This window comes from Carcharodon carcharias (assembly GCF_017639515.1).
Source record: "Carcharodon carcharias isolate sCarCar2 chromosome 27 unlocalized genomic scaffold, sCarCar2.pri SUPER_27_unloc_1, whole genome shotgun sequence".
Lineage (NCBI taxonomy): Eukaryota > Metazoa > Chordata > Chondrichthyes > Lamniformes > Lamnidae > Carcharodon > Carcharodon carcharias.
This window is the reverse complement of record NW_024470624.1, coordinates 4136601-4249514: the sequence shown is the minus strand read 5'-3', so window position 1 is coordinate 4249514 and position 112914 is coordinate 4136601. Positions and strand designations below refer to the sequence as shown.

At 44.9% G+C, this 112914-nt stretch overlaps 4 protein-coding genes and 4 pseudogenes across 4 annotated transcripts; 3 read left to right on the top strand and 5 right to left on the bottom strand.

Annotated features, from left to right (window-relative positions):
- Positions 1 to 7797: 7797 nt before the first annotated feature.
- LOC121273772 lies at positions 7798 to 10589 on the bottom strand (annotated as a pseudogene).
- Positions 10590 to 18408: 7819 nt separating this feature from the next.
- LOC121273784 (gastrula zinc finger protein XlCGF26.1-like) lies at positions 18409 to 34800 on the bottom strand. Its single transcript, XM_041180951.1, has 3 exons — positions 34747 to 34800; positions 32697 to 34151; positions 18409 to 20750 (listed from the first exon to the last, which is right to left on the bottom strand). Exons 2-3 carry the CDS (start codon positions 33785 to 33787, stop codon positions 20057 to 20059), a joined length of 1785 nt encoding a protein of 594 aa, XP_041036885.1. The 5' UTR covers positions 33788 to 34151; positions 34747 to 34800; the 3' UTR covers positions 18409 to 20056.
- A 4332-nt stretch (positions 34801 to 39132) lies between these two features.
- Positions 39133 to 66136, bottom strand: LOC121273622 (annotated as a pseudogene).
- A 4337-nt stretch (positions 66137 to 70473) lies between these two features.
- Positions 70474 to 74712, bottom strand: LOC121273760 (oocyte zinc finger protein XlCOF6-like). The gene is made up of 2 exons (XM_041180920.1): positions 74579 to 74712; positions 70474 to 73645 (listed from the first exon to the last, which is right to left on the bottom strand). The coding sequence occupies exon 2, from the start codon at positions 72889 to 72891 to the stop codon at positions 70684 to 70686; it is 2208 nt and encodes a 735-aa protein (XP_041036854.1). The 5' UTR covers positions 72892 to 73645; positions 74579 to 74712; the 3' UTR covers positions 70474 to 70683.
- A 269-nt stretch (positions 74713 to 74981) lies between these two features.
- On the top strand, positions 74982 to 77233 carry LOC121273621 (annotated as a pseudogene).
- A 4300-nt stretch (positions 77234 to 81533) lies between these two features.
- LOC121273620 (oocyte zinc finger protein XlCOF15-like) lies at positions 81534 to 82377 on the bottom strand (the record flags this gene model as incomplete). Its single annotated transcript, XM_041180766.1, has 2 exons — positions 82143 to 82377; positions 81534 to 82057 (listed from the first exon to the last, which is right to left on the bottom strand). Coding segments are annotated over exons 1-2 (759 nt in total), but the record flags the coding sequence as incomplete, so codon positions are not given.
- A 3911-nt stretch (positions 82378 to 86288) lies between these two features.
- On the top strand, positions 86289 to 92150 carry LOC121273767 (zinc finger protein 239-like). Its single transcript, XM_041180933.1, has 3 exons — positions 86289 to 86339; positions 86700 to 86821; positions 88499 to 92150. The coding sequence occupies exon 3, from the start codon at positions 88853 to 88855 to the stop codon at positions 89945 to 89947; it is 1095 nt and encodes a 364-aa protein (XP_041036867.1). The 5' UTR covers positions 86289 to 86339; positions 86700 to 86821; positions 88499 to 88852; the 3' UTR covers positions 89948 to 92150.
- A 6249-nt stretch (positions 92151 to 98399) lies between these two features.
- Positions 98400 to 103494, top strand: LOC121273773 (annotated as a pseudogene).
- Positions 103495 to 112914: the final 9420 nt, after the last annotated feature.

The following is a 112914-nucleotide window of genomic DNA, read 5'->3' as shown; positions in this document are numbered from 1 at the left end:
AGTGGGTGAGAGAGGTTGGCAGGCCCTTTAACAGAAAGTGAGTCCCTCTCAGATAATTGGCAAAGGAGCCAGAGGAGGAGAGGAAATTTAATTTTTTGACACGCTAACTTGTTCAGATCTGTCTGAAAGCAGATTCAATAGTATCTTTCCAAAGCATGAATACTTGAAAGGGAAGAATTTGCAAGCAGAGCAGTTGGATGGATCAACAAGTCCTTTCAAAAAGAAGGCAGGGGTCTGATGGGCCGAATGGACTCCTTCTGCAGCCTGTGAATCTGAGCGTCTTGCTTTTGTGCAGGTTAAAAGGGACAGATTTCATTTCAGCCTCTTCTCTGTATCTGTATTTAAAGAGATGGGTTTCTGTTCAGCTCTGAGCGACCGATATAACAATGTCTCCACTCCACTGTACATTTAAACATTGAACAAAGCCTTGCATGGCCGATTACAGGCAACAGTCTTCCTGTAGATCTCTCTGGACGCAGCCATGGTCCAATTGTTCTGCTCTGTGGAGCAATGTATGGAAATGGTTAAATCCAATAAAATTAGCCGAGTAACAATGATCAATGGTCCAATGTCAAAAAGCCTCATTTGAGATGTAGTAATGCTAATTTAAGGATTAAAAGTGGGTTTGCGAATTGGACTCTATTGTTTGTTATTTCAGAGTCCTATCTTTACACCTAAACTTAACAAACTGTTTTGCTAAGGGGGCGTCACAATCAAATCCAGTGACTACCCACATGCACTTTGTGCCAGGATTGGGGTCACTGCGCCATCCCCACCCCGAATACCATCCTCATTTCCATCCCAGTCCCAGGAGTTTGGAGACTGGGTTCCGGATGAGTAATGGCGGCCGCAGCTCCCACAATCCCCCACGCTGGGGAAACCGCTCTTTCCGCCGCGCTGGCGGGCGGCCCGGGACTGCGCAGAGGAAGAGGGTCGGCTGCGCATGTGCGGAGGAGAGCCCACGCCCACTTCCCGTCATGCTGAGGGGTTGACCAATGGAGAAGATTGGAGCACCGGAAGGATTCTGATCCTCTAGCCAATCAGAGCGCGGGCTTTGTGTGAATGCAGATTGAGCTTCAGACTAAAACTTCCTCCTGTGTCCAACATCTGTGAGTAAAACACTTTCTTTTCTCCCCCTTTCCATTTCTTTTCTCATTCTGGGGGGGAATTGTTCACATGCAGGAACTGAAGGGAAAGGAAGTGAATCCAGGGAGGGTGCAGAGTCTGGAAAGGTTGGCCCAGGTCTCTCACTCTCTCTCTCTTAAAGACATTGACACCCTTTGCTCCCTCAGTTTGACACATTTATTTGTCTGGCTAAAAGGATGGTCTCTTTCCAAATGTTCACAATTAAAGGGGTGGTTTCCCCAGGAAATGGCTGACATTTAAGGGGACAGTAAATTAACATAGGACAGAGATATGTCTGCTGTGGTTACAGGGTACAGAGTTGATGTATTATTTATGGTCATTAAAACTTCATGTATTCTCATTTCTAGTCTTGTAATATATTACTGTAGCTGCCTTATATATGAACAGTCAGAGAGTCATTAGAGCACAGAAGGAGTCCATGCCAACTCTACCATCCAGTCAGTTCGATTCCCCCGTCTCCCCATTTGCCTGTAAGTTGATTTCCTCCAAATGCCCATCCAATTTCATTTTGAAATCATGGATTGTCTCCATTTCCAGCACCGTAATAGGCAGTGAGGTCCAGGTCATGAACAATCACTGTCTAAATAAAGTTCATCCTCACACCCTGAGGTATCTGTACTCAAGTAATACAGACTGGTATTTTGAGTCCACTAAATCTATGTGTAGAAGCAGTAAGCATATCTCTGTCAATTAGCAGAATGAGAATGGAGGGAGAGTGTGTGGGATGGAGATTTACAGCTTTTGGGGAATGATGGAGGAAAGAATGTTCACAGAAACTAGGATTGTCTGTTTTGAATTTCTATCCTGCACTGACACAAATGGCTTTTGTTAATTCCTTTTACAGGACATTAGAGGGGGAGGATGTTCAGACAAAAATCTCAAGCCAAACGTCATGTCAAGATCTGACAGAGTCATGTGATTCCTGGGAACCTATTTCATCGATTTTAAAAATCAGTGTGACTGGAAAAGCACCGAGTGAGAGTGTTCCAGTGCCCTGACTGTGGAAATCAGCTGAATCCCTTACCCACACGCAGAGCAGGTGTAGGGGCCTCTCCCCAGTGTGAACTCGCTGATGGGTCAGCAGATTGCATGACTGAGTGAATCCGTTCCCACATTCGAGCAGGTGAATGGCCTCTCCCCCGTGTGAACCCGCTGATGTGCCAGCAGCTGGGATGAACCATTGAACCCCTTCCCACATACAGAGCAGGTGAATGGTCTCTCCCCACTGTGAATGCGTCGATGAGTTTCCAGTTCACAGGGGGCACGAACCCCTTCCCACACTCCCCACATTTCCATGGTTTCTCCATGATGCGGGTGTCCTTGTAACTCTCCAGGTTCTACCATCAGTTGAAGCCTTGTTTATACACAAACCACATATACAGTCCTTCCCCGCTATGAATGGTGCAATATTTATTCAGGATGTGTAAATGGTTAAAAGCTCTTTCCACAGTCAGTGCACTGGAACACTCTCACTCAGGTGTGGTCTCTGTCTCCGTGCTTTTATGGTCATACCGATGTTTAAAATCTCTTCAAGCAGACAGAACAAACAAACATTTCTCCTTCTAGATTCAAAGGCCAATGATATCATGTCCCAATGAATTGAGTGACTCTGTCAGAGCGTGATGTGTCGTTTGGTTTGATGGTTCTGTTTTCAAATCCTCTCCTGACATCCTGTAACAGGAGTTTACAAAAGTAATCACTGTCAGTACAGGATAGAAATTCAGAACAGACCATTCCAGTTTCTATGGAACATTCTTTCCCCTTTCGTTCCCCAAAAGCTGTAAATTTCCATCCCACACCTATTCCCTTCATTCTCACTCTGCTGTACCTAATATATACCCTCCCAATTCTACTGAGGGTGTCAAATCATGCCAATCGACAGATCCATGCACAGCACTTTATACATATTTGGTAGATGAATAATGTGTGCTATATACAGTACTGTATTACTTGATTAGAGATATACCAAGGATGTGAAGAAGAACTTTATTTAGGCAGCGAGTGGTCATCAACTGGAACTCGCTACCTATGAGGATGGTGGAAGTGGAGCTGATCAATGATTTTAAAACACAAGTGTCTCGTCACATAAAGGAAATAAACTTGAAGGAAATAAACAAATAAACTTGCAGGGGAATGGGGATGAAGAGGGGGAATGAGACTAACTGGATTGCTCTACAGAGAGTCAGACTTGAGTTTCTGAGTGGACTCTTTCTGTGTCGTAATGACAGGAAAGTTAAAAGGGGGGGAAAGAAAGTGTTTTACTCACAGATGTTGGACACAGGAGGAAGTTTTAGTCTGTGTTAAGCTCAATCTTCATTCACACAAAGCCCGCGCTCTGAATGGCTGGAGGACCAGAGGCCTTCCGGTCCTCCAATTCTTCCCATTGGTCAGTCCCCCGTATGCTGACAATGAGGGACACGATTGGCTTGCCACAGTAGCCAGTAGGAAAATCTGCAGGACAGGAAGAGCGCTGCTCATCCAACCAATCAGAGTGCGGGTCTTGTTCTGGTTCCCCGCCTCTCCCTTGGACATGCGCAGTCCCGGGCCGCCCGCCCGCGCGGCAGATAGAGCGGGAGATTGTGGGAGTTTCGGCTTCTGCTACTCATCTGGAGCCAGACTCCAAAGTCCTGGACTGGGATGGAAAGTGGGGGTGGGGGGTGCAGTGACCCCGCCCTGACACAAAGTACATGGGGATAGTCACTAGATTTAATTGTGACGCCCCCTTAGCAAAACAATTTGCTAACTTCAGGTGTAAAGATTTAGACACCTGGGTGACAGATTGAGGAGGGCAATAGGTGAGTGTGAAACTGAACCCGGGAGTCAGTACCCTCAGGGGAGGAGAACTGAGGAAATGCAGGAGGAGGATAGTACGATCAATTGGGGTTACAACCAATAGGGAGAATCGAGTATGTGGGGGACAGAGATTTCAAGTTTAAGAGGGAAAAGGATTTTTTTATCAACTAGAATATCAGTTTCAAATTTCTATTGTGTATTTACTATGATGGCTTTTGTAAACACCTTTTAAAGTGCAATGGAGAGGGAGGATTTGCAGATGGGAAAATCAAACCAAGCATCAGGTAACGATTTGACAGAGCCATTTGATTCACCAGGGTCTGATGGTCATCAGCGATTGAATATGGGAGGAGAAATGTTTGTCTGTTCGAAAATACTTCAAACATCATTGTGACTGAAAGAGCATCGAGACAAACACAACCATGTGAGAGTGTTCCACTGCAGTGACTGTGGAAAGAGCTTTAAACCAGTTACACAGCCTGAAAAGACCATTTCCAGCAGGAAGAGACCATGTATATGAGGCTTGAGAAGATTGTTGAACTTGAAGACACACAAGGGCACCCGCACCAGGGATAAACTGTGGAAGTGTGGGGACCGTGCAACAGAATTCCATCTCCCCTCTGCACCCCACGCTGCCCCCTCACATCTGCACCGGAAACTCATCAATGCATTCACACCAGGGACAACGCCATTCACCTGAACTGTGAGTGGGAATGGATTCACTCAGCTTCACTCGCACCTGCTTTTAGACCAGTGAGATCACACTGTGAAGAAGCTGTTCACCTGTTCGGTTTGTGGAAACAATCAGTGATCCATCCAACCTGCTCTTTGCATGTCGCAGAGCAGATTTCCTCTGAAATAATTCACAAAAGCTGATGAAGTACATTTATTTTATCCTGGACAGTAAATAGTGTTTTTCCGACCACAAAAGGTAGATCTAAAATAAATACATTTGTCTTCTTCCACTGTGTCTACAGCACAGGGCCAAGCCATGTGTCTCAATTGGTCTGTCAGTATTTATGCTCCACAGGAGCCTCCACCCACCCCTCTTCATCTTCCCCCCCATCAGCATATCCTTCCCTTCCTTTCTCCCTCATGTATGTATCGAGATTCCCCTTAAATGTATTCATGCTATTCACCTCAACCACTCTTGGTAGCGAGTTCCACATTCTCACCACTCGCTGGGTAAAGAAGTTTGTCATGAAATCCCTACTGGATTATTGAACCCCTTCATCATCTTAAAGACTTCCATCAGGTTACCCTTCAGTCTTCTCTTTTCTAGAGAAAAGCAGCCCCAGCCTTTCCTGAGGGTTAAATACTCTCAGTTCAGGGATTATTCTTATGAATCTTTGTTGCCCCTTCTCCAGTGCCTCTATTTCCTTTTTCTAAATGGAGATCAGAAATGTTGACAGTACTCCCAGTGTAGTCTAACCATGGTTCAAAACAAGTTGAATATAACCTCCCTGTTTTTCAATTATATCCCTCCAGAATGGAACCCTATATCTGGGCCCCACACTTTAGGAAAGATGTGAAGTTCTTAGAGAGGGTGCAGGGCAGATTCACGAGAATGGCACCAGTGTTGAAGGACTTCAGTTAGCTGGAGAGACTGGTGCAGCTGAAATTATTTTATTTTGACCATTGTGACCTTAGGAGAGAGGAGGCCATTCATCTCATTGAGTCCATGCCAGCTCTCCATGGAGCCCCCTGTTAAGATAGCATCCACCTTCCTTCCTACCTGTTCACCAAAAACCACCACCTCCCCCCGCCCCACTCCCAAAGCTGCCCAAACCCACCCGGCCTAATACCCCGGACATATCTTGCTCCAGGATTCATTGCACCTTCTTGGAACCAGTTGCAGTCCTGGAAGTGCCATAATGCCCTCATGGCATGGCTTGGAATGCTGGAACTGCTGCCAATCCAATTGGCTAGTGGTTCCTGAAGGTGGGACTCCCTCCCCAGCGAGGGGCAGAAGTCCTGGAAATCTCACCCTGCCTCACTGAACCCGCCCGCAGTGTGTTCTGGCTGCGGGGTGGGCTGGTGTGCAGCAAGTTGGCTTCCGTAAAGTCATAGCATCATTACGGCACAGAAGGAGTCTGTTCGGCGACCGGAGTGTGCACTGACTTCCTGTGGAGCAATTAGTCAATCCCATTGCCCCTCTGTATCCCCATAACCCTGCAAGTTGATTTCCTTCAAGTGCCTATCCAATTTCATTTTGAAATCACATTTCCCTTTCCACCACCCTTGTTGGCAGTGAGTTACAGATCATGACCACTCTGTGCCTAAATAAAGTTCTTCCTCACATCCCCCTCCCACTGTATCTTTGAGAAATACAGTACTGTATATCACTAATTTTGAGTCCAGTTATACGTACATGTATATATATATATGTGTGTGTGTGTGTGGAGATATACAGCCTGCATAAAGAATTTCAGGTCTCTCTGTCCAGGACATGAAGCTGGATTTTAAATCTTTGACAAGAAGGATGAGCAAATTGTCTGTGTGTAGCTGAAAGACAATTTGTGTTTTTTCTCTGATTCTTATCTCCTGATGCCATTAATCCTTCTCAAACACTCTGATTAGAAACATCAAGTATTGTTAAGGGGACACAATAATGTCCTGACTGAGTCAACTGCAGATCCACTGACTTTCCAAAATCAATTGCCTTATCTTGCTCCATGTCCAGTTGCATTGGTGCCTTTTTCATGGAAGGTTTACTGAACAGTAAAGGTATCTCACTAGAGTCTACACCAGTCCTGATAAAGTGGCTGACTCCAGCTATTTTGCATGAAATAACAACTCTTTTTAGTGACTTGAAAGTGTTCACATCACCAAACCTAAACAAGTAGAACTTTCATACTCCTTAACCCTGTGTCGATCCTCACTGAGGTGAATCTGGATAACATTTTCACCAATCTGATCCACATACTGTCGAAGTGCAGCCACTGTCTAACACACTCATCACTGGATCAAAGCTCCTTGTGACTAGTACAATTCCTTCAGAGTGATTATCATCATCATCTTCAGCCTCAGAATTCTCTGTATCATGTGTCACTTTGAAGACCCTGATTTTCCACTTTGGGCAGTTCATCACATAATGATATTTTGAGTCAGACCTGAAACACCTGTTAATTGTTCTCTGGCCATTCCTGGGGTTCATTCACCTATTAGTGCTGTTCCAATCCTGTCTTTTGTTGTGATATCCAGATCTGCTAAAGATGCTTTCACCCTCATTCGAAATCTGTCAAAGTCCAGCTATGCTTCATAGGGATCCAATAGATCATCTTTCTCATAAATCTCATCAATGAACCCGAATAGAAGATCCAAACCTTCATCAGTATTTAACTGATGGGCATCCAGCTCACTAAATACTTTGCTTCTGATTTTACTTTTGTTGGGAAGTGACAATGCCAACACCAGACCTTGTTTCCTCCTTGGTAGGGACATAACCCGTGTCTACATCTCCACTTCATTCTTCCACTGGTCGTGTGGCTCAGACTCCGAGAACATCGGCGGGTAATCAGACCCTGACAATTTCCATAATATAAAAGCAAATTACTGCAGATGCTGGAAATCTGACACAAAAACAGAAACGGCTGGAAAAACTCAGCAAGTCTAGCAGCATCTGTGGAGAGAGAAACAGAGTTAACATTTTGAGTCCGTATGGCCCTTCTTCAGAGCAATTCCCCGACAATTTCCACTTGTTTTCTGCCATTTCTCACAAAAGCTACTCGAATTGTCAGCTTCTGTCTGAAATGTTATTTTCCTTTAGTTTCCACCCTCCACTATTAGACAAGTATTCTCTGTTACCATGTTATAATCCTGACAGCCTGATGGTGAAGCAAGAAACTGGAGCCAGTCTTTACTTTGGATGGATTTATTCACAGAGTGAAACATTACAGGTATAAGCCTCCTGACTGCACCCCGCTGTGAGGCAGTAGTTGCCTCTCTTTATGTGCTCAAGTAACCATCCAATAAGTGCCCTCCACCTGTATATATTTTACCTCAATTGACACAATTAACACCCATAGCCCGAGCAGGCTGGTAAACCGAGTGAATCCCTTTTCACACTCAGAGCTGGTGAACAGCCTCTCCCCGGTGTGAATCTGTTGATGTGTCAGCAGGTAGGATGAAAGAGCGAATACCCTCCCACACACGGAGAAAATGAAGGGCCTCTCTCCAGTGTGAACTCGCTGGTGTGTTTGCAGATGGGATGACCGAGTGAATTCTTGCAACATCGAGAGCGGGTGAATGATCTTTTCCAATGTGAACTTGTTGGTGTGTCAGCAGGTGGGATAACTGAGTGAATCCTTTCCCACACACAGAGCAGATGAATGGCCTCTCCCTGGTGTGAACTGCCTGGTGTGCCACTAGGTGGGATGACAGAGCGAATCCCTTCCCACACTCGGAGCAGGTGAATGGCCTCTCCCTGGTGTGAACTACCTGGTGTGCCACTAGGTGCACATGCTGAGTGAATCCCCTACCACATTCAGTGCAGGTGAATGGCCTCTCCCTGGTGTGAACTACCTGGTGTGTCACTAGATGCGCAGACTGAGTGAATCCCTTCCCACACTCAGAGCAGCTGAATGGCCTCTCCTCGGTGTGAACTACCTGGTGTGCTACTAGATGGGATGACTGAGTGAATCCCTTCCCACACACAGAGCAGGTGAATGGCCTCTCCCCAGTGTGAACCCGCTGGTGTGTCTGCAGGCTGCCTAGCCGACTGAGTCCCTTCCCACACTCAGAGCAGGTGAACGGCCTCTTCCCGGTGTGAAGTCGCTTGTGTCTCAGCAGGTGGGCTGACTGAGTGAATCCTTACCACACGCAGAGCAGGTGAATGGCCTTTCCCCAGAATGAACCCGCTGGTGTGTCTGCAAATCCCATGAGTGAGTGAATCCCTTCCCACATTCAGAGCAGGTGAATGGCCTCTCCCCAGTGTGAACTTGCTGGTGTCTCAGCAGGTGGGATGACAGAGCAAATCCCTTCCCACACTCAGAGCAGGTGAATGGCTTCTCTCCAGTATGTGTGTATCGATGAATCTTCAGCTCAGACGGAAAGCGGAATCCCTTCCCACAGTCCCCACATTTCCACCGTTTCTCCATGGTGTGGGTGTCCTTGTGTCTCTCCAGGTTCGACGATCAGTCACACTAATGCTTAAAATCTTCTGAAGTGGATAGAACTTACAAACATTTCTCCCATGTTTAAAGCTTATGATATTCAGGTCCAAAGAATTGAGTGACTTTGTCAGATCATGAGGCGATGTTTGGTTTGAGATTTCTGTCTGTAAGTCCTGCTCTTCTAATATCCTGTAAAAGAAATTTACAAAAGCCATCACTGTCAACACAGGATAGAAACTCAGAACAGACAATTCTAGTTTCTATGGAACATTCTTTCCTCTCTTGTTCCCCAAAATCTGTAAATCTCCGTCCCACACATTGTCCCTCCATTCTCGCTCTGCTGTACTTAATATATGCCCTTCTAATTCTCCTGAAGGCACCATTTCATGCTGGTCGACAGGTCCATGCTCACCACTTCCTGTCCAGGAAACAGAGACCTGAAAATCTTCATGCTGACAGCCACATTAATGTTTATTTTTAGTTATAAATTATCGGTCTTAATATGTGCGTAATCTACAGTCCGGTATTACTTGATTCAAAATACAAGGAGGATGTGAGAAAGAACTTTACTTAGGCAGTGTCATGAATTCGATTCGCTGCACATGAAAATGGTGCAAGCAAAAATGATCAGTGATTTCAACATGAAATGGGATGGGAACTTGAAGGAAATAAACTTGCAGGGTAAGGGGGTATATGGGGGGAATGGGACTGAATGGATTGCTCTACAGAGAGTCGGGCATGGACTCGAGTTGCCGAATAGGCTCCTTCTGTGCTGTAATGACTCTGTGATTGGAAATATATAGCAACGCTACAGTATTGTAATAAAAAATATACTTTATTACAGAACCATAAATAATATATCTAATATGTACAATATAATAACACCAGACATATCTCTGTCCTATGTTAATTTACTGTCCCCTTCAATGTCAGCCATCTCCTGTGGAAACCACCTCTTTCATTATGAACATTAGGAAAGAGACCATCCTTTTAGCCAGACAAATAAATGTGTCAAGCTTAGGGAGCAAAGGATGCCAATGTCTTTAAGAGAGAGAGAGAGACCTGGGCCAACCTTTCCAGAGTCTGCACCCTCCCTGGATTCACTTCCTTTCCCTTCAGTTCCTGCAAGTCAACAATTTCCCCCCAGAATGAGAAAAGAAATGGAAAGGAGGAGAAAAGATAAAGTGTTTTACTCACAGGTGCTGGACACAGGAGGAAGTTTTAGTCTGTGTGAAGCTCAACCCTCATTCAGAGAGAGGATCAGCAAGTGAACAAGCTCATTGCCAAACTTCCGCATTCAGACAATGGGAGAAGCGCTGATTGGCTGGAGCAGAAAAGTCCTTCCGGTAGTCCAGTCTTTCCCGTTGGTCAATCCACCGCACGAAGACAATGAGGAAGCGGAACCAGGGCCCAAGTGGGGTAGACTTTGACCGGCAGCCGCGCTGAGCTGTTGTCCAATCCGCAGTATTTTCTCTCTGTAACCAGTGGTATTGCTCCCAATGGGACACTGGGTGCTGGGAACGTCCCTCACAGCATTGTGACGTCCACAATGGAACCCTGCTTGAATCAGCCAATAGGAATCACTCTGCTCCGCGGTGATGTCCCCGGGTTCCAGTCTGCAGGCCAGGCGCGCGGACACAGGAGTCCCGCCCCCGCGCATTGTGCCCCCTCCCCAACCTGGAGCCAAGGTTTCCAGGCAACCGGCTGCCGGAATGTGGAAGGTGACATGTTTCTGTGTTCTGTCTGATTCAAAAGTTTCCAAACGTCAGGGGGACTGGAAAAGGCCCGAGACCCACACACCCGAGTGAGAGTGTTTCCAGTGCACTGAGTGTGGAAAGCTTCAACCAGTTACACAGCCTGAAAAAACATCACGATTCACAGTGAGGAGAGACTTTATACATGAGGACTCGAAACGTCAACTCTTTTCTTCTCCACCGATGCTGCCAGACCTGCTGAGTTTTTCCAGGTAATTCTGTTTTTGTTTTGAGAATTTATACATGTTCCATGTGAGGACAAGGCTTCAACTGACCGTCAGACCTGGAGAGACACAAGGACACGCGCACCATGGAGAAACCGTGGAAATGTGGGGACTGTGGGAAGGGATTCAAAACCCCATTGAAGCTGGAAATTCATCGGCGCATTCACACCGGGGAGAGGCCGTTCATCTGCTCTGTAAGTGGGAAGGGATTCATTCAATTATTCCACCTGCAGTCACACCAGCAAGTTCACACTGGGGAGAGGCCGTTCACCTGCTCCCTTTGTGGGAAGGGATTCACTCAGTCATCCAACCTGCTGACACACCAGCGAGTTCACACTGCAGAGAGGCCGTTCACCTGCTCTGAGTGTATGAAGGGATTCACTCAGTTATCCCACCTGCAGACACACCAGCGAGTTCACACTGGGGAAAGGCCATTCACTTGTTCTATATGTGGAAATGGATTCAGTAATTCATCCCACTTGCAGAGACACCAGCGAGTTCAGATCGGGAAGTGACCATTCACATGCTCTGAGTGTGGGAATGCATTCAATGATTCATCCACCCTGTTAACACACCAGCGAGTTCACAAGTGATTACAGGGGTTGGATTCTGCTGCTATAGCTGCTGTTAACCACATCCAGGACTGAACCATTCTTACACTTGGTGAAGTGGGAGGGTTGGGGGCTTTCTTTCTGCTGGACTGGCTGTTGAGAAAGGGGGAGGGTCCAGTGGAACAAAATACAAAATCAGGGATTGGTTAGCGGGCGGGCGAGATTAAATAACAAAAATGTAATGGAACAAAAGGCAAAGGGAAGGGTAATGGTTGTAGTAAAGTAACAAAGCATAGGCCCAGTGTAACTATTAATGGCAGAATAAAGGACAGCTCTGTCTGAAAGTAAAAATCATGAAAACAAGATGCAGACTGGCACTTGGCAAAAAAAAAGGAATCAAAATGGAGGATAGGTTTGACAGCCTGAAGTTGTTGAACTCAATGTTGAGTCCAGAAGGCTGTAAAGTGCCTCATTGGAGGATGTTATCCAGCTTGTGTTGGGCTTTTCGGGAACATTGCAGCAGGCCAAGGACAGAAATGTGAGCATGAGAGCAAGATGGTGAATTATAATGGCAGCAACTGGAAGGTCAGGGTCATGCTTATGGACTGAGCGGAGGTGTTCCACAAAGAGGGCAGCGAACTGGGGACAGATGAATTAAAGAGAAACCATTTGTGTCCAGAACATTGTGCACATCTTTTTACTCTGGTTGTCTTTCACATTTTTTAATCATGTTCTGTTTCATTAATAAACATTTATCAGTAAAAATATTTGATTTTTCTGGACTTTCCATGATTAGGTTTCTATATTTCAGGGAAAGTGGGTGAGAGAGGTTGGCAGGCCCTTTAACAGAAAGTGAGTCCCTCTCAGATAATTGGCAAAGGAGCCAGAGGAGGAGAGGAAATTTAATTTTTTGACACGCTAACTTGTTCTGATCTGTCTGAAAGCAGATTCAATAGTATCTTTCCAAAGCATGAATACTTGAAAGGGAAGAATTTGCAAGCAGAGCAGTTGGATGGATCAACAAGTCCTTTCAAAAAGAAGGCAGGGGTCTGATGGGCCGAATGGACTCCTTCTGCAGCCTGTGAATCTGAGCGTCTTGCTTTTGTGCAGGTTAAAAGGGACAGATTTCATTTCAGCCTCTTCCCTGTATCTGTATTTAAAGAGATGGGTTTCTGTTCAGCTCTGAGCGACCGATATAACAATGTCTCCACTCCACTGTACATTTAAACATTGAACAAAGCCTTGCATGGCCGATTACAGGCAACAGTCTTCCTGTAGATCTCTCTGGACGCAGCCATGGTCCAATTGTTCTGCTCTGTGGAGCAATGTATGGAAATGGTTAAATCCAATAAAATTAGCCGAGTAACAATGATCAATGGTCCAATGTCAAAAAGCCTCATTTGAGATGTAGTAATGCTAATTTAAGGATTAAAAGTGGGTTTGCGAATTGGACTCTATTGTTTGTTATTTCAGAGTCCTATCTTTACACCTAAACTTAACAAACTGTTTTGCTAAGGGGGCGTCACAATCAAATCCAGTGACTACCCACATGCACTTTGTGCCAGGATTGGGGTCACTGCGCCATCCCCACCCCGAATACCATCCTCATTTCCATCCCAGTCCCAGGAGTTTGGAGGCTGGGTTCCGGATGAGTAATGGCGGCCGCAGCTCCCACAATCCCCCACGCTGGGGAAACCGCTCTTTCCGCCGCGCTGGCGGGCGGCCCGGGACTGTGCAGAGGAAGAGGGTCGGCTGCGCATGTGCGGAGGAGAGCCCACGCCCACTTCCCGTCATGCTGAGGGGTTGACCAATGGAGAAGATTGGAGCACCGGAAGGATTCTGATCCTCTAGCCAATCAGAGCGCGGGCTTTGTGTGAATGCAGATTGAGCTTCAGACTAAAACTTCCTCCTGTGTCCAACATCTGTGAGTAAAACACTTTCTTTTCTCCCCCTTTCCATTTCTTTTCTCATTCTGGGGGGGAATTGTTCACATGCAGGAACTGAAGGGAAAGGAAGTGAATCCAGGGAGGGTGCAGAGTCTGGAAAAGGTTGGCCCAGGTCTCTCACTCTCTCTCTCTTAAAGACATTGACACCCTTTGCTCCCTCAGTTTGACACATTTATTTGTCTGGCTAAAAGGATGGTCTCTTTCCAAATGTTCACAATTAAAGGGGTGGTTTCCCCAGGAAATGGCTGACATTTAAGGGGACAGTAAATTAACATAGGACAGAGATATGTCTGCTGTGGTTACAGGGTACAGAGTTGATGTATTATTTATGGTCATTAAAACTTCATGTATTCTCATTTCTAGTCTTGTAATATATTACTGTAGCTGCCTTATATATGAACAGTCAGAGAGTCATTAGAGCACAGAAGGAGTCCATGCCAACTCTACCATCCAGTCAGTTCGATTCCCCCCGTCTCCCCATTTGCCCGTAAGTTGATTTCCTCCAAATGCCCATCCAATTTCATTTTGAAATCATGGATTGTCTCCATTTCCAGCACCGTAATAGGCAGTGAGGTCCAGGTCATGAACAATCACTGTCTAAATAAAGTTCATCCTCACACCCTGAGGTATCTGTACTCAAGTAATACAGACTGGTATTTTGAGTCCACTAAATCTATGTGTAGAAGCAGTAAGCATATCTCTGTCAATTAGCAGAATGAGAATGGAGGGAGAGTGTGTGGGATGGAGATTTACAGCTTTTGGGGAATGATGGAGGAAAGAATGTTCACAGAAACTAGGATTGTCTGTTTTGAATTTCTATCCTGCACTGACACAAATGGCTTTTGTTAATTCCTTTTACAGGACATTAGAGGGGGAGGATGTTCAGACAAAAATCTCAAGCCAAACGTCATGTCAAGATCTGACAGAGTCATGTGATTCCTGGGAACCTATTTCATCGATTTTAAAAATCAGTGTGACTGGAAAAGCACCGAGTGAGAGTGTTCCAGTGCCCTGACTGTGGAAAGAGCTTTTCCCAGTTACACAGCCTGAAAAAAATCACACCATTCGCAGCGGAGAGGGACTGAACATATGTTCAGTGTTTGGATGAGGCTTCAGCTGATTAGCGAACCTGAAGAGACAGAAGGTCACATGCAACATGGAGAAACGATGGAAATGTGGGGACTGTGGGAAGGGATTCAAATCTCCATCTGCGCTGGAAATTCATCGACGCATTCACACTGGGGAGAGGCCGTTCGTTTGTTTTGAGTGTGGGAAGGGATTTAGTCGGTTGTTCAGTCTGCAGACACACCAGCGACTTCACTCTGGGGAGAGGCCTTTCACGTGCTCAGAGTGTGGGAAAGGATTCAGTGATTCATCCAACCTAATGACACACCAGCGGGTTCATACCGGGGAGAGGCCGTTCATCTGTTCTGTGTGTGGGAAGGGATTCAGTAATTCTTCCACCCTCTGGAAACACCAGCGAGTTCACACCGGGGAGAGGCCGTTCACCTGCTCTGAGTGTGGGAAGAGATTCATGCACTCATTCAACCTGCTGACACACCAGCGAGTTCATACCAGGGAGAGACCATTCACCTGCTCTGAGTGTGGGAAGGGATTCAATAATTCTTCCACCCTCCAGAAGCACCAGCGAGTTCACACGGGGGAGAGGCCGTTCACCTGCTCTGAGTGTGGGAAGGTGTTCAGTCAGCTATCCCATCTGCTGACACACCAGCAAGTTCATTCCGGGGAGAGGCCGTTCACCTGCTCTGAATGTGGGAAGGGATTCACTCGGTCATCCAACCTGCTCAGACACCAGCAAGTTCACAAGTGATCACAGCAGTTGGATTCTGTTGCTATTCACATCCAGTGGAAAGGTCGATCGTGTGAGAATGAACAGGACTCTAACTATTGTGGAAAAAATAGTAGAAATGAACAAAAAAACAGATGCCTCCCAGGGCGGTAAAAAAACAGTGTAGTTGATAGAACTGTCAAAAAGATCGATATGTTTCCACTGTCATAGAGTTGGACATTTAAATGCAGATCATTGGACATTAAAAAGTAAACCAGTGGCATTGGTGAAAGTGGCTGGTGTTTCTCCAGAGGAGGTTGTACCAAAGAGGGAAGCTTGTGAGAAATCAATATCTTCTAATGTATTTACCATGGGTATAGAGACATGAGGGATTATGAAGGATTTCTATTTGAAGGGGAAGTCACTCCATCTCTGTCCCAATAAACAGCCTCGAAAGATTGTTATCCTGAGAGCTAGTGGTTTAGCTCAGTGCTAAAAAATTGGATTTTTCTTCAAAATGTTCACTGAATAAAAATGTATTGGTACGGGGTATTGATGGGAAGTGTGTGACTATCCCATTGTGTAGGGTGAATTTAAACTATGATTTAGTAAAAGGCTCTGTTATTGTTGGTGTTGTTTCTAAATTCCTGATTACTGATGTATGTCTTATATTGGGGAATGATTTAGCAGGTGATATTGTTTTTCCACTTTCTGGGACTGTTCACAGTTTAGAAGATGTTCCTGTGAGTAAAAAAGCCCTTTCTTATTGGTGACCCAGTTAAGCAACAAACTGATACAAGTAAAGATACTGATGTATCCACCTGCAGAGTCAGGAAAAGTGCCTGAAGCATTTCAAGATAAAAGTCCACCACAGGAGGGACTAAGACCTCAAAGTAACCCTGAAGGGTTAATGACCCCTAACACTGAATTACATGTAGCTGCCAGTGCTGAGGCAGAACAAGATATAGGAGCAGCAGGAGTTCAGGCAAATGGACAGTTCACAAAAAGAAACATTTAAAACCCCAAAATGATCGGAATGAAGGAGTTTGTGAGCGACGTGGAAGATTCAAAAAGCTCGAATAAAGATGAAAGTCCAGAATGAAGAAGCTGTCGACATTGCTGGAAAGGAATGAAATAAAACTAGGTCTGAATGGGCACACCTTTAACAAACTTTTGGGATGTTCCCAGGAACAGAAGTGAATGAACCTTCAAGATATCGTTAAGTATAAGGGAGCTCTTGCAGGGAAGTTAAAAAGTAGAAATGGGTTCATTGCATAAACTATAGTGTTAAGTTCACAGTGCTGGTTTTTAATATTGTTTTGTTTTATATCTACAGTAAAGTTTGTTTTTGTTTAAAAACGTGGAATCTTGTTACACAATTCTTTCATTTAATCACTGTGTGTTCGAATTTCTCTTTAAAGGTTAACTGTCCAGACTGGGATTGTAACAATATGCACAAGCAATATTTCAAAACAAATCAAAGAGGAAAAAATATGGTTTTCCTTCTTTTGTACAAAGCATTATTACATTGTAAGACATCCCTCTTCAAGGATCCCTAACAATTTCTTAGTTTGAGCACTTCTTTTCGTGAAACAATCTGATAATTGATGATGAGCAATGGAACTAACTAAAGTCCCTTCTAAAGCAGGAGGGCTATTGCCCAGCAAAGAGGCTAATTTGAGATTTCTCCCACAGACCAACTGATAAGGACTATACCCTCCAACTATCTGAAGTGAATTCTTTCCATGAATCGTCCAAGCCAGTGCAGTTGTCAACTTGCAGTTTGGCTGATTAGCTAAGATTTTCTGCAGCATTTCATCGATCACCACGTGATTCCTTTCACAGAGTCCATTGCTGAAAGGACTTTCAGCTGCGGTGTTCATGACCATAATGTTCATGTTTTCACACACGTCTCTATACTCATCATTAGCAAATTTCCCCTCCATTATCAGTCAGAAACTTAGCTGATGACCCAGGTCCAGTCCCTATCCATTTCCCCATGACTTGGTCTGTAATCTCTCTTTTGTCTTTGCCATGTATTATTGGAGAAAGACTAAATCGGTTACCATATCTATAAAGTGTAGAATGAAAATATTTCTGTCTTTGTCCCATCCCTTTAGATCCATGGCAACTACCTGGTTAAAGTCACGTGAATGGAAAGGTTTACAATAGGATGTGACAGCATCCTCCCATACTTTTTACACATTTCACACTTTGCTCTAATCTCCTCTATGAGCCTCGTATACTCTTCACCAACCACCCCTGCATCTTTTAGCAGGATTTGTTATCTTTGACAGGAAAGGTGAGCAAATTGCCTGTATTGTTAATATCGTGATTGGTGTGATCCCCAGTTGACACAATGAGACCCCTAATTGCTCTGACTGTGGGAGCGGCTTTAAAAACACTGCAGAACTGATGTTCCACCAGCGCATTCATATTGAGGGGAGACTGTCCAGCTGCTCTCACTGTGCAAAGAGATTGAGAACATCATCCCACCGGCTGGCACACCAGTGAGTTCACATCATGGAGAGGCCATTCACCTGCTCCGAGTGTGGAAAAGGATTCAGGTATTCATCCAACCTGCTGAGGCACAAGTGCAGTGCCACCAATTGGAGACGTTTTAGATGCTCTGACTGTGGGTGTAAATACAATCAACTGAACTCGAAAGAGTTACATCTTCTTAAAAGAAGACTCGAAAGAGTTACAATCAATTGATGTTAAGTATTTTCAGGTTGAGGGCATTTATTGGATGGAGCACATGTAAAGAGACCCTTACTGACATGGAGTGGAGTCGAGTCAGGAGGTATACACCTGTAAATGTTTCACTCAGTGAATAAATCTATACCAAGTAAAGATTGGCCCCAGTTTCTTCCTTCACCATCAGGCTGTCAGGATTATAACCTGGTAACAGAGAATGCTTGTCTAATGGTGGAGGCTGGAAACTAAAGGAAAATAAAATTTCAGTCTCACAGGTGCCTTAAAAGGTGTGTCCCCAGTTTCCTGTGAACAATGTTTGTGTCTGTGAATGTGGACATTTCACCCTTGCAGCGAGTGAGTCAATGTAAAATCACGCAGCAGCAAAACGTTTTGACTTCAAAGAAAGGGTTAGTTTATTTCACACTGCTTCTCTGGAAGTTACTTACATACATACACACACAGCCACACACACACATATACACGCACAAAGATTAATTACAGATGAAGATAAAACAATACTTATAAAAATGGAATCAGTTTAGTCTCTGTTGTTTGTTGCAGGCCTGAGATTGTTCAAGTCGAGCTGTTACGTTGTCTGATGGGAAGGGTTTGAGGTTGTGGGATTGCCTCCACCGCTGTGATGCCTTCCACTGTCGAATGGCCAGAGGTCAGCTTAGTAGATGGAGTTGGGTTCACAGGGAGAAGGTTTCTTGTTTCTGGTTGTCCAGGTGCAGCACTTTCAAACTGCCCAGTTACTGGCAGCAGAGCCTTTGGCTGTTTCTGGATCCCTTTCTCTGTCTGTCTTTCTCTCTCTCTCTCTCCCCCTGTTGAGAAGCAGCTTCCTCTCTGCTGCTCTGAAGCTGTATCACGATGGATCTGTGTCTCGGCAGCTTGCTCTGCCTTTTCTATTCTTGATGGCAGGCAAGCCAGGATGGCCGCTGTGTCAAAACCCCGAACCAGGTTCCCAGTGAGACGAGTGGTGATTCCATTCCAGCTCTGAATTCCCAAATGCCTTTCAAGTCTGGGCCTCCATTGTCCTTAAAGGGAAACCATCAAGTCGATGGATCTTATTGACACTTGTAGAAATGCTCATTGAATTTCAAACGTCTATTTTTGTAGATATGTCAGAGAATGTCTTTGTCTCTTGGGAAGTGGTTCCAGCCAGTATCCACAAGGAGAAAGTCAGGTGACCCTCAGAGTCCATTCTGAAAACAGTCTTTCAACTCAGTCCAAAGTTTAAAAATGTAACCTTGAAAAGAGTTTGTTACAAATCAGCAACACCATTACTGCACATTTTAACATTTTAATTTTTAAAGTATTTTCTCTTCCCTTTGCCCCTGCCAATAGCATCTGCTTTAAGATGACCGGTGCATTGAAATATTTTTAATTATATATTTAACAATAACACACCATAAACTAAATAAATAAATATTCCGATCAATCTTCTCTCTGTGAGGATTCCACTGCCTTGTTGAGCTGACCTTGGACAGACCGACTGCTTTTTCCCACTCGGCTCCCACAGCTTCTTCACAACTCTGTCCAAGCTCACTGTTCACGCTGACTGCTTTCTGCCACAAGACTAACTGCCTTTCACCGTAGGCACCACTGGAGATTTCTCCCTATGGCCGCAGCCAGACAAATCTCCCCTCACCAGCTCCAAGTGAGCCTCAAATTACACAAGACCAATCTGCAACTTCCACTGTGAGAAACATCCAGATAAATGAAACAAAAGAACCTTCGACCCCCCACAGCCCATCCCCAAGGCAACATGGCATGCTTTGGGAGGTTCCAAACAGAAACGCTAACTAAATATATTCTACCTTCAAAACACCCTCTCATTCTGTGATCCATGTGAAATATGAAAAAAGATTTTCACTACAAGTTTAAAAGAGCATCAGCCACTGGAAACAAAGTCATGAGAGCGGTCAATCCTGCAGAAAGAAACCCTCCGACCCTCCCACTTCACCAAGTGTCAGAATGAACATGGTTCAGTCCTGGATGACATTAACATCAGCAATAACAGCAGAATCCAGCCCCAGAAATCACTTGTGAACTCGCTGATGTTTCTGCAGGCATATTAATTGAGTGAATCCCTTCCCACACTCAGAGCAGGTGAAGGGCCTCTCTCCAGTGTGCAGTCGCCGGTGAGTCAGCAGGTTTGAGAACTGAGTGAATCCCTTCCCACACTCAGAGCAGGGGAATGGTTTCTCCCCGGTGTGAACTCGCTGGTGTATCAGCAAATGTGATGAATCACAGAATCCCTTCCCACACTTGGAGCAGGTGAACGGCTTCTGTCCAGTGTGAACTCGCTGGTGCTTCCACAGGTTGGATGAGTCAGTGAATCCCTTCCCACACTCCGAGCAAGAGAACAGCCTCTCCCCAGTGTGAACTCGCTGGTGTGTCTGCAGGCTGGAGAACCGAGTGAATCCCTTCCCACACTCGGAGCAGGTGAACGGCCTCTCCCCGGTGTGAACTCGCTGGTGTGTCAAGAGGTTCCATGAGTGAGTGAATCCCTTTCCACACTCGGAGCAGGTGAACGGCCTCTCCCCAGTGTGAACTCGCTGGTGTGTCTGCAGGATGGATGACCTGCTGAATCCTATCCCACACATGGAGCAGGTGAATGGCCTCTCCCCGGTGTGACTGCGCCGATGAATCGCCAGATCAGACGGGGCCCGAAATCCCTTCCCACAGTCCCCACATTTCCACGGTTTCTCCATGGTGCAGGTGTCCTTGTGTCTCTCCTCGAATATCAGTTGAAGCCTCGTCCTCACACAGAATATGTGAATGGTCTCTCCCGCTTGTGAGCGGTGTGATGTTTTTTCAGGCTGTGTAACTGGTTGAAGCTCTTTCCACAGTCAGTGCACTGGAACACTCTCACTCGGGTGTGTGGGTCTCGGTGCTTTTCCAGTCACCCTGATGCTTAAAACCTTTTGAAGCAGCCACAACAGGCAAACGTTTCTAGTTCTAAATTCAAACGCTGATCATATTCAGGGCCCAATGAATCGAGTGACTCTGTCAGATCTTGACATCTGGTTTCAAATTTCTGTCTGTAAATCCTCCCCTTCTAACATCCTGTAAAAGGAGTTTACAAAAGTCATCACTGTCAGTACAGGATGGAAATTCAGAAGAGACAATTCTAGTTTCTGTGGCACATTATTTCCTCTCTCGCTCCCCAAAAGCTGTAAATCTCCATCCCACACACCCTCCCTCCATTCTCACTCTGCTGAACCTAATATATACCCTCCCAATTCTCCTGAAGATGACCATTCATATTGCTCGACAGATCCACGCTCATCGCTTCCTGTCCAGGATACAGGAATCATAAGAAATAGGAGCAGGAGGAGGCCATGCAGCCCATCGAGCCTGCTCACCCAATTGAAGTAGGCTTGGTTCAACAAGATCATGGCTCATCTGGCTGTGTCTTTAACTCCATTTTCCTGCCTGTTCCCCATAACCCTTGGCTCTCTCGTCAATCAAAACTCTGTCCAACTCAGCCTTGAATATATTCAATGACCCAGCCTCCACTGCTCTCTGTGGAAGAGTATTCCAAAGACTAACAGCTCTCTGAGAGAAGATATTCCTCCTCATCTCCATTTTAAATGAGAGGCACCTTATTTTTAAACTGTGTCCCTATTTCTAAACTCCCCCATGAGCGGAAACATCCTCCCAGCATCTACCCTATCAAGCTGCCTCAGAATCCGATATGTTTCAATAAGATCACCTCTCATTCTTCTCAACTCCAATTTGTATAGGCCCAACCTGCTCAATGTTTCCTCATAAGACAACCCCTTCATCCCAGGAATTAACCAAGTGAACCTTCTCTGAACTGCTTCCAATGCAAGTTTATCCCTCCTTAAGGAAGGAGCCCAGAACTGTGCATAGTACTCAAGATGTGGTCTCACTAATACCCTGTACAGCTGCAGCAAGACTTCCCGACTTTTATACTCCATCCCCCTTGCAATAAAGGCTGACATTCCAATTGCCTTCCTCATTACTTGCTGTACCTACATACTGACTTTTTTTTGATGCATGTACAAGGACACCCAGATCCCTCTGCACTGCAGCATTCTGCAGCCTCTCTCCATTTAAATAATATACCATTAGTCAAGAAGGGTAGTAGGGATAAACCAGGTAATTACAGGCCAGTGAGTCAAATATCAGTGGTAGGGAAACTTTTGGAAAACATTCCAAGGGACAGGATTAATCTCCACTTGGAGAGGCAGGGATTAATCAGGGATAGTCAGCAAGGCTTTGTCGGGGGAGACCATGTCTAACTAATTTGAATTTTTCAAGGAGGTGACTGGTTGTGTAGATGAGGGTAGTGCAGTTGATGTAGTCTACATGGACTTCAGTAAGGCTTTTAACAAGGTCCCACATGAATTGGTCCAGGGTAAGTTGGCAAATTGGATACAAAATTGGCTTGGTGGCAGGAGTGTACATTCATGATTTAGATGTGAATATAGGAGGTATGATCAGTAAGTTCACATAAAACATGAAAATTGGTGGTGTCGTAAATAGTGAGGAGGAAAGCCTGAGATTACAGGACGATATAGTTGGGCTAGTAAGATGGGTAGAGTAATGGCAAATAGAATTTAATCCTGAGAAGTGTGAGGTGATGCATTTTGGGAGGACTAACACGGTAAGGGAATACACAATGAATGATAGGACCCTAGAAAGTACAGAGGATCAGAGGTACCTTTGTTACATGTTCATAGATCCCTGAAGGCAGCAGCACAGGTGGATCAGGTGGTTAAGAAGGCATATGAGATACTTGCCTTTATTAGCTGAGGCATAGAATATCAGAGCAGGGAGGTTATGTTGAAGCTGTGTAAAATGCTAGTTAAGCCATAGCTGGAGTATTGTGTGCAGTTCTGGTCGCCACACTGTAAGGAGGATGTAATTGCTCTGGAGAGGGTGCAGAGGAGATTCACCAGGATGTTGCCTGGGCTGGAGCATTTCAGCTATGAAGAGAGACTGGATAGGCTAGGGTTGATTTCCTTAGAGCAGTGAAGGCTGACAGTGGGGTGGGCACCTGATAGAGGTATACAAAATTATGAGGGGCAGAGGTAGAGGAGATAGGAAGAAATGATTCCCTTTAGTGGAGGTGACAATAACCAGGTGGCTTAGATTTAAGACAAGGGGCAGGAGGTTGAGAGGGGGTTTGAGGAAAATGTTTTTCACCCAGAGGGTGGTTGGAACCTGGAACACACTGGCTGAGGGGGTGGTAGAGGCAGGAATCCTTCACAACATTTAAAAAGTATTTAGATGAGTACTTGAAATGCCATAGCATACAGGGCTACGGGCGAAATGCTGGAAAATGGGAACAAAGTAGATAGGGGCTTGATAGCCGGCATGGACACAATGGGCCAAAGGGCCTGTTTCTGTGCAGTATAACTCTATGACTCTAATATTCTACTTTTGTATTCTTCCTGCTAAAATGAACAATCTCACATTTCACACATTATACTCCATCTGCCAATTTTGCTCCCACTCACTCCACCTATCACTATCCCTTTGCAGACTCTTTCGATCCTCCTCACAACTTGCTTTCCTACCAATCGTCGTATCATCAGCAATTTTGGCTACAATACAGTCAGTTATCTTCATCCAAGTCATTAATATGGATTGTAAATAGTTGAGGGCCCAGTACTGATCCCTGCTGGACTCCGCTACTTACATGTTGCTAACCTCAAAGTGACCCATTTACCCCGACTCTCAGTTTCCTGTTAGTTTGCCAATCCTCTATCCGTGCTGATATATCACCCCAACACCATGATCTCTAATCTTGTGCAGTAACCTTTTTTGTGGCCCCTTAGCGAATGCCTTTTGAAAATCCAAATATGTGGCATCTATCGGTTCCCCAGTGACAGATGTTAGACTGACTGGCCTATATTTCCTGCTTTTTGTCTCCCTGCTTTCTCGAATGGTTGTGTTACATTTGTGGTTTTCCAATCCGCTGGGACCGTTCCAGAATCTCGGGAATTTTTGAAGCCGACAAACAATGTATCCACTATCTCTGCAGACACTTCCCTTAAGACCTGGGGAAACAGGCCATCAGGTCCCGGAGACCTGTCAGCCATTAGTCCCATTAGTTTTTCTGAGATTTTTGCTCTAGAGATCGTGATTGTTTTAAGTTCCTTCTTCTTTTGTCCCTGCTTTTCTACTATTCTTGGGATGCTCTTTGTGTCTTCCACTGTACAGATAGATACAAAATACTTGTTCAAAGCCTCTGCCATTCCCACCTTTCCCGCTCTTAATTTCCCAGTTTCATCCTCTAAGGGATCAAGGCTCACTTTCACTATTATTTCCCTCTTATGTACTTCAAGAAGATTTTACCATCTATATTTATCTTTCGTGCTAGTTGTCAGTCATATTCCAGTTCTGTCTCTTTGTTTGTTTATGATGCTTTGCTGGTGTCTAAGATTTTTCCAAACTTCTGGCCCACCACTAATCTTTGCAGCATTGAAAATCATCACCCAGGCTGCTAGTCTTAAATATATGTCTGTGCCTATAATAATGGGCTAAGTGTAATATACAGTACAGGATTATTTGAAAAGAGATATAGGTGGGATATGAGGAAGAACAGTATTTCGGCAGCAGGTGGTTATGTCCTGGAACTTGCTGCCTCTGAGGCTGGTGCAAGTGGAAACAATCAATAATTTCAAAATAAAATTGGTTGATCACCTGAAGGAAATAAACTTGCAGGGGAACGGGGATGGAGAGCGGGATTGGGACAGTTTGGATTGCTCCACAGAAAGTCGGCATGGACTTGTGTTGCTGAATGGACTCCGTCTGTGCCTCTTTGACTGGAACTATATAATGTGCCAACAGTACTATATTACAAAACTAGAAATAATAAATTAACTTTATTACAGAACCATAAACAATATACTTAATATTGACCATATAACAACACCAGACATATCTCTGTCCTAAGATAAAAGCAAAAAACTGCAGATGGTGGAAATGTGAAACAAAAACAAAATAGCTGGGAAAACTCAGCAGGTCTGACAGCATCTGTGGAGAGGAAGACAGAGTTAACATTTCGAGTCCGTATGACTCTTCATCAGATCATCTTCATCATCAGATATCTCTGTCCTATATTAATTTACTGTCCCCTTAAATGTCAGCCGTCTCCTGGGGAAACCACCCCTTTAATTGGGAACATTAGGAAAGAGACCATCCTTTTAGTCTGACAAATAAATATGTCAAGCTGAGGGAGCAAAGGATGCCAATGTCTTTAAGAGAGAGAGAGAGAGACCTGGGCCAACCTTTCCAGATTCTTCACCCTCCCTGGATTCACTTCCTTTCCCTTCAGCTCCTGCAAGTCAACAATTTCCCCCCAGAATGAGAAAAGAAATGGAAAGGGGGAGAAAAGAAAATGTTTTACTCACAGATGTTGGACACAGGAGGATGTTTTAGTCTGTGTGAAGCTCAATCTTCATTCGCACAAAGCCCGCACTCTGATTGGCTGGAAGACCAGAGTCCTTCCGGTCCTCCAATTCTTCCCATTGGTCAGTCCCTCAGCATAACGAGAGGGAGCGGGCTCACTCCCCGCACATGCGCAGCTTCTCTTCTCCCTTGTTCTCCGAGCGGCTTCTCGCTCTGGCCGGAGACGTCAGCCGGTTGCCTGGAAACTTTGGCTCGAGGAAGTGGAGGCGGGTGGGGGTGGGGATCCCGTGTCCGCGCGCCTGGCCTGCAGACTGGAACCCGAGTACGTCACCGCGGAGCAGAGTGATTCCTATTGGCTGATTCAGGCAGGGTTCCATTGTGGACGTCACAATGCGGAAGTTGGACAATGAGCTTCAGACTAAAACTTCCTCCTCTGGGCAACATCTGTGAGGAAATCAATGTTTCCCCTTTCGCTTAATTCATCAAGACCCGAATATTGTTTACCTTTGAATCTAGAAGGAGAAACGTTTGTCTGTTCTGTCTGCTTCAACGGGTTTTAAACATCAGTGTGACTGTTAAAGCACCGAGACACACACACCCGAGTGAGTGTTTCCAGTGCACTGTGTGGAAACAGATGTCACCAGTTACACAGCCTGAAGAAACATCGCATCGTTCACAGCGCAGGAGAGTGTACACGTGTTGTGTGTGTGGACCCCTCAGTTAATTACTGAACCTGGAAAGACACGAGGACACCTGCACCATGGAAAGAGCGTAGAAATGTAGGGACTGTGGGAAAGGATTCATATCCCCATCAAAGCTGGAAATTCATTCACGCAGTCACACCGGGGTGAGGCCGTTCATCTGCTCTGAGTGTGGGAAGGGATTCACTCATTCAACCCAACTGATGAGACACCAGCGGGTTCACACCTGAGAGAGACCATTCACCTGCTTTGAGTGTGGGAAGGGATTTAAACATTCATCCACCCTGTGGACACACCAACGAGCTCACACCGGGGAAAGGCCGTTCACCTGCTCTGAGTGTGGGAAGGGATTCAGTGAATCATGCAGCCTGCTGTCACACCAGCGAGTTCACAGTGGGGAGAGGCCATTCACCTGCACCGTGTGTGGGAAAGGATTCACTTGGTCTTCCAGCCTGCTGACACACCATGTCACTCACACCAATGAGAGACCCTTTAAATGATCTGACTGTGCGAGTAGCTTCAAAAGCTCTCAGGAACTGATGCCCCACCAGCGTTTTCACACTGAGGAGAGACCGTTCAGCTGCTCTCACTGCACAGAGATTTCGAAGATCATCCGACCTGCGGGAACACCAGCGAGTTCACACCAAGAGGCCATTCACCTGCTCTGAGTGTAGGAAAGGATTCATTCGGTTGTCCAAATTGCAGATACACCAGCAAGTTCACACTGGGGAGAGGCCGTTCACGTGCTCTGATTGTGGGAAAAAATTCAGAGATCCATCCACCCTGCTGAGACACCAGCAAGTTCACACCAGGTAGAGGCCATTCACCTGCTCAGAGTTTGGGAAGGGATTCAATGATTCATCCAACCTGCTGAGACACCAGCGAGTTCACAAGTGATTACAGGAGTTGGATTCTGCTGTTATTGCTGTTGTTAATCCCATCCAGGACTCAACTATGCTCATTCTGACAGTTAGTGAAGTGGGAGGGTCGGAGGGTTTCTGCTAGACTGGCTGGTCTCACGACTATGCTTCCAGTGGGCTGATGCTCTTTGAGCCTGGGAGTGCACATTTCCATTGAAACGATCCACAAAAGCTGATCAAGTACATTTTACCCTGTATAGTAAATAATGCTTTTCCTACCACTGCATGTAGATCTAAAATAAATTCCTTGGTCTCTGTTCCATTGAGTCTACAGCACAGGGCCAGGCCAGTTGGCTCAATTGGTCTCTGTCAGTATTTATGCTCCACATGAGCCTCCACCCACCTCTCTTCATCTCCCCATCAGCATATCCTTCTATTCCTTTCTCCCTTGTGTATGTATCTAGCTTCCCCTTAAATATATTAATGTTTTTCACCTCAACCACTTGCTGTGGTAGTGAATTCCACATTCTCACCGTTCGCTGGGCAAAGACGTTTCTCATGAAATCCCTATTGGATTATTGAACCCCTTCATAATCTTAAAGACTTCCATTAGGTCACCCTTCAGTCGTCTCTGGTGCTGCTTTTCAGGACTAATTCTGCTTCCCTCCGGTGTCAGAGTCCAGACTTAGGTTGCACTTGCATTTTATCTGCAGCTTTCATGTGAAGCAAAACCATGACCAAGTACTTGCTCCACAGGGAATGGGCTGCAAACCTGTCCCCCGCCCTGCTCACACAACACGCTGCTACTCTTGCATCTTGCTCGTCTATTCCTCGCACCCAAGAAGCAGGAGCAGCTGCTACATCATTAATAAGCTGAGAATTGTGGAAAATCCATTGTCAACTCTGTAGGATATCAGATTTCAAACTGGCCTCTGGGATCTCGGAGGGTTTCACAGGGTCACCATATCTGGGATCTGATTTATTACAAGCGTGGAGCGGTGCATCTTGTGAGTTCCACAATCTATATTTTCTACACTTACTGACTCATTATCTATTTCTGTCGATGTTTGCTGATTTAAATATGAAAACATTCTGCAATATAAGTGGCATTTCCGATTGGCTAACTGCCTTTGGAGAATGTGTCAGGATTGATGGGGTCTCTCCCACATAGTGAATCATAATAAAGCAGCCCTGCTGGATTGGTGTCCCATCCAGCACCCACACACAGTAGCAGCCAGTGTGTCCCATCCACAAGATGCACTGCAACAACTCCCCAAGGCTCCTTAGACAGCACCTTCCAAACCCACGACCTCTACCACCTAGGAGGACTAGGGCAGCAGATGCATGGGAACACCACCACCTGCAAGTTCCCCTGCGAGCTACTCACCATCCTGACTTGGAAATACATCCCCGTTCATTCACTGTCGCTGGCTCAAAATCCTGGAATTTCCTCCCTAACCACACTGTGGGTGTCCCTACAACACTTGGACTGCTGTGGTTCAAGAAATGGCTCAAACCACCTTCTTAAGGGTAATTAGGGACGTACAATAATTGCTGGCCTAGCCAGCGACGCCCACATCACATTAAAGAACAGAAAGAGTCTTTGGTTCTGAGCTGCTCCCCATGACAAACAAGAACAAAGAGGCCACGCTGCCCCCATTCAGTAACTTGAATACACCCATTATCTGTTCACCTCTTCCTGAGCCTGACTGGCTGCTGCTGCCTCGCTCTCTGTGGAGATTCTCACTGACCGTTTCTGGTCACTTTCCTTGCCAGGCACCAAACTAGAATGTTAACATCCCGGCCAGGACTGTTAGTGCTTAAGAGAGAAATCTCAACATCCAGTAATTAACTGAAAGAACTAGGCCACAAAATTTCATATTTATAAACAAATACAAACTTTATTGTTTGTGATCCAAATAAAAATTAAACAAATTAAGCACTTATCTTTACACTATAGTTTATATCTGCATATGCTATGAATCCAGTTTTTCTTTTACTCCCTCCCCAAGAGTTCCCTTACCTTAAAAAATACTTAAGGTTCATTCACTTTCCTTAGGGAACAACCCAAAGGTATGCCACAGCCCTCTGGAATTTACTTTCCGCAGTTTCCCAGTCTGGCACTCAGACTTCCAGAGCTTTCTCTCTGTGAGGATTCCACTGCCTTCTTGAGCTGACTTTGATCAGACCGACTGCTTTTTCCCTGTTGGCTCCCACAGCTTCTTCACAGCTCTGTCCAAGCTCACTGTTCAAACTGACTGCTTTCTGCCTCAAGCCTTTCACCATGGGGACCACTGGAGATTTCTTCCTCCAGCTTCAAGCTCGGCAAATCTTCCAGCCTCTTTTCCCCTCACACAAACTCCAAGTGAGCTGCAGCCTCCACAAGACCAATAACTCATTCTTATGTTGGTCAAAATCTTCCTTGGCCACTTTGAGAATATCACTCAGATGCTTTTTATGTTCAAGCAGAAACGTTTGATGTTCTTGTTTGGTCTGATCTTTAAACAATTTGTAATCTTTCAGTTTTTCCTCATCCTGTTCAGGGTTAATTTTATTTAACTCTTTGTGGGTGATGTCGACAGCTTCTCCATTTTGGAATTTTATTTTTCCTTCTAACACTGAGTCTTCCACGCAATTCACAAACCACATCATTTTGAGGTTTTAAATGGTCTTTTGTGAACAGTTCCTTTGTCTGAATTCCTGCTGTTGTATCCTGTACTGTTTCTGCACTGGCAGGCACACTTAATTCAATGTTAGGTGTTATTAAACCTCAGGGTCACTTTGAGGTCTTAGTCCTTTCTGTTGAGAATTTTTAATTTGAGTTTCTGCAGACACATTTGCTGCCTCTGTACTGTCCATTACTGGGGTGGATACATCTGTATTTTTACTTGAATCAGTCCTTTGCCCAGCTGGATTACAAATAGGCGAGGGAGCTTTCACTCAAGGGATAACATCTGAACTGTGCACACCGGTCCAGATTGTGGAAACACTATACTGCTCGCTATATCATTTCCCAATATAAAATCTGTGTAATTAATTTGGAAACAACACCAACATTAACAGACTCCTTTACCAGATCACAATTTCAATTCACTCTAAATAATGGGGATAGACACACACTTCCCATCCAATACCCTGTATTAATACATTTTTATTCACTGAACATTTTGAACAAAGGTCTTAATTTTTTTACTAACAATCAGCTCTGAGCTAAACCAGTATCTCTCAGGATAACAATCTTTTCAGGCTCTTTCACGGACAAAAATTTGTTGACTTCCCCTTCAAATATAAATCCTTCACAATCTCTCATGTCGCTATTGTCACCCATGGTAAATACATTAGAAGGTATTGATTTCTCACAAGCTTCCCTCTTTGGTACACCTTCATTTGCCAAAACCACAGGTTTACTTTTAATCTCCAACAATTAGCTTTTAAATGTCCAACCCAATGTCAATGAAAACATATTGGTCCTTTTGATTCACTTGCATCTTCTGCACTATCTTTTTGACCACTGTGGGGAGAATCTTTTGTTTCATTTCTGCTATCTCTTTCACTCTAAATAGAGTCCCATTCATTGTCATGCGATTTAACTCTCCTGCTCCTGTATGGGTTTGCAACCAATAGTTTGCTGTCACCTTGGTGTCTGAGTCAAATCATTGCTACCAGCTAAAACAGCAGCTTTCCTTTTATAAAAAAAATCCTGCAGTCCTCCAGGTGTGTCCTAATAGTTAAAAGAACGCTGTTTTTAAATTCTTCCATTGATACCACTTCCCTCACATTTTTCAAACTCTGTTCAATTTCCACTGCTCGAAACCACCTGTCAAACAACATTTCAATTTCCCTCGTAAATTCTAGGAATGATTGCATCTACCTTTTCCTCAAAGACTGAACTTTTAATTGATAAACTTTGACAACAAGCTCCTATGCATTAATTACCACAGATTTAATCATCTCATAATCTGCAGAATGTTCTTCTGAAAGACTTGAATAAACATCCTTTTTTTTCCCGTCAATACACTTTGCAAAATAAGAGTACATGTCTCTTTTGGAAACCTTAACTTTGAAGCAACTCTATCAAATGAAATGAAATATCTCCCAATTCCATCCTCAGTGAAATTAGGCATGAGGCAAATAAAGCAAAATCAAAACTTGAAGTGGACCTTGACTCCTTGTCTAAACTATTAGGTCCTGTTTTATACTTTTAATTCTTTTCTCTCTTAGAAGCTCTCTGTCTCTTTTTTTGATCTCTTTCTTCCCCTTCTAGTTTTCTCTTTGGCATTCTCATTCAAACTTCCACAATTCCATTTCTTTTTCATTTTCCTGGCTTTCAAGTTTGAGTTTTTGCTTTTCTCTATCCCTTTGGAATTCTCATTCAGGTTGTTTCATCTGAATTCTAGGCAACACAACTGGATTGTTAGCTGGATGAGGCTTTCCTTTTACAAATTCCAAATGCTGTGCTATTGCCTCAACTATTTCTGCTTTATTACCTGCATCAATTGTTGCAAAAGGCCCAGGGACAAAACTTCTCCCTCAAGACATATTAGCAATTAACAAAGCCATTCTGCTTCTCAATAAATACATTAAAGTTCACCGTGAAATCTGGTTGGCCCAAATTTTTGCAAAGCCTAGTGCACCAATATCAGTCGGTGGATTCAAAATCTTAGAGGAGCCCCAATTTTGTTATGATCGTGATGGGGGCCATTAATGTTTAAAGATAAATTCGAACCCACAATAATGAACTGAAGGAACTGCAGCACATCATTTCACAAACTTAACTGGATGTAAAAAAACATTAAAAATTAAGCACTATTAACAACAGTACGGGCGGGATTTTCCGGTCCTGCCCACCACAGAACCAAAAATTCTCACCGGAATCAACAGATCTTTTCCATCCCACTTGTAACAATTCCAGCAGCGGGGAAACTGCGTTCCGCTCTTTAGCTCCACCCTAGAGTTCTCTGATATGTTACAAGACCTTGAAGGTTATTCACTTTTCCGACCAATGGACATGCCAAAGCCCTCTGGAATTCACTTTGGCTTCTGCCCAGTGTTCCACCTTCTCTGAGGTACAAGATTTCCTAGGCATCTTTCCTTTGGCTTTTGGATAATCAACCTGTCAAAATTTCTTTAAGACTTCACGACTGTGGATTCCTCAGCTCAAGATTAAGTTTCATGGCCCTCCTGGCCTGATTTTTCCCTCCAGCTGTTCTGACATCTCATTCTCAACTCTTTCCAAGCTAACTGTTCAAGCTGGCTCCTTTCTGTCGTGAGGGTAACTTCCTTTCACTGTGAGGACCACTGTAGGTTTCTTCCTTGAGCTCCAAGCTAAGTAAACCCTCCAGCCTTCTCTCTCTTCACCAATTCCAAGTGAGCTGCAAACTACACAACTACCTTCTGTGAGAAACACCCAGATAAATTAAACAAAAGAACCTTCAAACCACCACAGCCCACCTCCATGGCAGTTGGGAGGTTCCAAACAGAAATGCAAACAAAATGTATTTTAGCTTCAAATATCCTTTGATTCTGTGATCCATGTGAAATATGAAATTAGATTTTCGCTAAAGGCGCAAACAGCATCAGCCCACTGGGAGCAAAATCGTGAGACCAGCCAGTCCAGCAGAAATTAACTCTCCAACCCTCCCACTTCACCAAGTGTCAGAATGAATATGGTTCAGTCCTGGATGTGATTAACAGCAGCAATAACAGCAGAATCCAACCCCTGGAATCACTTGTGAACTCGCTGGTGTTTCTGAACACTGGATAACCGAGTGAATCCCTTCCCACACTGAGAGCAGGTGAACGGCCTCTCCCCGGTGTGAAGTCGCTGGTGTGACTGCAGACTGGATAACCGAGTGAATGCCATCAAACACTGAGAGCAAGTGAATGGCCTTTCCCCAGTGTGAACTCGTTGATGTGTCTGCAGGTGGGATGACTGAGTGAACCCCTTCCCACACTCAGAGCAGGTGAATGGCCTCTCCCCGGTGTGAACCCGTTGGTGTATCAGCAGGATGGCTGAATCAGTGAATCCCTTTCCACACTCTGAGCAGATGAATGGCCTCTCCCCAGTGTGAACTCGTTGGTGTAGCAGCAGGTTGGATAACTTAATGAATCCCTTCCCACATTCAGAGCAGATAAATGGCCTCTCTCCAGTGTGAACTCGCTGATGTTTCAGCAGGTTGGATGAATCACTGAATCTCTTCCCACACTCAGAGCAGGTGAACGGTCTCTCCCTGGTGTGAACTCGCTGGTGTGTCAGCAGATGGGATGACTGAATGAATCCCTTCCCACACTCAGAGCAGATGAACGGCCTCTCCCCGGTGTGAATTCGCCGGTGTTCTTGCAGGGTGGATAGCTGACTAAATTCCTTCTCACACTCAGAGCAGGTAAATGGCCTCTCCCCAGTGTGAACTCGCTTGTGTGTCTGCAGGTTGCAGAACCGACTGAATCCCTTCCCACACTCAGAGCAGGAGAATGGCCTCTCCCCAGTGTGAACTCGCTGGTGTGCCCGCAGTGTGGATGAATCACTGAATCCCTTCCCACACTCAGAGCAGGTGTAGGGCCTCTCCCCAGTGTGAACTCGCTGATGGGTCAGCAGATTGCATGACTGAGTGAATCCGTTCCCACATTCGGAGCAGGTGAATGGCCTCTCCCCCGTGTGAACCCGCTGATGTGCCAGCAGCTGGGATGAACCATTGAACCCCTTCCCACATACAGAGCAGGTGAATGGTCTCTCCCCACTGTGAATGCGTCGATGAGTTTCCAGTTCACAGGGGGCACGGAACCCCTTCCCACACTCCCCACATTTCCATGGTTTCTCCATGATGCGGGTGTCCTTGTAACTCTCCAGGTTCTACCATCAGTTGAAGCCTTGTTTATACACAAACCACATATACAGTCCTTCCCCGCTATGAATGGTGCAATATTTATTCAGGATGTGTAAATGGTTAAAAGCTCTTTCCACAGTCAGTGCACTGGAACACTCTCACTCAGGTGTGTCTCTGTCTCCGTGCTTTTATGGTCATACCGATGTTTAAAATCTCTTCAAGCAGACAGAACAAACAAACATTTCTCCTTCTAGATTCAAAGGCCAATGATATTCATGTCCCAATGAATTGAGTGACTCTGTCAGAGCGTGATGTGTCGTTTGGTTTGATGTTTCTGTTTTCAAATCCTCTCCTGACATCCTGTAACAGGAGTTTACAAAAGTAATCACTGTCAGTACAGGATAGAAATTCAGAACAGACCATTCCAGTTTCTATGGAACATTCTTTCCCCTTTCGTTCCCCAAAAGCTGTAAATTTCCATCCCACACCTATTCCCTTCATTCTCACTCTGCTGTACCTAATATATACCCTCCCAATTCTACTGAGGGTGTCAAATCATGCCAATCGACAGATCCATGCACAGCACTTTATACATATTTGGTAGATGAATAATGTGTGCTATATACAGTACTGTATTACTTGATTAGAGATATATCAAGGATGTGAAGAAGAACTTTATTTAGGCAGCGAGTGGTCATCAACTGGAACTCGCTACCTATGAGGATGGTGGAAGTGGAGCTGATCAATGATTTTAAAACACAAGTGTCTCGTCACATAAAGGAAATAAACTTGAAGGAAATAAACAAATAAACTTGCAGGGGAATGGGGATGAAGAGGGGTAATGAGACTGACTGGATTGCTCTACAGAGAGTCAGACTTGAGTTTCTGAGTGGACTCTTTCTGTGTCGTAATGACAGGAAAGTTAAAAGGGGGGGAAAGAAAGTGTTTTACTCACAGATGTTGGACACAGGAGGAAGTTTTAGTCTGTGTTAAGCTCAATCTTCATTCACACAAAGCCCGCGCTCTGAATGGCTGGAGGACCAGAGGCCTTCCGGTCCTCCAATTCTTCCCATTGGTCAGTCCCCCGTATGCTGACAATGAGGGACACGATTGGCTTGCCACAGTAGCCAGTAGGAAAATCTGCAGGACAGGAAGAGCGCTGCTCATCCAACCAATCAGAGTGCGGGTCTTGTTCTGGTTCCCCGCCTCTCCCTTGGACATGCGCAGTCCCGGGCCGCCCGCCCGCGCGGCAGATAGAGCGGGAGATTGTGGGAGTTTCGGCTTCTGCTACTCATCTGGAGCCCAGACTCCAAAGTCCTGGGACTGGGATGGAAAGTGGGGGTGGGGGGTGCAGTGACCCCGCCCTGACACAAAGTACATGGGGATAGTCACTAGATTTAATTGTGACGCCCCCTTAGCAAAACAATTTGCTAACTTCAGGTGTAAAGATTTAGACACCTGGGTGACAGATTGAGGAGGGCAATAGGTGAGTGTGAAACTGAACCCGGGAGTCAGTACCCTCAGGGGAGGAGAACTGAGGAAATGCAGGAGGAGGATAGTACGATCAATTGGGGTTACAACCAATAGGGAGAATCGAGTATGTGGGGGACAGAGATTTCAAGTTTAAGAGGGAAAAGGATTTTTTTATCAACTAGAATATCAGTTTCAAATTTCTATTGTGTATTTACTATGATGGCTTTTGTAAACACCTTTTAAAGTGCAATGGAGAGGGAGGATTTGCAGATGGGAAAATCAAACCAAGCATCAGGTAACGATTTGACAGAGCCATTTGATTCACCAGGGTCTGATGGTCATCAGCGATTGAATATGGGAGGAGAAATGTTTGTCTGTTCGAAAATACTTCAAACATCATTGTGACTGAAAGAGCATCGAGACAAACACAACCATGTGAGAGTGTTCCACTGCAGTGACTGTGGAAAGAGCTTTAACCAGTTACACAGCCTGAAAAGACCATTTCCAGCAGGAAGAGACCATGTATATGAGGCTTGAGAAGATTGTTGAACTTGAAGACACACAAGGGCACCCGCACCAGGGATAAACTGTGGAAGTGTGGGGACCGTGCAACAGAATTCCATCTCCCCTCTGCACCCCACGCTGCCCCCTCACATCTGCACCGGAAACTCATCAATGCATTCACACCAGGGACACGCCATTCACCTGAACTGTGAGTGGGAATGGATTCACTCAGCTTCACTCGCACCTGCTTTTAGACCAGTGAGATCACACTGTGAAGAAGCTGTTCACCTGTTCGGTTTGTGGGAAACAATCAGTGATCCATCCAACCTGCTCTTTGCATGTCGCAGAGCAGATTTCCACTGAAATAATTCACAAAAGCTGATGAAGTACATTTATTTTATCCTGGACAGTAAATAGTGTTTTTCCGACCACAAAAGGTAGATCTAAAATAAATACATTTGTCTTCTTCCACTGTGTCTACAGCACAGGGCCAAGCCATGTGTCTCAATTGGTCTGTCAGTATTTATGCTCCACAGGAGCCTCCACCCACCCCTCTTCATCTTCCCCCCCATCAGCATATCCTTCCCTTCCTTTCTCCCTCATGTATGTATCGAGATTCCCCTTAAATGTATTCATGCTATTCACCTCAACCACTCTTGGTAGCGAGTTCCACATTCTCACCACTCGCTGGGTAAAGAAGTTTGTCATGAAATCCCTACTGGATTATTGAACCCCTTCATCATCTTAAAGACTTCCATCAGGTTACCCTTCAGTCTTCTCTTTTCTAGAGAAAAGCAGCCCCAGCCTTTCCTGAGGGTTAAATACTCTCAGTTCAGGGATTATTCTTATGAATCTTTGTTGCCCCTTCTCCAGTGCCTCTATTTCCTTTTTCTAAATGGAGATCAGAAATGTTGACAGTACTCCCAGTGTAGTCTAACCATGGTTCAAAACAAGTTGAATATAACCTCCCTGTTTTTCAATTATATCCCTCCAGAATGGAACCCTATATCTGGGCCCCACACTTTAGGAAAGATGTGAAGTTCTTAGAGAGGGTGCAGGGCAGATTCACGAGAATGGCACCAGTGTTGAAGGACTTCAGTTAGCTGGAGAGACTGGTGCAGCTGAAATTATTTTATTTTGACCATTGTGACCTTAGGAGAGAGGAGGCCATTCATCTCATTGAGTCCATGCCAGCTCTCCATGGAGCCCCCTGTTAAGATAGCATCCACCTTCCTTCCTACCTGTTCACCAAAAACCACCACCTCCCCCCGCCCCACTCCCAAAGCTGCCCAAACCCACCCGGCCTAATACCCCGGACATATCTTGCTCCAGGATTCATTGCACCTTCTTGGAACCAGTTGCAGTCCTGGAAGTGCCATAATGCCCTCATGGCATGGCTTGGAATGCTGGAACTGCTGCCAATCCAATTGGCTAGTGGTTCCTGAAGGTGGGACTCCCTCCCCAGCGAGGGGCAGAAGTCCTGGAAATCTCACCCTGCCTCACTGAACCCGCCCGCAGTGTGTTCTGGCTGCGGGGTGGGCTGGTGTGCAGCAAGTTGGCTTCCGTAAAGTCATAGCATCATTACGGCACAGAAGGAGTCTGTTCGGCGACCGGAGTGTGCACTGACTTCCTGTGGAGCAATTAGTCAATCCCATTGCCCCTCTGTATCCCCATAACCCTGCAAGTTGATTTCCTTCAAGTGCCTATCCAATTTCATTTTGAAATCACATTTCCCTTTCCACCACCCTTGTTGGCAGTGAGTTACAGATCATGACCACTCTGTGCCTAAATAAAGTTCTTCCTCACATCCCCCTCCCACTGTATCTTTGAGAAATACAGTACTGTATATCACTAATTTTGAGTCCAGTTATACGTACATGTATATATATATATGTGTGTGTGTGTGTGGAGATATACAGCCTGCATAAAGAATTTCAGGTCTCTCTGTCCAGGACATGAAGCTGGATTTTAAATCTTTGACAAGAAGGATGAGCAAATTGTCTGTGTGTAGCTGAAAGACAATTTGTGTTTTTTCTCTGATTCTTATCTCCTGATGCCATTAATCCTTCTCAAACACTCTGATTAGAAACATCAAGTATTGTTAAGGGGACACAATAATGTCCTGACTGAGTCAACTGCAGATCCACTGACTTTCCAAAATCAATTGCCTTATCTTGCTCCATGTCCAGTTGCATTGGTGCCTTTTTCATGGAAGGTTTACTGAACAGTAAAGGTATCTCACTAGAGTCTACACCAGTCCTGATAAAGTGGCTGACTCCAGCTATTTTGCATGAAATAACAACTCTTTTTAGTGACTTGAAAGTGTTCACATCACCAAACCTAAACAAGTAGAACTTTCATACTCCTTAACCCTGTGTCGATCCTCACTGAGGTGAATCTGGATAACATTTTCACCAATCTGATCCACATACTGTCGAAGTGCAGCCACTGTCTAACACACTCATCACTGGATCAAAGCTCCTTGTGACTAGTACAATTCCTTCAGAGTGATTATCATCATCATCTTCAGCCTCAGAATTCTCTGTATCATGTGTCACTTTGAAGACCCTGATTTTCCACTTTGGGCAGTTCATCACATAATGATATTTTGAGTCAGACCTGAAACACCTGTTAATTGTTCTCTGGCCATTCCTGGGGTTCATTCACCTATTAGTGCTGTTCCAATCCTGTCTTTTGTTGTGATATCCAGATCTGCTAAAGATGCTTTCACCCTCATTCGAAATCTGTCAAAGTCCAGCTATGCTTCATAGGGATCCAATAGATCATCTTTCTCATAAATCTCATCAATGAACCCGAATAGAAGATCCAAACCTTCATCAGTATTTAACTGATGGGCATCCAGCTCACTAAATACTTTGCTTCTGATTTTACTTTTGTTGGGAAGTGACAATGCCAACACCAGACCTTGTTTCCTCCTTGGTAGGGACATAACCCGTGTCTACATCTCCACTTCATTCTTCCACTGGTCGTGTGGCTCAGACTCCGAGAACATCGGCGGGTAATCAGACCCTGACAATTTCCATAATATAAAAGCAAATTACTGCAGATGCTGGAAATCTGACACAAAAACAGAAACGGCTGGAAAAACTCAGCAAGTCTAGCAGCATCTGTGGAGAGAGAAACAGAGTTAACATTTCGAGTCCGTATGGCCCTTCTTCAGAGCAATTCCCCGACAATTTCCACTTGTTTTCTGCCATTTCTCACAAAAGCTACTCGAATTGTCAGCTTCTGTCTGAAATGTTATTTTCCTTTAGTTTCCACCCTCCACTATTAGACAAGTATTCTCTGTTACCATGTTATAATCCTGACAGCCTGATGGTGAAGCAAGAAACTGGAGCCAGTCTTTACTTTGGATGGATTTATTCACAGAGTGAAACATTACAGGTATAAGCCTCCTGACTGCACCCCGCTGTGAGGCAGTAGTTGCCTCTCTTTATGTGCTCAAGTAACCATCCAATAAGTGCCCTCCACCTGTATATATTTTACCTCAATTGACACAATTAACACCCATAGCCCGAGCAGGCTGGTAAACCGAGTGAATCCCTTTTCACACTCAGAGCTGGTGAACAGCCTCTCCCCGGTGTGAATCTGTTGATGTGTCAGCAGGTAGGATGAAAGAGCGAATACCCTCCCACACACGGAGAAAATGAAGGGCCTCTCTCCAGTGTGAACTCGCTGGTGTGTTTGCAGATGGGATGACCGAGTGAATTCTTGCAACATCGAGAGCGGGTGAATGATCTTTTCCAATGTGAACTTGTTGGTGTGTCAGCAGGTGGGATAACTGAGTGAATCCTTTCCCACACACAGAGCAGATGAATGGCCTCTCCCTGGTGTGAACTGCCTGGTGTGCCACTAGGTGGGATGACAGAGCGAATCCCTTCCCACACTCGGAGCAGGTGAATGGCCTCTCCCTGGTGTGAACTACCTGGTGTGCCACTAGGTGCACATGCTGAGTGAATCCCCTACCACATTCAGTGCAGGTGAATGGCCTCTCCCTGGTGTGAACTACCTGGTGTGTCACTAGATGCGCAGACTGAGTGAATCCCTTCCCACACTCAGAGCAGCTGAATGGCCTCTCCTCGGTGTGAACTACCTGGTGTGCTACTAGATGGGATGACTGAGTGAATCCCTTCCCACACACAGAGCAGGTGAATGGCCTCTCCCCAGTGTGAACCCGCTGGTGTGTCTGCAGGCTGCCTAGCCGACTGAGTCCCTTCCCACACTCAGAGCAGGTGAACGGCCTCTTCCCGGTGTGAAGTCGCTTGTGTCTCAGCAGGTGGGCTGACTGAGTGAATCCTTACCACACGCAGAGCAGGTGAATGGCCTTTCCCCAGAATGAACCCGCTGGTGTGTCTGCAAATCCCATGAGTGAGTGAATCCCTTCCCACATTCAGAGCAGGTGAATGGCCTCTCCCCAGTGTGAACTTGCTGGTGTCTCAGCAGGTGGGATGACAGAGCAAATCCCTTCCCACACTCAGAGCAGGTGAATGGCTTCTCTCCAGTATGTGTGTATCGATGAATCTTCAGCTCAGACGGAAAGCGGAATCCCTTCCCACAGTCCCCACATTTCCACCGTTTCTCCATGGTGTGGGTGTCCTTGTGTCTCTCCAGGTTCGACGATCAGTCACACTAATGCTTAAAATCTTCTGAAGTGGATAGAACTTACAAACATTTCTCCCATGTTTAAAGCTTATGATATTCAGGTCCAAAGAATTGAGTGACTTTGTCAGATCATGAGGCGATGTTTGGTTTGAGATTTCTGTCTGTAAGTCCTGCTCTTCTAATATCCTGTAAAAGAAATTTACAAAAGCCATCACTGTCAACACAGGATAGAAACTCAGAACAGACAATTCTAGTTTCTATGGAACATTCTTTCCTCTCTTGTTCCCCAAAATCTGTAAATCTCCGTCCCACACATTGTCCCTCCATTCTCGCTCTGCTGTACTTAATATATGCCCTTCTAATTCTCCTGAAGGCACCATTTCATGCTGGTCGACAGGTCCATGCTCACCACTTCCTGTCCAGGAAACAGAGACCTGAAAATCTTCATGCTGACAGCCACATTAATGTTTATTTTTAGTTATAAATTATCGGTCTTAATATGTGCGTAATCTACAGTCCGGTATTACTTGATTCAAAATACAAGGAGGATGTGAGAAAGAACTTTACTTAGGCAGTGTCATGAATTCGATTCGCTGCACATGAAAATGGTGCAAGCAAAAATGATCAGTGATTTCAACATGAAATGGGATGGGAACTTGAAGGAAATAAACTTGCAGGGTAAGGGGGTATATGGGGGGAATGGGACTGAATGGATTGCTCTACAGAGAGTCGGGCATGGACTCGAGTTGCCGAATAGGCTCCTTCTGTGCTGTAATGACTCTGTGATTGGAAATATATAGCAACGCTACAGTATTGTAATAAAAAATATACTTTATTACAGAACCATAAATAATATATCTAATATGTACAATATAATAACACCAGACATATCTCTGTCCTATGTTAATTTACTGTCCCCTTCAATGTCAGCCATCTCCTGTGGAAACCACCTCTTTCATTATGAACATTAGGAAAGAGACCATCCTTTTAGCCAGACAAATAAATGTGTCAAGCTTAGGGAGCAAAGGATGCCAATGTCTTTAAGAGAGAGAGAGAGACCTGGGCCAACCTTTCCAGAGTCTGCACCCTCCCTGGATTCACTTCCTTTCCCTTCAGTTCCTGCAAGTCAACAATTTCCCCCCAGAATGAGAAAAGAAATGGAAAGGAGGAGAAAAGATAAAGTGTTTTACTCACAGGTGCTGGACACAGGAGGAAGTTTTAGTCTGTGTGAAGCTCAACCCTCATTCAGAGAGAGGATCAGCAAGTGAACAAGCTCATTGCCAAACTTCCGCATTCAGACAATGGGAGAAGCGCTGATTGGCTGGAGCAGAAAAGTCCTTCCGGTAGTCCAGTCTTTCCCGTTGGTCAATCCACCGCACGAAGACAATGAGGAAGCGGAACCAGGGCCCAAGTGGGGTAGACTTTGACCGGCAGCCGCGCTGAGCTGTTGTCCAATCCGCAGTATTTTCTCTCTGTAACCAGTGGTATTGCTCCCAATGGGACACTGGGTGCTGGGAACGTCCCTCACAGCATTGTGACGTCCACAATGGAACCCTGCTTGAATCAGCCAATAGGAATCACTCTGCTCCGCGGTGATGTCCCCGGGTTCCAGTCTGCAGGCCAGGCGCGCGGACACAGGAGTCCCGCCCCCGCGCATTGTGCCCCCTCCCCAACCTGGAGCCAAGGTTTCCAGGCAACCGGCTGCCGGAATGTGGAAGGTGACATGTTTCTGTGTTCTGTCTGATTCAAAAGTTTCCAAACGTCAGGGGGACTGGAAAAGGCCCGAGACCCACACACCCGAGTGAGAGTGTTTCCAGTGCACTGAGTGTGGAAAGCTTCAACCAGTTACACAGCCTGAAAAAACATCACGATTCACAGTGAGGAGAGACTTTATACATGAGGACTCGAAACGTCAACTCTTTTCTTCTCCACCGATGCTGCCAGACCTGCTGAGTTTTTCCAGGTAATTCTGTTTTTGTTTTGAGAATTTATACATGTTCCATGTGAGGACAAGGCTTCAACTGACCGTCAGACCTGGAGAGACACAAGGACACGCGCACCATGGAGAAACCGTGGAAATGTGGGGACTGTGGGAAGGGATTCAAAACCCCATTGAAGCTGGAAATTCATCGGCGCATTCACACCGGGGAGAGGCCGTTCATCTGCTCTGTAAGTGGGAAGGGATTCATTCAATTATTCCACCTGCAGTCACACCAGCAAGTTCACACTGGGGAGAGGCCGTTCACCTGCTCCCTTTGTGGGAAGGGATTCACTCAGTCATCCAACCTGCTGACACACCAGCGAGTTCACACTGCAGAGAGGCCGTTCACCTGCTCTGAGTGTATGAAGGGATTCACTCAGTTATCCCACCTGCAGACACACCAGCGAGTTCACACTGGGGAAAGGCCATTCACTTGTTCTATATGTGGAAATGGATTCAGTAATTCATCCCACTTGCAGAGACACCAGCGAGTTCAGATCGGGAAGTGACCATTCACATGCTCTGAGTGTGGGAATGCATTCAATGATTCATCCACCCTGTTAACACACCAGCGAGTTCACAAGTGATTACAGGGGTTGGATTCTGCTGCTATAGCTGCTGTTAACCACATCCAGGACTGAACCATTCTTACACTTGGTGAAGTGGGAGGGTTGGGGGCTTTCTTTCTGCTGGACTGGCTGTTGAGAAAGGGGGAGGGTCCAGTGGAACAAAATACAAAATCAGGGATTGGTTAGCGGGCGGGCGAGATTAAATAACAAAAATGTAATGGAACAAAAGGCAAAGGGAAGGGTAATGGTTGTAGTAAAGTAACAAAGCATAGGCCCAGTGTAACTATTAATGGCAGAATAAAGGACAGCTCTGTCTGAAAGTAAAAATCATGAAAACAAGATGCAGACTGGCACTTGGCAAAAAAAAAGGAATCAAAATGGAGGATAGGTTTGACAGCCTGAAGTTGTTGAACTCAATGTTGAGTCCAGAAGGCTGTAAAGTGCCTCATTGGAGGATGTTATCCAGCTTGTGTTGGGCTTTTCGGGAACATTGCAGCAGGCCAAGGACAGAAATGTGAGCATGAGAGCAAGATGGTGAATTATAATGGCAGCAACTGGAAGGTCAGGGTCATGCTTATGGACTGAGCGGAGGTGTTCCACAAAGAGGGCAGCGAACTGGGGACAGATGAATTAAAGAGAAACCATTTGTGTCCAGAACATTGTGCACATCTTTTTACTCTGGTTGTCTTTCACATTTTTTAATCATGTTCTGTTTCATTAATAAACATTTATCAGTAAAAATATTTGATTTTTCTGGACTTTCCATGATTAGGTTTCTATATTTCAGGGAAAGTGGGTGAGAGAGGTTGGCAGGCCCTTTAACAGAAAGTGAGTCCCTCTCAGATAATTGGCAAAGGAGCCAGAGGAGGAGAGGAAATTTAATTTTTTGACACGCTAACTTGTTCTGATCTGTCTGAAAGCAGATTCAATAGTATCTTTCCAAAGCATGAATACTTGAAAGGGAAGAATTTGCAAGCAGAGCAGTTGGATGGATCAACAAGTCCTTTCAAAAAGAAGGCAGGGGTCTGATGGGCCGAATGGACTCCTTCTGCAGCCTGTGAATCTGAGCGTCTTGCTTTTGTGCAGGTTAAAAGGGACAGATTTCATTTCAGCCTCTTCCCTGTATCTGTATTTAAAGAGATGGGTTTCTGTTCAGCTCTGAGCGACCGATATAACAATGTCTCCACTCCACTGTACATTTAAACATTGAACAAAGCCTTGCATGGCCGATTACAGGCAACAGTCTTCCTGTAGATCTCTCTGGACGCAGCCATGGTCCAATTGTTCTGCTCTGTGGAGCAATGTATGGAAATGGTTAAATCCAATAAAATTAGCCGAGTAACAATGATCAATGGTCCAATGTCAAAAAGCCTCATTTGAGATGTAGTAATGCTAATTTAAGGATTAAAAGTGGGTTTGCGAATTGGACTCTATTGTTTGTTATTTCAGAGTCCTATCTTTACACCTAAACTTAACAAATTGTTTTGCTAAGGGGGCGTCACAATCAAATCCAGTGACTACCCACATGCACTTTGTGCCAGGATTGGGGTCACTGCGCCATCCCCACCCCGAATACCATCCTCATTTCCATCCCAGTCCCAGGAGTTTGGAGGCTGGGTTCCGGATGAGTAATGGCGGCCGCAGCTCCCACAATCCCCCACGCTGGGGAAACCGCTCTTTCCGCCGCGCTGGCGGGCGGCCCGGGACTGTGCAGAGGAAGAGGGTCGGCTGCGCATGTGCGGAGGAGAGCCCACGCCCACTTCCCGTCATGCTGAGGGGTTGACCAATGGAGAAGATTGGAGCACCGGAAGGATTCTGATCCTCTAGCCAATCAGAGCGCGGGCTTTGTGTGAATGCAGATTGAGCTTCAGACTAAAACTTCCTCCTGTGTCCAACATCTGTGAGTAAAACACTTTCTTTTCTCCCCCTTTCCATTTCTTTTCTCATTCTGGGGGGGAATTGTTCACATGCAGGAACTGAAGGGAAAGGAAGTGAATCCAGGGAGGGTGCAGAGTCTGGAAAAGTTGGCCCAGGTCTCTCACTCTCTCTCTCTTAAAGACATTGACACCCTTTGCTCCCTCAGTTTGACACATTTATTTGTCTGGCTAAAAGGATGGTCTCTTTCCAAATGTTCACAATTAAAGGGGTGGTTTCCCCAGGAAATGGCTGACATTTAAGGGGACAGTAAATTAACATAGGACAGAGATATGTCTGCTGTGGTTACAGGGTACAGAGTTGATGTATTATTTATGGTCATTAAAACTTCATGTATTCTCATTTCTAGTCTTGTAATATATTACTGTAGCTGCCTTATATATGAACAGTCAGAGAGTCATTAGAGCACAGAAGGAGTCCATGCCAACTCTACCATCCAGTCAGTTCGATTCCCCCCGTCTCCCCATTTGCCCGTAAGTTGATTTCCTCCAAATGCCCATCCAATTTCATTTTGAAATCATGGATTGTCTCCATTTCCAGCACCGTAATAGGCAGTGAGGTCCAGGTCATGAACAATCACTGTCTAAATAAAGTTCATCCTCACACCCTGAGGTATCTGTACTCAAGTAATACAGACTGGTATTTTGAGTCCACTAAATCTATGTGTAGAAGCAGTAAGCATATCTCTGTCAATTAGCAGAATGAGAATGGAGGGAGAGTGTGTGGGATGGAGATTTACAGCTTTTGGGGAATGATGGAGGAAAGAATGTTCACAGAAACTAGGATTGTCTGTTTTGAATTTCTATCCTGCACTGACACAAATGGCTTTTGTTAATTCCTTTTACAGGACATTAGAGGGGGAGGATGTTCAGACAAAAATCTCAAGCCAAACGTCATGTCAAGATCTGACAGAGTCATGTGATTCCTGGGAACCTATTTCATCGATTTTAAAAATCAGTGTGACTGGAAAAGCACCGAGTGAGAGTGTTCCAGTGCCCTGACTGTGGAAAGAGCTTTTCCCAGTTACACAGCCTGAAAAAAATCACACCATTCGCAGCGGAGAGGGACTGAACATATGTTCAGTGTTTGGATGAGGCTTCAGCTGATTAGCGAACCTGAAGAGACAGAAGGTCACATGCAACATGGAGAAACGGTGGAAATGTGGGGACTGTGGGAAGGGATTCAAATCTCCATCTGCGCTGGAAATTCATCGACGCATTCACACTGGGGAGAGGCCGTTCGTTTGTTTTGAGTGTGGGAAGGGATTTAGTCGGTTGTTCAGTCTGCAGACACACCAGCGACTTCACTCTGGGGAGAGGCCTTTCACGTGCTCAGAGTGTGGGAAAGGATTCAGTGATTCATCCAACCTAATGACACACCAGCGGGTTCATACCGGGGAGAGGCCGTTCATCTGTTCTGTGTGTGGGAAGGGATTCAGTAATTCTTCCACCCTCTGGAAACACCAGCGAGTTCACACCGGGGAGAGGCCGTTCACCTGCTCTGAGTGTGGGAAGAGATTCATGCACTCATTCAACCTGCTGACACACCAGCGAGTTCATACCAGGGAGAGACCATTCACCTGCTCTGAGTGTGGGAAGGGATTCAATAATTCTTCCACCCTCCAGAAGCACCAGCGAGTTCACACGGGGGAGAGGCCGTTCACCTGCTCTGAGTGTGGGAAGGTGTTCAGTCAGCTATCCCATCTGCTGACACACCAGCAAGTTCATTCCGGAGAGAGGCCGTTCACCTGCTCTGAATGTGGGAAGGGATTCACTCGGTCATCCAACCTGCTCAGACACCAGCAAGTTCACAAGTGATCACAGCAGTTGGATTCTGTTGCTATTCACATCCAGTGGAAAGGTCGATCGTGTGAGAATGAACAGGACTCTAACTATTGTGGAAAAAATAGTAGAAATGAACAAAAAAACAGATGCCTCCCAGGGCGGTAAAAAAACAGTGTAGATGATAGAACTGTCAAAAAGATCGATATGTTTCCACTGTCATAGAGTTGGACATTTAAATGCAGATCATTGGACATTAAAAAGTAAACCAGTGGCATTGGTGAAAGTGGCTGGTGTTTCTCCAGAGGAGGTTGTACCAAAGAGGGAAGCTTGTGAGAAATCAATATCTTCTAATGTATTTACCATGGGTATAGAGACATGAGGGATTATGAAGGATTTCTATTTGAAGGGGAAGTCACTCCATCTCTGTCCCAATAAACAGCCTCGAAAGATTGTTATCCTGAGAGCTAGTGGTTTAGCTCAGTGCTAAAAAATTGGATTTTTCTTCAAAATGTTCACTGAATAAAAATGTATTGGTACGGGGTATTGATGGGAAGTGTGTGACTATCCCATTGTGTAGGGTGAATTTAAACTATGATTTAGTAAAAGGCTCTGTTATTGTTGGTGTTGTTTCTAAATTCCTGATTACTGATGTATGTCTTATATTGGGGAATGATTTAGCAGGTGATATTGTTTTTCCACTTTCTGGGACTGTGTTCACAGTTTAGAAGATGTTCCTGTGAGTAAAAAAGCCCTTTCTTATTGGTGACCCAGTTAAGCAACAAACTGATACAAGTAAAGATACTGATGTATCCACCTGCAGAGTCAGGAAAAGTGCCTGAAGCATTTCAAGATAAAAGTCCACCACAGGAGGGACTAAGACCTCAAAGTAACCCTGAAGGGTTAATGACCCCTAACACTGAATTACATGTAGCTGCCAGTGCTGAGGCAGAACAAGATATAGGAGCAGCAGGAGTTCAGGCAAATGGACAGTTCACAAAAAGAAACATTTAAAACCCCAAAATGATCGGAATGAAGGAGTTTGTGAGCGACGTGGAAGATTCAAAAAGCTCGAATAAAGATGAAAGTCCAGAATGAAGAAGCTGTCGACATTGCTGGAAAGGAATGAAATAAAACTAGGTCTGAATGGGCACACCTTTAACAAACTTTTGGGATGTTCCCAGGAACAGAAGTGAATGAACCTTCAAGATATCGTTAAGTATAAGGGAACTCTTGCAGGGAAGTTAAAAAGTAGAAATGGGTTCATTGCATAAACTATAGTGTTAAGTTCACAGTGCTGGTTTTTAATATTGTTTTGTTTTATATCTACAGTAAAGTTTGTTTTTGTTTAAAAACGTGGAATCTTGTTACACAATTCTTTCATTTAATCACTGTGTGTTCGAATTTCTCTTTAAAGGTTAACTGTCCAGACTGGGATTGTAACAATATGCACAAGCAATATTTCAAAACAAATCAAAGAGGAAAAAATATGGTTTTCCTTCTTTTGTACAAAGCATTATTACATTGTAAGACATCCCTCTTCAAGGATCCCTAACAATTTCTTAGTTTGAGCACTTCTTTTCGTGAAACAATCTGATAATTGATGATGAGCAATGGAACTAACTAAAGTCCCTTCTAAAGCAGGAGGGCTATTGCCCAGCAAAGAGGCTAATTTGAGATTTCTCCCACAGACCAACTGATAAGGACTATACCCTCCAACTATCTGAAGTGAATTCTTTCCATGAATCGTCCAAGCCAGTGCAGTTGTCAACTTGCAGTTTGGCTGATTAGCTAAGATTTTCTGCAGCATTTCATCGATCACCACGTGATTCCTTTCACAGAGTCCATTGCTGAAAGGACTTTCAGCTGCGGTGTTCATGACCATAATGTTCATGTTTTCACACACGTCTCTATACTCATCATTAGCAAATTTCCCCTCCATTATCAGTCAGAAACTTAGCTGATGACCCAGGTCCAGTCCCTATCCATTTCCCCATGACTTGGTCTGTAATCTCTCTTTTGTCCTTGCCATGTATTATTGGAGAAAGACTAAATCGGTTACCATATCTATAAAGTGTAGAATGAAAATATTTCTGTCTTTGTCCCATCCCTTTAGATCCATGGCAACTACCTGGTTAAAGTCACGTGAATGGAAAGGTTTACAATAGGATGTGACAGCATCCTCCCATACTTTTTACACATTTCACACTTTGCTCTAATCTCCTCTATGAGCCTCGTATACTCTTCACCAACCACCCCTGCATCTTTTAGCAGGATTTGTTATCTTTGACAGGAAAGGTGAGCAAATTGTCTGTATTGTTAATATCGTGATTGGTGTGATCCCCAGTTGACACAATGAGACCCCTAATTGCTCTGACTGTGGGAGCGGCTTTAAAAACACTGCAGAACTGATGTTCCACCAGCGCATTCATATTGAGGGGAGACTGTCCAGCTGCTCTCACTGTGCAAAGAGATTGAGAACATCATCCCACCGGCTGGCACACCAGTGAGTTCACATCATGGAGAGGCCATTCACCTGCTCCGAGTGTGGAAAAGGATTCAGGTATTCACCCAACCTGCTGAGGCACAAGTGCAGTGCCACCAATTGGAGACGTTTTAGATGCTCTGACTGTGGGTGTAAATACAATCAACTGAACTCGAAAGAGTTACATCTTCTTAAAAGAAGACTCGAAAGAGTTACAATCAATTGATGTTAAGTATTTTCAGGTTGAGGGCATTTATTGGATGGAGCACATGTAAAGAGACCCTTACTGACATGGAGTGGAGTCGAGTCAGGAGGTATACACCTGTAAATGTTTCACTCAGTGAATAAATCTATACCAAGTAAAGATTGGCCCCAGTTTCTTCCTTCACCATCAGGCTGTCAGGATTATAACCTGGTAACAGAGAATGCTTGTCTAATGGTGGAGGCTGGAAACTAAAGGAAAATAAAATTTCAGTCTCACAGGTGCCTTAAAAGGTGTGTCCCCAGTTTCCTGTGAACAATGTTTGTGTCTGTGAATGTGGACATTTCACCCTTGCAGCGAGTGAGTCAATGTAAAATCACGCAGCAGCAAAACGTTTTGACTTCAAAGAAAGGGTTAGTTTATTTCACACTGCTTCTCTGGAAGTTACTTACATACATACACACACAGCCACACACACACATATACACGCACAAAGATTAATTACAGATGAAGATAAAACAATACTTATAAAAATGGAATCAGTTTAGTCTCTGTTGTTTGTTGCAGGCCTGAGATTGTTCAAGTCGAGCTGTTACGTTGTCTGATGGGAAGGGTTTGAGGTTGTGGGATTGCCTCCACCGCTGTGATGCCTTCCACTGTCGAATGGCCAGAGGTCAGCTTAGTAGATGGAGTTGGGTTCACAGGGAGAAGGTTTCTTGTTTCTGGTTGTCCAGGTGCAGCACTTTCAAACTGCCCAGTTACTGGCAGCAGAGCCTTTGGCTGTTTCTGGATCCCTTTCTCTGTCTGTCTTTCTCTCTCTCTCTCTCCCCCTGTTGAGAAGCAGCTTCCTCTCTGCTGCTCTGAAGCTGTATCACGATGGATCTGTGTCTCGGCAGCTTGCTCTGCCTTTTCTATTCTTGATGGCAGGCAAGCCAGGATGGCCGCTGTGTCAAAACCCCGAACCAGGTTCCCAGTGAGACGAGTGGTGATTCCATTCCAGCTCTGAATTCCCAAATGCCTTTCAAGTCTGGGCCTCCATTGTCCTTAAAGGGAAACCATCAAGTCGATGGATCTTATTGACACTTGTAGAAATGCTCATTGAATTTCAAACGTCTATTTTTGTAGATATGTCAGAGAATGTCTTTGTCTCTTGGGAAGTGGTTCCAGCCAGTATCCACAAGGAGAAAGTCAGGTGACCCTCAGAGTCCATTCTGAAAACAGTCTTTCAACTCAGTCCAAAGTTTAAAAATGTAACCTTGAAAAGAGTTTGTTACAAATCAGCAACACCATTACTGCACATTTTAACATTTTAATTTTTAAAGTATTTTCTCTTCCCTTTGCCCCTGCCAATAGCATCTGCTTTAAGATGACCGGTGCATTGAAATATTTTTAATTATATATTTAACAATAACACACCATAAACTAAATAAATAAATATTCCGATCAATCTTCTCTCTGTGAGGATTCCACTGCCTTGTTGAGCTGACCTTGGACAGACTGACTGCTTTTTCCCACTCGGCTCCCACAGCTTCTTCACAACTCTGTCCAAGCTCACTGTTCATGCTGACTGCTTTCTGCCACAAGACTAACTGCCTTTCACCGTAGGCACCACTGGAGATTTCTCCCTATGGCCGCAGCCAGACAAATCTCTCCTCACCAGCTCCAAGTGAGCCTCAAATTACACAAGACCAATCTGCAACTTCCACTGTGAGAAACATCCAGATAAATGAAACAAAAGAACCTTCGACCCCCCACAGCCCATCCCCAAGGCAACATGGCATGCTTTGGGAGGTTCCAAACAGAAACGCTAACTAAATATATTCTACCTTCAAAACACCCTCTCATTCTGTGATCCATGTGAAATATGAAAAAAGATTTTCACTACAAGTTTAAAAGAGCATCAGCCACTGGAAACAAAGTCATGAGAGCGGTCAATCCTGCAGAAAGAAACCCTCCGACCCTCCCACTTCACCAAGTGTCAGAATGAACATGGTTCAGTCCTGGATGACATTAACATCAGCAATAACAGCAGAATCCAGCCCCAGAAATCACTTGTGAACTCGCTGATGTTTCTGCAGGCATATTAATTGAGTGAATCCCTTCCCACACTCAGAGCAGGTGAAGGGCCTTTCTCCAGTGTGAAGTCGCCGGTGAGTCAGCAGGTTTGAGAACTGAGTGAATCCCTTCCCACACTCAGAGCAGGGGAATGGTTTCTCCCCGGTGTGAACTCGCTGGTGTATCAGCAAATGTGATGAATCACAGAATCCCTTCCCACACTTGGAGCAGGTGAACGGCTTCTCTCCAGTGTGAACTCGCTGGTGCTTCCACAGGTTGGATGAGTCAGTGAATCCCTTCCCACACTCCGAGCAAGAGAACAGCCTCTCCCCAGTGTGAACTCGCTGGTGTGTCTGCAGGCTGGAGAACCGAGTGAATCCCTTCCCACACTCGGAGCAGGTGAACGGCCTCTCCCCGGTGTGAACTCGCTGGTGTGTCAAGAGGTTCCATGAGTGAGTGAATCCCTTTCCACACTCGGAGCAGGTGAACGGCCTCTCCCCAGTGTGAACTCGCTGGTGTGTCTGCAGGATGGATGACCTGCTGAATCCTATCCCACACATGGAGCAGGTGAATGGCCTCTCCCCGGTGTGACTGCGCCGATGAATCTCCAGATCAGACGGGGCCCGAAATCCCTTCCCACAGTCCCCACATTTCCACGGTTTCTCCATGGTGCAGGTGTCCTTGTGTCTCTCCTCGAATATCAGTTGAAGCCTCGTCCTCACACAGAATATGTGAATGGTCTCTCCCGCTTGTGAGCGGTGTGATGTTTTTTCAGGCTGTGTAACTGGTTGAAGCTCTTTCCACAGTCAGTGCACTGGAACACTCTCACTCGGGTGTGTGGGTCTCGGTGCTTTTCCAGTCACCCTGATGCTTAAAACCTTTTGAAGCAGCCACAACAGGCAAACGTTTCTAGTTCTAAATTCAAACGCTGATCATATTCAGGGCCCAATGAATCGAGTGACTCTGTCAGATCTTGACATCTGGTTTCAAATTTCTGTCTGTAAATCCTCCCCTTCTAACATCCTGTAAAAGGAGTTTACAAAAGTCATCACTGTCAGTACAGGATGGAAATTCAGAAGAGACAATTCTAGTTTCTGTGGCACATTATTTCCTCTCTCGCTCCCCAAAAGCTGTAAATCTCCATCCCACACACCCTCCCTCCATTCTCACTCTGCTGAACCTAATATACACCCTCCCAATTCTCCTGAAGATGACCATTCATATTGCTCGACAGATCCACGCTCATCGCTTCCTGTCCAGGATACAGGAATCATAAGAAATAGGAGCAGGAGGAGGCCATGCAGCCCATCGAGCCTGCTCACCCAATTGAAGTAGGCTTGGTTCAACAAGATCATGGCTCATCTGGCTGTGTCTTTAACTCCATTTTCCTGCCTGTTCCCCATAACCCTTGGCTCTCTCGTCAATCAAAACTCTGTCCAACTCAGCCTTGAATATATTCAATGACCCAGCCTCCACTGCTCTCTGTGGAAGAGTATTCCAAAGACTAACAGCTCTCTGAGAGAAGATATTCCTCCTCATCTCCATTTTAAATGAGAGGCACCTTATTTTTAAACTGTGTCCCTATTTCTAAACTCCCCCATGAGCGGAAACATCCTCCCAGCATCTACCCTATCAAGCTGCCTCAGAATCCGATATGTTTCAATAAGATCACCTCTCATTCTTCTCAACTCCAATTTGTATAGGCCCAACCTGCTCAATGTTTCCTCATAAGACAACCCCTTCATCCCAGGAATTAACCAAGTGAACCTTCTCTGAACTGCTTCCAATGCAAGTTTATCCCTCCTTAAGGAAGGAGCCCAGAACTGTGCATAGTACTCAAGATGTGGTCTCACTAATACCCTGTACAGCTGCAGCAAGACTTCCCGACTTTTATACTCCATCCCCCTTGCAATAAAGGCTGACATTCCAATTGCCTTCCTCATTACTTGCTGTACCTACATACTGACTTTTTTTTGATGCATGTACAAGGACACCCAGATCCCTCTGCACTGCAGCATTCTGCAGCCTCTCTCCATTTAAATAATATACCATTAGTCAAGAAGGATAGTAGGGATAAACCAGGTAATTACAGGCCAGTGAGTCAAATATCAGTGGTAGGGAAACTTTTGGAAAACATTCCAAGGGACAGGATTAATCTCCACTTGGAGAGGCAGGGATTAATCAGGGATAGTCAGCAAGGCTTTGTCGGGGGAGACCATGTCTAACTAATTTGAATTTTTCAAGGAGGTGACTGGTTGTGTAGATGAGGGTAGTGCAGTTGATGTAGTCTACATGGACTTCAGTAAGGCTTTTAACAAGGTCCCACATGAATTGGTCCAGGGTAAGTTGGCAAATTGGATACAAAATTGGCTTGGTGGCAGGAGTGTACATTCATGATTTAGATGTGAATATAGGAGGTATGATCAGTAAGTTCACATAAAACATGAAAATTGGTGGTGTCGTAAATAGTGAGGAGGAAAGCCTGAGATTACAGGACGATATAGTTGGGCTAGTAAGATGGGTAGAGTAATGGCAAATAGAATTTAATCCTGAGAAGTGTGAGGTGATGCATTTTGGGAGGACTAACACGGTAAGGGAATACACAATGAATGATAGGACCCTAGAAAGTACAGAGGATCAGAGGTACCTTTGTTACATGTTCATAGATCCCTGAAGGCAGCAGCACAGGTGGATCAGGTGGTTAAGAAGGCATATGAGATACTTGCCTTTATTAGCTGAGGCATAGAATATCAGAGCAGGGAGGTTATGCTGAAGCTGTGTAAAATGCTAGTTAAGCCATAGCTGGAGTATTGTGTGCAGTTCTGGTCGCCACACTGTAAGGAGGATGTAATTGCTCTGGAGAGGGTGCAGAGGAGATTCACCAGGATGTTGCCTGGGCTGGAGCATTTCAGCTATGAAGAGAGACTGGATAGGCTAGGGTTGATTTCCTTAGAGCAGTGAAGGCTGACAGTGGGGTGGGCACCTGATAGAGGTATACAAAATTATGAGGGGCAGAGGTAGAGGAGATAGGAAGAAATGATTCCCTTTAGTGGAGGTGACAATAACCAGGTGGCTTAGATTTAAGACAAGGGGCAGGAGGTTGAGAGGGGATTTGAGGAAAATGTTTTTCACCCAGAGGGTGGTTGGAACCTGGAACACACTGGCTGAGGGGGTGGTAGAGGCAGGAATCCTTCACAACATTTAAAAAGTATTTAGATGAGTACTTGAAATGCCATAGCATACAGGGCTACGGGCGAAATGCTGGAAAATGGGAACAAAGTAGATAGGGGCTTGATAGCCGGCATTGACACAATGGGCCAAAGGGCCTGTTTCTGTGCAGTATAACTCTATGACTCTAATATTCTACTTTTGTATTCTTCCTGCTAAAATGAACAATCTCACATTTCACACATTATACTCCATCTGCCAATTTTGCTCCCACTCACTCCACCTATCACTATCCCTTTGCAGACTCTTTCGATCCTCCTCACAACTTGCTTTCCTACCAATCGTCGTATCATCAGCAATTTTGGCTACAATACAGTCAGTTATCTTCATCCAAGTCATTAATATGGATTGTAAATAGTTGAGGGCCCAGTACTGATCCCTGCTGGACTCCGCTACTTACATGTTGCTAACCTCAAAGTGACCCATTTACCCCGACTCTCAGTTTCCTGTTAGTTTGCCAATCCTCTATCCGTGCTGATATATCACCCCAACACCATGATCTCTAATCTTGTGCAGTAACCTTTTTTGTGGCCCCTTAGCGAATGCCTTTTGAAAATCCAAATATGTGGCATCTATCGGTTCCCCAGTGACAGATGTTAGACTGACTGGCCTATATTTCCTGCTTTTTGTCTCTCTGCTTTCTCGAATGGTTGTGTTACATTTGTGGTTTTCCAATCCGCTGGGACCGTTCCAGAATCTCGGGAATTTTTGAAGCCGACAAACAATGTATCCACTATCTCTGCAGACACTTCCCTTAAGACCTGGGGAAACAGGCCATCAGGTCCCGGAGACCTGTCAGCCATTAGTCCCATTAGTTTTTCTGAGATTTTTGCTCTAGAGATCGTGATTGTTTTAAGTTCCTTCTTCTTTTGTCCCTGCTTTTCTACTATTCTTGGGATGCTCTTTGTGTCTTCCACTGTACAGATAGATACAAAATACTTGTTCAAAGCCTCTGCCATTCCCACCTTTCCCGCTCTTAATTTCCCAGTTTCATCCTCTAAGGGATCAAGGCTCACTTTCACTATTATTTCCCTCTTATGTACTTCAAGAAGATTTTACCATCTATATTTATCTTTCGTGCTAGTTGTCAGTCATATTCCAGTTCTGTCTCTTTGTTTGTTTATGATGCTTTGCTGGTGTCTAAGATTTTTCCAAACTTCTGGCCCACCACTAATCTTTGCAGCATTGAAAATCATCACCCAGGCTGCTAGTCTTAAATATATGTCTGTGCCTATAATAATGGGCTAAGTGTAATATACAGTACAGGATTATTTGAAAAGAGATATAGGTGGGATATGAGGAAGAACAGTATTTCGGCAGCAGGTGGTTATGTCCTGGAACTTGCTGCCCCTGAGGCTGGTGCAAGTGGAAACAATCAATAATTTCAAAATAAAATTGGTTGATCACCTGAAGGAAATAAACTTGCAGGGGAACGGGGATGGAGAGCGGGATTGGGACAGTTTGGATTGCTCCACAGAAAGTCGGCATGGACTTGTGTTGCTGAATGGACTCCGTCTGTGCCTCTTTGACTGGAACTATATAATGTGCCAACAGTACTATATTACAAAACTAGAAATAATAAATTAACTTTATTACAGAACCATAAACAATATACTTAATATTGACCATATAACAACACCAGACATATCTCTGTCCTAAGATAAAAGCAAAAAACTGCAGATGGTGGAAATGTGAAACAAAAACAAAATAGCTGGGAAAACTCAGCAGGTCTGACAGCATCTGTGGAGAGGAAGACAGAGTTAACATTTCGAGTCCGTATGACTCTTCATCAGATCATCTTCATCATCAGATATCTCTGTCCTATATTAATTTACTGTCCCCTTAAATGTCAGCCGTCTCCTGGGGAAACCACCCCTTTAATTGGGAACATTAGGAAAGAGACCATCCTTTTAGTCTGACAAATAAATATGTCAAGCTGAGGGAGCAAAGGATGCCAATGTCTTTAAGAGAGAGAGAGAGAGACCTGGGCCAACCTTTCCAGATTCTTCACCCTCCCTGGATTCACTTCCTTTCCCTTCAGCTCCTGCAAGTCAACAATTTCCCCCCAGAATGAGAAAAGAAATGGAAAGGGGGAGAAAAGAAAATGTTTTACTCACAGATGTTGGACACAGGAGGATGTTTTAGTCTGTGTGAAGCTCAATCTTCATTCGCACAAAGCCCGCACTCTGATTGGCTGGAAGACCAGAGTCCTTCCGGTCCTCGAATCCTTCCCATTGGTCAGTCCCTCAGCATAACGAGAGGGAGCGGGCTCACTCCCCGCACATGCGCAGCTTCTCTTCTCCCTTGTTCTCCGAGCGGCTTCTCGCTCTGGCCGGAGACGTCAGCCGGTTGCCTGGAAACTTTGGCTCGAGGAAGGGGGGGGGGGTGGGGGTGGGGATCCCGTGTCCGCGCGCCTGGCCTGCAGACTGGAACCCGAGTACGTCACCGCGGAGCAGAGTGATTCCTATTGGCTGATTCAGGCAGGGTTCCATTGTGGACGTCACAATGCGGAAGTTGGACAATGAGCTTCAGACTAAAACTTCCTCCTCTGGGCAACATCTGTGAGGAAATCAATGTTTCCCCTTTCGCTTAATTCATCAAGACCCGAATATTGTTTACCTTTGAATCTAGAAGGAGAAACGTTTGTCTGTTCTGTCTGCTTCAACGGGTTTTAAACATCAGTGTGACTGTTAAAGCACCGAGACACACACACCCGAGTGAGTGTTTCCAGTGCACTGTGTGGAAACAGATGTCACCAGTTACACAGCCTGAAGAAACATCGCATCGTTCACAGCGCAGGAGAGTGTACACGTGTTGTGTGTGTGGACCCCTCAGTTAATTACTGAACCTGGAAAGACACGAGGACACCTGCACCATGGAAAGAGCGTAGAAATGTAGGGACTGTGGGAAAGGATTCATATCCCCATCAAAGCTGGAAATTCATTCACGCAGTCACACCGGGGTGAGGCCGTTCATCTGCTCTGAGTGTGGGAAGGGATTCACTCATTCAACCCAACTGATGAGACACCAGCGGGTTCACACCTGAGAGAGACCATTCACCTGCTTTGAGTGTGGGAAGGGATTTAAACATTCATCCACCCTGTGGACACACCAACGAGCTCACACCGGGGAAAGGCCGTTCACCTGCTCTGAGTGTGGGAAGGGATTCAGTGAATCATGCAGCCTGCTGTCACACCAGCGAGTTCACAGTGGGGAGAGGCCATTCACCTGCACCGTGTGTGGGAAAGGATTCACTTGGTCTTCCAGCCTGCTGACACACCATGTCACTCACACCAATGAGAGACCCTTTAAATGATCTGACTGTGCGAGTAGCTTCAAAAGCTCTCAGGAACTGATGCCCCACCAGCGTTTTCACACTGAGGAGAGACCGTTCAGCTGCTCTCACTGCACAGAGATTTCGAAGATCATCCGACCTGCGGGAACACCAGCGAGTTCACACCAAGAGGCCATTCACCTGCTCTGAGTGTAGGAAAGGATTCATTCGGTTGTCCAAATTGCAGATACACCAGCAAGTTCACACTGGGGAGAGGCCGTTCACGTGCTCTGATTGTGGGAAAAAATTCAGAGATCCATCCACCCTGCTGAGACACCAGCAAGTTCACACCAGGTAGAGGCCATTCACCTGCTCAGAGTTTGGGAAGGGATTCAATGATTCATCCAACCTGCTGAGACACCAGCGAGTTCACAAGTGATTACAGGAGTTGGATTCTGCTGTTATTGCTGTTGTTAATCCCATCCAGGACTCAACTATGCTCATTCTGACAGTTAGTGAAGTGGGAGGGTCGGAGGGTTTCTGCTAGACTGGCTGGTCTCACGACTATGCTTCCAGTGGGCTGATGCTCTTTGAGCCTGGGAGTGCACATTTCCATTGAAACGATCCACAAAAGCTGATCAAGTACATTTTACCCTGTATAGTAAATAATGCTTTTCCTACCACTGCATGTAGATCTAAAATAAATTCCTTGGTCTCTGTTCCATTGAGTCTACAGCACAGGGCCAGGCCAGTTGGTTCAATTGGTCTCTGTCAGTATTTATGCTCCACATGAGCCTCCACCCACCTCTCTTCATCTCCCCATCAGCATATCCTTCTATTCCTTTCTCCCTTGTGTATGTATCTAGCTTCCCCTTAAATATATTAATGTTTTTCACCTCAACCACTTGCTGTGGTAGTGAATTCCACATTCTCACCGTTCGCTGGGCAAAGACGTTTCTCATGAAATCCCTATTGGATTATTGAACCCCTTCATAATCTTAAAGACTTCCATTAGGTCACCCTTCAGTCGTCTCTGGTGCTGCTTTTCAGGACTAATTCTGCTTCCCTCCGGTGTCAGAGTCCAGACTTAGGTTGCACTTGCATTTTATCTGCAGCTTTCATGTGAAGCAAAACCATGACCAAGTACTTGCTCCACAGGGAATGGGCTGCAAACCTGTCCCCCGCCCTGCTCACACAACACGCTGCTACTCTTGCATCTTGCTCGTCTATTCCTCGCACCCAAGAAGCAGGAGCAGCTGCTACATCATTAATAAGCTGAGAATTGTGGAAAATCCATTGTCAACTCTGTAGGATATCAGATTTCAAACTGGCCTCTGGGATCTCGGAGGGTTTCACAGGGTCACCATATCTGGGATCTGATTTATTACAAGCGTGGAGCGGTGCATCTTGTGAGTTCCACAATCTATATTTTCTACACTTACTGACTCATTATCTATTTCTGTCGATGTTTGCTGATTTAAATATGAAAACATTCTGCAATATAAGTGGCATTTCCGATTGGCTAACTGCCTTTGGAGAATGTGTCAGGATTGATGGGGTCTCTCCCACATAGTGAATCATAATAAAGCAGCCCTGCTAGATTGGTGTCCCATCCAGCACCCACACACAGTAGCAGCCAGTGTGTCCCATCCACAAGATGCACTGCAACAACTCCCCAAGGCTCCTTAGACAGCACCTTCCAAACCCACGACCTCTACCACCTAGGAGGACTAGGGCAGCAGATGCATGGGAACACCACCACCTGCAAGTTCCCCTGCGAGCTACTCACCATCCTGACTTGGAAATACATCCCCGTTCATTCACTGTCGCTGGCTCAAAATCCTGGAATTTCCTCCCTAACCACACTGTGGGTGTCCCTACAACACTTGGACTGCTGTGGTTCAAGAAATGGCTCAAACCACCTTCTTAAGGGTAATTAGGGACGTACAATAATTGCTGGCCTAGCCAGCGACGCCCACATCACATTAAAGAACAGAAAGAGTCTTTGGTTCTGAGCTGCTCCCCATGACAAACAAGAACAAAGAGGCCACGCTGCCCCCATTCAGTAACTTGAATACACCCATTATCTGTTCACCTCTTCCTGAGCCTGACTGGCTGCTGCTGCCTCGCTCTCTGTGGAGATTCTCACTGACCGTTTCTGGTCACTTTCCTTGCCAGGCACCAAACTAGAATGTTAACATCCCGGCCAGGACTGTTAGTGCTTAAGAGAGAAATCTCAACATCCAGTAATTAACTGAAAGAACTAGGCCACAAAATTTCATATTTATAAACAAATACAAACTTTATTGTTTGTGATCCAAATAAAAATTAAACAAATTAAGCACTTATCTTTACACTATAGTTTATATCTGCATATGCTATGAATCCAGTTTTTCTTTTACTCCCTCCCCAAGAGTTCCCTTACCTTAAAAAATACTTAAGGTTCATTCACTTTCCTTAGGGAACAACCCAAAGGTATGCCACAGCCCTCTGGAATTTACTTTCCGCAGTTTCCCAGTCTGGCACTCAGACTTCCAGAGCTTTCTCTCTGTGAGGATTCCACTGCCTTCTTGAGCTGACTTTGATCAGACCGACTGCTTTTTCCCTGTTGGCTCCCACAGCTTCTTCACAGCTCTGTCCAAGCTCACTGTTCAAACTGACTGCTTTCTGCCTCAAGCCTTTCACCATGGGGACCACTGGAGATTTCTTCCTCCAGCTTCAAGCTCGGCAAATCTTCCAGCCTCTTTTCCCCTCACACAAACTCCAAGTGAGCTGCAGCCTCCACAAGACCAATAACTCATTCTTATGTTGGTCAAAATCTTCCTTGGCCACTTTGAGAATATCACTCAGATGCTTTTTATGTTCAAGCAGAAACGTTTGATGTTCTTGTTTGGTCTGATCTTTAAACAATTTGTAATCTTTCAGTTTTTCCTCATCCTGTTCAGGGTTAATTTTATTTAACTCTTTGTGGGTGATGTCGACAGCTTCTCCATTTTGGAATTTTATTTTTCCTTCTAACACTGAGTCTTCCACGCAATTCACAAACCACATCATTTTGAGGTTTTAAATGGTCTTTTGTGAACAGTTCCTTTGTCTGAATTCCTGCTGTTGTATCCTGTACTGTTTCTGCACTGGCAGGCACACTTAATTCAATGTTAGGTGTTATTAAACCTCAGGGTCACTTTGAGGTCTTAGTCCTTTCTGTTGAGAATTTTTAATTTGAGTTTCTGCAGACACATTTGCTGCCTCTGTACTGTCCATTACTGGGGTGGATACATCTGTATTTTTACTTGAATCAGTCCTTTGCCCAGCTGGATTACAAATAGGCGAGGGAGCTTTCACTCAAGGGATAACATCTGAACTGTGCACACCGGTCCAGATTGTGGAAACACTATACTGCTCGCTATATCATTTCCCAATATAAAATCTGTGTAATTAATTTGGAAACAACACCAACATTAACAGACTCCTTTACCAGATCACAATTTCAATTCACTCTAAATAATGGGGATAGACACACACTTCCCATCCAATACCCTGTATTAATACATTTTTATTCACTGAACATTTTGAACAAAGGTCTTAATTTTTTTACTAACAATCAGCTCTGAGCTAAACCAGTATCTCTCAGGATAACAATCTTTTCAGGCTCTTTCACGGACAAAAATTTGTTGACTTCCCCTTCAAATATAAATCCTTCACAATCTCTCATGTCGCTATTGTCACCCATGGTAAATACATTAGAAGGTATTGATTTCTCACAAGCTTCCCTCTTTGGTACACCTTCATTTGCCAAAACCACAGGTTTACTTTTAATCTCCAACAATTAGCTTTTAAATGTCCAACCCAATGTCAATGAAAACATATTGGTCCTTTTGATTCACTTGCATCTTCTGCACTATCTTTTTGACCACTGTGGGGAGAATCTTTTGTTTCATTTCTGCTATCTCTTTCACTCTAAATAGAGTCCCATTCATTGTCATGCGATTTAACTCTCCTGCTCCTGTATGGGTTTGCAACCAATAGTTTGCTGTCACCTTGGTGTCTGAGTCAAATCATTGCTACCAGCTAAAACAGCAGCTTTCCTTTTATAAAAAAAATCCTGCAGTCCTCCAGGTGTGTCCTAATAGTTAAAAGAACGCTGTTTTTAAATTCTTCCATTGATACCACTTCCCTCACATTTTTCAAACTCTGTTCAATTTCCACTGCTCGAAACCACCTGTCAAACAACATTTCAATTTCCCTCGTAAATTCTAGGAATGATTGCATCTACCTTTTCCTCAAAGACTGAACTTTTAATTGATAAACTTTGACAACAAGCTCCTATGCATTAATTACCACAGATTTAATCATCTCATAATCTGCAGAATGTTCTTCTGAAAGACTTGAATAAACATCCTTTTTTTTCCCGTCAATACACTTTGCAAAATAAGAGTACATGTCTCTTTTGGAAACCTTAACTTTGAAGCAACTCTATCAAATGAAATGAAATATCTCCCAATTCCATCCTCAGTGAAATTAGGCATGAGGCAAATAAAGCAAAATCAAAACTTGAAGTGGACCTTGACTCCTTGTCTAAACTATTAGGTCCTGTTTTATACTTTTAATTCTTTTCTCTCTTAGAAGCTCTCTGTCTCTTTTTTTGATCTCTTTCTTCCCCTTCTAGTTTTCTCTTTGGCATTCTCATTCAAAGTTCCACAATTCCATTTCTTTTTCATTTTCCTGGCTTTCAAGTTTGAGTTTTTGCTTTTCTCTATCCCTTTGGAATTCTCATTCAGGTTGTTTCATCTGAATTCTAGGCAACACAACTGGAATGTTAGCTGGATGAGGCTTTCCTTTTACAAATTCCAAATGCTGTGCTATTGCCTCAACTATTTCTGCTTTATTACCTGCATCAATTGTTGCAAAAGGCCCAGGGACAAAACTTCTCCCTCAAGACATATTAGCAATTAACAAAGCCATTCTGCTTCTCAATAAATACATTAAAGTTCACCGTGAAATCTGGTTGGCCCAAATTTTTGCAAAGCCTAGTACACCAATATCAGTCGGTGGATTCAAAATCTTAGAGGAGCCCCAATTTTGTTATGATCGTGATGGGGGCCATTAATGTTTAAAGATAAATTCGAACCCACAATAATGAACTGAAGGAACTGCAGCACATCATTTCACAAACTTAACTGGATGTAAAAAAACATTAAAAATTAAGCACTATTAACAACAGTACGGGCGGGATTTTCCGGTCCTGCCCACCACAGAACCAAAAATTCTCACCGGAATCAACAGATCTTTTCCATCCCACTTGTAACAATTCCAGCAGCGGGGAAACTGCGTTCCGCTCTTTAGCTCCACCCTAGAGTTCTCTGATATGTTACAAGACCTTGAAGGTTATTCACTTTTCCGACCAATGGACATGCCAAAGCCCTCTGGAATTCACTTTGGCTTCTGCCCAGTGTTCCACCTTCTCTGAGGTACAAGATTTCCTAGGCATCTTTCCTTTGGCTTTTGGATAATCAACCTGTCAAAATTTCTTTAAGACTTCACGACTGTGGATTCCTCAGCTCAAGATTAAGTTTCATGGCCCTCCTGGCCTGATTTTTCCCTCCAGCTGTTCTGACATCTCATTCTCAACTCTTTCCAAGCTAACTGTTCAAGCTGGCTCCTTTCTGTCGTGAGGGTAACTTCCTTTCACTGTGAGGACCACTGTAGGTTTCTTCCTTGAGCTCCAAGCTAAGTAAACCCTCCAGCCTTCTCTCTCTTCACCAATTCCAAGTGAGCTGCAAACTACACAACTACCTTCTGTGAGAAACACCCAGATAAATTAAACAAAAGAACCTTCAAACCACCACAGCCCACCTCCATGGCAGTTGGGAGGTTCCAAACAGAAATGCAAACAAAATGTATTTTAGCTTCAAATATCCTTTGATTCTGTGATCCATGTGAAATATGAAATTAGATTTTCGCTAAAGGCGCAAACAGCATCAGCCCACTGGGAGCAAAATCGTGAGACCAGCCAGTCCAGCAGAAATTAACTCTCCAACCCTCCCACTTCACCAAGTGTCAGAATGAATATGGTTCAGTCCTGGATGTGATTAACAGCAGCAATAACAGCAGAATCCAACCCCTGGAATCACTTGTGAACTCGCTGGTGTTTCTGAGCACTGGATAACCGAGTGAATCCCTTCCCACACTGAGAGCAGGTGAACGGCCTCTCCCCGGTGTGAAGTCGCTGGTGTGACTGCAGACTGGATAACCGAGTGAATGCCATCAAACACTGAGAGCAAGTGAATGGCCTTTCCCCAGTGTGAACTCGTTGATGTGTCTGCAGGTGGGATGACTGAGTGAACCCCTTCCCACACTCAGAGCAGGTGAATGGCCTCTCCCCGGTGTGAACCCGTTGGTGTATCAGCAGGATGGCTGAATCAGTGAATCCCTTTCCACACTCTGAGCAGATGAATGGCCTCTCCCCAGTGTGAACTCGTTGGTGTAGCAGCAGGTTGGATAACTTAATGAATCCCTTCCCACATTCAGAGCAGATAAATGGCCTCTCCCCAGTGTGAACTCGCTGATGTTTCAGCAGGTTGGATGAATCACTGAATCTCTTCCCACACTCAGAGCAGGTGAACGGTCTCTCCCTGGTGTGAACTCGCTGGTGTGTCAGCAGATGGGATGACTGAATGAATCCCTTCCCACACTCAGAGCAGATGAACGGCCTCTCCCCGGTGTGAATTCGCCGGTGTTCTTGCAGGGTGGATAGCTGACTAAATTCCTTCTCACACTCAGAGCAGGTAAATGGCCTCTCCCCAGTGTGAACTCGCTTGTGTGTCTGCAGGTTGCAGAACCGACTGAATCCCTTCCCACACTCAGAGCAGGAGAATGGCCTCTCCCCAGTGTGAACTCGCTGGTGTGCCCGCAGTGTGGATGAATCACTGAATCCCTTCCCACACTCAGAGCAGGTGTAGGGCCTCTCCCCAGTGTGAACTCGCTGATGGGTCAGCAGATTGCATGACTGAGTGAATCCGTTCCCACATTCGGAGCAGGTGAATGGCCTCTCCCCCGTGTGAACCCGCTGATGTGCCAGCAGCTGGGATGAACCATTGAACCCCTTCCCACATACAGAGCAGGTGAATGGTCTCTCCCCACTGTGAATGCGTCGATGAGTTTCCAGTTCACAGGGGGCACGGAACCCCTTCCCACACTCCCCACATTTCCATGGTTTCTCCATGATGCGGGTGTCCTTGTAACTCTCCAGGTTCTACCATCAGTTGAAGCCTTGTTCATACACAAACCACATATACAGTCCTTCCCCGCTATGAATGGTGCAATATTTATTCAGGATGTGTAAATGGTTAAAAGCTCTTTCCACAGTCAGTGCACTGGAACACTCTCACTCAGGTGTGTCTCTGTCTCCGTGCTTTTATGGTCACACCGATGTTTAAAATCTCTTCAAGCAGACAGAACAAACAAACATTTCTCCTTCTAGATTCAAAGGCCAATGATATTCATGTCCCAATGAATTGAGTGACTCTGTCAGAGCGTGATGTGTCGTTTGGTTTGATGTTTCTGTTTTCAAATCCTCTCCTGACATCCTGTAACAGGAGTTTACAAAAGTAATCACTGTCAGTACAGGATAGAAATTCAGAACAGACCATTCCAGTTTCTATGGAACATTCTTTCCCCTTTCGTTCCCCAAAAGCTGTAAATTTCCATCCCACACCTATTCCCTTCATTCTCACTCTGCTGTACCTAATATATACCCTCCCAATTCTACTGAGGGTGTCAAATCATGCCAATCGACAGATCCATGCACAGCACTTTATATATATTTGGTAGATGAATAATGTGTGCTATATACAGTACTGTATTACTTGATTAGAGATATATCAAGGATGTGAAGAAGAACTTTATTTAGGCAGCGAGTGGTCATCAACTGGAACTCGCTACCTATGAGGATGGTGGAAGTGGAGCTGATCAATGATTTTAAAACACAAGTGTCTCGTCACATAAAGGAAATAAACTTGAAGGAAACAAACAAATAAACTTGCAGGGGAATGGGGATGAAGAGGGGTAATGAGACTGACTGGATTGCTCTACAGAGAGTCAGACTTGAGTTTCTGAGTGGACTCTTTCTGTGTCGTAATGACAGGAAAGTTAAAAGGGGGGGAAAGAAAGTGTTTTACTCACAGATGTTGGACACAGGAGGAAGTTTTAGTCTGTGTTAAGCTCAATCTTCATTCACACAAAGCCCGCGCTCTGAATGGCTGGAGGACCAGAGGCCTTCCTGTCCTCCAATTCTTCCCATTGGTCAGTCCCCCGTATGCTGACAATGAGGGACACGATGGCTTGCCACAGTAGCCAATAGGAAAATCTGCAGGACAGGAAGAGCGCTGCTCATCCAACCAATCAGAGTGCGGGTCTTGTTCTGGTTCCCCGCCTCTCCCTTGGACATGCGCAGTCCCGGGCCGCCCGCCCGCGCGGCAGATAGAGCGGGAGATTGTGGGAGTTTCGGCTTCTGCTACTCATCTGGAGCCCAGACTCCAAAGTCCTGGGACTGGGATGGAAAGTGGGGGTGGGGGGTGCAGTGACCCCGCCCTGACACAAAGTACATGGGGATAGTCACTAGATTTAATTGTGACGCCCCCTTAGCAAAACAATTTGCTAACTTCAGGTGTAAAGATTTAGACACCTGGGTGACAGATTGAGGAGGGCAATAGGTGAGTGTGAAACTGAACCCGGGAGTCAGTACCCTCAGGGGAGGAGAACTGAGGAAATGCAGGAGGAGGATAGTACGATCAATTGGGGTTACAACCAATAGGGAGAATCGAGTATGTGGGGGACAGAGATTTCAAGTTTAAGAGGGAAAAGGATTTTTTTATCAACTAGAATATCAGTTTCAAATTTCTATTGTGTATTTACTATGATGGCTTTTGTAAACACCTTTTAAAGTGCAATGGAGAGGGAGGATTTGCAGATGGGAAAATCAAACCAAGCATCAGGTAACGATTTGACAGAGCCATTTGATTCACCAGGGTCTGATGGTCATCAGCGATTGAATATGGGAGGAGAAATGTTTGTCTGTTCGAAAATACTTCAAACATCATTGTGACTGAAAGAGCATCGAGACAAACACAACCATGTGAGAGTGTTCCACTGCAGTGACTGTGGAAAGAGCTTTAACCAGTTACACAGCCTGAAAAGACCATTTCCAGCAGGAAGAGACCATGTATATGAGGCTTGAGAAGATTGTTGAACTTGAAGACACACAAGGGCACCCGCACCAGGGATAAACTGTGGAAGTGTGGGGACCGTGCAACAGAATTCCATCTCCCCTCTGCACCCCACGCTGCCCCCTCACATCTGCACCGGAAACTCATCAATGCATTCACACCAGGGACACGCCATTCACCTGAACTGTGAGTGGGAATGGATTCACTCAGCTTCACTCGCACCTGCTTTTAGACCAGTGAGATCACACTGTGAAGAAGCTGTTCACCTGTTCGGTTTGTGGGAAACAATCAGTGATCCATCCAACCTGCTCTTTGCATGTCGCAGAGCAGATTTCCACTGAAATAATTCACAAAAGCTGATGAAGTACATTTATTTTATCCTGGACAGTAAATAGTGTTTTTCCGACCACAAAAGGTAGATCTAAAATAAATACATTTGTCTTCTTCCACTGTGTCTACAGCACAGGGCCAAGCCATGTGTCTCAATTGGTCTGTCAGTATTTATGCTCCACAGGAGCCTCCACCCACCCCTCTTCATCTTCCCCCCCATCAGCATATCCTTCCCTTCCTTTCTCCCTCATGTATGTATCGAGATTCCCCTTAAATGTATTCATGCTATTCACCTCAACCACTCTTGGTAGCGAGTTCCACATTCTCACCACTCGCTGGGTAAAGAAGTTTGTCATGAAATCCCTACTGGATTATTGAACCCCTTCATCATCTTAAAGACTTCCATCAGGTTACCCTTCAGTCTTCTCTTTTCTAGAGAAAAGCAGCCCCAGCCTTTCCTGAGGGTTAAATACTCTCAGTTCAGGGATTATTCTTATGAATCTTTGTTGCCCCTTCTCCAGTGCCTCTATTTCCTTTTTCTAAATGGAGATCAGAAATGTTGACAGTACTCCCAGTGTAGTCTAACCATGGTTCAAAACAAGTTGAATATAACCTCCCTGTTTTTCAATTATATCCCTCCAGAATGGAACCCTATATCTGGGCCCCACACTTTAGGAAAGATGTGAAGTTCTTAGAGAGGGTGCAGGGCAGATTCACGAGAATGGCACCAGTGTTGAAGGACTTCAGTTAGCTGGAGAGACTGGTGCAGCTGAAATTATTTTATTTTGACCATTGTGACCTTAGGAGAGAGGAGGCCATTCATCTCATTGAGTCCATGCCAGCTCTCCATGGAGCCCCCTGTTAAGATAGCATCCACCTTCCTTCCTACCTGTTCACCAAAAACCACCACCTCCCCCCGCCCCACTCCCAAAGCTGCCCAAACCCACCCGGCCTAATACCCCGGACATATCTTGCTCCAGGATTCATTGCACCTTCTTGGAACCAGTTGCAGTCCTGGAAGTGCCATAATGCCCTCATGGCATGGCTTGGAATGCTGGAACTGCTGCCAATCCAATTGGCTAGTGGTTCCTGAAGGCGGGACTCCCTCCCCAGCGAGGGGCAGAAGTCCTGGAAATCTCACCCTGCCTCACTGAACCCGCCCGCAGTGTGTTCTGGCTGCGGGGTGGGCTGGTGTGCAGCAAGTTGGCTTCCGTAAAGTCATAGCATCATTACGGCACAGAAGGAGTCTGTTCGGCGACCGGAGTGTGCACTGACTTCCTGTGGAGCAATTAGTCAATCCCATTGCCCCTCTGTATCCCCATAACCCTGCAAGTTGATTTCCTTCAAGTGCCTATCCAATTTCATTTTGAAATCACATTTCCCTTTCCACCACCCTTGTTGGCAGTGAGTTACAGATCATGACCACTCTGTGCCTAAATAAAGTTCTTCCTCACATCCCCCTCCCACTGTATCTTTGAGAAATACAGTACTGTATATCACTAATTTTGAGTCCAGTTATACGTACATGTATATATATATATATATGTGTGTGTGTGTGTGTGGAGATATACAGCCTGCATAAAGAATTTCAGGTCTCTCTGTCCAGGACATGAAGCTGGATTTTAAATCTTTGACAAGAAGGATGAGCAAATTGTCTGTGTGTAGCTGAAAGACAATTTGTGTTTTTTCTCTGATTCTTATCTCCTGATGCCATTAATCCTTCTCAAACACTCTGATTAGAAACATCAAGTATTGTTAAGGGGACACAATAATGTCCTGACTGAGTCAACTGCAGATCCACTGACTTTCCAAAATCAATTGCCTTATCTTGCTCCATGTCCAGTTGCATTGGTGCCTTTTTCATGGAAGGTTTACTGAACAGTAAAGGTATCTCACTAGAGTCTACACCAGTCCTGATAAAGTGGCTGACTCCAGCTATTTTGCATGAAATAACAACTCTTTTTAGTGACTTGAAAGTGTTCACATCACCAAACCTAAACAAGTAGAACTTTCATACTCCTTAACCCTGTGTCGATCCTCACTGAGGTGAATCTGGATAACATTTTCACCAATCTGACCCACATACTGTCGAAGTGCAGCCACTGTCTAACACACTCATCACTGGACCAAAGCTCCTTGTGACTAGTACAATTCCTTCAGAGTGATTATCATCATCATCTTCAGCCTCAGAATTCTCTGTATCATGTGTCACTTTGAAGAGCCTGATTTTCCACTTTGGGCAGTTCATCACATAATGATATTTTGAGTCAGACCTGAAACACCTGTTAATTGTTCTCTGGCCATTCCTGGGGTTCATTCACCTATTAGTGCTGTTCCAATCCTGTCTTTTGTTGTGATATCCAGATCTGCTAAAGATGCTTTCACCCTCATTCGAAATCTGTCAAAGTCCAGCTATGCTTCATAGGGATCCAATAGATCATCTTTCTCATAAATCTCATCAATGAACCCGAATAGAAGATCCAAACCTTCATCAGTATTTAACTGATGGGCATCCAGCTCACTAAATACTTTGCTTCTGATTTTACTTTTGTTGGGAAGTGACAATGCCAACACCAGACCTTGTTTCCTCCTTGGTAGGGACATAACCCGTGTCTACATCTCCACTTCATTCTTCCACTGGTCGTGTGGCTCAGACTCCGAGAACATCGGCGGGTAATCAGACCCTGACAATTTCCATAATATAAAAGCAAATTACTGCAGATGCTGGAAATCTGACACAAAAACAGAAACGGCTGGAAAAACTCAGCAAGTCTAGCAGCATCTGTGGAGAGAGAAACAGAGTTAACATTTCGAGTCCGTATGGCCCTTCTTCAGAGCAATTCCCCGACAATTTCCACTTGTTTTCTGCCATTTCTCACAAAAGCTACTCGAATTGTCAGCTTCTGTCTGAAATGTTATTTTCCTTTAGTTTCCACCCTCCACTATTAGACAAGTATTCTCTGTTACCATGTTATAATCCTGACAGCCTGATGGTGAAGCAAGAAACTGGAGCCAGTCTTTACTTTGGATGGATTTATTCACAGAGTGAAACATTACAGGTATAAGCCTCCTGACTGCACCCCGCTGTGAGGCAGTAGTTGCCTCTCTTTATGTGCTCAAGTAACCATCCAATAAGTGCCCTCCACCTGTATATATTTTACCTCAATTGACACAATTAACACCCATAGCCCGAGCAGGCTGGTAAACCGAGTGAATCCCTTTTCACACTCAGAGCTGGTGAACAGCCTCTCCCCGGTGTGAATCTGTTGATGTGTCAGCAGGTAGGATGAAAGAGCGAATACCCTCCCACACACGGAGAAAATGAAGGGCCTCTCTCCAGTGTGAACTCGCTGGTGTGTCTGCAGATGGGATGACCGAGTGAATTCTTGCAACATCGAGAGCGGGTGAATGATCTTTTCCAATGTGAACTTGTTGGTGTGTCAGCAGGTGGGATAACTGAGTGAATCCTTTCCCACACACAGAGCAGATGAATGGCCTCTCCCTGGTGTGAACTGCCTGGTGTGCCACTAGGTGGGATGACAGAGCGAATCCCTTCCCACACTCGGAGCAGGTGAATGGCCTCTCCCTGGTGTGAACTACCTGGTGTGCCACTAGGTGCACATGCTGAGTGAATCCCCTACCACATTCAGTGCAGGTGAATGGCCTCTCCCTGGTGTGAACTACCTGGTGTGTCATTAGATGCGCAGACTGAGTGAATCCCTTCCCACACTCAGAGCAGCTGAATGGCCTCTCCTCGGTGTGAACTACCTGGTGTGCTACTAGATGGGATGACTGAGTGAATCCCTTCCCACACTCAGAGCAGCTGAATGGTCTCTCTTCGGTGTGAACCACCTGGTGTGCTACTAGATGGGATGACTGAGTGAATCCCTTCCCACACTCAGAGCAGGTGAAGGACTTCTCCCTGGTATGAACTACCTGGTGTGCCACAAGGTGGGATGACTGAGTGAATCCCTTTCCACACACAGAGCAGGTGAATGGCATCTCCCGGCTGTGAGATACCTGGTGTGCCACAAGGTGGGATGACTGAGTGAATCCCTTTCCACACACAGAGCAGGTGAACAGCCTCTCCTTGGTGTGAACTATCTGGTGTGCCACTAGGTGGGATGACTGAGTGAATCCCTTCCCACACTCAGAGCAGGTGAACGGCCTCTCCTTGGTGTGAACTACCTGGTGTGCTACTAGGTGCGAGGGATGAGTGAATCCTTTCCCACACTCAGTGCAGGTGAATGGCCTTTCCCTGGTGTGAACTATCTGGTGTGCCACTAGTTGCGATGAATGGGTGAATCCTTTCCCACACACAGAGCAGGTGAATGGCTTCTCCTCAGTGTGAACTACCTGGTGTGCCACTAGGTGGGCTGACTGAGTGAATCCCTTCCCACACTCAGAGCAGGTGAACGGCCTCTCTCTGGTGTGAACTACCTGGTGTGCCACAAGGTGCACAGATTGAGTGAATCCTTTCCCACACACAGAGCAGGTGAACGGCCTCTCCTCAGAGTGAACTACCTGGTGTGCCACTAGATGGGATGAATGAGTGAATCCCCTCCCACACTCAGAGCAAGTAAACGGCCTCTCCTCTGTGTGAACTACCTGGTGTGCCACTAGGTGGGATGACTGAGTGAATCCCTTCCCACACACAGAGCAGGTGAACGGCCTCTCACTGGTGTGAACTACCTGGTGTGCCACTAGGTGGGACGACTGGGTGAATCCTTTCCCACACACAGAGCAGGTGAATGGCCTCTCCCTGGTGTGAACTACCTGGTGTGCCACTAGGTGCACAGACTGAGTGAATCCCCTACCACACTCAGAGCAGGTGAACGGTCTCTCCTCTGTGTGAATGACCTGGTGTGCTACTAGGTGCACAGACTGAGCGAATCCCCTACCACACTCAGAGCAGATGAATGGCTTCTCCTCTGTGTGAACTGCCTGGTGTGCCACTAGGTGGGATGACTGAGTGAATCCTTTCCCACACACAGAGCAGGTGAACGACCTCTCCCTGGTGTGAGCGACTTGGTGTGACACTAGGTGGGATGACTGAGTGAATCCCTTTCCACACTCAGAGCAGGAGAACAGCTTCTCTCCGGTGTGAACTACCTGGTGTGCCACTAGGTGGGATGACTGAGTAAATCCTTTCCCACACTCAGAGCAGGTGAAGGACTTCTCCCTGCTGTGAGTGGCCTGGTGTGCCACTAGATGCAATGGCTTACTGAATCCTTTCCCACACACAGAGCAGGTGAGCGGCCTCTCCCTGGTGTGAGCGATCTGGTGTGCCACTAGGTGTGAGGAATGAGTGAATCCCTTCCCACACACAGTGCAGATGAATGGCCTCTCCCCAGTGTGAATGCGTCGATGAGTTTCCAGCGCAGTTGGGGTTTGGAATCCCTTCCCACAGTCCCTACATTTCCACAGTTTCTCCATGGTGCATGTGCCCTTGTGTACCTCCACGTCCGATAATCAGTTGGTGCCTCGTCCACACTTAGAACACATGTGTGGTGTCTCCCCTTTGTGAACGGTGTGATGTTTTCTCAGTCTGTGTAACTGGTTAAAGCTCTTTCCACAATCAGTGCACTGGAAACACTCTCACTCGGGTGTGTGTGTCTCGGTGCTTTTCCAGTCACGTTGATGTTTGAAATATTTTGAAGCAGACAGAACAGACAAATATTTCTCCTTCAGATTCAAAGGCCAATGATATTCAGGTCCAGCTGAATCGAGTGATTCTGTCGATGCTAATGTTAATTTTGGGTTTGAGAATTTCTAGTACAGACGGGTTCCGGAATCCCTTCCCACAGTCCCCACATTTCCATGGTTTCTCCTTGGTGTGGGTGTCTTTGTGTCTCTTCGTGTTTGACAATCAGTTGAAGCCTCATACATGCACACGATATGTAAACAGTCACTCCCCACTGAGAATGGTAATGTTTTTTCAGTTTGTGTAACTAGTTAAAGCTCTTTCCACAGTCACTGGAATACTCTCAATTAGCTGTGTGTGTCTCCGTGCTTCTCCAGTCACACTGATGTTTAGAATCTTTACCCACAAACAGAACAGACAAACGTTTCCCCTTCCCCATTCAAAGGTCAATTATATTCAGGTCCTGATGAATTGAATGACTCTGTGAGATCCTGATGTGATTTTTGGTTTCAGATTTCAGTCTACAAATCCTCCTCTTCTAATATCCTGTAAAAGGAGTTTACAAAAGTCATCACTGTCAGTACAAGACAGAAATTCATAACAGACAATTCTAGTTACGATGAAACATTCTTTCCTCTCCTGTTACCCAAAATCTGTAAATCTCCGTCCTACCCACTCTCCCTCCATTCTCACTCTGCGGTGCCTAATATACATCCTCCCCATTCTCCTGAAGGTGCAAATTCATCTTAATCGACAGATCCATGTTCAGCACTGTCAGTCCAGCACACAGAGCTGCGAGCCATATACATGGACATATTACTGGAATACAAACATGTGTAATATAATGTAATATGTATTGCATGATTAGAGTTATGGGTGGATGCAAGAAAAAACTGCAATTAGGAGTGTGATCATGACCGGGATTCTGAGGACCGTGGAACTGGAGATGATCTCTGATTTCAGAATGAAATTTCATGGACACTTGACGGAAATGTATTTGCAGGGGGATGGGGATATAGAGGGGGAATGGGACTGACTGAATTCATTGATGGAGAATCGAGATGGATTGAAGTTGCCGAATGGACTCCTCCTGTGCTGTAATGACTTTGTGACATTAAATAAACAACATAGCTACAGTACTATATTGCACAGTTAGAAAAAATAATAAATGTACTTTATTACAGAACCATAAATATTATATCTTAAAAGTACCATCTAACAACACTAGACTTATCTCTGTCCTATATTAATTTACAGCCACCTTAAATGTCAGCCATCTCCTGGGGAAACCACCCCTTCAATTGCGGGAGCAAAGGGTGTCAATGTCTTTGAGAGAGAGAGAGAGACCTGGGCCAACCTTTCCAGAGTCTGCACCCTCCCTGGATTCACTTCCTTTCCCTTCAGTTCCTGCAAGTCAACAATTTGCCCCAGAATGAGAAAAGAAATGGAAAGAGGGAGAAAAGAAAGTGTTTTACTCACAGCTGTTGGACACAGGAAGAAGTTTTAGTCTGTCTGAAGCTCACTCTTCATTCACACAAAGTCCGCGCACGGATTGGCTGGAGGACCATAGTCCTTCCGGTCCTCCAACTCTTCCCATTGGTCAGTTTCTCAGCATGACGGGAAGAGGCGGGCTCTCCGCCGCACATGCGCAGCTTCTCCTCCCCCAAGTTCTACGAGCGGCTTTCGCTCTGGCCGGAGCCGTCAGCCGGTTGCCTGGAAACCTTGGCTCGAGAAGGGGGAAAAATGGGTGGGGGCGGGGCTCCCGTGCCGCGCGCCTGGCCTGCAGACTGGAACCCGAGGACGTCACCGCGGAGCAGAGTGATTCCTATTGGCTGATTCAGGCAGGGTTCCATTGTGGACGTCACAACGCGGAAGTTGGACAATGAGCTTCAGACTGAAACTTCCTCCTCTGGGCAACATCTGTGAGGAAATCAATGTTTCCCCCTTTCCATTTCTTTTCTCATTCTGGGGGCAAATTGTTGACTTGCAGGAACTGAAGGGAAAGGAAGTGAATCCAGGGAGGGTGCAGACTCTGGCAAGGTTGGCCCAGGTCTCTCTCTCTCGCTCTTAAAGACATTGACATCCTTTGCTCCCTCAGCTTGACACATTTATTTGTCTGGCTAAAAGGATGGTCTTTTTCCTAATGTTCACAATTGAAAGGGTGGCTTCCCCAGGAGATGGCTGACATTTAGAGGGACAGTAAATTAATATAGGACAGAGATATTTCTAGTTTTGTTATATGGTACATATTTAATATAAATTATTTATGGTTCTGTAATAAAATGCATTTATTATTATTTCCAGTCTTGTAATATAGTACTGTAGCTGCCTTATATATTTCCAGTCACAGAGTTATTATGGCACAGAAGGAGACCATTCAGCAACTCGAGTCCATGCTGATTCTCTGTAGAGCAATCCAGTCAGTCCCATTCCCCCTCAATATCCCTTTTCCCCTGCAAGTTTATTTCCTTCAAGTGTTCATTCATCTTCATTTCAAAATCATTGATCATCTCTGCATCCCTTGAGGAAGCGAGTTCTTGGTCAAATCAATCCTTCAAATGAATTTCATTCATCCAGTCCAATTTCAATTTGAAACTATCGATCATCTCTGCTTCCTCTACCCTCCTACATAATGAGTTGCCAAATGCCTCTGTATCTGGGACAAGAAGCAGTGAGCTTGGATCTATCGATGAACATGAATTGGCACCTTCAGGAGAATAGGGAGGGTGTATATGAGGTACAGCAGAGTGAGAATGGATGGAGAGTTTGTAGGACAGAGATTTTCAGCTTTTTGGGAATGAGAGAGGAAAGAATGTTCCATAGAAACTAGAATTGTCTGTTCTGAATTTCTATCCTGTGCTGACCTTAATGACTTTTGTAAACTTTTATAGGATATTAGAAGAGAGGATTTGCAGACAGAAATCTCAAAGCAAACATCACATCAAGATCTGATTAAGCAACTCATTTCTCTGAAATCTGAATATCACCTGCCGTTGAACCCAGGAGGAGAAATGTTTGTCTGCTCTGTCTGCTTCAATAGTTTCAAACATCGGTGTGACTGGAAAAGCACAGAGACACACACACCCTAGTGAGAGTGTTCCAGTGCACTGACTGTGGAAACAGCTTTAACCAGTTGCACCACCTGTTTGTACTACTCACAGTGTGGAGAGACCGTATGCATGTTCAGTGTGGACGAAGTTTCAACTGACCCTCGAAACTGTATAGTCCCAAGCACACCCGCACCATGGAGAAACCATGGAAATGTGGGGAATGTGGGAAGGGATTGAAAGCGCCATCTGAGCTGGAGATTCATCGACGCAGTCACATCGGGGAGAGGCCGTTCAACTGCTCCGTGTGTGGGAAGCGATTCAGTCATTTATTTGCCCTGCAAAGACACCAAGGAGTTCATACTGGGAGAGGCCATTCAGCTGCTCTGACTGTGGGAAAGGATTCAGTCATTCATCTGCCCTGCTGAGACACCAGCGAGTTCATGCTGGGGAGAGGCTGTTCACCTGCTCCAAGTGTGGGAAGGGATTGAGTCAGTCATCCCAACTGCAGACACACCAGCGAATTCACACTGGGGAGAGGCCTTTCACCTGCTCTGAGTGTGAGAAGGGATTCAGTGATTCATCCACACTGCGGACACACCAGCGAGTTCACACTGTGGAGAGGCCATTCATCTGCTCGGAGTGTGGGAAGGGATTCGATTCAGTATGTCAAGCTACTTGCTGAGACACCAGCGAGTTCACACTGGGGAGAGGCCGTTCGCTTGCTCTGTGTGTGGGAAAGGATTCATTCTGTTATCCAACCTGCAGGCACACCAACGAGTTCACACTGGGGAGAAGCCGTTTATCTGCCCGGTGTGTGGGAAAGGATTCACTCAGTTATTCAATCTGCAGACACACCAGCGAGTTCACACTGGTGAGAGGCCATTCAACTGCTCTGAGTGTGGGAAGGGATTCAGTGATTCATCCAACCTGCGGAGACACCAGAGAGTTCACGCCGGGAGAAGGCCATTCACCTGCTCCGTATGTGGGAAAGGATTCACTCTGTTATCCAACCTTCAGAAACACCAGCGAGTTCACAGGTGATTGCAGGAGTTGGATTCTGCTGTTATTGCTGCTGTTAATCACATCCAGGACTGAACCATGTTCATTCTGACACTTGGTGAAGTGGGAGGGTCGGAGGGTTTCTTTCTGCTGGACTGGTTGGTCTCATGACTTTGCTTCCAGTGGCTGATGCTCTTTGAGCCTGGGAGTGCACATTTCCACTGAAATGACCCACAAAAGCTGATGAAGTACATTTATTTTATCCTGTATAGTAAATATTGTTTTTCCTACTACTACAGGTAGCTCTAAAATAAACACATTTGTCTCTGTTCCATTGAGTCTACAGCACAGGGCCAGGCCAGTCGGCTCAATTGTCAGTATTTATGCTCCACATGAGCCTCCACCCACCTCTCTTCATCTCCCCCATTAGCATATCCTTCCATTCCTTTCTCCCTCATGTATGTCTCAGTATATCAATCGTGGTAGGGAAGGGGCAAGCAGAGTTGATGGTGGTGTGAGCCCCAGGGTCCAATGCCCCTGCCTCCAGGTTACAGAGGAGCCGAAGAGAAACCATTTGGGTCCAGAACATTGTGCACATCCTTTTACCCTGGTTGTCTTTGATCCTCAAGTAATTTTCTGTTTTTTTAACCATATTTAATTTCATTAATAAACTTTTATCAGTAAAATTATTTGATTTTGCTGGACTTTTCATGATTAGATTTCTGCATTTTAGGGAAAGTGGGTGAGATGGGTTGGCAGGCTCTTTTACCGAAAGTGAGTCCCTCTAAGATAATTGACAAAGGAGCCCGAGGGGGAGATGAGATTTTATTTTTGACACAGCGATGTTAGAAAATGGAGTTCAGGAAGTCAATTAACCCTTTATCCCCTTTTCCCAAACTCTGAAATGATTCACAGTGATAATCCTTATTGGTGCCAGTGGTTAGATTTTACTCAGTATAAATAAGACCTGACACAGTATCAAAGTGCAGCAGCATTACCATTACACTCTGGGTAGAAGCACCATCTCCACATAAATGCTCCCTGGTCTGCCCCAGATGCCATGGCACCAGTCAATGCAATATGTAAAACCTCTACAAATCTCTGTGCTCGGGGAATCCCTTCTGATACTTTTTTACATCACAAAGTCTATGGAGACAGATTTGACCCAATCATTGCTGAGCTAACATTTGAACGGACCAATTACAAAACTTGTCATTGAACCATCTGTACCTGCCCAAGCCACATCAAACTCTCAAACAATTGGCTTCCCACACTCCGTCCCCAGTACAGGGAGTCAGCATTCCCATGCCAAGCAGTGAAAACATGGTGGCCTTGACACCCAGGTGTCGTCTAGGATTCAAGGCACTCTTGTTTTCTCTGTCCTCTGGGAGCTGTTCATCTCCTTGTTCACAGAATCACAATGCAGAAGAGGCCCTTTGGCCCATCGAGTCTGCACGAACACGTAAGAAACACCTGACCTACCTACCTAATCCCATTTACCAGCACTTGGCCCAAAGCCTTGAATGTTAGGATGTGCCAAGTGCTCATCCAGGTACTTTTAAAGGATGTGAGGCAACCGGCCTTCACCACCCTCCCAGGCAGCGCATTGCAGACCGTCACCACCCTCTGGATAAAAAGGTTTTTCCTCACATCCCCCCTAAACCTCCTGCCCCTCACCTTGAACTTGTGTCCCCCTGTGACTGACCCTTCAACTCAGGGGAATAGGTGCTCCCTATCCACCCTGTCCATGCCCCTCATAATCTTGTCCACCTCGATCAGGTCACCCCTCAGTCTACACTGCTCCAACGAAAACAACCCAAGTCTATCCTTATCCGAGTCATAGCTTAAATGGTGACATAGCAAGTCGTCTGTTCTCAGCTCTGCCAGATTTCTGCTGAAGTTTGGCCCCTTTTACACCTTTTGGATCAATAAAACATTTGGTCAATGAAGACCCAAACCACAATTTCCCATCCTGTCACCTGTCAACCATCCTCACCCAGAGCCAAATCACAACAGGAATACAAACACGAGAAGTGTAACAATCAAATTTAAAATAATTGCACAGCCAGTCATAGTTATTAATTAAATATTCACTAATTAGCAAAAATACTCGAAGTAGGAGGTCCCCCAGAATTCTTACAGTCCACACCTTGAGGGGAGGAGAACTCTCTTTGGCAAATGATATAAACATTTCCAAGAGAAAGCTATCGACTTATTCATCTTATCTACAAGTCCCTGAATTTCACTAGAATCTACCTGGATACCAGGTTGATCTATTCTATTCAACTACACCCAATGTGAGTTATTCCAATTCCTTCACTGCCCAGTGGAATTGTAAACATTCCCATTTTATTCCAGGCATGAACATATCTTGTTTCTTTGTTCTGGCTGGGACTGTTCTCCTTGGAGCAAAGGAGGTTGAGGGGAGATTTGATAGGGTGTACAAGATTATGACAGGTTTACATCAGCTAGGCAAAGAAAAGCTGTTCCCGCCAAGGATGAGGGGACACAGGTTGAAGGTTTTAAGTGAGAGATGTGGAGGGGATGTGAGGAAGAAGTTTATTTTACACAGCGAGTGAGAATGACCTGGAACTCGCTGCCTATGAGGTGGTGCAATCAGATGATGAATGATTTCAAAAGAAAACTGAATGGGCACTTGAAGGCAATAAACTTGCAGGGATACGGAGATATAGAGGGGGAATGGGACTGACTGGATTGCTCTGCAGAGACTCAGCATGGACTCGAGTTACCAAATGGACCTTATTGAAGGTAACTTTTTAACATTTAACCCATGTTGGTGCAGCTGTTCAACAAAACTAACAACTTCTTAAACAAATATTTGTGACTCAGCCAATGGGAAAAGTGTTCCTCATTTCCCCACAACAAATTGAGCCAATCAGCTTGGAGTCCCTTCTAACTGTGAACTATAACTTGTATCTAAACAGGGTGTCCTGGAACACCTGGTAATCTGACCCCTTCTTGACCTTAACAACAGTTTTTTTTTCCTTTAAGCTACATTACAGTATCTGGAACTTAAAGAGACAGGTAATTGAAGACTGTTCATCTTTAAGCTTACATACAGTATAATTTGGTAATATAAGCCTTATTAATTACACAATTGTGTCATTTAACACTGATAAAGAGGCTGACTCCAGTTATTTTGCAGGGAATCCCCACTATTTTTAGTGACTTCAATGCGTTGATATCACCAAACCAAGACAAGCAGAACTTTCATACTCCTTAACCTTGTGTCAATCCTCAGTACGAGGTGACTCTGGGTAACATGTTCACCAATCTAATCCACATATTGACGAGGTGCAGCCACTGTCTAACACAGCACAGTTGAATGAGTCTGTCACTAACACACTCATCACTGGGACAAAGCTCCTTGTGACTAGTACAATTCCTTCAGAGTAATCATCATCATCATCTTCGGCCTCAGAATTCTCTGTATCATGTGTCATTTCAAAGACCCTGATTTTCCACTTTGGGCAGTTCATCACATAATGATATTTTGAGTGAGACCTGAAACACCTGTTAATTATTCACTGGTCATTCCAGGGGTCATTCACCTATTAGTGCTGTTCCAATCCTGTCTTTTGTTGTGATATCCAGATCTGCTAAAGATGTTTTCACCCTCGTTCGAAACCTATCAAAGTCCAACTATGCTTCATAGGCATCCACTAGAACATCTTTCTTGTAAATCTCATCAATGACCCCAAATAGAAGATCCAAACCTTCATCAGTATCCAACTGACAGGCAACCAGCTCACTAAATACTTTGCTTCTGATTTTACTTTTGTTGGGAAGTGACAATGCCAAGACCAGACCTTGTTTCCTCCTTGGTAGGGACATAACCCGTGTCTCCATCTCCACTTCATTCTTCCACTGGTCGTGTGGCTCAGACTCTGAGAACATCGGCGGGTAATCAAACCCTGACAATTTCCACTTGCTTTCAGCCATTTCTCACAAAAGCTACTCAGATTGCAAGTTTCTGTCTGAAATTTTATTTTCCTTTAGTTTCCAACCTCCACCATTGGACAAGCATTCTCTGTTACCATGTTATAATCCTGACAGCCTGATGGTGAAGGAGGAAACTGGAGCCAGTCTTTATTTGGTATAGATTTATTCACTAAGTGAAACATTACAGGTATATACCTTCTGACTCGCTCCACTCTATGTCAGTAAGGCTCTCTTTATATGTGCTCAAGTAACTATCCAATCCATGACACCCACCTGTATTTCCTTAACCTCAATTGATACAATTAACACCCACAGTCAGAGCATCTAAAAGGACTCTAATCAGTGTGAACTGTCTGGTGTCTCAGCAGCTCGGATGAACAAGTGAATCCCTTCCCACACTCAGAGCAGGTGAACAGTCTCTCCCTGGTGTGAACTCGCTGGTGTGTCAGCAGATGGGATGGCCGAGTGAATCCTTTCCCACACTCAAAACAGGTGAATGGCCTGTCCCCGGTGTGAATTGTCTGGTGCCTCAGCAGATGGGACGACCGAGTGAATCCCTTCCCACACTCAGAGCAGATGAACAGCCTCTCCCCAGTGTGAACTCGCTGGTGTCTCTGCAGGTGGGATGAGAAAATGAATCCCTTCCCACACACGGAACAGGTTAACAGCCTCTCCCCAGTGTGTACCCGCTGATGTATCTGCAGGTAGGATGATCGAGTGAATCCCTTCCCACACTCAGAGCAGGTGAATGGTCTCTCCCCACTGTGAGCCCGCTGGTGAGTCAGCAGTGTGGATGAATCACTAAATCCCTTCCCACACTCAGAACAGGTGAATGGCCTCTCCCCAGTGTGAACTCGCTGGTGTCTCTGCAGGTGAGATGACTGAGTGAATCCCTTCCCACACTCAGAGCAGGTGAATGGTCTCTCCCCGGTGTGAACTCGCTGGTGTACCTGCAGGTGGGGATAACTGAGTGAATCCCTTCCTACACTCAGAGCAGGTGAAGGGTCTCTCCCCAGTGTGAACCCGCCAATGCATCCGCAGGACAGATAAATCAATGAATCCCTTTCCACACTCAGAGCAGGTGAATGGTCTCTCCCTGGTGTGAACTCGCTGGTGTCTCTGCTGGTGGGATGACTGAGTGAATCTCTTCCCACACTCGGAGCAGGTGAATGGCCTCTCTCCGGTGTGACTGCGTCGATGTGTTTCCCGCTCAGACAGGGCTTTGAATCCCTTCCCACAGTCCCCACATTTCCACGATTTCTCCATTGTGCGCGTGTCCTTATGTTTCTGAAGGTTCGACGATGGCCTCTCCCCACTGTGAATGGTGATGTTTTTTCAGGCTGTGCATTTGGTGAAAGCTCTTTCCAGAGTCAGTGCACTGGAACACTCTCACTCGAGTGTGTGTGTCTTGGTGCTTTTCCAGTCACACTGATGTTGGAAACCTTTGCAAGCAGACAGAACATACAAACGTTTCTCCTTCCAGATTCAAAAGCCGATCATATTCAGCTCCTGATGAATGGGGTGACTCTGTCAGATCTTGATGTGAAGTTTAGTTTGAGATTTCTGGCTGCAAATCCTCCCCTTCGGATATCCTGTTAAAGGAGTTTACAAAAGTCATTACTGTCAGTACAAGACAGAAATTCAGAACAGACAATTCTCCTTTCTATGGAACATTCTTTCCTCTCCCAGTCCCCAAAAGCTGTAAACCTCCATCCCACACATTCTCACTCCATTCTCACCCTGCTGTACCTCGTATACACCCAATAGTACTGTACTAAAAATGTGTCTAATACACAAGACTCTATTACATGATTAGAGACACATGATGCTGTGGGGAAGAATTTTATTTCAACAGCCAGTGGTGATGTCCTGGAAGCCACATCCTATGAAGGTGGTGGTTCCAGAAACGATCAATAATTTCAAAATAAAATTGAATTGACAGTTGAAGGAAATGAACATGCATGGGAATGGGGATATAGAAGGGGGAATGGGACTGCCTGGGTCACTCTACAGAGAGTCAGTCTGGACTCAAGTTATTAAATGGGATCCTTCTGTGTCATAATGACTATCACTGGAAATATATTAAGTACATGCAGTACTCTCCTCCAAGACTAGAAAGGATAATAAATTAACTTAATTATAGAACTATAAATAATATATCTAAAGTGTCCCCGATGACAACATTAGACATATCTTTGTCCTCTATTACTATATTGTCCAGGGGGCAGAAGTCTTACAAAATAAAATAACAGACACTTCAGCCATGGGGTTGGAGGCATGGGTGGGGGAGTGGCTGGTGGTGGGATGCTGGTGACCGTGAGAGCAGGTTGGATGGGGGTTTGGGTTTCAATATGAGACGGGGTGAGGAGGAGGATTCTTGAGACAATAATAGTGGGAGGGATGGTGGGGTTTAAAATCAACTAAAACTTACAATTTATCTTGTTTAGTCACAACATCATCATCTCTCTGCTGGCCAACTCACTCACTTGCAGTCCCACTAGAATCACTCAAACTCACCCTGGAGATTCCAGGTATCAGTTTCCCACAGGCTGTCCGAGAAATACAGGGCAAAAGGCAAAATAAGGAGCAATCCCTTAAAATACAGGACAGTTAATTGACCTGAAATTGTCTCGTTAAATGTCAGCCATCTCCTGGGGAAACCACCCCTTTAATTGTGAACAATAGGAAAGAGACCATCCTTTTAGCCAGACAAATAAATCTGTCAAGCTGAGGGAGCAAAGGATGTCAATGTCTTTAAGAGAGAGAGAGAGACCTGGGCCAACCTTTCCAGAGTCTGCACCCTCCCTGGATTCACTTCCTTTCCTTTTGGTTCCTGCAAGTTAACAATTTGCCCCCAGAATGAGAAAAGAAATGGAAAGGGGGAAACATTGATTTCCTCACAGACGTTGCCTAGAGGAGGAAATTTTAGTCTGAAGCTCATTGTCCAACTTCCTCATTGTGACATCCGCAATGGAACCATTCCCGAACCAGCCAATAGGAATTACTCTGCTGCGCAGTGATGTTCTCGGGTTCCAACCGCCTCCTCTTCATCATGGACGTCCAATCCGTCTACACCCCCATCCCCCACCGGGATGGTCTGAAGGCTCTCTGCTTCTTCCTTGAACAGAGGCCCGAACAATCCCCATCCACCACTACTCTCCTCCGTCTGGTGAACTTGTTCTCTCACTAAACAATTTCTCTTTAAACTCCTCTCACTTCCTCCAAATAACAGGTGTGGCTATAGGTACCCGCATGGGCCCCAGTTATGCCTGTCTCTTTATGGGGTATGTGGAACATTCCACATTCCAGTCCTACTCTGGCCCCCTCCCACAAGTCTTTCTCCGGTACATCGATGACTGCTTCGGTGCAGCTTCATGCTCTCGTCTGGACCTGGAAAAATTTATTAATTTTGCTTCCAATTTCCACCCCTCCATCATTTTCACGTGGTCCACCACTGACACTTCCCTTCCCTTCCTTGACCTCTCAGTCTCAATTTCTGGTGATAGACTGTCCACCAATATTCATTACAAGCCTACTGACTCCCACAGCTACCTCGACTACAGCTCCTTACACCCCGCTTCCTGTAAGGACTCCGCCCATTCTCTCAGATCCTTCGCCTCCATCGCATCCGTTCTGATGATGCCACTTTCAAAAATTGTTCCTCTGACATGTCTTCCTTCTTCCTTAACTGAGGTTTTCCACCCACGGTGGTTGACAGGGCCCTCAACCGTTTTCAGCCGCGCATCCGCCCTCACACCTTCCTCTCCCTCCCAAAACCATGATAGGGTCCCCCTTGTCCTCACTTATCACCCCACCAGCCACTGCATTCAAAGGATCATCCTCCGCCATTTCCGCCAACTCCAGCATGATGCCACCACCACATCTTCCCTTCACACCACCCCCCCGGCGGCATTCCACAGGGCTTGTTCCCTCTGGGACACCCTGGTCCACTCCTCCATCACCTCCTATACCCCAAACCCCTCCCATGGCACCTCCCCATGCATACGCAAAATATGCAACACCTGCCCCTTCACGTCCTCTCTCCACACCGTCAAAGGGCCCAAACACTCCTTTCAAGTGAAGCAGCATTTCACTTGCACTTCCCTCAATTTAGTCTACTGCATTTGCTGCTCCCAATGTGGTTTCTTCTACATTGGAGAGTACAAATGCTTTGCGGAACATCTTCAGTCTGTCCGCAAGCATGACCCAGACCTCCCTGACACTTGCCATTTCAACACCCCACCCTGCTTTCATGCCCACTTGTCCGTCCTTGGCCTGCAGCATTGTTCCAGTGAAGCTCAACGCAAACAGGAGGAACAACAGCTCATCTTCCGACTAGGCACTTCACAGCCTTCCGGACTGAATATTGAATTCAACAATTTTAGATCATGAACTCTCCCCTCCATCCCCACCCACTTTCCGATCCCTCTTTTTTCCAATAATTTATATAGATTTTTCTTTTCCCACCTATTTCCATTATTTTTAAATGTATTTCCATCCATTGTTTTATCTCTACCTTTTAGCTTATTTCAATCCCTCCCCCCCACCCCACTAGGGCTATCTGTACCTTGCTTGTCCTGCTTTCTACCCTTAATGATCACATTCCTTAGATAATATCGTCACCTTCAACACCTCTTTGTCCTTTTGTCTGTGACATTTTTTGGTTATCTCCACCTATCACTGACCCTCTCTCCAGCTCTACCTCTCCCACCCCCTTAAACCAGCTTATATTGCAGCTCTCTTCTATTTTTACTTAGTTCTGTTGAAGAGTCATACGGACTCGAAACGTTATCTGTGTTCCTCTCTGCTGATGCTGCCAGACCTGCTGGGTTTTTCCAGGTATTTTTATTTTTATTTTTGGTTTGGATTTCCAGCATCCGCAGGTTTTTGCTTTTATCCTCAGGTTCCAGTCTGCAGGACAGGCGCGCGGACACGGGAGCCCCGCCCCCATCCATTGTTCCCCTTCCCCCTCCTCGAGCCAAGGTTTCCAGGCAACCGGCTGACGGCTCCGGCCAGAGCGAGAAACCGCTCAGAAAACTCGGCAGAGGGGAAGGTGCGCATGTGCGGGGGAGAGCCCGCTCCTCTTCCCGTCATGCTGAGGAACTGACCAATGGAACGAATTGGAGGACCGGAAGGACTATGGTCCTCCAGCCAATCAGAGCGCGGACTTTGTGTGACTGAAGATTGAGCTTCACACAGACTAAAACTTCCTCCTGTGTCCAACATCTGTGAGTAAAACACTTTCTTTTCTCCCCCTTTCCATTTCTTTTCTCATTCTGCGGGGAAATTGTTGACTTGCATGAACTGAAGGGAAAGGAAGTGAATCCAGGGAGGGTGCAGACTCTGGAAAGGTTGGCCCAGGTCTCTCTCTCTCTCTCTCTCTCTTAAAGACATTGACATCCTTTGCTCCCTCAGCTTGACACATTTATTTGTCTGGCTAAAAGGATGGTCTCTTTCCTAATGTTCATAATTAAAGGGGTGGTTTCCCCAGGAGACGGCTGACATTTAAGGTGTCAATTTTAGGGTGATTAACTGTCCTGTATTTTAAAGGATTTCTCTTTATTTTGTATTTTTGCCCATATTTTTAGGACAGCCTGTGGGAAACTGATCCCTGAATCTCCAGGCTGAGTTTGAATGATTCGAGTGGGACGGCAAGTGAGTGAGTCGTCCAGCAGAGAGATGATGATGTTGTGATTGAACAAGAACCGTTGTAAGTTTTACTTGATTTTAAATCCCACCGCTCCCACTATTATTGTCTCAAGACCCCTCCTCCCCAGCGCCTCTCATATTGAAACGCAAACACCCCCAACTTGCTTCACGGTCACAAGCATCTCACGCCCACCCATGCCTCCCCCCGGTTGAAGTGTCCCTTATTTTATTTCATGAGAGTCCTGCCCCCTGGACAATACAGTATAAGAGGACAAAGATATGTCTAATGTTGTGATTGGGGTGGTTTGATGTGGCAGATGATGTGTGCCAGGTGGACCAAATCCACAAGGGAAACTTGACCACGCTTTCACAACAGTTTTGCAACTTGTATTTATTACAGGAAGATGAGTGCACTGAATTCAGAAACAAGGAGTCCACTAAGACCTTTAGAGATATTAAACATGAAATTAAAATATTTATTAACAAAAGGAAAGATAAAATTACAATGACTTAATACTATAACAAATCCTCAAATTCCTAATTGACCTAACTCCAAATTACACACCCTCTTTAAGGCAACAATCCAAAATAGATTTTAAATTTAAAAAATAAGTCAGCAGGTTACCACAGTACCCACTTGACAGAGGAATTCCAAAAGCTTGTCTTCAACTTTAGTTTCTGGACACAGTAGACTTATGCACAAATGGGTGGAAGCTTCCCGAAGGCTGTTTCACACACTCCTGTTAGATCTTACATGGCCGCCCAACATAGCCTTTCATTCTCCTTTATATATGTTTCTCTCTCTTTAATATGTAAATTCCATTGTTCCATAGGTCTTTGGATCTTTACTTTTGCCGTACCATAACAATCTTTCATGTTGCCAATATTATCAGTAACCTTTGGGAAAAATGAACACAATGCTTAGCCTTGCTCATCTGGCTAGTTGTAAAAATCCTAACATCCCTTTGAAATCCAAACAACCCCTTACTTCATTAGAAATGCAAATTCCCTCACACCTTACATGCTAGGACTCCATTGATGTTTACTCATTAGCATTTCAAGTACATTTCTACACCTAACTTCTTTTGATAATTTCAAGCTTGCAGTTTCCCTGACTCCAAATGTAGTTAAATCACACAGAGAGAATCATCCATGCTCACACTCATAAACCTACTTGACAATAAACCAGAATAATATTATGAAAATTATTATACTTCTGTAACAGGGGAAACTTTAGATATATTATTGATAGTTTTGTCATAAAGTTCATTTGTTATCCTTCTAATCTTGGAGGACAGTACTGTAGCTACTTAATATATTTCCAATGATGGAGTAATTCTGACACAGAAGGAGTCCATTTGACAACTCGAGTCCATACCAACTCTCTATAGAGCGATCCAGTCAATCCCATTCCCCTTCTATACCTCTCTTGCCCTGCATGTTCATTTCCTTCAAGTGTCAATTCAATTTCATTTAGAAATTATTGATAAAGTTCATCCCCACAGCACCACATATCTCTAATCATGTAATAGGCCACTGTGTGTTAGACACATTTTTAGTGCAATAATGTTGGGTGTATCTTAGGTGCTGCAGAGTGAGAATGGAGTGAGAGTGTGTGGGATGGAGATTTACTGCTTTTGGGGAATGAGAGAGGAAAGAATGTTCCACAGAAATTGGAATTGTCTGTTCTGAATTTCTAACCTGTACTGACAATAATGACTTTTGAAAACTCCTTTAGCAGGATATTAGAAGGGGAGGATTTGCTGACAGAAATCTCAAACCAAACATCACATCAAGATCTGACAGACTCACTCGACTCATCGGGACCTGAAATGATCAGCCTTTGAATCTGGAAGGAGAAATGTTTGTCTGTTATGTCTGCTTTAAAAGGTTTTAAACATCAGTGTGACTGGAAAAGCACCGAGACACACACACTCGAGTGAGAGACTGACTGTGGGAACAACTTTAACCAGTTACGCAGCTTGAGAAAAACATCACCATTCACAGTGGGGAGAGACTGTACACGTGTTCTGTGTGAGCACGAGGCTTCAACTGATCGTAGAACCTGGAGAGACACAAGGACACGCAAACCATGGAGAAACCGTGGAAATGTGGAGACTGTGGGAAGAGATTCAAATACCCATCTGCGTTGGAAATTCATTGGCGCAGTCACACCGGGGAGAGGCCATTCACCTGCCCTGAGTGTGGGAAGGGGTTCACTCGGTCATCTCATCTGCAGACACACCAGCGAGTTCACACCAGGGAGAGGCCATTCACCTGCCCTGAGTGTGGGCAGGGATTCAGTAAGTTATTCAGCCTGCAAACACACCAGCGAGTTCACACTGGGGAGAGACCGTTCACTTGCCCTGACTGTGGGAAGGGATTCAGTCAGTTATTCAGCCTGCAATCACACCAGCGAGTTCACACTGGGGAGAGACCGTTCACCTGTTCTGAGTGTGGGAAGGGATTCAGTAATTCGTCCCACCTGCGGAGACACCAGCGAGTTCACACTGGGGAGAAACCGTTCACCTGCTCGGAGTGTGGGAAGGGATTTAGTGAATCATCCCTCCTGCTGGTGCACAAGCGAGTTCACACCGGGGAGAGGCCGTTCACCTGCTCTGAGTGTGGGAAGGGATTCACTCGGTCATCCTACCTGCTGACACACCAGCGAGTTCACACTGGGGACTGGCTCGTCTGTTCTGAATGCGGGAAGAGATTCACTCGATCATGCGACCTGCTAGCACACCAGCGGGTTCACACTGGGGAGAGGCCGTTCATCTGTTACGTGTGTGGTAAGGGATTCCCTCAGCCATCCACGCTGCAGACACACAAGCGAGTTCACACTGGGGAGAGGCCGTTCACCTGCCCTGAGTGTGGGAAGGGATTCACTCGGTCATCTGATCTGCTGACACACCAGCGAGTTCACACCGGGGAGAAGCCATTCACCTGCTCTGAGTGTGGGAAGGGATTCACCCAGTCATCCCATCTGCTGACACACCAGCGAGTTCACACCGGGGAGAAGCCATTCACCTGCTCTGAGTGTGGGAAGGGATTCAGTGATCAATCCACCCAGCTGAGACACCAGCGAATTCACACCAGGGAGAGGCCGTTTACCTGCTCTGAGTGTGGGAAGGGATTTACCTGTTCATCCGAGCTGCTGAGACACCATGACAGTCACACCGATTAGAGACCTTTTAGATGCTCTGACTGTGGCTTTTGATTGTGTGAATTGAGGTTAAGTATGTACGGATGGACATCATGTATTGGATCATTACTTGAGCACATGTAAGGAGACACTTACTGACATAGAGTGGAGTCAAGTCAGGAGGTATATACCTGTAATGTTTCACTCGGTGAATAAATCTATACCAAGTAAAGATTAGCTCCAGTTTCTTCCTTCGCCATCAGGCTGTCAACATTATAACGTGGTAACAGATAATGCTTGTCTAATGGTGAATGTTGGTAACTAGAGGAAAATAAAATATTAAACAGAGCAGCTTTTGTGAGAAATGGCTGAAAGCAAGTGGAAATTGTCAGTGTCTGATTACCCGCTGATGTTCTCGGAGTCTGAGCCATACGACCAATGGAAGAATGAAGTGGATATGTGGACTCGGGTTACGTCCCTACCAAGGAGGAAACAAGGTCTGGTCTTAGCGTTGTCACTTCCCAACAAAAGTAAATTCAAAAAGCCAAGTATTTAGTGAGCTTGATGCCTGTCAGTTGGATACTGAAGGAGGTTTGGATCTTCTATTTGGGTTCACTGATGAGATTTACAAGAAAGATGATCTATTGGATGCCTATGAAGCATAGATGGACTCTGACAGGTTTCAAGTGAGGGTGAGAGTATCTTTAGCAGATCTGGATATCACAACAAAAGACAGGATTGGAACAGCACTAATAGGTGAATGACCCCTGGAATGACCAGGGAATGATTAACAGGTGTTTCAGGTCTGACTCAAAATATCATTATGTGATGAACTGCCCAAAGTGGAAAATGAGGGTCTTCGAAGTGACACATGATACAGAGATTTCTGAGGCTGAAGGTGATGATGATGATCACTCTGAAGGAATTGTACTAGTCACAAGGAGATTTGATCCAGTGATGATTGTGTTTGTCACAGACTCATTCAACTGTGCTGTGTTAGACAGTAGCTGCACCTCGACAGTATGTGGATTAGATTGGTGAAAATGTTACCCAAATTCACCTCATAGTGAGGATCAACACAAGGTTAAGGAGTATGAAAGTTCTACTTGTTTGGGTTTCGTGATGTCAACACATTGAAGTCACTAAAAAGAGTGGGGATTTTTGCAAAATAGCTGGAGTCAGTCACTTTATCAGGACTGGTGAGATACCCTTACTGTTGAGTAAACCTTCCACAAAAAAGGCACAAATGCAACTGGACTTGGAGCAAGATAAGGCAATTGTTTTTGGAAAGTCAGTGGATCTGCAGTTTGCTCAGTCAGGACATTATCGTCTCCCCTTAACAATACCTGATGTTTCTAATCAGAGTCTTTGAGAAGGATTAATAGTATCAATGATAAGAATCAGAGTAAAAAAAAACAAATTATTTTAAAGCTAAACAGACAATTCTCACCCTTCCTGTCAAAGATAACAAATCCTGCTAAAAGATGCAGGGGTGGTTGGTGAAGAGTATACGAGGGTCATAGAGGAGATTAGAGCAAAGTGTGAAATGTGTAAAAATAGGGGAGGATGCTGTCACATCCTATTGTAAACCTTCCCTTGGCACGTGACTTTAACCAGGGAGTCGCCATGGATCTAAAGGGATGGGACAAAGACAGAAATATTTTCATTCTACACTTTATAGACATGGTAACCGATTTAGTCTTTCTCCAATAATACATGGCAAGGACAAAAGAGAGATTATAGACCAAGTCATGGGGAAATGGATAGGGACTGAACCTGGAGCACCAGCTAAATTTCTGACTGATAATGGAGGGGAAATTTGCTAATGACGCGTTGAGAGACGTGTGTGAAAACGTGAACATTATGGTCATGAACACCGCAGCTGAAAGTCCTTTCAGCAATGGACTCTGTGAAAGGAATCACGCTGTGATCGATGAAATGCTGCAAGAAATCTTAGCTGATCAGCCAAACTGCAAGTTGACAACTGCACTGACACGGACGATTCATGTAAATAATTCACTTCAGATGGTTGGAGGGTATAGTTCCTAACAAATGGCCTGTAAGAGAAATCCCAAATTACCCTCTGTGCTGGGCGATAGCCCTCCTGCTTTAGAAGGGACTACAATTAGTTCCATTTTTCGTCAGCAATTTTCAGATTGTTTCATGAAAAAAAGTACTCGAACTAAGAAATTACTGGGGATCCGAGAAGAGGGATGTCTTACAATGTAATAATGCTTTGTATAAAGTAAGGAAAATTGTATTTTTGCCTCTTGGATTTGTTTTGAAATATCATTTGTGCCGATTGTTACATTCCCGGTCAGGACCGTTAACATTTAAAGGGAAATTTGAACACCCAGTGATAACTGAAAGAATTACACCACAAGATTCCACGTTTTCAAACAAAAACAACCTTTACTGTATAAAAAAACAAAAGAATATTAAAAACCAGCACTATGAACTGAACACTATAGTTTATGCTCTGAACCCAGTTCTACGTTTTAACTTCTCCCCACGAGTTCCCTTATACTTAACGATATCTTGAAGGTTCATTCACTTCTGTTCCTGGGAACATCCCAAAGGTTTGTTAAAGGTGTGCCCATTCAGATCCAGTTTTATTTCATTCCTTTCCAGCAATGTCGACAGCTTCTTCATTCTGGACTTTCATCTTTATTCAAGCTTTTGAATCTTCCACGTCGCTCACAAAACCTACTTCATTCTGATCATGTTGGGGTTTTAAATTTACTTTTTTGTGAACTGTCCATTTGCCTGAACTTTCATTCATTCACAGGATGTGGGCTTCACTGGCCGGGCCAGCATTTATTGCCCATCCCAACCTGCTACTCCTATATCTTGTTCTGCCTCAGCACTGGCAGCTACATGTAATTCAGTGTTAGGGGTCATTAACCCTTCAGGGTTACTTTGGGGTCTTAGTCCCTTCTGTGGTGGACTTTTATCTTGAAATGCTTCAGGCACTTTTCCTGACAGCTTTTTACTCTCAGAAACATCTTCTGAACTGTGAACACAGCCCCAGTAAGTGGAAAAACAATATCACCCGCTCAATAATTCCCCAATATAAAATCTACATCTATAATCAGTAATTTAGAAACAACACCAACAATAACAGAGCCTTTTACTAATGCATAGTTTAAGTTCACGCTACACGATGGGATAGTAACACACTCCTCATCAATACCCCGTACCAATACATTTTTATTCAGTTAGGTTTTTGAAGAAAAGTCTAAATATTTAGCACTGAGCTAAACCAGCATCTCACAGGATAATAATCTTTCAGGCTCTTTCTGGAAGTGACTTTCCCTTCAAATAGAAATCCTTCATAATCCCTCATGTCTCTATTTACACCCATGGTAAATACATTAGAAGGTATTGCTTTCTCACAAGCTTCCCTCTTTGGTACAACCTTCTCTGGAGAAACACCAGCCACTTTCACCAATGCCACTGGTTTAGTTTTTAATTTCCAATAAGCTATATTTAAATGTCCAACTCTATGACAGTGAAAACATGTTGGTCTTTCTGATTCAGTAATATGCTCAACATGCTTTTTTTTTAATCACCCTGGGGAGAATCTCTTTTTTCATTCCTACTGTCCTCACCACAAGTTCTGTTCATTCTCTTATGACCCACCTTTCCAAGCTGTGGTTTGCTGCCTGCCAGGTATCTGTGGGTTAAATCATTGCCATCACCTAAAACAGCAGCTTCCCTTATATTAAAAACCTTACGGGTCCTGCAGATATGCCCTGATAGCTCATGAAATGTGGTTTTTAAATTCTTCCATGAATACGATTTCCCTCACATTGTCAAAATTCTGTTAGAACCATAGAGCACTACAGCACAGAAAAACAGGCCATTCGGCCCTTCTAGTCTGTGCCAAAATATTATTCTGCTAGTCCCATTGACCTGCATCCAGTCCATAACCCTCCAGACCTCTCCCTTCCATGTATCTATCCAATTTATTCTTAAAATTTAAGAGTGAGCCCGCATTTACCACGTCAGATGGTAGCTCGTTCCACACACCGTGAGTGCAGAAGTTCCCCCTAATGTTCCCCCTAAACCTTTCCCCTTTCACCCTAAAGCCATGTCCTCTCGTGTATATCTCTCCTAATCTAAGTGGAAAGAGCCTACTCGCATTTACTCTGTCTATACCCCTCATAATTTTGTAAACTTCTATCAAATCTCCCCTCATTCTTCTATGCTCCAAGGAATAAAGTCCTAACCTGTTTAATCTTTCCCTGTAACTCAACTCCTTAAGACCCGGCAACATCCTAGTATATCATTTCTGCACTCTTTCAATCTTACTGATATCGTTCCTGTAGTTAGGCTAGAACTGCACACAATATTCCAAAGTTGGCCTCACCAATGTCTTATACAACCTCACCATAACATCCCAACTCCTATACTCAATACTTTGATTTATGAAGGCCAGTATGCCAAAAGCTTTCTTTACAACCTTGTCTACCTGTGATGCCACTTTCAGGGAATTATGTATCTGAACTTCCTGATCCCTCTGTTCCTCCGCACTCCTCAGTGCCCTACCATTTACTGTGTATGTCCTACCTTGGTTTGTCCTTCCAAAATGAAACACCTCACACTTTTCTGCATTAAATTCCATCTGCCATTTTCTGGCCCATTGGTCCAGACCCCTCTGCAAGCTTTGAAAGCCTTCCTCGCTGTCCACAACGCCTCCAATCTTAGTGTCATCAGCAAACTTGCTGATCCAATTTACCACATTATCATCCAGATCATTGATATAGACAACAAACAACAATGGTCCCAGCACAGATCCTTGAGGCACACCACTAGTCACAGGCCTCCAGTCTGAGAATCAATCATCCACTACCACTCTCGGTCTTCTCCCACACAGCCAATTTCAAATCCAGTTTACAACCTCTCCATGGATACCAAGTGTCTGAACCTTCTGAACTAACCTCCCATGTGCGACCTCGTCAAAGGCCTTACTAAAGTTCATGTAGACAATATCCACAGCCTTTCCTTCATCTACTTTCTTGGTAACCTCCTCGAAAAACTCTACAAGGTTCATTAAACACGACCTACCACGCACAAAGCCATGCTGACTATCCTTAATCAGCCCTTGGCTGTCCAAATAATTGTATATCTGATCTCTCAGAACACCTTCCAATAATTTACCTACTACTGACATCAGGCTCATTGGCCTGTAATCACCTGGTTTACTTTTGGAGCCTTTTCTAAACAACAGAACAACAATTTTCTTTGCTTGAAACCACCTGTCAGACAACAGCAGGAAGAAGCCCTCTGTCCCTCCCAATTCACCAAGTGTCAGAATGAACATGGTTCAATCCTGGATGTGATTAACAGCAGCAATAACAGCAGAACCCAACCTCTGTAATCATTTGTGAATTCGCTGGTGTCTCAGCCAGCTGGATAACCAAGTGAATCCCTTCCCAAACAGTGCAGGTGAACGGTCTCTCTCCCAGTGTGAACTCACTGGTGCTTCCCCAGGGTGGATAATTCACTAAATTCCTTCCCATACAAAGAGCAGCTGAATGGCCTCTCCCCACTGTGAATTCGTTGGTGTGTCTGCAGGCTGCATAACCAAGTGAATCCCTTCCCACACTGACTGCAGGTGAACGGCTTCTCCTCAGTGTGAACTTGCTCATGTTTCAGCAGTTTGCCTGAATGTCTGAATCCCTTCCCACATTGATAGCAGGTGAACGGCCTCTTCCCGGTGTGAACTTGCTGGTGTGTCTGCAGTTGGGATTACTGAGCGAATCCCTTCCCACGCTCAGAGCAGATGTACGGCCTCTCTCCAGTGTGAACTGGCTCGTGTCAGTGCAAGGTGGATGAATCACTGAAACTCTTCCCACACGCAGAGCAGGTAAATGGCCTCTCCAGTCTGAACTCGCTGGTGTGTATGCAGGTTGCCTGAACGACTGAACCTCTTCCCACACTCAGAGCAAGTGAACGGCCTCTCCCCGCTGTGAACTCGCTGGTGAGCGTGCAGTGTGGATGAATTACTGAATCCCTTCCCACATGTTGAGCAGGTGAATGGCCTCTCTCCAGTGTGACTACATCGATGAATCTCCAGCGCAGATGGAAATTTGAATCCATTCCCACAGTCCCCACATTTCCATGGTTTCTCCATGATGTGGGTGTCCTGACTCACCAGGTTCGGTGATCAGTTGAAGCCTCGTCTTCATACAGAACACAGATTCCTGTTGTGAATGGTGCAATGTTTTCTCAGGCTGTGTAACTGGTTAAATCTCACCAGAGTCAGTGCACTGGAAACACTCTCACTCGTGTGTGTGTGTCCCGGTGCTTTTCCAGTCACATTGATGTTCACAATGATTTGATGCAGGCAGAACAAACATGTCTCCCTCTAGATTCAAAGGCCGATGACACTCATGTCCCAGTGAATCAAGTGGTTCTGTCAGATCTTGATGTGATGTTTGGTTTTCTGTCTGAAAATCCTCCTCTTCTAATATCCTGCAAAAGATGTTTACAAAAGTCATCACTGTCAGTACAGGATAGAAATACACAGACATTTCTAGTTTCTATGAAACATTCTTTCCTCTCTCGTTCCCCAAAAGGTGTAAATCTCCATCCCACATGTTCTCCCTCCTTTCTCATTCTGCTGTACCAAATATACACCCTTCAAATTCCCTTGAAGGTGATGATTCATGCTGATAAACAGATCCATGCTCACCACTTCCTGTCCAGGATATAAAGACCTGAAAATCTTCATGCAGGCAGTAGACTGAATACATACATATACGTATAGATTCTGGACTAAAAATGTGTTGAATACACAGTGCTATATTAGTTGATCAGAGATTCATGAACAATGTCAGTAAGGACTTTATTAATGTAATGAGCAGCCACGAAAACAAGCTGGCTGCCGAAGAGGATGGTGGAATTGGAGATGTTCGATGATTTCAAAAGGAAATTGGATGGGCACGTGAAGGAAATAAACTTGCAAGGTCACGGGGATATAGAACAGGAATGTGAGTAATGGGATTGCTCGACAGAGAGTACTCAAGTTGCTGAATGGATTCCTTCTGTGCCATAATGACAGTATGACTGGAAATGAATAATGTAGCCACAGAACTATATCACAAGACTAGAAATAATAATAAATATCCTTCACTACAGAGCCATAAATAATATAATATGTAGCACATAACAACACTGGACATATCTCTGTCCTATATTAATTTACTGTCTCCTTAAATGTCAGCCATCTCCTGGGGAAACCACCCCTTTAGTAGTGAACATTAGGAAAGAGACCGTCCTTTTAGCCAGACAAATAAATGTGTCACAAAAACAAAAAATGCTGGAAAAGCTCAGCAAGTCTAACAGCATCTGTGGAGAGAAAGACAGAGTTAACATTTTGAGTCTGTATGATTGTTCTTCAGAGCTAAAGAGAAGTAAAAATGTGGTGAAATTTATGCTGTTTAAGGGGAGTGGAGCAGACAAAGCTGGATTGAAGACCAGCGACAGGTGGAGGCAAAGGAGAGATTGACAGAGATATCATGGACAAAAGGGCAAAGGGGTGTTAATGGTGATGGTACTGGCCAAAGGAGGTGCTGATGGTGACATTAAGGATAGAAAGAAGAATGAGATAACAGTTGGACAAGGGTAAGCACTCTGTAAAGAACAACATGAGCAAGTGACAGATTGCCCTGGGGGTGAGGAGGGCAGGGGGGTTGGGGACATTGGTGGGAAAAAAGATTGAAAATAGGATAAGGTGGGGGTAAAACGATGAATAGAGATTTAAATAAATAAAAATAAGTGGATAAAAAATTTAAATTAAAATGAATATTGAAAAATGGGGATCACAAAGGGGTGGGGATGGAGGAGAGAGTTCATGGTCTGAAGTTGAACTCAATGTTAAGTCCGGAAGGCTGCAAAGTGCCTAATCGGAAAATGAGGTGCTGTTCATCCAGCTGGCGTTGGGCTTCACTGGAACATTGCAGCAGGCCAAGGACAGACATGTGGGCATGAGAGCAGGGTGGGGTGCAGTTAAATAAATGTGTCAAGTTAAGGGAGCAAAGGATGTCAATGTCTTTAAGAGAGAGAGAGAGACCTGGGCCAACCTTTCCAGAGTCTGCACCCTCCCTGGATTCACTTCCTTTCCCTTCAGTTCCTGCAAGTCAACAATTTCCCCCCAGAATGAGAAAAGAAATGGAAATGGGGAGAAAATAAAGTGTTTTACTCACAGATGTTGGACACAGGAGGAAGTTTTAGTCTGTGTGAAGCTCAGTCTCCATTCACACAAAGCCCGCGCTCTGATTGGCTGGAGGACCAGATTCCTTACGGTCCTCCAACTCTGCCCATTGGTCAGTCGCTCAGCATGACGGGAATGAGGCGGGCTCTCCCCCGCATGTGCGCAGCTTCCCCTCTCCCGAGTTTTCCGAGCGGCTTCTCGATCTGGCCGGAGCCGTCAGCCGGTTGCCTGGAAACCTTGGGTCGAGGAGGTGGAGGGGGTTGGGGAAACAATGGGTGGGGGCGGGGCTCCCGTGTCCGCGCGCCTGGCCTGCAGACTGGAACCCGAGGACGTCACCGCGGAGCAGAGTGATTCCTATTGGCTGATTCAGGCAGGGTTTCATTGTGGACGTCAACTTGCTGTATGTCAGCAACAAATCTGTTTCTCTCATGTTCCTTTTGGGCTTAAATTAAAACCTGATGATCTTAATCCTGAAGTTTATTTTTTAAACTTTTTAAAGAAAATCATGCTTTGCTTTCTGATAATTCTAAGTTGTGCATAATCAAGAATGAACATCAAGCTGCCTGTTAGTAAAATAGGACAAAACAAAAACAGAATTACCTGGAAAAACTCAGCAGGTCTGGCAGCATCGGCGGAGAAGAAAAGAGTTGACGTTTCGAGTCCTCATGACCCTTCCACAGAACTGATTTTTCTTTACAATGTGAGGGGTGAAATATAAGCTGATTTAAGGTGGGGGGGGTGGAGGAGAAGTGGAGGGGGGGGTGTTGTAGGGACAAGCAAGCAGTGATAGGAGCAGATCATCAAAAGATGTCACAGACAAAAGAACACAGGTGTTGAAGATGGTGATATTATCTAAACGAATGTGCTAATTAAGAATGGATGGTAGGGCACTCAAGGTATAGCTCTAGTGAGGGTGGGGGGCATAAAAGATTTAAAAATAATGGAAATAGGTGGGAAAAGAAAAATCTATATAAATTATTGGAAAAAAAAACAAAAGGAAGGGGGAAAAAACAGAAAGGGGTTGGGGATGGAGAAGGGAGCTCAAGACCTAAAGTTGTTGAATTCAATATTCAGTCCGGAAGGCTGTAAAGTGCCTAGTCGGAAGATGAGGTGCTGTTCCTCCAGTTTGCGTTGGGCTTCACTGGAACAATGCAGCAGGCCAAGGACAGACATGCGGGCAAGAGAGCAGGGTGGAGTGTTAAAATGGCAAGCGACAGGGAGGTTTGGGTCATTCTTGCGGACAGACCGCAGGTGTTCTGCAAAGCAGTCGCCCAGTTTACGCTTGGTCTCTCCAATGTAGAGGAGACCGCATTGGGAGCAACGAATACAGTAGATTAAGTTGGGGGAAATGCAAGTAAAATGCTGCTTCACTGAAAGGAGTGTTTGGGCCCTTGGATGGTGAGGAGAGAGGAAGTGAAGGGGCAGGTGTTACATCTTTTGCGTGGGCATGGGGAGGTGCCATAGGTGGGGGTTGAGTAGGGGGTGATGGAGAAGTGGACCAGGGTGTCTCGGAGGGAACGATCCCTATGGAATGCCGACGGGGGGTGAAGGGAAGATGTGTTTGGTGGTGGCATCATGCTGGAGTTGGCGGAAACGGCGGAGGATGATCCTTTGAATGCGGAGGCTGGTGGGGTGATAAGTGAGGACAAGGGGGACCCTATCATGTTTCTGGGAGGGAGGAGACAGCTGATCATTTGGACAATGAGCTTCAGAGTAAAACTTCCTCCTGTGTCCAACATCTGTGAGTCAAACACTTTCTTTTTCTCCCCCTTTTCATTTCATTTCTCATTCTGGGGGCAAATTGTTGACTTGCAGGAACTGAAGGGAAAGGAAGTGAATCCAGGGACGGTGCAGATTCTGGAAAAGTTGGCCCAGGTCTCTCTCTCTCTCTCTTAAAGACATTGACATCCTTTGTTCCCTCAGATTGACACATTTATTTCTCTGGCTAAAAGGATGGTACCTTTCCTAATGTTCACCATTAAAGGGGTGGTTTCCCCATGAGATGGCTGACATTTAAGGGGACAATATCAGGGTGTTTAACTGTCCTGTATTTTAAGGGATTGCTCCTTATTTTATCTTTTGTCCCGTATTTCTAGGACAGTCTGTGGGAAACTGATCCCGGGAGTCTTCAGCGTGAGTTTGAGTGATTTGAGTGAGATGGCAAGTGAGCAAGTCAGCCAGCAGAGGGATGATGATGCTCTGACTGGACAAGATAAGATGTAAGTTTTAGTTGATTTTAAACCCACCCCTCCCACTATGACTGCATCAGGACCCCTCCTACCCATCACCTCTCTCATATTAAAACCCAGCTCCCCCTCAACTTGCTCGCATGGTCACAAGCATCCCACCCCCACGCATGCCTCCAGCCCCATGTCTGAAGGGTCCCTTATTTTATTTCATAAGAATTCTGTCCCCTGAAGAACACAGTACTCGGTGGTAAAGATATGTCTAATGTTGTGATAGGGATGTTAAGACGTGGTGGATGATGTGTGCCAGGCGGACCAAATCCACAAGAGAAACTTGGCCACGCTATCACAACAGTTTTGCAATTTCTATTTATTATGAGAAGATGTGTGCACTGAATTCAGAAACAAGGAGTCCACTAAGACCTTTAGAGATTTTAAAAATGTAATTAAAATATTTATTAACAGAATAAAAGATTTCAAACACATACCTAAGACTACAATTGCTTAATACTGTAACAAATCCTAAAATTCCTAATAAAACTGACTTTAAATTACACACCCTCTTTAATGCAACAATCCAAAATAGATTTTAAATTTAAAAAACATTCAGCATGTTACCACAGTACACACTTGACAGTGGACTTCCAAAAGCTCCAACTTTAGTCACTGGACAAGGTCGACTTATGCACAAATGGGTGGAGGCTTCCTGAAGGCTGTTTCACACACCCCTGCTAGATTTTACATGCCCCCCTCCAACATAACCTTTCATTCTCCTTTATATATGTTTCTCTCTTTAATATGTAAATTCCATTGTTCCATAGGTCTTTGGAACTTTACCTTTCCAATACTATAAACATTTTTCATGTTGCCAATATTGTCAGTCACCTTTGGGAAAAATAAACACACTGGTTAGCCTTGCTTATCTGGCTCGTTGTAAAAAGCCTAACGTCCCTTTGAAATCCAAACAACCCTTCACTTATCTAAAAATGCAAATTCCCTTCACACCTTACATGCTAAGATCACATCGATGTTTATAAATTAGCATTTTGAGTACATTCCTACACCTAACATCTTTTGATAATTTCAATCTTGCAGTCTCCATGACTCCAAATGTCATTAAATCACACAGAAAGAACCATCCACACTCACACCCATAAATCTACTTGACAATAATCCAGAATAATAGTGTGAAAATGATCATACTTTCATAATGGGGGACACTTTAGATATATTATTTATAGTTTTGTCCTAAAGTTCATTTGTTATCCTTCTAGTCTTATGGGGCAGTACTGTAGCTACCTAATATATTTCCAGTGATAGATTCATTATGACACAGAAGGAGTCCATTTAACAACTCAAGTCCACACTGACTGTCTGTAGAGTGATCCAGTCCGTTCCAGTCCCATTTCCTTCAAGTGTCAATTCAATTTCATTCTGAAATTGTTGATTGTCTCTGGAACCACCACCCTCATCGGCAGTGGGTTCCAGGTCATCACCACGGGCTGTTGAAATAAAGTTCTTCCCCACTGCACCATGTATCTCTTATCATGTAATGGAGAACTGTGTATTATACACATTTTTAGTGCGATACTATTGGGAGTATATTAGATACAGCAGAGTGAGAATGGAGTGAGAGTGTGTGGCATGGAGATTTACTGCTTTTGGGGAATGAGAGAGGAAAGAATATTCGTTAGAAATTAGAATTGTCTGTTCTGAATTTCTATCCTGTACTGACAGTAATGACTTTTGTAAACTTCTTTAGCAGGATATTAGAAGGGGAGAATTTGCAGCCAGAAATCTTAAACCAAACATCACGTCAAGATTTGACATACTCAGTTGACTCATCGGGACCTGAATATGATCAGCCTTTGAATCTAGAAGGAGAAATGTTTGTCTGTTCTGTCTGCTTCAAAAGGTTTTAAGCATCATTGTGACTGGAAAGCACCAAGACACACATACCCGAGTGAGAGTGTTCCAGTGCACTGACTGTGGAAAGAGCTTTAACCAGTTACTCAGCTTGAGAAAAACATCACACCATTCACAGCGGCGAGAGACCGTACACGTGTTCTGTGTGAGGACGAGGCTTCAACCGAGCAGAGAACCTAGAGAGACAAGCACACCATGGAGAAACCGTGGAAATGTGGGGACTGCGGGAAGGGATTCAAAACCCCGTCTGTGTTGGAAGCTCATCGGCGCAGTCACACCGGGGACAGGCCATTCACCTGCTCTGAGTGTGGGAAGGGATTCACTCAGTCACCTCACCTGCAGACACACCAGCGAGTTCACACTGGGGAGAGACCGTTCACCTGCCCTGAGTCTGGGAATGGATTCAGTCATTTATCCAGCCCGCAGTCACACCAGCGAATTCACAGTGGGGAGAGACCGTTTACATGTTCTGAATGTGGGAAGGAATTCAGGAATACATCCCACCTGCTGATGCACAAGCGAGTTCACAGCGGGGAGAGGCCATTCACCTGCTCTGAGTGTGGGAAGGGATTCGCTCGGTCATTCTACCTGCTGACACAACAGCGAGCTCACACCGGGGACTGGCTCGTCTGTTCTGAATGTGGGAAGAGATTCACTCGGTCTTACGACCTGCAGACACACCAGCGAGTTCACACTGGGGAGAGGCCGTTCATCTGTTACGTGTGTGGGAAGGGATTTCCTCCGGTCATCCACCCTGCAGACACACCAGCGACTTCACACGGGGGAGAGGCCATTCACCTGTTCTGAGCGTAGGTAGGGATTCACTCGGTCATCTGACCAGCTGAAACACCAGCAAATTCATACTAGGGAGAGGTCGTTCACCTGCTCGGAGTGTGGGAAGGGATTCACTCGGTCGTCCACCCTGCAGAAACACCAACGAGTTCACACCGGGGCGAAGCCACTCACCTGCTCCAAGTGTGGGAAGCGATTCAGTGATCGATTCTCCCTGCTGAGACACCAGTGAATTCACACAAGGGAGAGGCCATTCACCTGCTCTGAGTGTGGGAAGGGATTCACCTGTTCATCTGAGCTGCTGAGACACCATAACAGTCACACTGATTAGAGACCTTTTAGATGCTCTGACTGTGGCTTTCGATTGTGTGAATTGAGGTTAAGTACATACAGGTGGACATCATGGATTGGATAGTTACTTGAGCACATATAAAGAGACCCTTACTGACAGAGTGGAGTGGAGTCAGGAGGTATATACCCATAATGTTTCACTCAGTGAATAAATCTATACCAAGTAAAGATTGGCTCCAGTTTCTTTCTTCACCATCAGGCTGTTAGGATTGTAAAATGGTAACAGAAAATGCATGTTTCATGGTGAAGGCTGGAAACTAAAGGAAAATTAAATTTCATACAGAAACTTACAACCTGAGAGCTTTTGTGAGAAATGGCTGAAAGCAAGTGGGACTTGTTGTTACTCACAGATTAAAAGGGACAGTAGCAATGTGGATAAAAAATTGGCTGAAAAGTAGGAAGCAGAGAGCAATGGTCAGTGGATGTTTTTCAGGCTGGAGTGAGGTTTGTAGTGGAGTTCCCCAGGGGTCGGTATTGGGGCCCTTACTTTTCCTGATATATATTAATGATCTAGATCTTGGTGTGCAGGGGACAATTTCAAAGTTTGCAGATGATATGAAGCTTGGGGGTGTTGTGAACTGTGCAGAGGACATAGACAAGTTTACGGAGTGGGCAGATAGGCGGCAGATGAAGTTCAGTGTGGAGAAGTGTGAGGTGCTGCATTTTGATAGGAAGAATATGGACAAACATTGCATAATAAGGGGTGAAATTTTGAAGGGGGTGCAGCAGCAGGAAGACTTAAGTATATGTGCATAGATCATTGAAGGTAGCAGGACAGGTGGAGAGAGTAGTTAATAAAGCATGTAGTATCCTGGGCTTTATTAATAGGGACATAGGGTACAAGGGCAGGAAGGTTATGTTGAATTTATATAAGACACTCGTTAGACCTCTGCTGGACTATTGTGTACAGTCCTGGGCTCCACACTATATGATGGATGTGAGTACATTGGAGAGAGTGCAGAAGAGGTTTACAAGAATGGTTCCAGGAATGAGAAATTTCAGCTATGAAGATAGATTGGAGAGGTTAGGTCTGTTCTCCTTGGAGAGAAGGCAGCTGAGAGGAGATTTGATAGAGGTGTTCAAAATCGTGAGGGGGCTGGACAGAGTAGTTAGGGAGAAGCTGGTCCCACTCGTAAAATGATCAAGAAAGAGAGGGCACAGATTTAAAGTGATTTGCAAAAGAAGCAAATGTGATATGGGAAAAAGCTTTTTTACACAATGAGTGGGTCGAGTCTGGAATTCACTGCCTGGAAGTTGGTGGAGACATGTTCAATCGAGGCATTCAAGAGGGCATTAGATGACTATTTGAATAGAAACAATGTGCAGGGGTCCGGAGAAAAGGCAGGGCAATGGCACTAGGTCATAATGCTCATTTGGAAAGCCAGTACAGACATGAAGGGCCAAATGGCTTCCTTCTGAGCTGTTAAGATTTTGTGTAGCGAGCTTGATCAGAGAGCTAACATCAGGAGCTGAACTTCAGGCTAACGGCCTAAAATCCGATCTATCAGCTTTCAACAGTTGCTTTGTGAGAATCAGCCCTGTCTTACCTGTTCACTGACCTGTGAGCCAGTCTTGTACCTGACCTGTGAGCCAGGCAGTGCTGAGCTGTTGTGGAGTTAGGGGCTTTATGCACAGCTTGTGGTGGGAGTCCAAACAGTCTAATGCAGTGTTCTGTCATGCTGCATGGTGTGGAATACCAGGGCTGCACCGTCTAGCCAGCCTCTATCCAATTACCTTTGCAATATAATGTTGAGTTAGCTTTCTGAACACATTTCTTGAGAGTGGTGACTGGTTTAGTTGATGGAGAGAGTTGTGAATGCTTGTATGTTTAGATATGACTGTGTTTTTGTGTAGATTATGGGTTTTAATAGTCTATGGAGTGTTTGATCAGTGAGAGTTGGTTACCTCACATAACACTCCTGATAACACCATGTACTCCCTGTCAAGGCGACCTGATTGTTGCTCGCAGGCCTGTCCAATACCTGGGTTCCAGAGATGTGGTTTTAATGTTGAGTCTGGAGGTACCACCCGTGTTTCTGGATTGTGAGAGCAGCTCGAGATAAGTGGCAGTGTGATATTGAGTGGGGAGCAGGAGAAACTTCAGCCTAAAGTGCCCAGTGGAGGCAGGTTCAGCCATGGCCTTCAAACGGGAATTGTATCAGCACCTGAAGAGAAAACATTGTCAGGGCTATGGGGAAAGGGCTGGAGATTGGGATGAGCTGAGTTACTCTTGCAGAGAGCTGACATGGACACAATGGGGAGAATAGTCTCTTCTCTGTGCTGTAACCATCCCATAATTCTGTGATTCACCATAGCCTCCTCTTGAGGGGCCCACCATCACAGGTACTAATCTTCAGCCAATTTCATTCACTCAAATACCATCAAAAACAACTGAAGGTACTGGACACAGGAAAGGCTATGGGCCATCACTAGATACAGGGGAGGTACCGGATGACTGGAGAAATGCAAGCGTAGTTCCATTGTTTAAAAAGGGATCAAAGGAAATGCCAAACAATTATAGGCCAGTTAGTCTTACATCGGTGGTGGGCAAATTAGTAGAATCAATCCTGAGAGATAGGATTAACTGTCATGTGGAAAGGCATGGACTAGTCAGGGATGGTCAACATGGATTTGTTAAAGGAAGGTCTTGCCTCACAAAGTTGATTGAATTCTCTGAGGAAGTGACAAGAAGGGTTGATGAAGATAGTGCGGTGTATGTTGTGTACATTGATTTTAGAAAGGCATTTGACAAAGTCCCACATGGCAGATTGGTCAGGAAAGTAAAAGCCCATGGGATTCAGGGTAATGTGGCAAGCTGGATAAAAGGTTGGCTTTGTAACAGGAAACAAAGGGTAATGGTCAATGGGTGCCCTTGCGAATGGAAAGTTGTCTCAAGTGGTATTCCACAAGGCTCAGTGTTGGGACCCTTGCTGTTTGTGTTATATATTAAAGATTTGGACATGATCATGGGGGGCACGATTGGGAAATTTGCAGATGGCACAAAGATTGGCCGAGTAGTGGATAGTGTAGAGGATAGCCATAATCTCCAAAACGATATAGATGGGTTGGTGGAGTGGGTAGTAAAGTGGCAGATGGATTTTAACGTAGAGAAGTGTGAGGTCATACATTTAGGGAGGTCAAATTACACAACAGAGATTACACAATAAATGGGAATTTACTAAGAGGGGTAGATGAAGTGAGAAATCTTGGCATACAAGTACACAGGTCCCTGAAGGCAGCAGTTCAAGTAGACAAGGTTGTAAAGATGGCATATGGAATGCTCTCCTTCATTGGCAGAGAATTAGATTATAAGAGTAAGGATATAATGTTGGAATTGTATAAAACACTGGTGAGGCCACAACTGGAGTATTGTGTGCAGTTCTGGTCACCACATTACAGGAAGGACGTAATAGCTCTGGAGAGAGTGCAGAGGAGGTTTACAAGAATGTTGCCAGGGTTAGAAAAGTGTAGCTATGAGGAGAGATTGGATAGGTTGGGGTTATTTTCCTTGGAACAAAGAAGGCTGAGAGGTGACTTGATTGAGGTGTACAAAGTTATGAGGGGAATAGATAGAGTGTTCAGGATCAAATTGTTTCCCTTGGTGGAGAATTCTAGAACCAGGAGACATAGATTCAAGATAGGTGGCAGACGGTGTAGGTGGGACATGAGGAAGAACTTTTTTACACAGAGGGTAGTGGGTGTCTGGAATTCACTGCCCACGTTGGTGGTAGAGGCAGAAACTCAACCCTTTAAAAAGTACCTGGATCTGCCCCTTAAGTGCTGTAAGCTGCAGGGCTATGGGCCGGGTGCAGGAAGGTGGGATTAGACAGGGCACCTGGGTGTCCTCGGGCTGGCATGGACAAGATGAGTCTGATTACCCGCCGATGTTCTCGGAGTCTAAGCCACACGACCAGTGGAAGAATGAAGTGTATATGTGGACGCGGGTTACGTCCCTACCAAGGAGGAAACAAGGTCTGGTCTTGGCATTGTCACCTCCCAACAAAAGTAAAATCAGAAGCAAAGTATTTAGTGAGCTGGATGCCTGTCAGTTGGATACTGACAAAGGTTTGGACCTTCTATTCGGGTTCTTTGATGAGATTTACAAGAAAAATGATCTATTGGATGCCTATGAAGCATAGTTGGACTTTGACGGGTTTTGAACCAGGGTGAAAACATCTGGATATCACAACAAAAAACAGGATTGGAACAGCATTAATAGGTGAATGAACCCCAGGAATTGCCAAGGAACAATTAACAGGTGTTTCCGGTCTGGCTCAAAATATCATTATGTGATGAACTGCCCAAAGTGGAAAATCAGGATCTTCGAAGTGACACGATAGAGAATTCTGAGGCTGAAGATGATGATGATGATCACTCTGAAGGAATTGTACTAGTCACAAGGAGCTTTGGTCCAGTGATGAGTATGTGCTGTGTTAGACAGTGGCTGTTCCTCGTCAGCATGTGGATTAGATTGGTGAAAATGTTACCCAGATTCACCTCGTACTGAGGATTGACACAAGGTGAAGGAGTGTGAAAGTTCTACTTCTCTTGGTTTGGTGATGTCAACACATTGAAGTCACTAAAAAGAGTGGGGATTCCCTGCAAAATAACTGGAGTCAGCCTCTTTATCAGTGTTAACTGTTAGACTTCACCCCAATGACACATTTGTGTAATTAATAAGGCTTATATTACCAAATTGTACTGTATGTAAGCTTAACGATGAACAGTCTTCAATTGCCTGGCTCTTTCAGTTCCAGATACTGTAATGTAGCTTTAAGAAAATAAAACTGGTGTTAAGGTCAGGAAGGGGTCAGAGCACCAGGTGTTCCAGGACACCCTGTTTAGATACAAGTTATAGTTCACAGTTAGATGGGACTCCAAGCTGATTGGCTCAATTTGTTATGGGGAAATGAGGAACACTTTTCCCACTGGTCAAGAGTCACAAATATTTGTTGAAGAAGTTGTTAGTTTTGTTGAACAGCTGCACCAACATGGGTTAAATGTTACAAAATTACCTTCAAAAAGGTCCATTTGGTACCTTGAGTCTATGTTGACTCTCTGCAGAGCAATCCAGTCAGTCCCATTCCCCCTCTATATCCCCGTATCCCTGCAAGTTTATTGCCTTCAAGTGCCCATCCAATTTTCTTTTGAAATCATTCATCATCTCTGATTGCACCACCTCATAGGCAGCGGGTTCCAGGTCATTCTCACTCGCTGTGTAAAAAAACTTCTTCCTCACATCCCCCCCACATCTCACTTAAAACCTTCAACCTGTGTCCCCTCATCCTTGGCAGGAACAGCTTTTCTTTGCCCAGCTGATGTAAACCTGTCATAATCTTGTACACCCTATCAAATCTCCCCTCAACTTCCTGTGCTGCAAGGAGAACAGTCCCAGCCAGAACAAAGAAACAAGATATGTTCATGCCTGGAATAAAATGGGAATGTTTACAATTCCACTGGGCAGTGAAGGAATTGGAATAACTCACCTCGGGTGTAGTTAAATGGAATATTTCAATCTGGTATCCATGTACATTCCAGTGAAATTCACGGAAGTGTAGACAAGATGAATAAGTTGATAGCTTTCTCTTGGAAATGTTTATATCATTTTCCTTGGAACCCTTTTTTAAAAGAAAACCACAGTTGAAATCCTGGCCACTACCTGAAATATCGGGACTGCAGAGTAAGATCAGCAAAGCTCTTGAGGCAGAACCCACCCCCCACCACCCCACACACACACACACACACACACACACCCCGACTTCCCCCCTCCCCCCACCACCCCCGTGAATTTTGGATAAGATAACAAGAAAGTCAAAAAATGTCTGTCATGCTCCTAGGATACCAGTGTACGTGCAGATGTGGTTAGTTAGATGTTAAGCAACCAATAGAAGGAAATTCATGGTGAAATACATGGAGGAGTCCCAAACATACACAGCGACTTGACAAACAGTATGACATGAAATGGTTAATGTGGCCAGAGGAATGAGACAACATTTTGATGTGATCAAGGCACTGACACATGCTCCAGAGAGAAACTGACTTTAAAACAGTCAGGATAGAATTAAAGACACTAGTCATGGTGAAAAGTGAGTAGAACTAAAGCGAAAGGGATAAAAAAAATTATGGATTGAAACAATTAGGGGCTTGGAGAAATAATCCTGAGTGAGAACTCTCCACAAGTTGGACAGGGGTGAGGAGAGAGCTGGAGAATCTTTTACATCCATGCTTGATCTGTTGCTTGAAGCATATGTCCTTATGTACTAGTAACCTAGAACTCATGGCGCTCCTTCTGGAGAAGAAAAGATTGAGTACATGTTACCCCAGGCAGGGCCAGAACAGAACTGGAAAATAATGGAGTGAAATTGAGTGAGGGTTTAGAGAGAGAGTTCTCCTCCCCCTCAAGATGTGGACTGTAAGAATCCTGGAGCACCCTCTACTAGAGCACTACCTCTATTTCTTACTAATTATTGAATACTAAATTTAAAACTATGACTGGCTGTGTATTTATTTTTAATTTGATTGTTACACTTCTCCTGTTTTAATTCCTGTTATGATTCCTCTGGGTGAGGATGGTTGACCAGTGACAGGATGGGAAATTGTGGTTTGGGTCTTCATTGACCAAATGTTTAATTGATCCAAAAGGTGTTAAAGGGGCCAAACTTCAGCAGATATCTGGCAGAGCTGAGAACAGACGACTTGCTATGTGGGAACAGGGAGCTCCCACAGACAGAGAAAACAAGAGTGCCTTGAATCCTAGACAAAACCTGGGTGTCAAGGCCACCATGTTTTCACTGCTTGGCATGGGAATGCTGACTCCCTGTACTGGGGACGCAGCATGGGAAGCCAATTGTTTGAGAGTTTGATGTGGCTTGGGCAGGTACAGATGGTTCAATGACAGGTTTTATAATTGGTCCGTTCAAATGTTAGCTCAGCAATGATTGTGTTAAATCAGTCTGCATAGACCTTGTGATGTAAAAAAGTATCAGAAGGGATTCCCCGAGCACAGACATTTGTAGAGGTTTTACACATTGCATTGACTGATGCCATGGCATCTGGGGCAGACCAGGGAGCATTTACTTGGAGATGGTGCATCTACCCAGAGTGTAATGGTAATCCTGCTGCACTTTGATACTACTGCTCAGACATGAGCACAGGTCAGGTCTTATTTATACTGAATCAAATCTAACCACTGTCACCAATAAGGGTTATCACTGTGAATCATTTCAGAGTTTGGGAAAAGGGAATAAAGGGTTAATACATACAAATTAGGAGCAGGAGTAGGCCATTCTGCTCCTCGAGCCTGCTTCACTATTCAATAAGGTCATGGCTGATCTGATTGTAGGCTCAGCTCCACTTTCTTTTCGACACCCAATCCCCTTTCTCACCTTTGGCAGTCAAGTATCTATCAAACTCAGCCTTAAAAATATTCATTGACCCGGCCTCCACCACTCTCTGGGAAAGAGAGTTTCACAGACTCGGAACCCCCCCAAGAGAACAAATTTCTCCTCATCTCTGTCTTAAATGGGAGAGACATTTTTAAACTGTGTCCTCTATGTCTATTTTCTCCAACAAGGGGAAACATCCTTTCAGCATCTACCCTTTCAAGTCCCCTCAGGATCTTAAAAGTTGCAATAAGATCATCTCTCATTCTTCTGAACTCCAATGGATACAGGCCTAACCTGTCCAACCTTTCCTCAGAGGATAACCCCCTCATTCCAGGAATCAGGCGAGTGAACCTTCTCTGAACTGCTTCGAATGCAATTGTGTAATTTCTTAAGTAAGGAGACCAAAATTGTACACAGTACTTGAAATGTGGTCTCACCAAGGCCCTGTACAACTGCAGGAAAACATCCTTACTTTTATATTCCATTCCCCTTCCAATAAACACCAACATGCCATTTGCCTTTCTAATCACTTGCTATACCTGCATATTTTTTGTGGTTCATGTACCAGGTCACCCAGATCCCTCCATACCTCAGAGTTCTGCAATCTCTCTCTCTTTAAACAATATGGGTTTTTTTTAAATTGTTCCTGCCAAAGTGGATAAGTTCACATTTTCCCACATTCGACTCCATCTGCCATTATTTTGCCCATTCACTTAACCATCTATATCCCTTTGCTGACTCCTTAAGTCCTCTTCACAAGGACTTATTTTCCTACATATCTGTGTGTCATCAGCAAATTTAGACACCATACATTTGATTCCATCATCCAGGTCATTGATACAGATTGTAAATGGTGGAGGGCCCAGCGCTGATCTCCTGTGGCATCCATTTGTCACATCTTACCAACCCGAAAATGACCCATTTATGCCTCCTCTGTTTCCTGTTAGCTGACCAATCCTCTACCCATGCTAATATGTTACCGCCTCCACTATAAGTTCCTACTTTGTGTAGTAACTTTTGCAGTGGCATCTTGTGAAATGCCTTCTGGAAATCTAAGTAAACCACATCTACAGGTTCCCCTTTATCCACATTTCTTGTTACTTCCTCAAAGAACTTTGATAAATTAGTGAATCACCATGGATTCCCTGAACCCCATTTTCTAACATTATGCGTCAAAAGAAAAATCAAATCTCACCTCCCCCTCTGGCTCCTTTGCAAATTACCTTAGAGGGACTCACTTTCCTTTCAAGAGCCTGCCAACCCCTCTCACCCACTTTCCTTGAAATAAATAACTTTAATCAGGAGAAGTCCAGAAAAATCAAGTATTTTTATTGACAAAAGTTTATCAATGAAACGGATCAAAGACAACCACAGTAAAAGGATGTACAAAATGTTCTGGACCCAAATGGTTTCTCTTTGGCTCCTCTGTACCCTATTCCTGTGACTCCTCACTCTGGACACCGAACCTCTGGCGTCACATCACCATCAGCCCCAGTCACCTCTCCCCCAGCCCCAATTGGTTGGAGGCCCATTTCCCAGTCAGTCCTCCAGCACCTTCCTGTCTCTCTATCAGTGCGACACCCATGGCAGTTTCCCAACTGGGGCACAGGCCCCGTTATTCTCAGCTAAATTCGGCCCTCAGCTCCGTCGCCTGGCTGTCATTGATATGAGCAATAGAGAGACAGAAAGGTGCTGGAGGCTCAAATGGGAAGTTGAAACTTGTGGCTCTAAACCAAATGTTCGGATCTCTGTAAAGACTGGTAACTTCTAAAAAGGAATTCAAATTCCCAGTGAACAAATTAAGGGATCAGACAAGACTTCAAATTTTATCACTTTTACGGCAGCAAACAAACTACAAGGAACATTGACTAAACACTACGTTTGTAGGTAAAGTACACGTATACCTTAAACTATAAAACAGAATTCTGCTCTTTCACTTTTGACACAATTAAAAACCTTACTCCATGGTTATATTATACTCTGTTCCTGAAGTTGACACTCAATATTTCCAGAACCAGTCCAAAGTGATTCTTCGCCCCCGAGGGTTTACTGCCATTCTTTTCTTTGCCAAGTCTGGCAATTATTAATGCCAGAACTGATTTTCACCATGAAGGTTCTCCAGAGGATTCTCCCTCTAACTCAAGCAAG

What these genes read in the sequence shown, in the direction of transcription:
- LOC121273784 (XM_041180951.1), bottom strand. Translation starts at nt 33,787, where the DNA reads ATGGAGAAACCATGGAAATGTGGGGAGTGTGGGAAGGGGTTCCGTGCC. An exon ending in AAACACCAGCGAGTTCACAA is followed by an intron (nt 20,751 to 32,696) that starts GTGATTCCAGGG and finishes ATTCGAGGAGAG; the next exon opens with ACACAAGGACACCTGCACCA.
- LOC121273760 (XM_041180920.1), bottom strand. Translation starts at nt 72,891, where the DNA reads ATGGAGAAACTGTGGAAATGTAGGGACTGTGGGAAGGGATTCCAAACC.
- LOC121273767 (XM_041180933.1), top strand. Translation starts at nt 88,853, where the DNA reads ATGGAGAAACCGTGGAAATGTGGAGACTGTGGGAAGAGATTCAAATAC.